The sequence below is a fragment of the Hyperoodon ampullatus genome (assembly GCF_949752795.1).
Source record: "Hyperoodon ampullatus genome assembly, chromosome: 9".
Lineage (NCBI taxonomy): Eukaryota > Metazoa > Chordata > Mammalia > Artiodactyla > Ziphiidae > Hyperoodon > Hyperoodon ampullatus.
Genome location: NC_136922.1, coordinates 22,100,603 through 22,241,496, shown reverse-complemented (window position 1 = coordinate 22,241,496; position 140,894 = coordinate 22,100,603). Strand labels below are relative to the sequence as shown.

Sequence of the window (140,894 nt, the reverse complement as noted above, 5' to 3'; positions counted from 1 at the left end):
TGGGGCCTTCCCTGCTTGGGAGGTCAGCTGTTCAAAGACTGGAACGGAGGGCTATCAGCCATTTTTCAGCTCCGTAGAATAAAGGGTAGAGAGGACACACTCTAGCAATAGCCATTGCCTACCTCTTTACATTGGGATCTTGCTGAAATGGTAAGAACATGATTTCTGTCCTAGCAGAGATGCTTGTGGAGGGGCAGCATGTCACTTCCTTGGGGCACTTCCAGGGGAACCAGAGGCAGTATTTCAAAAGGCGTTTGGTCCCACAGTTGAGTCGTCGCACAGGAGGGAGGGGCCTCGCAAATGCTGGGACTGTCTCTCCTGCACATTTAATCCTGCGTCCGTTGTCCTACGCAGTATCGTGAAGAGCGCTTCCGTCTGATCAGTGAGAGCACCAACCAGAGAGTCCTGTGGTGGTCCATCGCTCAGACCGTCATCCTCATCCTCACTGGCATCTGGCAGATGCGTCACCTCAAGAGCTTCTTTGAGGCCAAGAAGCTGGTGTAGTGCCCTCTCCATATGACCCTTTCCTGTCACCTCAGTTGTTTGGTACTTTCCCCACCCAATACCTTATCCATCTGGATTTTGAGGGAAGAAACAGTGAAAAAAAGAATATAAGCCACATTGGTTCCATGGCAACAAAGCATTCAGATCAGCCACTTGTTAACACTGGTTCTCAAGGACACAGGACATTGGTCCAAGCTTTCAAAGATCTGTCTTGGGGTTTGTGGGGAGTCAGAACTGACCCAGGACTGTCTTGCTTCTTTCGCCACTAGTGATTCTTCTCCATCCTGTCACAAAATGAGCAAATGTCTCTCCTGCTTTAAGCTCTCTCTTCGTCTGCTTAGAAAGTAGGCGACCAAAATGCCCCACCAAGGAGGCCCCACCTCACTGCTCCCCTGTCCTGGGTTCACTCAGTGGCTTTGTGAATGTAAATAAGGGGCAAAGGCCCCAGAGGATTGAAATGTTTTTCTATATATTAGAACTATTTTTTGATAAAATTATATATTTTCCTTCCTAGCTGAAGTGTTACTGCCTTTGTGTGACTAGCTAAAAACACCAATGCAGTCCCTTCTGCATTGTTTATCCATGCATTCTTGATAACTAACTACCATGGCAGCTCTCAGGATTTCAGTTCTCAGGGCCAGAAAGCAGACATGACAGCTGCTCTCAAGGCCTAATCAGAGGGCCAGGCAGAGACTTCTCTGGTACACCTGTGATTTCCATCACATAGGGCCCGAGTTCAGACTGAGGCAGTGACAGAGCTAGCACAAGGCAGGGCACTCTTACCCTTCCATTTCCCTTAACCTTTATTTAAGCTGTGGTAAATGTTTTCTTCATGGGAACCAGATTTGGTTATTTATACAGATTTTTCCAGTGAAATAAAGCGTGTTGTAGTAGCTGTGTTTGAAATGAAATAAGAGGCTGTGGGCAGAGGGGAGGAACAAAGGGAAATGGAGGAAAGGCTCTTGGTCTGGGTGCCTCTGCGGCTGACCCGGAGTGGATTTCAGCATGTGGGCTTGTGGTGCTAGAGCCTGGCCTGACTGGAGACTCCGGGGTTGTGGGAATGGACAGGGTGGTGGCTCAGCCATTCACAGAGGTCAACCAAGTAGACCTGTCAGCAAGGAATACTGTGAGGAGATTACGTACCCGTTTCTTAGCTCCCTGGAATTATAAATTTAAACACATCTTAGTGTACTTCCCTCATGCCCTTCTGCTGTATAAAGCTTAATGCCCTTAGTTGCCCATTCTTGACGTTTCATTTCGTGGTTTTATTTATTTAAAATACATTATTTATCTGATGTACAAAACTAAATTCTGCCCTTCTTGTTTTTCTCTTTACGTTCTATACTATTCCATGTGTGTACCTATTTTTACTTATAAAAGTATATGCAATTTAGTTTTATAGGCTTTGTCATTTAATATTTTTGTAGATATTTTAAAAATTCAAATTCTGGATGGCCACGTTAACGGTCCAGTGAGGTGAAATGCCATAAATGACTCTTCCAAAATTCTTTGGTATTTAAAATAGTTCTTAATTGTCTTCATAGAATTAACACAGGGAAAATCAGGTAGCCTTGGAACTAGTCAGCGTGTGGACCTCTGGCCTGAGCCTCTTGGGGAGCATGGGATGTGTCAGGAAGGGAACACATTTCTGCTCTGTGGCTGTTACTAGGAGTCTAGCCAGCAAATCAGACACTGGAGCCTGGACTGTGGGAATACAGGAAACTACACAGAAGTGCTGGGGTGGCCTTCAACAGCCTGTCCAGCTGTGCATCTTAATTATGCTGATACATCAGTGTGTCCTCAGTTTCTCCTCCTGTGAATTTTTTCATAGGAAGGGGAGTGGAGTGAGGACAAAGGTGGGAGTATAGCACACCTTTACACTGATGGGCACCTGGAATCTCGATTGCCAGAGGACAGGCTAATAGGTGGTGGCTATGGGGAAAAGAAGGATTTCCATACTGGTTTGTGGTATTCAGACACATTATGGCCTAGGAAAATGTTTTTGAAAGTTCGGCTACATCCAAGGAATTCTGGTGATGTTTCTCCCCCCAATACTACCTTGATTCCATTCTGAAAGTCTTGCTTTCTTAGGTTATATAACACCCTTATCAAACAGTCTTCTACCTCCTTACCACAAAAAGGGGGTGGGGCATAGGAGCCATTCTACTCATCTCATCATCCCTGGCCCAGTCCCCAGCTCTCACTAGGACTGGCAGTCCCCACCTCCATCTTTTGGTCCCAGCCCCACTTTACCTGTGGTGCATGAATTGCTCTCAGTTCTCACCCTAACAACAGCCAGAGCCTAACCTCTGGCTCTCGTGCTGGGCCCATGTCAGAGTAGATTCATAGGGTTATGTGAGAAACTCGTCAATATAGATTCCTGGGCAACACTCAGGTCCAGCTGATTAAGTAGGTTTATGTTTGGGGTGGTGTGGTAGGCAGAATAATAGCCTCCCAAAGATGTCCAATTAGATGTACTAATTCCTGAAACCTGTTACTATGTTACCAAACACGGCAAAGAGGAATTAAGGTTGCTATCATCTGCCTCTAAAATAGGGCAATTATCCTGGATTATTGGGGTGGGCCCAATATCATAACAAAGGTTCTTTAAAAATGGAAGAGGGAGGCAAAAGAAAGTTACAGCGATGCGAGGTGAGGATCCAACCCTCCATTAACAGCTTTGAAGACAGAGGAAGGGGGCCACAAGCCAAGGTGGGAGAGGCAAAAAAGGGATTATTCCTCTAGAGCCTCCAGAAGGGAATGCAGCTCTGCCAACATTGTAATTTCAGCCTAGTGAGGCCTCATCAGACTTCTGACCTACAGAACCATAAGATAATAAGTTTGTGTTAAGCCACTAAGTTTATGGTAATTTGTTACAGCAGCAATAGGAAACTAATACAGGTGGGGACTAAGAATCCCTGTTTTTTTTTTTTTTTTTGGCTGTGCTGCACCACTTGTGGGATCTCAGTTCCCCCGAACAGGAATTGAACGTGGGCCACCGGGTGAAAACCCGGAATCCTAACCACTAGGCAACCAGTGAACTCCCAAGAATTCTTATTTTTAACCAAGCTGTGCAGGCAACATGGGCTGCTAGGTTTGGGAACCCCAGAGCAACCTACCTTTTTGTTTCTCATGCCACTCATTCTTCCAACCTTCATCCTTGTACAATCCAATTGCTATAGCCTGTCCTTTGGATTGCCTGTGGCCCTGAACCTTAGCCCAGCCTCGGTGACCTCTGTTATATGCTGGTACACCCAGCGTCGCTTTCTACTCTCAAAGCCATTGCCCCGTTACAGATTCCCACGGTTCCCACCACTGCTACAGGCAAACAGCCCTGGAACACATATGCTGGTGCACTTCTCCTGAGCACAGTAGGTGGCAGGGCAATTAGTGCTTACACATAAACCTGACAGAGATCCCCCAGATGCATAATGGTAGGAAAGGGCGCAGGACTCACCAGTGTTTTCCAAACGTGGTAAGCTACCACCAGCAGCATGCCTGTTCTTAGGTAGTACACAGACGAGCACTCTAAACATTGATGTGTTTGTCAATATAACTAATGCTGGCATTACTGCTAGGGCGAGGCTGCCCCTGCCGCTGGTAACCTTAACCTAGAACGCCATTTGGAGGTCGTGTCAGGGAACTGGCGAGGACCCGAAGGGGGGGCGGGTCCCCGCGTCCCCGCGTCCCCGCGTCCCCGCGTCCCCGCGTCCCCGCGTCCCCGCCGCCCCTCGCCGCCCCTCGCCGCCCCTCCCCGAGACCCCGCGCCGCACGAGCTGCCGCAGCCGCAGCACCCCGGGTAACACCAGAAGCCATGGCTTCCGGGACGTGCTGACTCCTTTGAAGCTGATTGGTTGCTGCTCTGACCAGCCCACGCGTCGTCGCGCGCTCTTCCTGTCGCGCGTGCGCACTGTCACTACAGAGCAGCAGCATGGAGGAACCCGAAACGCTGGGCTTCGAACACATGGGCCTGGACCACCGGCTCCTACAGGTACAGGGGGGCGCTGAGGAGCCGGGCCGACGTGGAGAGGGGCGGCGGCAGGGCAGCGCGCCGCCTGAGCCGTCCCTTGTCTCCTCTAGGCCGTCACCGACCTGGGCTGGTCGCGACCCACGCTGATCCAGGAAAAGGCCATCCCACTGGCCCTGGAGGGGAAGGACCTCCTGGCCCGGGCCCGCACGGGTTCAGGGAAGACCGCCGCTTATGCCATTCCGATGCTGCAGCTGCTGCTCCACAAGAAGGCGGTGAGTCGGGGGAGGGGCCGGGAAAGGGAGCAGCAGGCGTCTGAGTTGCGTTGTGCCCTCTTGGAAAGCTGTGCCCGCCCCCCGCACGCACCCAAGTCTTTCCCAAGAACCGGGTTTTCTTTTGACCCCTTATCCGTGAAGCGTGGTCTGAGAGAACCTGGTGGTTTTGTGGTAAAACGCTCTGGCCTGGGATTCAGGTTACTTGGGTTCTAAGTCCGGGCCCTGCGACCACCATTCTTTGTGTAATCTTGAGTAAATCGCTTTCTCTTGTTTATACTATAAAAAGTAGGCACGTTTTCTCCTCTTATCTGTAGGATTATTGTGAAAAGCCAATGTCGTAACTGGTACATTTTAAGTAACTTTGTAACCATAAAGTAAGTTATCCTTTTTGGGGTCAGTGCTTGGGAAAATCGAGTCTTCTATCTACATTCTGAGGTGGGTAAAGTAAGTGAAGGGTTGACCAGACCACAACTGGATTGTTGTGAGGAAGTCACAGCAGTGGGTCAGATTGTCTGGAAGAGGTAGAGAAAAGCATGCGGTGGCCGTGATGACATGAACCGACTGGCTGAAGTCTTGCTCCAGACGCGCAGGCTCAGCGGCCACGGCTCACGGGCCCAGCCTCTCCGCGGCGTGTGGGATCCTCCCGGACTGGGGCACGAAGCCGCGTCCCCTGCATCGGCAGGCGGACTCTCAACCACTGCGCCACCAGGGAAGCCCTGGTTGAAATCTTTAATTCGTCTCTTGCAGACAGGCCCCGCGGTAGAGCAAGCTGTGAGAGCCCTTGTCCTTGTGCCGACCAAGGAACTGGCACGGCAGGCCCAGTCCATGATTCAGCAGCTGGCTGCCTACTGTGCTCGAGACATCCGGGTGGCCAATGTCTCAGCCGCTGAAGACTCAGCCTCTCAGAGGTGGGTGAAAGCAACAGGGCTGTAGGGGAATGAGTTTGCACTGGGATGTGGGTTTGGGTTTGTGTGCAGCAAGAAAGAGGGCTAATCCAGGGTGAGGTCCCAGCTGCTACCCTCTCCCCAATACTGAGGTGTTGCCCACCTGCAGAGCCGTGCTGATGGAGAAGCCCGATGTAGTGGTGGGGACCCCATCCCGCATATTAAACCACTTGCAACAAGACAACTTGAAACTGCAAGACTCCCTGGAGCTGCTGGTGGTCGATGAGGCTGATCTTCTTTTCTCCTTTGGCTTTGAGGAGGAACTCAAGAGTCTTCTCTGGTAAGGAAAAGGGGTTGTGAATAGACACTAGGACCTAGAGCGAGGGGGCCAGTTCACCTGCCACAGTTGTAGGCTTTGGAGCTGGCGTCTGATGGGGCTCTGTTTCATTTTAGTCACTTGCCCCGGATTTACCAGGCTTTTCTGATGTCGGCTACTTTTAATGAGGATGTACAAGCACTCAAGGAGCTGGTACTGCATAACCCGGTAAGGGCCCTGTGGAAGCATCTGGAGGCGTTGACATGATACTCAAAAGGACTTGCTTTTCCCTTCTCAAAGGAACCCTTTGTTATTTGGGGTGGGAAATTATTGGTTTAGCATTCCTGATTCTGATGTGCTAGAAGCCGGTAGTTGTAAACCGTCCCTCTATCCCCCAACCTAAAATCACTATGTAGTTCCAGATGTCCGCTGGGGGCTTCAAACCATGCTTTGCCTAAAGCCTGAGAAGGGACCCCCAAGGCGGGGGGGTTTGCTCAAAGGCTACTTTGAGCAGCAGGGCTAAAGTTCTTACCTTATGTGAACTTTACTCTTCAGAAAGATTGCTGCTATAGGGGTTTTCTCCTCACCACAGTCATTTATAGTGTTTCTCTTTGTTCTGTGCCCCAAACGTTTGTGTGTAGTTTTATGTTCTCTGTACACTACAACAGTTAGCGTGCTTTGAATTCTTATATTACACAGTTGGAGGGGACCCACGGTGCCCTGCACTAACCCGTTTGTGCTGTGGTTGGTGAGCCAGTGGCTTGCAGTAGCATTTCTGTCCTCTTTCCTGACCACAGGCCTGTCCTCCCCTAGGTTACCCTCAAGTTACAGGAGTCCCAGCTGCCAGGGCCAGACCAGTTACAGCAGTTTCAGGTGGTCTGTGAGACTGAGGAAGACAAATTTCTGTTGCTGTACGCCCTGCTCAAGCTGTCACTGATTCGGGGAAAGTCTCTGCTCTTTGTCAACACGATGGAGCGGAGTTACCGGCTGCGCCTGTTCCTGGAGCAGTTCAGCATCCCCGCCTGTGTGCTCAATGGAGAGCTCCCACTGCGCTCCAGGTGTGCCATCTCCCATGTTTTGGTTGAAGATGGTGCCCAGGCTCTGGGCTTGCCTGATCCTTGCTGACTTAATCTGTCTCAACTCTGCAGTACCTACTCTAATTCCATCTTCATTTGAGGAGGTTGAGGCACAAAGATTAAGTCGGGGAAGAGTTGAAGAAGAGGGAAGAGTCAGAAAGGGTGACCGTTATGACCAGGCAGGGGGCGGGAGAGGGACCTCCAGCCTGCTCTTGGGGCTCACTTGCGTCTGCTCTTGGGCCACAGGTGCCACATCATCTCACAGTTCAACCAAGGCTTCTATGACTGCGTCATAGCAACAGATGCTGAAGTTCTGGGGCCTCCGGTCAAGGGCAAGCAGCGGGGCAAAGGACCCAAGCGGAACAGGTGAGTCCACGCTTCTCTCCTCCCAGCCCTCCCCAGGGAGACCCGCTTTTCAGCCTTTCAGAAGACTGAGTATGGGGGCAGGGAGTGAAGGGCCAACACACGTGCTCCGTGGGCAGCATGAAGAGCCAGACGGCCTGGTTTGTTGGCGCGCCATCATCCTGTGAGGGGAGGTGGCCCAGCGTCCAGTGGCTGTGACTTTTGGGAAGGATCTTTCTTAGGGGGAAAGAGGAGTCCCCAGTCTCTGTCTGCCTAACGGGTTGGCTGGCTGGGAATTGTTCTCCGATTGCCTGTGGGCAGTGTTGCCCCAGAGCTGAGGTCAGAGCCCGGTTTGGCTGCCCCCACTACCCTAGTTCCTGTTCCCGTTCTGATGCTTAAGAGTCTTACACGTGTCGGGGTCCTGTAGTTCCATACAAGGCTTTGTGTAGAGATTTTGCTGATTAAATAAGCTTGAGAACGTGGCCTTGGAGGAGAGGAGGGGTCTGTCTGAGGTCGGGGTGTTTTCCTGCAGGGCTGCTGATCCGGAGGCTGGTGTGGCCCGCGGCATAGACTTCCACCACGTGTGTGCTGTGCTCAACTTTGATCTCCCCCCGACTCCCGAGGCCTACATACATCGGGCCGGCAGGTAGGAGAACTGGGGCGTGGCGGGCTGGGCACCTGGACGGAGGGCACACTGCAGGACACATAGCCAGAGACACGGGCTGGGCCGTCTCTCCTTGCAGGACGGCGCGTGCCAACAACCCAGGCATCGTCTTGACCTTCGTGCTGCCCACGGAGCAGTCCCATCTGGGCAAGATCGAGGAGCTTCTCAGCGGAGGTAAGAGCCCAGCTCGCACTGGCCTGCGCCAGGGCCAGGCTTCTGCCATGGCACCGTAGACCTGGTGGTGGTGATGGCAGCAGGGACACCGGCACGAGCAGCAGCCACCTGCACACTTGGCCACGCTGTGCGTCACGTCCCTCCACCTGTCCTTGCCCTTCCCTGGGTGGCAGGCACTGTCCCCCTTCACAGTCAAGCCAGCTGAGGTCCAGAGCCATCATGTAATTGGCCAAAGTCATGTTTATTCTCTGCCTCACGGGGCAGAAGGGCCAAGGGAAGAGGTTTGGGAGACAGGGTGGGACTGGTGGCATCTCAGACGAGACCTTGGGAGAGGGGGCTGCTGGGGGGTTTCTGCGCTGGCGCCTTCGGGAGGTCATGCTGTAGCGGGGCAGCCGGGCGGCGTTCCAGGCTGCAGGAAGAGCATGCTAGCCGGGGCTGGGCAGGGCTGCTCCACCCTCCAGCAGGTTATGGGTGGAGGGTCCAGCCTGGGCTTCTTGTGGGGCCTCACTGCTGCTCGCCACATGGGCCAAGAAAGGACATGCTCACCACCTGGCATTGAGCCCTGGGCTTGTGTAGAAGGTGGCCTGGGGCACCGCTTGACGGGGGATCGAGGGATGCCTCTGGGCCTTGCTTCTGAGGGACGACTCTGGGCCTTGCTTCTTTGTGCCCTGGTTTCCTTACCTGAAATGGGTGAAGCCCCTGCTGCACCGCCAACCCCCACCCCCGCCCCGTTTTCTTTTGTCGTAAACATCGAGTGACCCAGGGCGCTACTATGACAGACGGGTGTCTGACGGAGAGGGCTGGTGCTCCTCAGTGCTCCACGGCTGCCATCACGGGTACCTGGTGGCTGGAGTAGCCTGGAAGGAGGAGAGTGGGCGGGTGGAGAGGTCCTGAGGCTGAGAGATGTGACAGGAACCCAGGACGTGGGGACAACAAGTCGCCCTGGCCACAGCAGAGTGGATCGCCTGTTGCGAAGCGTCCGTGAGACCCAGGTGTTTTTGCGCACGTGTGCGCTGCGGGGAAGGAGTGGGCTGGCTCCCCGGCTGCCTCGCCCCAGGGTGAGGGGTGCCTCACCCCTACCTCTAAGCAGTAGGCCCCCACTAGACCCCAGCCTGAGCATTCAGCCCGGGGGAGCCTCACTGCCATCTCCTCCACAGGGAGTGGAGCCCCCGTCCTGCTTCCTTACCAGTTCCGCATGGAGGAGATCGAGGGCTTCCGCTACCGCTGCAGGGTGAGCGGGACCCCCTGGGGACGGGAGTGCTCAGAGCTTCTCTAGGACCCAGCGTCAGGCCCTTGCTGCTGAGCACCCCGGAACGGCACGAGGGCTGGCTCACAGCCCCTCCGTCTTGACCTTCGGTGTCTGCCCCCAGGACGCCATGCGCTCAGTGACTAAACAAGCCATCCGCGAGGCGAGGCTGAAGGAGATCAAGGAGGAGCTTCTGCACTCCGAGAAGCTCAAGGTGAGGGGCCGTGGGGAAGGAGGCTTCAGGGCATCACCCTTCCAGGAGGCTGGCCCAGCTATGAGCGTGAGAGGCAGTGAACTGGACAGCTAGCTGCACCTTCAGCAGGTCGGTGGGGAGGAAACAGGCCAAGAGCGGGTGAAGGACGCCAGCTGTCCTGTTGGGAGGTGAATCAGCCTGGCCTCTGTGGTGGACCGTGTCCATCAGAATCACAGCTCCTGGAGTTTATTCTCTTGAGGTGCACAGTCGCACGTGTGCCCGCGTTCGTCATGACTCCCCAGGTGGAAACACCCGGGAGTCCTCCACAGAGACGCGGGAAGCCAAGTCGGGTGCATCCACGTGGTGCGTGTTACACAGAAAAGGAAGAGGCGGCTGTTTGTGTGTCAGTGCAGGACGGCCCGTGGGGTGATGATCAGTGAGGAGGGTGCGGCAGCCTCCTGACCTCCCCACAGCAAGGGGAGTGGGAATGGGGACACATGCCTTCCCACATGTGCAGAGCACGTGAGGGGCGGTGAGAAACCAGATCAGGAGCGGCTCCGGAGTGGGACCAGGTGACCACAGATGAAGGCGGTGTGAAACCTTAGCCCTTGAAATTCTGAAAGACCGATGACCTGTTCAGAAACTCCCCTGTGAAATTGCAAAAGGAGGACTGACCCTGCAGTGCCCGCTTCTCTCCCCCGCCAGACGTACTTTGAAGACAACCCCAGGGATCTCCAGCTGCTGCGGCACGACCTACCGTTGCACCCCGCTGTGGTGAAGCCTCACCTGGGCCACGTCCCTGACTACCTGGGTAAGCAGGGCTGGGGGACGGGGTGGGCGTTTGTCCCTCAGCTGCCGTGCACTGGGCTGACACAGGACCACGGGGACTGGGCAGCAAGCATGTACACAGACACAAACGCACCTCTGTTCACTCGCTTGAACTCATCCACACAGCCTCCTGGGTAGGCATTGCTCTCTCTGTTGGGGAGACAGGAAACCGGGCGTTCAAGGCCAGGGGTTTTTGCCCCAGAGCCTGGCCCAGTGAAAGAGCGAGCCAGTACCTGGCCAAGCAGCTGACTGGGCGTGGAAGGGAGTGACCAGGGGCAGGGGGGTGGGTCACAGGTAAGAGGCAGTGCTGCTTGAGCTGGAGAAGACTCGGGATTAGTGACCGGGCCAAGCCGGGGGCTGGGCGGTGGCCGGAGTCCCTAGACCAGTTGGCAGAGGGGACAGAGAACAGACCTTGTGGGGACAAGGGATGTCTGGGTTGCAGCTGTGAGGACAAGAATGGACCCTGAGATGGTTTCTATGATGTAGAGGAGGCCAAAGCCCAGCTGAGGTGTTCAGGAGCCTGGCTCCATTTACACCTGGGTAACGACGTCCCTTGTGTCTTAGGTAACGGGTATGTGTGACTTTTATGCTGAAGATGCTTAAAGTGGGTTAGGGAAGAGGAGTGGTGAGTGCAGGCCCCCTTCCCCAGCACCCCCCTGGATTGGCATAAACTGGCAGGTGTGGCAGGAGAGGCCCCAGCGAGTGGAAGGGAAGGATCCAGGAGATACGGGAAGATACCAGGTTCCCCCAGGCCAGTGAGCTGGAGGGGACACCAGCCGGGGTCCTGGTCTGCGGAGTGAGAAGGCAGGGGGCAGAGGCGGTGGGAGTGCTCTCGGGTGTGGCTGCTTGAGGTGGGACCTCAGTTCCCTGAGCAGGAGTCGCACTCGGACTGTGGTGGTGAGAGCGGCGTATCCTAGCCCCCAGACCGCCAGAAATAGTAGTGCCTAGGAGCAGGGCCCTGGCGTTTGTCTGCTTTGAAGAAAGAATTCAGCAATTCTTTAAAATTCAGCGAAAAGTAGTGAGGTAAGTAAAGTTTTATTAGGAGGGAGGATAGGTGCAGAGAAGCGTGGGTGGGCTCAGAGGGAGAGAGACCGCGAGCCAGCCGCGAGCTTTCGGGGTGCTTTAAGTCACTTACATGGAGGCAGTTTTCCAGTTTTCATCTGGCCAGTCATCTTGCTTTATCTGGCTCCAGGTCCATGTCTGGTCTGACTCAGGGCCCTGCGGGATGTGCGCGTGCATCTTATAGCCAAGATGGATTCCAGCACGAGGGTGTTTGGGAGGTTAGCAGACCATATTATGGTCTATCACCCCCTCCCGTGAGGAACTGTTTTGCTCATGCATAGTCTGGGGGGTCTCCTTGACCCCAAGGATTAGAAATATGTGGTTTCCTTATCTTTTTTTTTTTTTTTTTTTTTTGCGGTACGCGGACCTCTCACTGCCGTGGCCTCTCCCGTTGCGGAGCACAGGCTCTGGACACGCAGGCCCAGCGGCCATGGCTCGCGAGCCCAGCCGCTCCGCGGCATGTGGGATCTTCCCGGACCGGGGCACGAACCCGTGTCCCCTGCATTGGCAGGCGGACTCTCAACCACTGCGCCACCAGGGAAGCCCTGATCTCCTTATCTTTTACCTAAGCAGCGCTTAACCCCTCTCTTGTTCCTGCCATTCCGGAGACAAAGTCCAGCTGCTTATCCTGTTCCTATTATTATCTTTATTTTCAAAGTGTAAACTGGAGGCTAGTTGTAAATGTCTAACCTGGGGCCCATCTATCTCCTGCCTCAGGAGGGAACTCCATCCTCTTTGTCACAAAGGAGCAAAGTCATTGCCAAAAGCGTGTGACCTAAAGGGGTCAAGGTGACGTGGGAGGGTGTGGCGGTGTGATGCCCAGAGGCCTGTCAGGACCTGTGTGGCCTGGCCGGATGGGACCCTGTGCTGTGCCATGGGCAGTTGGGAGTGACAGCAGAGCCCAGGGATCATGTAGCAGGTCACGAGCAGTGATGGTGGCGCCTGACAGGTGAGGAAGGATATGGGAGGAGGGACCACATAGGAAGAAATCACATGTAGGGTTTTTTTGTTTCAGCAGCATTTTCTTTCCTTTTTTTTTTCCCTGCGGTACGCGGGCCTCTCACTGCTGTGGTCTCTCCTGTTGCGGAGCACAGGCTCTGGACGCACAGGCTCAGCGGCCATGGCTCACGGGCCCAGCTGCTCTGTGGCATGTGGGGTCTTCCCGGACCGGGGCACGAACCCGTGTCCCCTGCATCGGCAGGCGGACTCTCAACCACTGCGCCACCAGGGAAGCCCCCCCTTTTTTTTTTACTTTTTTAATACTTACTTATTTGGCTGCACCGGGTCTTAGTTGTGGCACGCAGGATCTTCGTTGTGGCATGCGTGATCTTTAGTTGCAGCGTGTGGGATCTTTAGTTGTGGCATGCGGGCTTTTAGTTGCGGCATACGGGAACTAGGTCCCTGACCAGGGATCTAACCTGGGCCCCTCCTGCATTGGGAGAGCAGAGTCTTAACCACTGAACCACCAGAGAAGTCCCAGCATTTTCTTTTTTCTGTTACATACTTACTGTGACAAATCTAAATACTGTAAAGAAGTGTTTTAGACAGTGAAAGTCCCCAGAATCCCACACCTGGGGATAGCTGTTATTCTGGCCCTGTTTATGTGTGATAATAGAGAGTCATGTGTTCTTAGGCATTTAAAGTGTGGACTGGAGTGCCAGGCACTGGCTCAGAGTGGGAGAGAGCACCCTGGGAGCCAGCTGGAGGGTGGAGCTGGCGGGCTGTCTGACGCTGGCTGAGGAGAGGGGCTGGAGCTGGCGCACGGGGTGGGCAGTGGCCGCTGAACCAGCTATCTCTTCCAGTTCCTCCTGCTCTTCGTGGCCTCATCCGCCCTCACAAGAAGCGGAAGAAGCCCCCTTCCTCTAAGAAGGCCAAGGTATGTCCCCTGGGGCCTCGGTGATAGCTGCAGGGCTCCCCTCCCACCTGGTTCCATTGTCGCCAGGATGTGCCGTCCCTTGCCCTCAGGAGGGAGGAGAGAAGTCCCGAGGACTGGCGCCAAACTCCAGGCCACTGATCAAAGTTGTGGGTGCTGGGGCTCTCCCTTGGCCACCCACGGGGCAGGTTCAGGAGCAAAGGGGGACCTGCTGTTCTGTCCCCACTGCCCTCCTCATCCTTCAAGTTACAGGAGGAAGAAGGTGGGCCCCTGCGGTGTCCACAGCAGCTCCTGTCCTTGGCTCACGGCCTGTACGGCTTGCCAAGTGGCAACGGCACCCCCTTCTCTGAGTCTGTCTCCTTTTGCACGCACGGACGTCCGCTCGCCACAGCTAATCTACAGTTTTGCCCCCACAGAAGGCGAAAACGCAGAACCCACTGCGCAGCTTCAGGCACAGAGAAGAGAAGCGCGGAGCCACAGCAGCGCCCTCCTAAGCTTGTCCAGGGCCTCTCCCGGGGCTGAGCACAGAGTGTGGAGCAGGCTTCCCAGCCTGGAGGGAACTTGATTCCCGCACTGGATGGACTGGATTCGGGGCAGGCAGCACTGTGGCCCTCTAGATTTATGGCCAGGGTGGTGCTTTGCCTTTAACAACAGAATAAAAATCTTAGCTGTCCTGGTTTGTGCCTCCTGCCTGTAGGAAGGGGCCATCCCTGGAAACCTTGGGAATCAGAAACCACTTCCAGTAAGCAGTGCCTGGCTCTCTGCCTGCTGTGTACAGTGACTCCTTGGCCAGAAGAGGTCAGCCATGCAGTGCTGCAACCTGGTGCCTTCGGGCCCAGGAGACACCTGCTCTCCTCTGGGTCTCTGGCCTAACTGCCCGCAGCTCCGGCCTTCCTGTCTAGGATCAGGCTGACAGCCTCCCTTCCCCGAAGCTTGGAAACGACTTTTCGCCTGCAGGGAAGATGGTCCTTCCTGATGACACCTGTTTCTCCAGGTACGGACATGTTGTAAATGCAGCCTTCCAGTCTCTCAGGCAGCCAGGGACAGCTGTCTCTCCTCCCCAAACTGCTCTCTGCTCCGTTCAGCACACCTGGGGGCGGTTTTTTTTTTTTTTTTTTTTTTTCCAGTTCAAACTCATTTTCCTTTTATTCAAGTCCAAGTTATCGATAAGTTACATGGTTCGGTACTCAAAAAGGAAAACTTGTTCAGGTAAGGTAGTATGTTATCATCAGTGTTTCCAGGTGATTGTTTACAGTCAAGTAGCGTTATCAGTAAATCCTTGGGAAGTCCATCCATGGGGTTTACACTTTGTCAAGGCACAGTTCCTCTGGAGTGGAGATTCCCAGTTCATTTAAAGTTCGTCTAAGTTCCTGGATGACGTAAGGGTAGATTTCCTTATGAGGTCCTGCTTTGACCTTAACCTCTAAGATGCGAACTGCACTAGCAAAATCATTTAAGCGTCCGCATGCCTGCAGTGATTTTGCGTTCTGGAACCAGATCATAGCCAACTAGCATGTTCATCCCTTTATGCAATTCCGAAGCATCAGTATCTGGCTTACTGAAGTATGTCACCCAGCGAGCATCACACTCCTCATCTGTCTCATGTGACCCATGGGACTAGCAGCGAATTGACTGGCTAGCGGCAGCGGGGCTGGGGACTGGAGTGGGGCGTGAGAGGACTTGCGGGCTGGTGCAGGCGACTGCGGCTGCTGCTACCAAGCGCCAGTGGTCAGTGGCGCCTAGCATGATGGCAATGGCGGCGCCAAGGTTAAGACCAAGGAGAAGCTAGGTGTGAGCTCAGGACCACTCAGGACCTCGCGGGGGCCGGACTCCACCTGGGTTTTAAATGCACGAGTGGCAGTGGGACGCCCACACGCCCTGTTCCTTTGCTCTCAGCTCCGCTGCAAGGCTCTAACAGTAGAGGGTCCCAACCCACATCCAGGCCTCCCAGCTGCTGTCTGGAGGAGGCGGGACGCTGATGACTCAGTGCCCTTGATTGTGCTGGGGGAAGAAAGCCAAAAGCACTTGGGTATTTCTTTCAGAAAGAAAAGCAGGCGTCAGCGCCAGCTGGTCTGCGTGGCAGGAGGAGCCTGGGTCTCTGGCTGCTGTTACGGTGTGCTGGGACTTGGGGTTGCTGGGACCTCAGGTTCGGGGTCTCCACATTTCCTGCTCCTGTTCTGAGGATTTCCAGGGAGCCAGGGTGTGTGTGGTAGGGGTTGCTGCTCGGGTGGGATTATCAGTGAGTGCAGCAGCGGCCAGTGTGATGCGGCCAGCATTCCTGCGGTCTGCCCTGGCTCGGGCGCCTTAACGGAGCTGAACAAAGATGGCTGCGTATGATTGTCTGCTGGGTCCCAGAGCTGTACCAAGAGCGTTGTGGGTGTCACTGCGCGTGGGACGAGCCGGCCTTGGAGAGCTTTCTGGCCACCACCTGGCTGCTGCCTTCAGTCCCTGCCAAGACCTCCCCACCTGCTGCCCAAGGCAGGTGAGGAGCTGAGGCCTGGCCCTGGGGACACGAGAGCCCGGGACATCGAGGAGGCTGTCTGCTCTGCAATGGTGTGCCAACCTTGCACTGTCACCTTCCTTGTTCCTCCGACCCTGCCACCTCCAGGCATCCCGGCCAATGAGCTTACATCCAGAATCAGCCCGGATGCAGGAGAGTGGGCGGGCACCTCGGGTTTCCCCAGTGATGTTCCTTCTCAAAGGGGCCTCTGCTCTGGGCTGTGTTCCCACCTGGGGACAGAGCTGGGGCCTGGTGGCTGCGTGCTAGATGCAGGCTGTGTGCCGAGAGCCATACTGAACATTCTACCAACATAAGGCTACTCCCGATTCCTAGGTGGGAGGCTGAGGCTCAGAACTTACCTGGTGTCAAGGTCACAAGGCAGGTGATGGCAGGATTTGGAGGTCAGCACAGGCCTGCTCTGGTGTCTCGGGCTGGCCCAGCTGTCCACGCCCGTGGAGGAGTAGGCAGCGCTGCTGGCCCTCTCACCAGCATGGGGCAGGTGCCAGCCTAGGCACTTTATTACATAACCCTGGGCTGTGTTTACATAACCCTCGCTCAGCTGGAATGGGCCCTGGCACGTGGTGAGATCTGAATTGGGCGGGTTGAAGAGAGTGGTGTGTCCCCGTGCCCTGGGTCTGCAGAGGGAGGGTGTACGGATGTCTCATTCAGTCACGCAGCCTTGGGTGGAGGCACTGCTGTCCATTTACACGTGGGGAAACAGGCTCTCAGAGGTTGAACTTGTGTATCTGATACCGAAACCTGTGCCCCTGATAAGCACGTCCAGAACAGAACTGGACAGGCCCTGGGACACAGGCGTGCACGTGATGGGTGGTCTGGGCTTGGAAGGAAGGAGGTGGGATTAGCCTGCCTTAAGCTCAGCTTCATTGAGCAACAGATAAGCTCGGCCTGTTTCCAGCCGTTTCCAGGCTGGCTATGCACAGAGCTCACGGCAAAGGGGGCAGCAGAGTGCAGGGACTTTCTCCACCCCTGGCTGGCCTAATCCCACCCACGCGTAGGCTTGAATGGGTGCCACCGTGTTCCTGGCTGTGGGCTAGGGTCTAGGGGAGATGGACAGAGCACAGCCCCTGCATGGGAGGAGCTTTAGAGGGGTCAAGAACCAAGCTTTCAGTGCATCCCAACCTCCCCCAAGCTACAGACTCCTGAAGCACCTTTCTGCTCTGCCAACACTTGTTGGAGCTGCCAGGTACAGGTGCTCTGCTGGGGGCAGGAGGGAGCGGGCCGGGCCCTCCAGCCAGCTCACTGGTGGCTAGACTGGCACCCTTCTGGGACGTCCATGGTGCCAGGAGGGTTACCTGGGCCTCACCCAATTGGAGGAGTCAGGTGAGACTGGAAGGGTGGGGGGAACAGCAGTTCTGAGAGGGAACAGTGTGTGTAAGTGCTCCGGGTGGGAGGGAACCCGGCACATCTGAGGATGAAAAGAAAACCAAAGTGGTCGTCACCAAAACAGGCAAAGACTGAAAAACTAACCTGATTTATTTTAAAAAGATAATAGTCACATGTGAAAAAGTCAAAAGATACCAAAAGGTGCCAGTGGATTTGAAGCAGGGGATCACCCTGATCAGATTTAGCCACGGCGATAACGCATGGGAGAACTGAGAGTCCCTGGAAACCTCTGGACCCAGAGCCCGAACCAGTTCAAGTGCATTTCCCATTCCAGCTAATTCTCTCCCCATCTGCTGAGGACTGGTGACTCAGCCTTCAGGGAATTACTTGTTCTCGGGACTTTGGTCTTCAGCGGCAGCTTCTCTTGGAGGGAGGCAATGTCGATCGAGCTGAATTCGTGCAGGGAGGCACCCCTGCCAAATGCCATCCTCTTTTCTCCAGAAAAAAGCCTTAGGGTGTCCTGCTTCTCAGCGGGGCCAAGAGCCACTTCTCGTGTGTTCACCACAGCCATGTTTATGTGGAAAAAGAAGACGTGATCCTTCTGGGCAGGAAAAGTCACCTCTGCCCAGCCTCCCATGGTGCGCCAGGCACCTCGCTGGGCAGACTCAACCTTACTCAGCTCAGAGCCTCTTTAGAGCCCGAGTGTCTGTTTGCCCACGAATCCATCCTCAAGGCCGCTGAGAAGCAGTGAGATCGACGTGGCATGGCTGAGCTGGAGAGCATGGGCATATCTGAGGTCTTCAGACCAGCTCCAAGGACTGCCTTTGTGGCACCCGAGGTGTGCCAGCCTGGCCTCCAGGGAAGCGCCTCGCTTTTCTTGGCCTCCTCTGGGGTCTCAGCTGTAAGTGGGTGTATAGTGCCCTCTCCGAGTGTCCCTGTGTGTGGGATGAGCCAATGAGGCTTGGGAGCCCCTGTGCCCCAGCGCCCCCTGCCCCGTGCCTGGCTCTGTGCTAGCCCCTGGGTCCTGTGGGACGGCTCTGCACACAGCGCCCTCAAACTTGAATGCACACCTGGATCGCAGAGGCTTCTCGGAATGCAGGTTTAATCCCACAGGTCTGGGGCAGGGCCAGAGATTCTGCATTTCTACTAACCTCCTTCCTGTGGGAGCTCGATGCTGCTGGACCCCCCAACAGCCCTTGAGAGGCGAGCTTTACTGTCCACACACCCATCCCATTGTACAGGTTGGAAAACTGAAGCTCAGAGAGAGTAAGTAGCCAGCCTACTGCCAGCCAGCTAAGTGGCAGAGTAGGAGGATGCTCAGATCAGTGGGCCCCCCTCTAGAACCCAAAGTCCAGCCTTGTCCTGTCCTTTCTCTGAGTCTCATCTTCATCTGTGAGGGACAGTGATAAAGGGTGTAACTTTCTAGCCTAAGTATCGATAGGTCCCATCCAATATTTGTGACATGCTAAAAAATTATTAGTTGTTTATCTGAAATTTAAAACTGGCTGGGCGTCTTCCTCTGTATTTACTAAATTTGGCAACCCTAGAGTGGAACCTTTCTTGCCTGGGCATGGCTTCCTCTAGGAAGACTTCCTGATCCCTGGCCTGGGCTGGGCACCTTTTTCTTGGTGTGTATCTAATACTGCCCTTGACCTCATTAGGCTTATCTTTGGGGCCCGGTCTTTACTCTGGCCTGGGAGCTCTTGGAAGCACACACCATGCCAAGTTGTTAGTGGGTTCCTGGGCCCAACCAGGCGTCACCCATGTTCATTAAAAGCTTTTCCCCTGAGAGTGTCCCTGGTACCTTGAGGGTAATTCATTGTCACAAGCCCCTCTCCTGCCTGAGGCTCTTGAGCACCATTTCCAGTTAAAAGTGGAAGGAAGGATGTGCTAAGCAGGTTGGACTCTGCCCCTGATGCAACGGGCTGGACGCTCCCTCCAAGTCACCTCTGTGACTCAGGGCAGAGTCCAGGCCAGGCCATAGTCCTGGGCCATCCTCTCCATGGATGTGCAGGCCCTTCCCCACCTCAGGCTCCTGAGATGCTGTGCAAGCAGGCTGGGTGAGCAGACTCCCGAGATGCTGGTGGCTGCCCCACCGGGGATGGGGACAAAGGACCAGACAGCCCTGAGCTTTCTGGCTTCCACACCAGTGCTTCCTGACTGCAGCTGAGCTCCAGGGAAAGACAATCTCATATGTTCACTGAAATGCATAGATTGGACCCTTATATGTGCAATATCCCTTCCCCCATGAACCAGGAACTCAGCTTCCAGGAGCAAAACACATACATAAGGCAACAGAGAGGCCAAATGCTGTTATGGCTAGAGCATGGAGATCCCGCCTGGGCCTGGGGTGGTGGGCAAAGTCCCCACCACGCTGAAGAATTTGACGCGACTTGTGAAGGACAGGCAGGAATTGGGAGGACATGGAGGGGCCTTTGTGGTGTCACAGCTGAGCTGGGGGCAAGGGACCCACAGGACACGTGGAGAATAGCAGGTTAGCTGGCTTAGCAAAGGCTTCGTGGGGCAGTGGTTCTCAACTGGGATGATTAGCCCCAACGCGGCCTCTGGCAAGGAGTGGAGACAGTTTAGATCATCACATCTGGGGGTGGATGCTACTGGCATCTAGTGGGTAGAAGGAGGAATGCTGTTAAATCCGACAATGCCCAGGGCGGTCCCCACAAAGAAGAGGTATCCGGCTGAAAATATCAACTGGGCCCTGCAAAGCACCAGTAGGGTATGCTGAGAACCAGGTGAGAGAGAGCAGGGAATTCCAGGCACATCACTTAGGAGTGCGTATAGCTGCGGTAAGAGAAACCCCATGACGGATGTAAAGGAAGAGGGGTCGGAATAACTGGAGCTGGATGGCCGCAGGGATCCGAGTTCTTCCATCTTCCTGCCCTGCCATCTTTTTTGTAAATTGTGGCAAAATATACATAACATAAAATTGACCATCTTAATCATTCTAAGTGTACAATCCACATTGCTGAAGTGTGAAGTATATAAAGTACATTCACACTTGTGAATTCACCACCATCCATCTCCAGAACATTTTCACCTTCCCAACCTGAAACTCAATACACGTTAAACAATAACTTCCGACCCACACCACGAGCCCCTGACAACCACTATTCTACTTTCTGTCTCCATGGATTTTACCACTCTAGGGTCCTCATGTAAGTGGAATCACAGTATTTGTCCTTTTGTGTCTGACTTATTTCCCTTAGCATAATGTCTTTAAGTTCATCCGGGTAGTAGCATGTATCAGAATTTCATATCTTTTTGTGGTTGAATAGTATTCCAAGCATGTATATGCCACGTTTTTATCCCTTCATCTGTTGATGGACACTTGGGTTGTTTCCACATTTGGGCTATTGTGAGTAGCACATCAGTGAACACTGGTGTACACCTATTCCTGCTTTCAGTTCTTTTGGGTATATACCTTAGAGTAGAGTAGAATTGATGGATCATATGGCAATTCCATGTTTAACTTTTTGAGGAACTGCCAAACTGTTTTTCATAGTGGCTGCACCAGTCTATATTCCCACCAACAATGTGTGAGCTTTCTAACTTTTCCACATCACTAACAACACTTGGTATTTTCCATTTTTTTAATAAAGGCCAACCTAATGGGTGTGAACTGGTATCTCATTGTGGTTTGATTTGCATTTCCTAAAGACTAATGACGTTGAGCATCTTTTCATGTGCTTACTTATTGGTCATTTGTCTATCTTCTTTGGCAAAAAGGTCTGTTCAAGTTTTTTCCTGTTTTTGAATTGGGTGCTTTGTTTGTTTTGGGCCTCACTGCATGGCATGCGGGATCTTAGTTACCCCACCAGGGATTGAACCCGTGTCCCCTGCAGTGGAAGCGCAGAGCCCTAACCACTGGACCACCAGGGAATTCCCTGGGTGGGTTATTTTTATTGAATTTGTGGAATTAAAAAAATAGATTCTGGGGGCTTCCCTGGTGGCGCAGTGGTTGAGAGTCTGCCTGCCGATGCAGGGGACACGGGTTCGTGCCCCGGTCCGGGAAGATCCCACATGCCGCGGTGCGGCTGGGCCCGTGAGCCATGGCCGCTGAGCCTGCGCGTCCAGAGCCTGTGCTCCGCAACAGGAGAGGCCACAGCAGTGAGAGGCCCGCGTACCACAACAAAACAAAACAAAACAAAACAAACAAAAAAAGATTCTGCATATTAATACCTTATCAGGTATATGTTTGTTTGTTTTTTGGGGTACACGGACCTCTCACTGCTGTGGCCTCTCCCATTGCGGAGCACAGGCTCTGGACGCGCAGGCTCAGCGGCCATGGCTCACGGGCCCAGCCGCACCGCGGCATGTGGGATCTTCCCGGACCGGGGCACGAACCCGTGTCCCCTGCATCGGCAGGCGGACTCTCAACCACTGCGCCACCAGGGAAGCCCTCTCTCTCTCTTTTTTTTTAAGTAAATGTATTTATTTATTTTTGGCTGCATTGGATCTTTGTTGCTGCACACGGGCTTTCTCTAGTTGCGGTGAACGGGGGTTACTCTTTGTTTTGGTGCGCGGGCTTCTCACTGCGGTGGCTTCTCTTGTTGTGGAGCACAGGCTCTAGGTGCGCGGGCTTAAGTAGTTGTGGCATGCGGGCTCAGTAATTGTGGGTCGCGGGCTCTAGAGCGCAGGCTCAGTAGTTGTGGCACACATGGGCTTAGTTGCTCCACGGCATGTGGAATCTTCCCAGACCAGGGCTTGAGACTGTGTCCCCTGCATTGGCAGGCGGATTCTTAACCACTGCGCCACCAAGGAAGTCCGAGGAAGTTCTCTTTTATTCCTAGTTTTCTGAGTGGTTTTTTGGTGATGAAAGGGTGTTGGATTTTGTCAAATACCTTTTATGCTTTAGTTGAGATAATCATGTGGCGTTCCCCCTTCATTCTATTAATATGATGTATTACATTGATTGACTTTCTTATGTTGAACTACCCCTGAATTCATTGGATAAATCCCACTTGGTCATGATGTACAGTATTCTTAATATAATGTTGATTTGGTTTACTAGTATTGATATTTTGTTCAGGACTTTTGCATCTATATTTGTAAGGGATATTGGTCTTTTTTTCTTAGTCTAGCTAAAGTTGAACTACTCTTGGTTTCATTGATTTTTCTCTATTGTTTTCTATTCTCTATTTTGTTTGTCTCTGCTCTCATTTCTATTATTTCCTTCCTTCTGCGAGGTTTGGGTTTAGTTTGTTCTGCCTTTTCTAGTTTCTTAAGGTGTCCAGGTAAGCCGTTGATTGGAGATCTTTCTTCTTTTTTTAAAAAAATTAATTTTTGTTGGAGTATAGTTGATTTACAATACTGTGCCAGTTTCTACTGTATAGCAAAGTGAACCAGTTATACATATACATATATCCACTCTTTTTTAGAGTCTGTTCCCATATAGCTCATTACAGAGTACTAAGCAGAGTTCCCTGTACTATAAGTAGGTCCTTATTAGTTATCTATTTTATATGTAGTAGTGTGTATATGTCAGTCCCAGTCTCCCAATTTATCCCCCGCCCTTTCCCCCTTAGCAACCACAAGTCTGCCCTCTATATCCACGACTATATCTCCGTCCTGTAAATAGGTTCATTTGTACTATTTTTTAAGATTCTACATATAAGCGATATCATATGATACTTGTCTTTCTCTGTCTGACTTACTTCGCTCAGCATGACCATCCTCAGGTCCATCCATGTCGCTGCAAATGGTATTCTTCTTTTTTAATGTATACATTTATAGCAATAAATTTTCTGCTCAGCACTGGTTTCCCTACATCTCATAAATTTTGGTAAATTGTGTTCTTATTTTTGTTTGTGTCAAGGTATTTTATAATTTTCCTTGTGATTTCTTCTTTGACCCATTACTTCTTTAAGAGTGTGTTAATCTTCACAAATTTGTGAATTTTTCAGTTTTCCTGTGCTCTTGATTTCTAGTTTCATTCCATTGTGATTGGAAAAGATACTTTGATGATTTCAGTAATTTTGAATGATTAAGACTTGTTTTGTGGCCTAATATGTGGTCTGTCCTGGGGAATATTCCATGTGCACAAGAGAAAAATGTGTGTTTTACTATTGTTAGGTAGAGTTGTCTATATATGTCTCTTAGTTCTAATTGGTTTATAGTGTTGAGTTCTCTATTTCCTTACTGATCTTCTGTTTGGGTGTTCTATCCATATTGAAAGTGAGGTATTGAAGTCTCTAACTATTATTATAGAACTGTCTATTTCTCCCTTCAGTTCTTTACAGTTTGGGATTCTGTTGTTTTCTGTATGCACGTTTATAATTATTATAGCTTCTGGATGAATTGACCCTTTAGTTAATATATGATGTCTTTCTTTGTCTCTTGTAACAGTTTTCAACTTAAAGTCTATTTTGTTTGATATTAAGATAGCCACTCCTGCTCTCTTTTTGTTACTATTTGCATGAAACGTCTTTTTGCATGCAACGTCTTTTTGCATGCTTTTACTTTTTTTTTCTCACTTTGTATCTAAAGTTATTCTCAAAGTAGTTGTGGCTCACGGGCTCTAGAGCACAGGCTCAGTAGTTGTGGTGCATGGGCTTAGTTGCTCCGTGGCATGTGAGATCTTCCGGGACCAGGGCTCAAACCCGTGTCCCCTGTATTGGCAGGTGGATTCTTAACCACTGCGCCACCAGGGAAGTTCTACTTTTCTATTTCTTCTCCTCAAACTTGATTATTTCAATTGCTCTATCTTCAAGTTCACAGATTATTTCCTCACATCTGCTGTTAAACCCCTCTAGTGGATTTTTCATTTCAGTTATTGTACTTTTCAGCTCCAGAATTTCTTTTTGATTTCTTTTTAGATTTTGTATCTCTTTGTTAATTTTGTTCATACTTTTTTTTTCTGATTTCCTTTGGTTCTTTGTACCTTTTCCCCTTTGCCTTCTTGAGTATATTTTAGACAGTTGTTGGTTTTGTTTTGGTTTATTTTTTTGGCTACACTGCACAGCTTGTGGGATATCAGTTCCCCGACCAGGGATTGAACCTGGGCCACAGCAGTAAAAGCACCAAATCCTAACCACTAGACCACCAGGGAACTCCCTAGACAGTTGTTTTAAGATCTTTTCTTATGGGTTTCCTCAGGAATGGTCTTTGTCAATTTTTTTTTTTTTTTTTTGGCCACACCGTGTGACTTGTGGGATCTGAGTTCCTCGATCAGGGATTGAACCCATGCTCCCTGCAGTGGAAGCTCAGAATCCTAATCACTGGACTGCCAGGGAATTCCCTGTCAATTTTTTTGTTTGTTTGTTTCTTTGAATGGGCATATTTTCTTGTTTCTTTGTATGCATTATCATTGTTTTGTTGAAAACTGGGTATTTGATTATTTAAAAGTGCTAACTTTGGAAATCAGATTCTCCCTATTCCCTAGCATTTGCTCTTTTGGTTTATGTTTTTACTCTTGAAGGTTGTAGTGGTCTGCTTATGTTTATACTTTTCCAAACTATTTTTGCAAAGACTATTCCTTGTGTGTGCTCACTGAAATCTCTGCTCCCTTAGCTCATGATCAGCTAATGTTTTGGTAGAGATTTTCTTGAATGCCAGGAGCTAAACAAACAAACAAAACACACACACAGAGAAACAGAAAAACAAACAAACAAAACTCCACCTCTCCCTTTTTTTCAGATTGGCTGTGTGCTGGGATTATCCTTTAATATTTATGCAGGCTTGCTCTGAGCCTAGGCATAAGCCCAGGGTGAAAGCGTCAGGTCTCTGCAGGTCTTTTCTGGGTATGTGTCTTGTGCTGTGCATGCATGTGGCTTTCTAAATACCCCTTATACACAGCTGCTTTTGAATGTACTAACTTTCCAAGCTTCTCCTCTGGGCTGTATATGATCTGTTGTATGTCTCCACTCATAATCCCTTGCCTCAGATGTCTTTTAGGAGCAGTGGCTGTTGCTTTGTCCACATGACTTCCACTTGATGTGAAAGAGAAGCAAGTGCCTCACATTTCTTTGTGTCGCAGTTCTTTAGGTCTCCCCAAGACAGGTTAGAATGTATATACACAGTAATTTGCAAATAAGGGTGCCTCAGCTTCCACTGGTTTGAGGGAGGGGATTAGAAACTGTGTTACCATCACTTCAAGACGAAGACCTCCGCTGTGCCAGAGAAGGGGTGGGGCATGGTTGAGTAGAAACACTGGAAAACTTTCCTACTGTCTTTTTTTTGTTTTTTGTTTTGGCTGCACCACGTGGCATGTGGGATCTTAGTTCCCCGACCAGGGATCAAACCTGCACCCCCTGCAATGGAAGCATGGTGTCTTAACCACTGGACCGTCAGGGAAGTCCCCTACTGTCTTTTTTTTTTTTTTTAACACCTTTATTGGAGTATAATTGCTTTACAATGGTGTGTTAGTTTCTGCTTTATAACAAAGTGAATCAGCTATACATATACATATATCCCCATATCTCCTCCCTCTTGCATCTCCCTCCCACCCTCCCTATCCCACCTCTCTAGCTGGTCACAAAGCACTGAGCTGATCTCCCTGTGCTATACAGCTGCTTCCCACTAGCTAGCTATTTTACATTTTGTACTGTATATATGTCCATGCCCCTCTCTCACTTTGTCCCAGCTTACCCTTCCCCTCCCCATGTCCTTAAGTCCATTCTCTACGTCTGCGTCTTTATTCCTGTCCTACCCCTAGGTTCTTCAGAACCATTTTTTCTTTTAGAGTCCATATATATGTGTTAGCGTATGGTATTTGTTTTTCTCTTTCTGACTTACTTCACTCTGTATGACAGACTCTAGGTCCATCCACCTCACTACAAATAACTCAATTTCATTTCTTTTTATGGCTGAGTAATATTCCATTGTATATATGTGCCACATCTTCTTTATCCATTCATCTGTTGATAGACACTTAGGTTGCTCTCATGTCCTGTCTATTGTAAATAGAGCTGCAATGAACATTGTGGTACATGACTCTTTTTTTGAATTATGGTTTTCTCAGTGTATATGCCCAGTAATGGGACTGCTGGGTCATCTGGTAGTTCTATTTTTACTTTTTTAATGAACCTCCATACTGTTCTCCATAGTGGCTGTATCAATTTACATTTCCACCAACAGTGCAAGAGTGTTGTTCCCTTTTCTCCACACCCTCTCCAGCATTTATTGTTTGTAGATTTTTTGACAGTGGCCATTCTGACTGGTGTGAGGTGATACCTCATTGTAATTTTGATTTGCATTTCTCTAATGATTAGTGACGTTGAGCATCCTTTCATGTGTTTGTTGGCAATCTGTATATGTTCTTTGGAGAAATGTCTATTTAGGTCTTCTGCCCATTTTTGGCTTGGGTTGTTTGTTTTTTGGTATCGAGCTGCTTGTATATTTTGGAGATTAATCCTTTGTCAGTTGCTTCATTTGCAAATATTTTCTCCCATTCTGAGGGTTGTCTTTTCATCTGTTTATGTTTTCCTTTGCTCTGCAAAAGCTATTAAGTTTCATTAGGTCCCATTTGTTTATTTTTGTTTTTATTTCCATTTCTCTAGGAGGTGGGTCAAGAAGGATCTTGCTGTGATTTATGTCATAGAGTGTTCTGCCTATGTTTTCCTCTAAGAGTTTTATAGTGTCTGGCCTTACATTTAGGTCTTTAATCCATTTTGAGTTTATTTCTGTGTATGGTGTTAGGGAGTGTTCTAATTTCATTCTTTTACATGTAGTTGTCCAGTTTTCCCAGCACCACTTATTGAAGAGGCTGTCTTTTCTCCACTGTATATTCTTGCCTCCTTTATCAAAAATAAGGTGATCATATGTGTGTGGGTTTATCTCTGGGCTTTCTAACCCGTCCCATTGACCTATATTTCTGTTTTTGTGCCAGTACCATACTCTCTTGATTACTGTAGCTTTGTAGTGTAGTCTGAAGTCCGGGAGCCTGATTCCTCCAGCTCCATTTTTCTTTCTCAAGATCGCTTTGGCTATTCAGGGTCTTTTGTGTTTCCATACAAATTGTGAAATTTTTTGTTCTAGTTCTGTGAAAAATGTCATTGGTAGTTTGATAGAGATTGCACTGAATCTGTAGATTCCTTGGGTAGTATAGTCATTTTCACAATGTTGATTTTTCCAATCCAAGAACATGGTATATCTCTCCATCTGTTTGTATCATCTTTAATTTCTTTCATCAGTGTCTTATAGTTTTCTGCATACAGGTCTTTTGTCTCTTTAGGTAGGTTTAGTCGCAGGTATTTTACTCTTTTTGTTGCAGTGGTAAATGGGAGTGTTTCCTTAATTTCTCTTTCAGATTATTCATCATTAGTGTATAGGAATGCAAGAGATTTCTGTACATTAATTTTGTATCCTGCTACTTTACCAAATTCATTGATTAGCTCTAGTAGTTTTCTGGTAGCATCTTTAGGATTCTCTATGTATAGTATCATGTCATCTGCAAAGAGTGACAGCTTTACTTCTTCTTTTCTGATGTGGATTCCTGTTATTTCTTTTTCTTCTCTGATTGCTGTGGTTAAAACTTCCAAAACTATGTTGAATAATAGTGGTGATAGTGGACAACCTTGTCTTGTTCCTGATCTTAGAGGAAATGGTTTCAGTTTTTCACCATTGAGAACAATGTTGGCTGTGGGTTTGTCATATTCCCCTACTGTCTTGAAGATGGCTTTTTCTTGGTTGAGCACTTGCTTGGTTGCTGTAGACCTTTGAATTTTTTCCAGAGCTTCTAAAAAGTTGGTTCTAACAGTTCTGCTTGTTTTTATAAATAAATAGATAAATAAATAAATTTATTTATTTATTTATTTTTGCCTGTGTTGGGATTTTGTTGCTGCACATGGGCTTTCTCTAGTTGCAGCGAGCAGGGTCTACTCTTTGTTGCAGTATATGGGCTTCTCTTTGTGGTGGCATCTCTTGTTGCAGAGCACAGGCTCTAGGTGCATGAACTTCAGTAGTTGTGGCTCGCAGGCTCAGTAGTTGTGGTGCATGGGCTTAGTTGCTCCGTGGCATGTAGCATCTTCCTGGACCAGGGATCGAACCCATGTCCCCTGCATTGGCAGGCAGATTCTTAACCACTGCGCCACAAGGGAAATCCTCTGCTTGTTTTTTCAGTGTTTTTGTGGGGAAACAAGAGCTTGGAGCTTCCTAGTTCACCATTTTGCTGATATCAGTCCCTCTCTGATCTTGTGCATCTTGCCTTTCTCCTCATGTTTGATGCCTCAGGGCCACAAGGTCGTTGCTACACCTCCAGACATTCCATCTATGTCTAGGGCAGTGAAAAGGGAGAAATGCTAGAATACCATGCCCGCTGCATACATCCCATTTAATGAGGGAAACAGAAGCCTTTATGTTGGAGAAAGAAGATCATGAGAAGCTGATGGAGTAGGATGTGCCAGGAATCTGTCTCCCCACCTAGACAACAATTGCACTGGCAGAACTTGTCTGATGCAACTATTTTGGAAATCTGGAGTCTGTTGAAGGCTTGCAACTTCTAGGGGAAGACTTGGAGGGTAAACTGGGGTTAATTTTGCTCAATTTCAGCCCTTTGTACAGTAGCACCTACCCATCCCCAACTTCCAGCCTGTAGGCAGGCAGCTGTGCGCAACAGCTAGTCGGAGCCAGGGTGGACCAAAAGGACCCTGTCCTCCACATACTGGGGATCTGTGCTCTAATGGCTGATTGCTGGTTCAGGTCACAGAGGTGCAGACAAATAGTCACCTCCCATGTTGTTGCAAGCCCCTCCCTCTCCAGGTGAAGTGACCTCCAGAAGGTTTAAAGGACCAGTGGTGCCCTTTTATTCCCACCTTCATTTTTCACTTTTTGCTCTCTCAGGGGCCAGACATTAAAATCTAGGACATTCAAAAACAACTGCATATACAGAGAAAATTAGAAAGTGACCCTGCATGCCCAGGAAAAGTCTAAAAAAGGACTTGAGAAGACCTTAAGTTTATACCTTAGGTTGATCCTGGGCACAGAGACAGCCTATAACAATCAGAAAACAATACACAATAAACAACCTGAAACTAACACAACATCATAAATTATACTCCAGTAAAAATTAAAAAAAAGAAAACAATATACAATAAACAATAACAAACCCCCACAAACCCTGGGGAAGGAGAGGACTCTGATTTTCAGAGTTCCCTATTATTAAATTCACATGTCCAGTGTTCAACAACAACAAAAATCACAAGGCATACAAAGAAACAGAAAAGTATGACCCATTCAAAGGGAAAAAAAATCGACAGAAACAGTCTTTGAAAAATATCTACTGGCAGAAATACTAGACAAAGGCTTTAAAACAACTGTCCTAAAGATGTTGAAAGAACTAAAGGGAAGGGACTTGCCTGGTGGTACAGTGGTTAAGAATCCGCCTGCCACTGCAGGGGATATGGGTTTGAGCCCTGGTTCGGGAAGATCCCACATGCTGCGGAGCAACTAAGCCCATGCACCACAACTAACGAACCTCTGCTCTAGAGCCTGCGAGCTACAACTACTGAGCCCACGTGCCACAACTACTGAAGCCCATGTGCCTAGAGCTTGTGCTCTGCTACAAGAGAAGCCACTGCAATGAAAAGCCCACGCACCACAACAAAGAGTAGGCCCCGCGCACCACAACTAGAGAAAGCCCCTGCGCAGCAACGAAGACCCAACGCAGCCAAAAAGAAACTAAAAAAATAAATAAATTTATTTTAAAAAATGAGTGAATTGAAGATAGGATAATGTAAATTATCAAGTCTGAGAAAGAGAAAGAAAAAAATTTGAAGAAAAGCAAATGGAACCTAAAGGACTTGTAGGACACTATCCAGCATACCAACATATGCATCAAGGAGTCTCAGGAGAATAAAGAGAGAAAGCGGCAGAGAGAATATTTGGAGAAATAATGGTGGAAAACTTTCTAAATTTGATGAAATAAATGAACATAAACATTCAGGAAACAATGAACTCCAAGTAATGTGAACTCAGATCCATACCAAGACATATTATAATCAAATTTACAAAAGCCAAAGAGATAATCTTGAAAGCAGCAAGGGAGAAGCAAATTGTTACATACACGGGATCCTCAAAAAGATTATCAGCAAGTTTCTCATCAGAAACCTTGGAGTCCATAAGATGTTGGGCTGATATATTCAAAATGTGAAAAGGAAAAAAGCTCTTAACAAGAATCCTATATCTGGCAAAACTGTCCTTCAAAAGTGAGGGAGAAATTAAGACATTCCCAGATAAACATAAACGGACGGAGTTTGTGACCATTAGATCTTCCCTGCAAGAAATGCTCAAAGGAGTCCTACAAGGACACTAAACAATAACTCAAAGCCATATGGAGATATAAAGATCTCAGTAAAGGTACGTGGGCAATTATAAAAGCTGTCTCACAGCTTTTATAATTGTAACAATGACTTATAACTGCAATTTTTGTTTCCTACATGATTTAAGAAACTAATTTAAAAAACCTGTGAAAACTAGTATTACTGTACCTTGGTTTGTAACCCCAAATCTTACTTTCTATGTAATTTAAGAGCCAAATGCATTTGAAATAATTATTAGTTTATGTTTTTGGATGCAGAATATATAAAGATGTAATTCTGTGACAACAGCTGAAAGAGGTGGAGACAGAGCTGTAAAGGAGCAGAGTTTTATTGGTCTAAATAGAAACTAGAGTGTTATAACTTTAGGATGTTAAATGTAATCCCTATGGCAGCCGCAAAGAAAATAGCTATAGAGTAGACACAAAAGGAAATGAGAGAGGAATTTAAATATTTCACTATCAACTAAACAAAAAAGAAGATAGTAATGCAGGAAATGAGATATAAAAAATCTATAAAGCATATAGAAAACAACTAGCATAATGACAGAAAAGCCCCGTTATCAGTAATTACTTGAAATGTAAATAGATTAAACTTCCCAATCAAAAGACACAGATTGGTAGAATGGATAAAAAACACTATCCAACTATATGCTGTCTACAAGAGACTCACTTGAGATCCAAAGACACCCACAGGTTGAAAGTGAAAAGATGGGAAAAGATATTCTATGTAAATATCAAAAGTGAAGAGAGATGGCTATACTAATATCAGACAAAATAGGCTTTAAATCAAAAAGTTTACAAGAGACAAAGAAGGACATTGTGTATTAATAATATACAAGAAAATATACAATACAAGAAAAATCAGTGTGTATAAACATTTATGCAACTAATGGCAGACCATCAAAATCTATGAAGCAATATTTGACAGAATTGAAGTGAGAAATAGAAACTCTACAATAATAGTAGGAGAGCTCGATATCTCACTCTCAATAGTAAGGAAATAGAGGACTTGAACAACACGTTAAACTAATTAGACATAACAGACAAATACAGAACACTCTACCCAACAACAACAGAATACACATTCTTTTCAAATATAAATGGAATTAGGCCACAAATTAAGTCTCAACATTTGAAAAGATAGATATCATATGATGTATATTCTCTGATCACAACTGGATGAAGTTGGGAATCAATAACAGAAGGAAAATGGAAATTTTGCAAACTGTGGAAACTATACATCAATTCTTAAACTCTTGAACAACCAGTCATTCAAAAAACAAATCACAAGAGAAAGTGGAAAATAATTAGGGAATGAGTGAAATGAAAACACAATATACCAAAACTTATGTGATACAGTGAAAGCGGTGCTAAGGAGATACTTGTAGCTATAAACACTAACATTAAAAAACAAGAAAAATCTCAAATTAACAGCCTGATTTTATAACATAAGGAATTAGAAAAAGAGGAATAAACTAAATCCAAAGATTAGAGCAGAGATAAATGAAATGAAGAATAGAAAAACAATATAGAAAATTAATGAAACCAGAAGTTGGTTCTTTAAAAACATCAACAAAATTGACAAACCTTTAGTTAGGTGGATTAAGAAAAAGAAGAGAGGGACTTCCCTGGTGGCGCAGTGGTTAAGAATCTGCCTGCCAATGCAGGGGACACAGGTTTGAGCCCTGGCCCGGGGAGATCCCACATGCCACACAGCAACTAAGCCCGTGAGCCACAACTACTGAGCCTGTGCTCTAGAGCCCGCGTGCCTAGAGCCCGTGCTCCACAACAAGAGAAGCCACCGCAATGAGAAGCCCCCGCACTGCAACGAAGAGTAGCCCTTGCTCGCTGCAACTAGAGAAAGCCCATGCACAGCAACAAAGACCCAACACAGCCAAAATAAAAACAAACAAATTTATTTGTAAAAAAGATGAGAGAAGACTCCAATTACTAAAATAAAAAAATGAAAGTGGGAACATTGCTACCAATTCTACAGAAATAAAGTATTATAAGAGAGTACTACGAACAGTGGTATGCCAACAAATTGGATAACCAAGATGAAATGGACAAATTCCCAGAAACACAAAATTTACAAAGACTAAATCATAAAGAAACAGGTAATCTGAATAGGCCTAAAACTAGTAAGGAGATTGAAGCAGAACCAAAAATCTCCCAACAAAGAAAAGTCCTGGACCTGACAGCTTCACTGGTAAATTCTACCAGACATTTTAAGAATTAAGACTAATACTCCTCAAACTTTTCCAAAAAACTGTAAAGGAGAGAACACTTCCTAACTCATTCTCTGAGACCAGCATTGCCCTGACACCAAAGCCAAACAAAGACACAAGATAAAACTACAGAACAATATCCCTCAGGTACATTGATGCAAAAATCTTCAACAAAATACTAGCAAACAGAATTCAGCAATACATTAGAAGTGTTATACAGTATGACCAAGTGAGGTTTATTTGTCAAATGCAAGGATGGTGCAGCATACTAAAATCAATCCATTTAATATGCCACATCAACAAACTAAAGGAAAAAAACCCCACTCTATCATCTCAGTTGATTCAGAAAAAGCATTTCACAAAATCCAACAAGCTTTCATGATAAAAAAAAAACACTCAGTAAATCAGGAATAGAAGGAATACTTCATTACAATAAAGGTCTTATGTGAAAAACCAACAGCCAACATTGTACTCAATGGTGAAAGACTGAAAGCTTTTCCTCTAAGATCAGACACATGGCAAGGATACCCACTTTCACCACTTCTATTCAACATAGTGCTGGCAGTTCTACTCAGAGAAATTAAGCAAGAAAAAGAAATGAAAGGCATCCAAACTGGGAAGGAAGAAGTAAAATGGGGGCTTCCCTGGTGGCACAGTGGTTAAGAATCTGCCTGCCAATGCAGGGGACACGGGTTCGAGCTCTGGTCCGGAAACATCCTACATGCCATGGAGCAGCTAAGCCCGTGCGCCACAACTACTGAGCCTGTGCTCTAGAGCCTGTGAGCCACAACTACTGAGCCCGTGTGCCACAACTACTGAAGCCTGCGTGCCTAGCGCCCATGCTCTGCAACAAGAGAAGCCACTGCAATGAGAAGCTCGTGCACTGCAACAAAGAGTAGCCCCCACTCGCCACAACCAGAGAAAGCCTGCGCACAGCAACAAAGACCCAACGCAGCCAAAAATAAAAAATAAATTAAAAAAGTAAAATGATCACTGTTTGCAGATGAGATGATCTTATATGTAGAAAACCATAAAGATTCCACAAAAATACTTGTTAGAACTTAATAAATGAATTCAGCAAAGTTGCAGGATACAAAGTCAACCCACAGTCTCTATACCTGACACAATTCTATACATGCAATTTCCATACATGAACAATAAACAACCTGAAAGGGAGATTATGAAAACAATTCCATTTACAATAGCATCAAAAAGAATGAAATACTAAGGAATTAACTTCACCGAGGAGGTGAAAGACTTATACACTGAAAACCACAAAACATCACTGAAAGAAATTGAAGAAGATGTAAATAAATTGAAAAACATCCAGTGTTCATGGGTTAGAAGACTTAATATTGTTAAGATGTCAATACTATCCAGAGCGATCTACAGATTCAATGCAATTCTTATCAAAAGCCCAGTGACAGCTTTTGCAGAAACAGAAAAATACACCCTAAAATTTATATTGGAATCTCAGTAGCCAAAACAATTTTGACAAATAACAAAGAACACTCACATTTCCTGATTTCAAAAATTATCACAAAGCTATGTAATCAAAACAATGTAGTATTGGTATAAAGCCAGAGATGTCAACTAATGGAATACAATAGAAAACTCAGAAATAAACCCATTCATGTATGGTCAAATGATTTTTAAAAAAATATTTATTTCTTTTGGCTGCACTGGGTCTTAGTTGTGGCACGTGGGAACTTTGTTGCAGCATGTGGGATCTTTAGTTGTGGCACGTGAACTCTTAGTTGCAGCATGCATGTGGCATCTAGTTCTCTGACCAGGGATTGAACCTGGGCCCCATGCATTGGGAGTACAGAGTCTTACCCAGTGGACCACCAGGGAAGTCTCTGGTCAAATGATTTTTTTTTTTTTTTTTGCGGTACGCGGGCCTCTCACTGTTGTGGCCTCTCCCGTCGTGGAGCACAGGCTCCGGACGTGCAGGCTCAGCGGCCATGGCTCACGGCCCCAGCTGCTCTGCAGCATGTGGGATCTTCCCGGCATCGGCAGGCGGACTCTCAACCACTGCGCCACCAGGGAAGCCATCAAATGATTTTTGATAAGGGTACGAAGACCATTTAATGGGGAAAGGACAGTCTTTTCAACAGATGCTGGGAAAATTGAATATCCACTTACAAAAGAAAAAAGTTGGACCCTTATTAACACCATATACAAGAGTTAACTCACAATGGATCAAAGACCTAAATTTTAGAGCTGAAAGTATAAAACTCTTAGAATAAAACATAGGACAAAGTTTTATGACATTGGATTTGGCAATGATTCCTTGGATATGACACCAAAAGCATATTTAGCAAAAGGAAAAATAGAGAAATTTGAGTAAATGAAAATTAACTTTTTGCATCAGAAGTCACTGTCAACATAGTAAAAAGACAACCCACAGAATGGGAGAAAATATTTACAAACCATATATCTGACAAAGGATTAATATCCAGATTATAGAGAGAACTCCTAAAACTCAACATCAAAAAACAAAACAAACAAGAAAAAAACCTAATTAAAAAATTGGCAAAGGACTTGAATAGACATCTCTCCAAAGAAGATATATGAATGACTAATAAGCCCATGAAAAGATGGTCGACGTCACTAATCATTAGGGAAATGAAAATCAAAACTACAATGGGATACCACCTCACACCCATTAGGATGGCTACTATCAATAAACTAGAAAAGCACAAGTGTTGGCAAGGAAATGGAGAAATTGGAACACTTGTGCACTGTTGGTTGTACCATAAAATGGTATAGCTGCTGTGGAAAATAGTATGGGGTTCCTCAAAAAATTAAAAATAGAACTGCCATACGGTCCCATAATTCCATACCTAGGTATATTCTCCAAAGAACTGAAACAGAGTCTGGAAGGGATATCGTACACCCGTGTTCATAACAGCATTATTCACAATAGCCCCAAAATGGAAGCAAGTGTCCATTGATGGATGGATAAGCAAAATATGGTGTATACATACGATGGAATATTATTCAGTCTTAAGAAAGAAGGAAATTTTGCAAGATGGATGAATCTTGAAGACATTATGTTACATGAAATAAGCCAGTAACAAAAAGACAAATACTGTATGATTCTACTTATATGTGGTACTTAGAGTAGTCAGATTCATAGAGACAGAAAGAAGAATGGTAGTTGCCAGAGCCTGGAGGAGGGGAAGATGGGAAGTCAACATTTAATGGTACCGAAGTTCAGTTTTACAGGATGAAATGAGTTAGGAGGATGGATGGTGGTGATGGTAGCACAACAGTGTGAATATCTTTAAGACCACTGAACTGTACCCTTAAAAATGGTTAAGAAGGTAAATTTCATGGTATGTGTATTTTATGAACACAGAAAAATGTATGCACAAAGAGCAGCGGTTTGCAGTGGTTCGGGTTTAGGGAGAGCAAAGGATGAATAGGTGGAGCACAGGGGAGTTTTAGGCTGAGACACTATTCTGTATAATACTATAATTGTGGATACTTGTCGTTATACACTTGTCAAATCCCGTAGAATGTTCACACCAAGAGTGAACTCTAAGGTGAACTATGGACTTCCGTGAATAATAACATGTCAGTATTGGCTCATTGATTGCAACAAATGTGCCACACACTAATGCAAGAGAGTCGTAATAGATGAAACTGTTGAGGGGATGAAAGGGCATGAGGGAACTATGTACCTTCTGTCCAGTTAAGAAAAAAAAATTTTTTTAGAAGGACATTTATTTATTTACTTATTTATTGATTGATTGATTGATTGATTTTTGGCTGTGTTGGGTCTTCGTTGCTGCGAACAGGCTTTCTCGAGTTGCATTGAGTGGGGCTACTCTTTGTTGTGGTGCTCGGGCTTCTCATTGTGGTAGCTTCTCTTGTTGCGGAGCATGGGCTCTAGGCGCGTGGGCTTCAGTAGTTGTGGCACGTGTGCTCAGTAGTTGTGGCTCGCGGGCTCTAGAGTGCTGGCTCAGTAGTTGTGGTGCACGGGCTTAGTTGTTCCGCGGCATGTGGGATCTTCCCAGACCAGGGCTTGAACCCATGTCCCCTGCATTGGCAAGTGGATTCTTAACCACTGTGCCACCAGGGAAGTCCCCCCAAATTTTTAAAAATCGAAATATAGTTGTTACAATGTTGTGTTTGCTCAATTTTTCTGTAAACATAAGACTGCTCAAAAATTAAATCTATTTTTTTTAAAAAGAAGCCTTCACATTGGCCAGAACAGGATCACGGGACCACTGCTGGCTGCAAAGGAGGCTGGGAGAGCAGGGAGCAGCATCTCTCGCCTGGACTGTGGACACAGTCCTTCACCAAATAGAATTGGGGTCTGATGGCAAAGAAGATGAAGGGTCCACTAAGTGACCAGGCTCCAAATCTCAACCTGTAGGCTGGTTACCCCTGTGAGCTGGAAATGACCATAAACTCTTCACATCACTGCTGGTCAGAGCGTTGCACACACAGTTAGCCAGGTGCCATGGCCTAGACCAGTGACTGGTGGAGCATCCCATCTTACCCTGACCTCTCAGCCCAGACTGCAAACCCTCAGCATGCTCCTGGGGTGCAGAGAGGCAAGCCAGTGAGGCGTGCTGCGTCGGCCAGGCATCCCTGACCACAGGAGGCTCCTGTGCCGGCAGCTGGCCCCTCCTCGCTGCCTCCTGAGCTTAGCAACAGCGTTCAGCTCCAGTTCCCTCTCTGGGACTGCTGGGGCAGGTTCAATCCCACTAGTAATAAAGGAGAATTGGAAACGAGGCATCTTTTTACAGTTATTAAATTTGTAAAGTCTGACAGCAGATCGAACACACAGTGAAGGTGAGGCTAGTGACTTGGCACTTTTGGTTATTGCTGGTGTCAGTGAAAAGAGTCGCAACCCTTGGGGAATCCATGTGTGTCCACCATCTGAACCCTTCACCCGACACCAATAAGCAAGAGTCTGATAATTACTCAATACATCCTAGATTAGATTAGCCCAAGGGGAGAGCTGATGCACTGTGTGTACTTAGGGCTGTAAACGTGGTACTCGTCAACACTCCCATCTCATCTCTAGAATCCTGGATTAAGGACGATAAATACAAAATAGAGGAAATACAGGCAGGCACAAAGATATTAACCAAAAACTTATTTATTGGAAGCAGCCAACCTTTGGCACCAGGAGAGGGGACAGTCCATCACTCTGTGGACACAGCCCAGTGACACACACGCTAGTCAGAGTCTGAAGGCAGTGTTGAATCTGTGCTAAATGTCAGGAGATAAAGTGGGACACAGGAGTGTACAAAAACTGTGCTCACAACCGAAGTCTGTGCTCGGGGCATGGCCTCGGAGACCCCACACATGCACAGGGAGCTGGGTGGTGAGATCGTGGCTGAGAGTTTTCCTCTTTTACTCAGAGTTGGAGGCTGCTGCTCTCCCCCTGTGTGTGTTTCAGAGAAGACCCCAGAGACCACACATCTGGGCTCCGTCTCTGTGGGTCTCCCCTAGGGACAAACTAGGTCAAGGGGGTGTGCCCGGGGGCTCCACAAGTGCCAGGGGGGCCCGGGGCTGAAGCTGCAGAGAATGTCCTCAACCAGCGACCAAAGAAGATGATGGACAAGCACACACCCTTGGGGCAGGCTCCCCATCATCTTCCGGAGGTTCCCCGTGAGACTGTGGGTACCCAAGCTGGAGCCCACTTTTTTTTTTTTTTTTTTTTGACCGCGCAATGCACAATGCGGGATCTTAGATCCCCGACCAGGGACGGAACCAGTGCCCCCTGCAGTGGAAGCGTGGAGACCTAACCACTGGACCGCCAGGGAAGTCCAAGGGGCCCACTCTTCAATGCACTCTGGTTGCTTCCTTCCATCCCCTGGCTCATCCCCACTGTCTGCTGGTGCCCTCTGGGATCACCTTCCAAATCAACTCTTTGCATTGGAATCCCTGCCTCAGCATCTGCTTCGGGGGAAAGACATCTAGGAGAGAGGACAGAGCCCCTAGGTGGGAGCTGGAGTCCCAGCATCTGCCTGCCAGGGTGTATGGGGGCGGGGCCTGGGAGGTGCCGGATGGAGGTCACTGCACACGGCAGCCCCTGGGCCGTTGGCTCTCCTCTCCACCGTGGCTGACTGGGGGCTTCGGGGTCCGCCTGCACCTGCCCTGGCATCCCCCCTTGGCGTCTGGTTCCCCCCCTCTTGGCTTCTGTCTCCCCCTGTCTGTGTTGGGTGGCTCCCTCTGAGTCAGGCCAGGGTCTATGAAGCAAACACAAGGCCAGGGAGACAGCAGTTTCCTTCCTGCAGCTGCCTCTGGCAGGTGGCCACATGAGAGGTAGTCCCCACGGGCTGCCCTTATCTGCTCGGCCTTGGCATGGGGGCCAAGGTCTGACCCATTCTGGTGATAGGGAGAGCCCAAGGGAGGCCTCAGAGCTCCCTATCTGGAAGGAGCGGAAGGTGAATGAAGTGTAACCTGGGCCCAGGGTGGGTGGGGCTGCTTGCCGGGGGCTCCCAGCGACCCTCAGCCCCTCCATGGTTGGTGGGGACAGACCCAGGCACGGGACATAAGGGAGGGGCCCGGGGCGGAGGAGCAAGGCTGTGTGTACCCGTCACACCTGGGGTCTCTGTGCACTGTCAGACCCCAGCGAGCTGGTGTTTGCCCCTCCACCCTACTGTCCCTGTGTCACTCCACCCCTAACTGCCCCCTCTGCTATCGGGTTGTTAATATTAATTAACAACAGTTGCTAAGGGTGACAGTGAAAGGGTGTGTCCCAGCCAGAGCTGGCCTGGACCCAAGAGGGCACTGGGGAGACTGAGGGGTCTGAGGCTGGGGCTTGGGGGCGCGAACAGAGGTTCAGAGGGCCGGTGCCCAGGCCCAGCCACGTCTCCCACTTGTCCCTGGGCCTGGGACCTCCTGCAACAGAGGCCGCTTGGGGAGCTCACGGGAGGTCTCTGGCTCGCTCAGCCCTCTGGCCTTGGTCACTTTGGGAAGTGGGTGAAGGGGACACCCCGGGAGGCTCATCTGAGAGGGTGGAGCGAAAGGTGAGAGGGACAAGTGAGGTGGATCATTAACCAGCTGGGAGCCCTGGGAGGTGCAGGGCTCAGCCCCATTGGTCCCCAACTCAATCGGGTGACACTGTCCCGGGTGGGGAAGCTGCCTCGTAGGCCGTCCCCAGTTTTAGTATACGTACGGCCGCAGTGAGCTCTGTGTATTGCCAGGAGCCAGCCTTTGGCTGTCCCCAAGTCCTGGCCTCACTTACCCTCTGACCCCTTCCCAGTGCCAGGATGGTGGAGGTCGGCCTGAAGGGCTGGCTGCTCTGGGCCCTTCTCCTGAAGTTGGTGAGTCCCAGGCCCTGTGTCCACCCCAGGCAGGGGGCCGCTTGGCAACAGTGAGAGAGGGCCTGGGGAGGGGGCAGTTTCTAAACAGATGAGGGATCCCAGGCTCCCCAGAGGAGGGGTGCAGGTCGAGGGTCCTGAGCTGCTCAAGTCTTCAGGTCGCGGGGTTAGATGGACACAAGCGTTGAGCAGGGGGTAGATGGACTGGCTGTGACTGAGTGCCTCCCACTCCTGGTCCGCTGTGGGTGTCCTGGCCTAAGACGGTTGGTGGAAGGTTAGGGAAGGAGCCAGTCCCGGGGTGCTGATGGCATGGGTTCAAGGGGGGAATCACCTGATGAGGATTTAGCATCTAGGTTTGGGAGGAGGTCTTGCCTCTCAAGTTTCTTGCTCATTTGCACATCTGGGAAGGTGGGTGAAGGCTTTCAGCACCCAGCAGGTAAGGGCAGGGGAAGCTCTGCTCAGAATCACCAAGAGGGGCCCTGGCTGCAGCTTGGGCACGGTGGCAGCTGCCAGCAACGGCAATGGTGCCCCAGGTGCACAGGACCTGCATCCACACGGCCCCTTGGAGCAGCCCTCCACCTGTCCAGGGGTCATTGTTTCTCAGCAGGACCACACAGTGGCTTCCAGGGGTCTCCTGGGTGACCCCGTTCTCCCTACTCTCCCCTTACCCTCCGGAGTGACCTTGCTAAAGACAGATGTGCCAGGTCACCTCTCTCTTCAGTGACCCTGTCGCTCAGGGTGGAGGCCTGGCTGTTCCCATCTGCTCACCACCCTCAGACACCACTGGGAGCCCCATGTGCTGCTTTGGCACCCCACCTTCTCCAGCGCTCCCCTGGGATCCCTAGCATCCTGGACCTGCCTGGCATCCACCCCTCACCCGCCCTGCTCTCTTCCTTCTCCACGCCTGTCCTGGCTGCCCACTGCCCCATCAGCTACCTAGAGGTGCTGGCCGGCGCTGGGGCTCGGGGTGACGCTGCCCTGTTCCACAGGTCCAGAGCGAGCTGTACACGCCCATACACAAGCCCGGATACTGCGCCTTCTACGACGAGTGCGGGAAGAACCCGGAGCTGTCTGGAAGCCTGGCGTCACTGACCAACGTGTCCTGCCTGGACAACACGCCTGCCCGCCACGTCACGGGGGACCACCTGGCCCTCCTGCAGAGCATCTGTCCCCGCCTCTACACCGGCCGCAACACCACCTACGCCTGCTGCTCCCCCAAACAGCTGGTGGCCCTGGACCTGAGCCTGGGGGTCACCAAGGCCCTCCTCACCCGTTGCCCTGCCTGCTCTGACAACTTCGTGAGCCTGCATTGTCACAACACCTGCAGCTCCAACCAGAGCCTCTTCATCAATGTGACCCGAGTGGCCAGGCAGTGGGACAGCCAGCCCCGGGCGGTGGTGGCCTATGAGGCCTACTACCAGCGCAGCTTCGCCGAGCGGACCTACAACTCCTGCAGCCGGGTGCGCATCCCTGCGGCTGCCACGCTGGCGGTGGGCACCATGTGCGGTGTCTACGGCTCTGCCCTCTGCAATGCCCAGCGCTGGCTCGATTTCCAGGGGGACACGGGGAACGGCCTGGCACCCCTGGACATCACCTTTCACCTGTGGGAGCCTAGCCAGGCCGAGGGGAGCGTGATGCAACTTCTGAATGGTGAGGTCGTGCCCTGCAACCAGTCCCAGGGCAACGGCACGTCGGCCTGCTCCTGTCAGGACTGCGCTGCTTCCTGCCCCGTCATCGCCCGGCCCCAGGCCCTGGACCCCACCTTCTACCTGGGCCGGATGGTAGGGAGCCAGGCCCTCATCCTCATCCTCTGCTCTCTCTTCGCCTTGCTCACCGCCTTCCTCCTGTGGTCCCGCCTGGCCAAGCGGTGCCAGCGCAAGACGCCCGACCCCAAGGCGAGCATCAGCCTCGCCCACCGGCTCAGCCTCTCCACCCACACCGCCCTCAGCCAGTGCTTCCAGTGCTGGGGCACGTGGGTGGCCTCGTGGCCAGTGACGGTCCTGGTGGTGTCCACTGCTGTGGTGGTGCTTATGGCAGGGGGCCTGGCTTTTATAGAACTGACCACAGACCCCGTGGAGCTGTGGTCAGCCCCCAGCAGCCGAGCCCGAAGTGAGAAGGCATTCCACGACAAGCATTTTGGCCCCTTCTTCCGAACCAACCAGGTGTTCTTGACGGCACCTAGCCGGCCCCGCTACAGGTATGACTCCCTGCTGCTGGGGCCCAAGAACTTCAGTGGGATCCTGTCCTCTGACCTGCTGCTGGAGGTGCTGGAGCTGCAGGAGAGGCTGCGGCGCCTGCAGGTGTGGTCGCCAGAGGAGCAGCGAAACGTCTCCCTGCGGGACACCTGCTACGCCCCCCTCAACCCGCACAACGCCAGTCTCTCCGACTGCTGCGTCAACAGCCTCCTGCAGTATTTCCAGAACAACCGCACACGCTTGCTGCTCACGGCCAACCAGACGCTGTCGGGGCAGACCTCCCAGGTGGACTGGAAGGACCACTTTCTCTACTGCGCCAAGTGAGTCCTCGCGGGCGTGGCTTCTGGGGTTGGCGTGGGCCCCCTGGCGCCCAGGCCAGGTACACAGCCCAAACTGAGGGGCCCCATGTGGCTCTGGGTCTCGGTCGCAGGGGTGGCGACGTGCCATTTCTCTCCGTGCTCCCTCTCGCTCCCGCACGCCCTAAGTGGGGTGCGTGTTCACTGTAGCTGCTTTGCACCTGACCATCAGAGCCTCCACGCGGTCTTTCTGCAGCGCTCCTGACATAGGGCTCATCCTTGCATGTTCTTGGTCTAAGGGTCGCAGAGGAATCTGAGGGCCCTGCTCATGGGTGTGCTTCGTTATTTTCCTTTTTGCTTTTGTGCTGGGCCTGGATGCAGGCCAGCAGGGCCATGGGTAGCCCGTGAGGTGCCCTGGGCCAGGGCAGGGGCCGGGGCTGGTTTTAGGTCCTGCTCGCCTGGGCCGGGTACCCTTGTGCAGGCTGCAGCTACACCCCCTCACGCTGTTTGGAGTTTTGTCCCCGGCTGTGTCCACTTTGCCGTGGTGCAAACAGGAGGCCAGTGAAGGCGTTGGGCCTTGGGACCAAGAGCGAAGGTCTCAGAGCTACCGAGCCTGGAGGGGAGCAGCTAGGTGGGCAGGCAGCCGCTGAGGCTCTCTGGGGTTGGAATGGGCAGTGGCCCTCAAAAGCCTGGTCTCAGGGTCCCTTCACACCGTGACAAAAGACCGAGGACTCCAGAGAGCTTGCGTTTGGATAGAGGTTATATCTACTGACATTTACCGTGTGAGAAAGTAAAACTGAGAAATGACAAAATATTTCTTAATTCTTCAAAAAATAACAATAATAGGCTCATTACATGCTGCCACAAATAACATATTTTTATGAAAAAGAATGGTATTTTCTGTACCAAAAATGTCAGGAGTGATAAGAGTAGCATTGTTTTGCATCTTTGCAAATCTCTTTAGGGTCTTGCTTAGCAGAAGATGCTGGATCCCGGCATCTGGTTCTGCGTTTGGCCTGTTGGTTGAAGCTCAGCGAGAATGCTTGGCCACACACTCGTGTAGCCAGAGGAGGGAGGAGTGTTGTAATAGCCTTTCCAGAGAATTGTGGATTTTCTCTGGTACGTCACCAAAGCTCAGCAAGTGATCTTTATTTTCTTTTTTGCGTTGGGTCTTAGTTGCGGCATGCGGGCTTCTCTGTAGTTGAGGCGCGTGGGCTTAGTTGTCCCTTGGCACGCGGGATCTTAGTTCTCTGACCAGGGATCGAACCCGCGTCCCCTGCATTGGAAGGAGGATTCTTAACCACTGGACCACCAGGGAAGTCCCCAAGTGATCTTTTCTTAAATGTTAGCTGCAATATGGAAACTAGAGCCATGTCAGTGAACTGTCTGTACTTCACAGACTCGAGATCGAATAAGGGTAAAAATGGCAAACAGCATCTTAGTGTTATTATGGAGATAGTTTTGACCTTGCAGACCCCTGAAAGGGTCTCCAGGGCTCCCGAGGCCCCCACGCCACCCTGAGAACCTCTGGATTGGACGGGGGAGCCAGGGCTCCCACCCTTCAGGTGAGCCAAGTTTGGGCTGCTTCCCAGAGTCTGTGTTTCAGCCCCAGGGCTGGCGCTCAGAACAGGCAGGTCAGGGAGGAAGCTCTGACCCCAGGTTTCCAGTCCTCGAGTTGGCTTTACTTTGATTTTGGATGCTCACAACAATTCTTGGGTGGCCCGATTATCCCCATTTCAGAGACATGGAAACTGAGGCTCAGAGGGGTATGGTGAGCTGCTCAAGGTCACACAGCAACCAGCACTCCCAGCCAGCTGGTGACTGACGTACGCACTGGCTCACAATGAGCGCTTCGTCCACGCACGTGTGATGTGTTCACAGAAAGGGCTCAGTGGAGGGCATGGAGACCTGCCCGAGGTTGCAGGGCTGGCACGCTGTCCAAGGAAAGAAGGAGTTCCCACCTCTGGGCCTGGAGGGTTCTGGGCTGGCGGGAGGAGGAGGCTGAGGGCAGCGTGAGGCTTGCGTGGCTCTGTTGGTGGTTAGGACCCCGGGGGGCTTGTGTGCCAGACTCCGGCCCCCCGCCCAGGGGAGTGTGTGTGACGCTCACCCACCCGCCGCATCTGGGAGGACATGATGGCGGAGCCAGGAGGGTGAGGCTGGGATGAGGGGAGAGAGTTGAGGCCCCGCTCAGGGAGCTCCAGTTCATTCTGGATTGGGCCCAGAAATGTTCTGACCACAGGGTCAGGCGATGGTGCTGGGGGTCCGGGGTGGGGCACCCGGGCCACAGAGATGGGAGTGGGGTCAGGAAAGGTGCGTTCCTCTCCCTCCAGCACCCCCCTCACCTACAAAGATGGCACGGCCCTGGCCCTGAGCTGCATGGCTGACTACGGGGCACCCATCTTCCCTTTCCTCGCCATGGGGGGCTACAAAGGTAAGCTGGGTGGCCCCCGGGAGGACAATGAGGGGACATACGGGGCAGGAGTCAAGGGCAGAAGGATGGGAGTGGCAAAGGGCTTCCTCTGCCACCCCCTTCATCTTCTCCCAGCCCTGCTCAGATTCTCTGGTTCTGTGCCTGGGCCCATAGGCTTTGCCTTTGGCTGAGAGAGGGAAGCGGGGTGTAGTCATTCGACAATGACTTGAATGAGGCGGGGAGGGGGAGGGGAAACGGGTGAGGCGGGGGTCAGGGAGGGAAGCAGAGGTGCGGTTGGAGGGTAGCTGAGCATTTCTCCTTCCAGGGAAGGACTATTCTGAGGCCGAGGCCCTGGTCATGACCTTCTCCCTCAACAATTACCCTCCTGAGGACCCCCGGCTGGCCCAGGCTAAGCTCTGGGAGGGGGCCTTCTTGGAGGAGATGCGAGCCTTCCAGCGTCGGACGGCTGGTTTGTTCCAGGTCACATTCATGGCAGAGGTAGGCGCTGCAGGATCCCCTGGCTTTGGGGAGGACAGTTCAAGTGGCTCTGGGTGGGGTCTTGTGTCCCCATCGTGTCCTCGTCCCTCCTGAGTGACCTTTAGCTAGCGTCTGCCTGCCCAGGAGGATGGGGTGGTGCGACAGCTATTCTCACAGCCTTGCCGGAGCTCACAGTGGCTCATGCACACGGTGCCCGCTGGCCGAGCCCTTGGGTCAGTGGGGCTGGTCGGGTGTGCGTCCACAGCGCTCCCTGGAGGATGAGATCAACAGCACAACAGCCGAGGACCTGCCCATCTTCGCTGTCAGCTACCTTGTCATCTTCCTGTACATCTCCCTGGCCCTGGGCAGCTACTCCAGCTGGCGCCGAGTCCTGGTGAGAAGTGAGGGGAGCAGCGAGGGTGGGGATGGCCCATCAGGGTGCTTAGAACCTTTCCAACCTGCTTTCCAGAGCACTTCAAAACAGCAGAGTGGACACACCCAGAGCGGCTCCCCCAAAGGGTGATGCTTCTTGAAGTGTGCTGTTTCTAAAGGCCATGCGAGTTTTCATTCTGCGCCCTGACAGTACCCCACCCCCAACCTGTGCAAATGCAAAGCTAGTATTTACATTGTCTTACAATGCACGCTTGAGGTAGAAGTGGCAGGCTCACAGGGCCTGCCCTCGGGAGGACGGCTCGGAAAAGTGGCCAAAACACAGAAGCATGGAGCAAGCCTGCCCTCTGCCCTCCTCTAACTCAGGTTGGGGGCACATCTGGCAGCCCTGCAGCCAGGAGGCTGAGCCTGATCCCATTGCAGGTGGACTCCAAGGCCACGCTGGGCCTGGGCGGGGTGGCTGTGGTGCTGGGAGCAGTCCTGGCTTCCATGGGCTTCTTCTCCTACCTGGGCGTCCCCTCCTCACTGGTGATCCTGCAAGTGGTGCCCTTCCTGGTGCTTGCCGTGGGGGCCGACAACATCTTCATCTTCGTTCTCGAGTACCAGGTAAGGGGGCAGGAGTTCTGCATACCCCCAGCTGCCCCTACATGCCCAGGTGCAGCCCTGCATGGGTTTGCTGGGCTTCCTATGGCCTCTTCCTAAGCACTGATGTCCATGTGTACAATTCCTGTAGAAAACAGTGCTTTGCGTTTATTTATCTTTCACATAAATGTATTCATACCATTTGTGTCACCTAACTTGCTCTCTGTCAGCCCCACATACTCTCTGGTAAGCGTGTCACATAGCACGTATGTTATTGAGCCCAAGCTCATACTGCTCGCTGCAAGACAAGCCAATAAATCGAGAGACGAGGTGTTGAAGCAAGGAATAGTGACTTTATTAGGAAAGCCAGCAGACTGAGAAGGTGGTGGACTAGTGTCCCAAAGAACCATCTTACCCGAGTTAGAATTCAGGCTTCTTTTATACTAAAATGGGAGGGGGTGTGGCTTGTTGTTACAAACTTTTTGGTGCTAGGAATCCTTTGTTCTTGCAGCTGTCCATGTAGGTCTGGTCACAATGTCCCTATAAACCTCCAACAAGACAAATGTTAGACTCTGCTCTGCAACTTTTTTCTCTCTACGTGAATGGAAAAGTGTTATACCTTTAAAGGTCAAAGCCTTGAGAATGGGCCATCATGTATATTTCAGGCCATAGGCAACATTCTTTAACAAAAGATCCAGAGCCAGCATGACTAAGCACAGGCAACAGAGCACAAAGGTTAGAGATCCAATATGGGGTCAGGTTTGTTCTTCCTGTTCCACATACAGCCACCTCTGTCTTTGTGCTACTAGGTCGCATTCCATGGAAGGACAAGTCAGGGCCCATTTAGCCTCTCCTGTTAGTGAACATTTAGGGTTCCACGATGGGTCAGAGCAAGGATGCCATGGGCATCCCCAGACATGCCAAGCATTTTTCTGGGCCAGACCCCGAGACGTGAAAGATGTGGCCGAGCACAGTGTTGGCAGGGTCTGCTCGCACTGGGGAGGGTGGAGCCATTTCCTCAGGCCTGGCTGGGTCTCCAGGCGACGGCCGTGCCTGGGGGAGCGGGTGGCACGTGCCAGCTCCCTGCTGGCCTGCGAGGGACAGAGCCCTTGGCCGGATGTTGACCGTGTCCCTGCCGTCCCCACACAGAGACTGCCACGGAGGCCTGAGGAGGGACGAGAGGCCCACATCGGCCGAGCCCTGGGCAGAGTGGCCCCCAGCATGCTGCTCTGCAGCCTCTCCGAGGCCATCTGCTTCTTCTTAGGTGAGCCGGGGCAGCCCCTCCCCACCAGGTACTGGGAGTTCTTGGAGGCTGGCAGCCTCCTTTCCCTTTGTACCGTCTGAGCGGGTGCCGGGCCCTGAGATTCACCCCTGGTCCCCTCCTCCACCAGGAGCTCTGACCCCCATGCCAGCTGTGCGGACCTTTGCCCTGACCTCCGGCTTTGCGGTGCTTCTCGACTTCCTGCTGCAGATGTCAGCCTTCGTGGCCCTGCTCTCCCTTGACAGCAGGAGGCAGGAGGTAGGGGAGGTGGAGAGAGCAAGGGACCCCCATCTTGGCTCGGGCTGGGGTGGCTTTACTTTGTAGAAGTAAAGGCTCAGAGTGTGGCGCTGAGCGCAGCAACAGAGTGCTGGAATGTTTGGGCCACGTAGTCCCCAGTGTCCCAAAGCAACCTCGTTTTGGTCATTTGGGGGAATATGATCAAACCTCCTAAAGTACATGAGGTCATGACATAAAATATAAATGAGAGACTGACAGGGAGGGAGTTCCTGTTTCCGTGATGGTGCAAAATTCAAAGGTGTTTTATCAAGGTAGAAATTAGAGATAAAGGCAACGCACGGTGGCATGTCCGCACTGGGCGGTGCTGGCACGGACCACCTGCGGAAGGTGGCTCTCCCACCCCATGGGAGGGAGGTGGTCCCCGGGGTCTGTTTTGGGGCCACCTTGAGCGCCTGCCTCCTTCCAGGCCTCCCGGCTGGACGTCTGCTGCTGCAAGAGAGCCCGGGACCTGCCCCCGCCTAGCCAGGACGAGGGGCCACTGCTCCGATGCTTCCGCAAGTTCTACGTCCCGTTCCTGCTGCACCGCTTCACCCGTGTGGTCGTGGTGAGTGGGGACGGAGGGGAAGCTGGGGGGCCTCGCACCACCCGGGGACAGGGGTCCTGGCAGTGCCCGGGGTGGCGGGCTCTGCTCAACCTGGACCCTCGCCTCGCCCGTCATCTTTGGAGGGGTGTCGAGCTTGCCCAGGTCCAGGAGCTGAAGCAAGAGGGAGGCTGAGATTCAAGTCTGCCCAACTCCAGGATGTTCCCCATGAGACCCTGCCCAGACCCAGCCTGGGGAACTGCTGGGCAGGAGGCCTTCACATGGTGCTTCCCTCCCCAGCTGCTGCTCTTCCTGGCCATGTTTGGAGCAAGTCTGTATTTCATGTGCTACATCAAAGTGGGGCTGGACCAGGAGCTGGCCCTGCCCAAGGTGAGCGGGCCCTGGGGCCACCGGTGGGTGCCCTCCCTCCCTTGCCCTCGGCCCCCAGGGACGTGGGGAGGCTCAGCAGCACACAGCTGGTGGGGCAGCATGCAGCAGGGCCGTGGTAGGAGTGCAGGACCGCTCATCACGTGGAGCTGGGAAGAGAAGCCACGTCATGTGTGGAAAGCGCAAGAGTTCAGCGCCAGCCCCAGGCCACGAGAGGGAGATGACCAGGAACCCGAGGGGCTGGACGTGGGAGCCGATCGAGATGATTGTCAGGGCAGGATTGCTGAGCACCTGCCTTCTGCTGGGCACTCCACATCCTCAGGCCTGGGCTCCGCAGCAGCCCATGTCACCGTACCGTCCTCTGAAAGACAGTGAGGGTCGGGAGCTCTGTGGAAGGAAAGACCTCTGTGGCTTGAGGGTCCTGGGCAGAGGACAGATCGAGGGGCATCTGAGCATTAGTGGGATTTGCAGAGGAAGGCAGCAAGGGTGACAGCACAGACCCGTGGGAGGCTGGGGCGCATCCAGGTGTGTTTCCTGGGTGTGGGAGTGATGGGGTGTGGGGAGGAGTGGCGGTAGAGCCCGAGAGCAGGAGGCCGGGGCTCGGGCGTGGGGAAGGGTGCTGACTGCCAGGCTGGGGCCAGCAAGCACACATCGGAGAGGCTCGTCTGGATGTGCAACCAGAGGTGGTGTGGGCTGGTGGCTGGGGGAAAGCAGGTCTGCGTGCCCGCGCTCCGGGGGAGAGAGAGCATCATGAGGGCTCGGACATGCAGGGCCACCCTGGGCAGGGTGATGGGAGTCCGGGTGCTGGCAGGAGCCCTGGGATGAGTAGTCTGGGTAGCCATCTGCAGGTGGTGCTGGCCTTGGAAGCAAGATGAGGTAGGAGGAGAGCCAACAGCCAGGATGGCACCTTCGAGCCACCATAGGGAGGAAGAGGAGGCAGCAAAGCCAGCAAGGGTCCAGAATGACCCTGCCACCCATGGTGGCCCTGGGGGCTGCTCACAGGGCTGAAGAGAAGAGGGTCCCCAGTGCCCCCAGGACGGGCATCAGGGGCCTGGTGGGCCGAGCCAACGAGCGAGAAGGAAGGTGGTGATGGGCTGCAAGACCCAGCTGAGGTTTTGTTTATGCCCTTTGTTTATTTTTCTTTGGGGGAGATTTGTTTGTTTCTTATGATGTTATAAAACTTATTTCTTTCCATTTTTTTTCTGGTAAAATATACGTAACATGAAATATGCCTTTTTTTTTTTGCGGTACGCGTGCCTCACTGTTGTGGCCTCTCCCATTGTGGAGCACAGGCTCCGGACGCGCAGCCTCAGCGGCCATGGCTCACGGGCCCAGCCGCTCCGCGGCATGTGGGATCTTCCCGGACCGGGGCACGAACCCGTGTCCCCTGCATCGGCAGGCGGACTCTCAACCACTGCACCACCAGGGAAGCCCAAAATTTGCCATTTTAACCATTTTTAAGTGGCGTTAAGTACGTTCTCGTTGTGCAACACTCACCACCATCCGTCTCCATGGCTCTTTCATCCTGCAAAACTGAGCCTCTGTCCCTATTAAACACTGACTCCCCATCCCCTCCCCCCAGCCCCTGGCACCCACCATCCTACCCTCCGTCTCTGAAGTTGACTAATCTAGGTACCTCATGTAAGTGGAATCATATGTTATTTGTCCTTTTGTGATGGGCTTAGTTCACTTAGCATAATGTCCTCAAGGTTCAGCTATGCTGTAACATGTGTTAGAATTTTCTTCCTTTTTCAGGCTGAAGAATATTCCTACATATACGAATGCATATACATCACAGTTTCCTTAACCATTTTTCTGTTGATGGATATGGGTTGCTTCCATGTTTTAGCTATTGTGAAATAATGCTGCTATGAACATGGGTTTACAAGTATCTCTTTGAGACCCTGCTGTCAATTATTTTGGGTATATACCCAGAAGTGGAATTGCTAAATCATATGGCAATTCTAGTTTTTAATTTTCTGAGGAAGCTCCATACTGTTTTCCACGGCAGCAGCTGTACCATTTTACATTCCTACCAACAACGCACAGGGTTCCAATTTCTCCACATCCTCACCGACACTTGTTTTCTGGGTTTTTTTGGTTTGTTTGTTTGTTTCTTTTTTGATAATAGCCATCCTAATGGGTGTGAGGTGGTATCTCATTGTGGTTTTGATTTGCATTTCCCTAACAATTAGTGATGTTAAGCATGTACTTACTGGCCATTTGTATAGCTCCTTTGGAGAAATGTCTATTTTTGAATTGGGTTGGATTTTGTTGTTGAGTTTTAAGAGTTCTCTAGATATCCTGGATAATTAATCCCTTATCAGATATGTGATTTGTGAATATTTCCTTCATTTCTGTTGGTTGCTTTTTTACTCTATTGGTAGTGTACTTTGATGCACCAAAGGTTTTAATTTTCATAAAGTCTAATTTGTCTATCTTTCTGTCCATTAACTGTGCCTTTAGTGTCATATTCAAGAATAAATCTTTGCCAGGAGTTCCCTAATGGTCTAGTGGTTAGGACTCTGGGCTTTTGCTGCCAGGGCCCGGGTTCAGTCCCTGGTTGGGGAACTGAGATCCCACAAGCCTTGTGGTGTGGCCAAAAAGAAGAAGAAGAACAACAACAAAAAACAATAAATCATTGCCAAATCCAATGTACTGAAGTTTTCCCCCTATGTTTTATTCTAAGAGTTTTGTAGTTTTAACTCATAAATTTAGATCCACTTTGGGTTGATTTTTATATGTATTTATGTATATTTTTGAAGGTCCAACTTCATTCTTTTGCATGTAGATATCCAGTTTCCCCAGCACCATTTGTTGGTGGGAATGGTCTTGGCTCCCTTGTCAAAAATCATTTGACCATATATGTGAGGGTTTAATTCTAGGCTTTCTGTTCTATTCCATTGGTCTATGTGTTTGTCTTTGTGCCAGTACCACACTGTTTTGATTACTGTATCTTTGTGGTAAATTTTGAAATCAGGAAATACGAGTCATTCAACTTTGTTCTTCTTTGCCAAGATTATTTAATTATTTGGGGTCCCTTGAGATTCCAGTATGAATTTTAGGATGGATTTTTGTATTTATGCAAAAAATCATTGGGATTTTGATAGGGATTTCATTGAATCTATAGATTGCTTTGGGTACTATTGACATCTTAACAATATTAAATCTTCCAGCTCATGAATATTGGATGTCTTTCAATTTCTGTCTTCTTTAATTTCTTTCAGCAATGTTTTGTAGTTTTCAGTGTATAAGTCTTTCACCTCCTCGGTGAAGTTAATTCCTAAGTATTTTATGGTGCTATAGTAAATGGAATTGTTTTCTTAATTTCCTTTTTGGATTACTCATTGCTCATGTATAGAAATACAGCTGATTTTTGTGTGTTAATTTTGTAACCTACAACTTTGCTGAATTTATTAGTTCTAGTGGTTTTTTTTGGTGGATCTTTAGAGTTTTATATATGTATATAAGATCATGTATTTTATGAACAGAGATAATTTTACTTGCTTTCCAGTTTAGATGCCTTTAATTTCTTTTCCTTGCCTAACTGCTCTGATTACAACTTCCAGTATTATGTTGAATAGAAGTGGTGAAAGCAGGCATCCTTATCTTGTTCTCAATCTTAGAGGAAATTCTTTCAGTCTTTTACCACTGAGTATGATATTAGCTGTGGGATTTTCATATCTATGGCTTTTATCATGTTGAGGAACTTTGCTGTACTCCTGCTTTTCTGAGTTTTTTTTTTTCATAAAAGGATGTGGAATTCTTTTTTTTTTTTTCGGCCACGCTGCACGGCTTGCAGGATCTTAGTTCCTCAACCAGGGGTCGAACCTGGGCCACAGCAGTGAAAGCGCTGAGTCCTAACCACTGGACTGCCAGGGAATTCCTAGGACGTGGGATTTTGTCAAAAGTTTTTTCTGCATCACTTGAGATGATCATGTGATTTTCTCTTCATTTTATTAATGTGGTGTATTACATTGACTGATTTTCATGTGTTGAACCACTCTTGGATTCTGAGATAAATCCCATTTGGTCACAGTGTATAACCCTTTTAAAATATTGTTGAACTCAATTTGCTAGTATTTTGTTGAGGATTTTTTTCATCAATATTCATAAGGGATATTTGTCTGTAGTCTTTCTTTTCATGTAGTGTCTTTGTCTGGCTTTGGTATTAGGGCAATTCTGGCCTTATAGAATGAGCTAAAAGTGTTTCCTCCTCTTCAATTATTTGGAAGAGTTTGAGGAGTATTGGTGTTAATTCTTCTTAAAATGTTCGGTAGAATTCACCAGTGAAGTCATCAGGTACAGGGCTTTTCTATGTTGAGTTGATTTTTGAAAATGGATTCAATCTCCTTACTAGTTATGGGTCTATTCAGATTTTCTATTTCTTCTTTTAATAGTGTTGGTAGGCTCTGTGTTTCTCGGAATTTGTCCATTTCATCTAGGTTATCCAATTTGTTTGCATACAATTGGTCATAGTACTTACTTAAAATTCCTTTTATTTCTGTAGAATCAGTAGTTGTGTCCCCACTTTCAATTCAGATTTAGTAATTTGAGTCTTTTCTTTTTTCTTAGTCAACATAAGTAAATCTTTGTTGATTTTGTTAAACTTTTTGAAGAACCAATTCTTGGTTTCATTGATTTTCTATATTGTTTTCCTATTCTCTATTTTATTTATCTCTGCTCCAATCTTTATTATTTCTTTTGTCTTGGCAGCTTTGTGTTTAGTTAGTTTTTTTTTTCTGGTTCTGTAAGTTGTATAGTTAGGATGATGACTTGAGATCTTTCTTCTTTTTTATTGTGAACATTTATAGCTGTAAATTTCCTCCTTAGCACTGCTTTCACTGCATCCCATAAGTGTTGGCATGTTATGTTTTCATTTTCATTCATCTGTAAATTTCTAATTTCCTTTCTGATTTGTTCTTTGACCCACTGGTTGTTTAAGAGTGTGATGTATAATTTCTACAAGTTTGTGAATTTTTCAGTTTTCCTTCTGTTATTGATTTCTAACTTCATGTAGTCGTGGTCTGAGAATATACATAATATGATAACTATCTTTTTAAATGTTGAGACCTAATATGTGGCCAAACACATGGTTTATCCTGGAGAATGTTCCATGTGTATTTGAGAGGAATATGTATTTTGTTGTTGGGCAGAGCTTCTGTATATGTCTGTTAGATTTAGTTGGTTTATTGTGTTGTTCGAGTCCTCTATTTCCTTAATTATCTTTTGTCTGTGTGTCCTACCATTATTGACACTGGAGTATTGAACTCTCCTACTATTATTGTAGAACTTTCTATTTCTCCCTTCATTTCTATCAAGTTTTGCTTCATAGATTTTGACGGTCATTCATTAGGTGTGTAACTGTTTATACACACTTACTCTTGCTTTGTTGAATCTTTTATTAATATATAATGTTCTTCTTTGTCTTTTGTAACCTTTTTATTTAAAGTCTATTTTACCTGGTAGTAGGATAGCCACCTCTCTTTTGCCTACTGTTTGCATGGAATATCTTTTTTCTATACTTTCACTTTCAACCTGTGGGCAACTTTGGATATCAAGTGAGTCTCTTATAGACATCATATTTTTCTTATCCATTCTATTAACCTCTGACTTCTTTTTGGAGAGAGTGGTCTATTTACATGTAAAGTAATTACTGATAAGGAAAGACTTACTTATGTCGTTGAGCTATTTGTTTTCTATATACCTTATAGTTCTTTTGTCTCATTTCCTGCATTACTATCTTCTTTTTGTTTAGTTGATAGTGAAATGCTTAAATTCTTTCCCATTTCCTTTTGTGTATATTCCATGGCTATTTTCTTTGTGGTTACCAAGGAGATTACATTAAATATCCTAAAATTTGTTGAATTTATCCTAGTTTAACATGAATTACATAGAAAAAATCTGTTCCTATACAGTTCATTTCCATTTCCTTTCAGTCATTGCTATCACAAAATTACATCTTTATGTACTGTGTATCCAAAAACTCAGACTAATAATTTTTTATGTATTAGTCTCTTAAGTTATGTAGAAATAAAAAAATGGAGTTACAAACCAAAGTTACAATCAAACTAGCTTTTATAATTTTCGATGTATTTACCTTGACCATTGATCTTCATTTCTTTATATGGCTTTGAGTTATACCCTAGCATCCTTTCATTTCAACTTGAAGGACTCCTTTTAGCGCTTCTTGCAGGACAGGTCTTGTGGCAACAAACTCCTTCTGCACTTGTTTATCTGGTAATGCCTTAATTTTCCCCTCATTTCTGAAGCACAGTTTTGCCAGAAGTAGGATTCTTGGTTGACAGTTTTTTCTCCTTAAGTACTTTGAGTATACAAACCCACCACCTTCTGGCCTTCAAGTTTTCTAATAAGAACTGTGCATATAATCTTATTTGGGATCCTTGTATATGATAAGCTTCTTCTCTTTTGTTGCTTTCAAAATTCACTTTTTGTCTTTATCTTTCAACAGTTGAATTGTAATGTGCCTTGGTGTGGGTCTCTTTGAGTTTATCCTACTTGGAGTTTGTTAAGCTTCTTCGATGTTTATATTCATATCTTTCATCAGATTTATGAAATTTTGGCTGTTATTTCTTCAAATAATCTTTCTTCCTCTTTCTTTCTCTCTCTTCTCTTTCTGGGATTCCCATGATGCATATGTTGGTCTACTTGATGATGTCCCACAGGTTCATTTTTTTTATTCTTTTTTCTTTCTCTTCTTCACTTGATAATTTCAATTGTCCAATCTTCATGTTTGGTAATTCTTCTTCTGACTGCTCAAATATGCTTTTGAATCCCTATAGTGAATTGTTTATTTAATTATTGTACTTTTCAGCCCCAGAATTTCTTTTTGGTTCTCTTTTATGTTTTCTCTTTATTGATCATTCCATTTTGGTCATACATTGTTTTCTTGACTTTGTCCATATGTTATTTTAGCTCTTTGAGCATCTCTAAGATAGTTGTTTTAAAGTCTCTGTCTAATAAATCCATTGTCTGGTCTTTCTTAGGGATGGTGTCTGTTGATTAATTTTTGTTCCTAGGTATGGGCCATATCTTTCTGAGTCTTTGTATGTTTTATGATTTTCGTTGTTGTTGTTGAAAAATGGACATTTGAGAGTTCACAGTAACTCTAGAGATCAGATTCTCTTCCTTCCGCAGGGTTTGCTTATTTATTTATTTATTTTTATAAATTTATTTATTTGTTTTTATTTTTGGCTGTGTTGGGTCTTTGTTGCTGTGCATGGGCTTTCTCTAGTTGCAGTGAGCGGGGGCTACTCTTCATTGCGGTGCGTAGGCTTCTCATTGTCATGGCTTCTCTTGTTGCAGAACACGGGCTCTAGGCGCATGGGCTTTAGTAGTTGCGGCACGTGGGCTCAGTAGTTGTGGTTCGCGGGCTCTAGAGTGCAGGCTCAGTAGTTGTGGCACAAGGGCTTAGTTGCTCCGCGGTATGTGGGATCCTCCTGGGCCAGGGGTCGAACCCATATCCCCTGCATTGGCAGGCGGATTCTCCACCACTGCGCCATCAGGGAAGCCCTATTTATTTATTTTTAAAAACTTAATTGTTACTGATGTCTCTGTCCTGGAGATCAGCCTGAGATGTAAATTTAAATTCTTTACAGATCTTTTCTGAGCCTTCACCTTTCCCTGGGCATGTGCAGTGACTGTTTAAATTCCCCTGTATTTGTGGTTGATTTTGAGTGTCATGTTCCTTAAAGGTCTGGCTCTCAAAAGGAGAAAAAGGGAGATATGAAGGGGAAAAACAATAAATCAAGCACTTGCTCTTTAAATATCTTGGAAGTAACTTCAGCTTGAGGTGAAGGTTTTAATGGTGTCTGACTCTGTGTCTGCTCTATGGATATCAGAAGCAGCAATGAGTGATCAGAACATATATCCTTGATATTTAAGAGATGGGCCTTATAGCCTACCCTGGATCCCGCAAGCTGTGTGCAAAGTGTTCCTGGAATGCATGCATGGCTGCCTGCTTCAGGCTGGGAGGATAAAGGATGAGTAGCCAGTACCATGCTAAGAACCATCCAAGCCTTTCTCTGGAAGCTTCAAGCCCTCAGTCGACCCCAGAATTCCAAAATAGTTACATCAGACAGATTCTGCCAGTGCAGTTGGAGTCTTGGTGGGGAGGTGGAATTCTGGTTCTTCCTATTCCAACATCATCCCTGATGTCACTTTGAGGTTTTACGTTATAGGAGAAGGGAACAGGCCATGCAGATGCCTGGCACATGGCCTTGAGGGTGTGCACAAGGGTGTTTACATGTGCGTGTCCGTGCAGTCTGTGGTCACAGGCCAGCTTGTTAGACTGTGGCTGTACCAAACTGGGGATGATAAGAAGGGGTAAAATTATGTGTATATGTTTGTGTGTGTGTCAGAGAGTGTGTTCATACAGACTGGCATATGATGCTCTGTGCATGTACCTCCATGAGTGTGTTCTGTGCATGTACCTGTAATTATATACCTGGATGTGTGTACCTTGGGGTGTGTACCTCTATGGGCACACCTCTGACCATGTACATCTGTAATGGAACCGTACGTGTGACTCTGTGAGCACGTATCTCTGTACCCCTGTGAGCATGCACCTCTGTGTGTGTACCTCTTGAGCATTTGCTGGAGCGAGGCTCTTGGGGTGTGTCTGGCCCTGGCCTCACTGACTGTCCTCTGTTCCAGGACTCGTACCTGCTTGACTATTTCCTCTTTCTGAACCGCTACTTTGAGGTGGGGGTCCCAGTCTACTTTGTAACCACTGGGGGCTACAACTTCTCCAGTAAGGCAGGTTTGAACGCCATCTGCTCCAGCGCAGGCTGCAACAACTTCTCCTTAACCCAGAAGATCCAGTACGCCGCCGAGTTCCCTGATGAGTGAGTGCCCCAGCCCACCCCTGTCTGTCCCCCTACCCTGCTCTGCTGCCCACCTGCTGCCATGTGCCTGGGGAGGCCCAGAGTGAAGCCTGGACCATAGGAAGGACCCGCCACAGCCTGGCTGTGTGGTCCTGTCCCCTGAGCTCCTCTCCCCGACCCTCAGGTCTTACCTGGCCATCCCTGCCTCCTCCTGGGTGGACGACTTCATTGACTGGCTGTCTTCATCTTCCTGCTGCCGCCTTTATGTCTCTGGCCCCAATAAAGATGAGTTCTGCCCCTCGACTGTCAGTGAGTATGGGGCCTCTGGGGGCTCAGGGCCCACTACATCTTGGGGAAACTGAGGCTAGAAAAAGGAGAGGACTGGTGGAGGATCTCTCAGCCCCTCCCACTCTTCGGCAGGGTCAGTCGGGGCGGGAGGGTCCCGTCTTGGAGCACAGGTGTGGGGGACTGCACCCGTATGTGTGGACGCCCAGCTGGTCCACCAGGCAGTCACCCCCTCATGCCCCTGCTGAGTTGTGTCCACACCCGCCGGGCAGGCTGCTGCTCACATGCCGAGGGAGTTGAGTGAGAACAGCACGTGGCGCTACCCCGCAGCAGCTGCGCTTGTAGGCGGAGTGGGGAGGCCCCGTGGTGGCTGCTTCTCTGCCCCAAACTTCTCTGCCTCACTTGCTCATAGGTACCAGCCGTTTCCATAACTGAGAGGGGAACTCCTCCCGTAGTTAGAGACAAATGCAAATCTCTCCAGAAGTACCCATGCCTGTTGCGGCAGTGGCAGTGCATGGGGATCATGATGGGAAAGGACCACAAGGCGGGCAGAGGGGGTGCTGCCTGGCCTTGGGGGTGCCGCCACCTGGAGCCCCTGCTGTCTTTGCAGACTCCTTGGCCTGCTTGAAGACCTGCATGAGACCCACAGCAGGGTCTGTCCGGCCATCAGTGGAGCAGTTCCACAAGTATCTTCCCTGGTTCCTGAACGATGAGCCCAACATCAAATGTCCCAAAGGGTAGGCGGGGTGGCGGGTCCCCCAGGGAGGACAGCTGTGTGGGCGCCCAAGGCGGGGGCACAGAGGGGCAGGAGGCAGTGTGGGTTCTCTGGGAATGGCCATAGGCCAGGAACATGGAGGGGGCCCGATCCTTGGCTAACCTGCTCTGGTCTTCTCCCTGCAGCGGCCTGGCAGCATACAGCACCTCTGTGAATTTGGGCACAGATGGCCAGATCTTAGGTAAGCACGGCCTCAACTGGAGGGAAGACCAGAGCCAGCTGCTCCAGGGGCCCCACGAGTCCCAGGGAACCTTCTCTCCTTCCTCCTTTATGGGGGACTTCTAACTGCCCTGGCCCTATTTTCAGAGGTCACGTTACCCAGCTCCACATCCTCAGACTTTACCCCACTTCTGCCCTGCTTCCTTCTCCCCACCCCCAAATCCAAGGTCAGTGTGACGTTCATGGACTTTTCAGTGGCTGATGCCACACTCGGGAGCCACCCACATCCTTTTCTCTCAGGCACAAGTCACACCCAGATGTGGGCAGTTGGCAGCTGGTTAAATGAATGACTATTGTACTTACCCAGTGGGTGCCCTGATGCACAGCTCTGTTAAGTCAGCTGTTTCCATTTTTCTGTCTCCCTTTATGGTCCTTTCCTATAGGAATATGTTCATTGGAAAAGTAATTAAATGAATTTTAAGAATCCAATGCATGTTTTGAAACCATACAGAGCAGCGTTTGGGTTCATCTGGGAGATCTCTTCTTCTTTTTTTTTTCTTAATTTAATTTAATTTTTGGCTGCATTGGGTCTTCGTTGCTGCACACAGGCTTTCTCTAGTTGTGGTGAGAGGGGGCTACTCTTCCTTGCGGTGCTTGGGCTTCTCATTGCAGTGGCTTCTTTTGTTGTGGAGCACAGGCTCTAGGCACGCGGGCTTCAGTAGCTGTGGTGCATGGACTCAGTAGTTGTGGCTCACAGGCTCTAGAGTGCAGGCTCAGTAGTTGTGGCGCATGGGCTTAGCTGCTCTGTGGCATGTGGGATCTTCCTGGACCAGGGCTCTAACCTGTGTCCTCTGCATTGGCAGACGGATTCTTAACCACTGTGCCACCAGGAAGTCCTGGGAGATCTCTGTAAGCTCTATCCATCAGAGGCAGGGCTGGGACTTGAGTCTTGCACAGCAGTAGGACCAGCTGCAGAGTTTGCAGGACTGGGGCCAAACCAGCATGCAGGGCTCTTTGCTCAGAATGTATTAAGAATTCCCAAACGGTGGTGGCAGAGTCCTGAACCCAGCTGGGCGCTATCCCTTGGGGGTTCTGAGGGCTCCTGGCACAGGCTCTGACCTTTGCAGCCTCGCGGTTCATGGCCTACCACAAGCCGCTGAAGAACTCTCAGGATTACACGGAGGCTCTGCGGGCAGCTCGGGCGCTGTCAGCCAACATCACCGCCGACCTGCGGAAGGTGCCGGGCACCAACCCAAACTTCGAGGTCTTCCCTTACACGTGAGTCCCTGGGCACTGGGATGCAGGGAGGTGGGCCCGAGTGAGGGTGCTGGGCTGGTGAGGGCGGCTGCTGGGTGGGGATGGGCTCCAGCAGGGAGGCTCGGGCTGCACCTGGGCCCGGGCCCCCTGAGACCCTCCCCTAGCTGCATGCTCATCCTGAAGTGGGCGTGGGATGCCATGGAGCGGTGACTGTGCTCTGTGACCCGCAGGATCACCAACGTGTTCTATGAGCAGTACCTGACCGTGATCCCTGAGGGGCTCTTCATGCTCACCATCTGCCTGCTGCCCACCTTCGCTGTCTGCTGCTTCCTGCTGGGCATGGACATCTGCTCTGGCCTCCTCAACCTGTTCTCCATCATCATGATCCTGGTGGACACTGTGGGCTTCATGACCCTGTGGGATATCAGCTACAATGCTGTGTCCCTCATCAACCTGGTCACGGTAGCCTGCTGGCTGAAGGGGCGGGGCTCCAGGGCAGGAGTGGTGCTGGCCTCATAGGACGACCCCAGCCCTTTCTAGAGTCTAGGTGCTGCCCGCTGGTCTGGGTGGAGACCCCTGCCCCCGCCCTTTTGTGGCTGAAGCCCCCTCTCTCCCCACAGGCGGTGGGCATCTCTGTGGAGTTCGTGTCCCACATCACCCGCTCCTTTGCCATCAGCACTGAGCCCACGCGGCTTGAGAGGGCCAAGGAGGCCACCATCTTCATGGGCAGTGCGGTGAGTGGATGGGCTGCCTCATGTAGTCCTCGGCCGGCTGCCCCGTGCCCAGCCTGACGCCCACCTGTGACCCCCAGGTGTTCGCAGGAGTGGCCATGACCAACCTGCCCGGCATCCTCGTCCTGGGCCTGGCCAAGGCGCAGCTCATCCAGACCTTCTTCTTCCGTCTCAACCTCCTCATCACTGTGCTGGGCCTGCTGCACGGCCTGGTCTTCCTGCCGGTCATCCTCAGCTACCTGGGTGAGTGCCCAGGCTCCTCTGACACTGCCAGGCCCCTCCCTCATGACTCCAGGCCACAGGCAAAATGCCACGAACACACACAGCCCTGCTTACCCGGGACAGTCACTGTCCAAATTGCGAGCACACAATTCCTCCTGGTTTGGAAAAACTGCGGTTTTTCACTTAACATGTGAAAACATCTTTTTTGTGTGTCAGATGTGTGTTTCAGACACTTTCAGTGGCCGTAGGGTTCTGTGCTGAGTGCTGTTGAACTTTTGATCATGACCTTCAGCAAGAAATATATTTTCACACTGAGAGGTGATGTGTATAGGCACAGACACGGACAGGCAGAGTAGAACAAGCATTTGACAAAATAACACTGCCGGAGAAGCCTCGGATATTTTCTGTTCTAGTCTATCATTGATTTTTTAAAAAATGCTGGTGTTATCTGCGAAATTGATTTCATGACTCATTCATGGGTGACTGCTTGCAGTCGAAAAACATATCCTCTCCTATGGATCAGCCACAATCCATTTAACCAGTTAACCTTTGACCTCATCCTCCAATATTTCCTGGAGAAAGTCCAATATGTGAATGTTGATTATTCATGCCAATGGTTAACGCCCTCCAGCAAGTTTTACCATTTAAACTCCTACCAGCAACACGTGCATTTCCGTTTCCTCATTGTTGAGCACAGTCATTTACACACCCCGTCCCCACAAAGAGATTTTTTGTTTTGGTTGCACTGGGCGGCTTGCGGGACCTTTGTTCCCAACCAGAGATTGAACCCGTGCTCTCGGCAGTGAAAACACGGAGTCCTGACCGCTGGACTACCAGGGAATTCCACCGCCCCACCCCTGCAGAGATTTAAACTGGGCCCACAGGACGAAGCGTCCCCCCTCTTACGGTGGGCAAGCTGAGAGCAGTTCAATGCTGCACCATTCCCTGACACCCGGAATAATAATAACGGTAATTTTAGAGAAAACATTTACAGAAGGGTGTGTTTGTGCTCTAATATATGTGCACTAATCGTCTTATCACCTCTGGAGGTAGGTGATGTTTTCATCCCCATTTCACCGATGAGGAAACTGAGACTCCCACCCCAGTCACAGAGCTGGTCACACGCAGTGTATCTGGAGGCCACACAGCTCCAGCACCCCTACCCAAGGCAGCAGCATCTTGTAGAAACTTCCTGACCCCCTTTGGAAGAGGAGAGTGTATTGGGGATGGTGGGTGGCGAGGAGGACAGCCCCAGGGGCCACCCAGTTGGGGAGCTACAGGTCCCACAGGTCGGGGCACCCCTTGGAGATTCCGAGTGGCCGGGAGTGAGGAAGGAGCTCGCAGGTCCTGCCCCCTCAGGGGATCTTGACAGAGAGGCGAGTGGCAGGCGCAGAGGCCCCTGGGCCCCTCCCTGACCTGAGTCTGACAACAGAGTGAGGAACGGCTTCTCTCGGCAAGGAGCGCTTGCATAGGGTGTCCAGGAAGAGAGGAGGGGGCGCAGTCACAGGCCATGGGCGTCCGGGGGCTTCCCCTGCAAGATCCCCAGATGGCAGGGGTCTGCACTGGAAGGCAGGTGGGCCAGGGGCTGGGCGCGGATGGCGGCTGAAACGGCTACTGGCATGTAGGCGTAGGGTGGGGTGAGGGCTGCGGCGAGGGGCAGTGGTGGAGGTGGAGGGCTTCGGGCTTAGCTCTCGCTCTCGGGAACTTCCTTTTTAGGCCACGGCAAACGCCTGCGCCCCGCATCCAGCATGCCGCTTCCCTGACCGTGGTCCTCTGTACCTATCCCTCTGCAGGGCCTGATGTCAACCCAGCTCTGGTGGAGCTGCAGAAGCAGGAGGGGGAGGTGACTGCGGCCAAGGCGGCCTCCTGCTCAAAGTGCCCTGCCCCGACGAGCACGGCCAACAGTGTCTATGTCAACTATGGCTTTGAACATCCTGCCAAGAGCGAGGGTGGCCTGGGTAGCTCTCGGTCTCACAGTAAGCAGAAGCTCTGATGGAGCCAGAGCCCCTGTCCAAGCTCACCGGCCCTGACCTGAGGGGCCATGAGGGCTCCTCTGTGGGGGTCCCTTGACCCATCCTCCCCCTCAGGGCCTGGGAGAGGCTGTCCCCACAGGAGTGCCCACAACAGGTCACCCTCTGGCCATGAGGTCTCACCCACAGGGACACACGATCATGATGGAGGTGGCACGCGATGGCGTGGGTGTGATCCGGTCCTGATCCACCTCTTGAATTTGACATGTGTCCTCCTCATGCAAGTTTTAAAACTTTAGTTCTGTGTATGTAAACATATAATATTATTGCACACTTAAAAGTTTTTCTTAATTGATATTATACTTGACCTATCCTTTTGCAATGAGGTTTTTTTTTGCACGCAACATACATTTTTTTGATTTATTCACGTTGACACGTGGAGATCTAGTCCAATCATTTGAACTGCGACACAGCATTCCATTGTGTGAACGAACACGGTGTTTTTATCCATTCCCCAGCTAGTGGGCAATCACATTGTCCCCAATTATTTTTCTGCTATAAGTCCACAGTTGCTTTTGTGGAATTCAGAGCTCCCAAAGCTCTGAAAACCTACTGTGTTTGTCTCTTTTTCTCCTGTAAGTTTGGGACAAACTCATTTGGTGGCAAAAACCAATCAGACAAGATGTATCTATTTATACTCTATAAATACGATACTTACACTGTTCAACCAACTTGTTGTGAATAGTCGTATATTTCAGTGCATTAATGAGTTTGATTTCGTGTTGCTGCCCCAGATCCTCCTGGGGTCTAGTATCTAATGTACTGTAAGCATCAAATTACCTTTCTAAAAAATGTTCTAAATTCTGAAATTCAGCTCACCTAGGGGATTTCAGGTATGGAACCATGGACCTGTGTGACGAGCACGTGCTTACACGTCTCCTGTCTATGTGTGGGGAGCTACCATCGCTGTAGCGCTGAACGGCATACAGGCGAACGCCTCCCGGAGAGGTTGCCCTATTCACACCAGCAGTGGATGAGGCTGCCTCTCTCCCTGCACCAATACCAACAAAACGCTCCACTTACTTTTGGGAGGCAGGGGGGTAGGATTATGGATGACTATCCCTTTTTTAAAAGCACCTTTTTAAAAGAAGACTTTTAAATTTTAGAATAGTTTTACAGAAAAATTACAAAGATAGTACAGAGAGTTTCTGTATGCCCCCCACCCAGTTTACCCTGCTAACATATTACATTAGTATGATACACTTGTCAGTGTACAATTAATGCACCAGTACTGATAATTACTACTAACTAAAGTCCATACTTTGTTTAGATTTCCATAGCTTTTACCTAGTGTCCATTTTCTGTGCCAGGATCCCATCCAGGACACCACATAATACTCAGATGTTATGTCTACTTAGGCTCCTCTGGGCTGTGACAGTTTGTCAGACTCTCCTTTTCTTTGTTTTTGATGACCTGGACAGTTGAAGACCAGTCAGGCTTTTGTTTTCTTTTTTTGCAGTACGTGGGCCTCTCACTGTTGTGGCCTCTCCCGTTGCGGAGTGCAGGCTCCAGACGCACAGGCTCAGTGGCCATGGCTCACGGGCCCAGCCGCTCTGCGGCATGTGGGATCTTCCCGGACCGGGGCACGAACCCGTGTCTGCTGCATCGGCAGGTGGACTCTCAACCACTGTGCCACCAGGGAAGCCCCGAGACTGGGTTTCTTGTATTTCAATCAAAACAACATATTGCAATGCAGTGAATGCAGCAGATGTGAGAATCTTGCTGTCTTCAATTAAGCTAGATAGTAAAGAGATTTGCAAAATTTAAAAGGATGCTATGTTTCTCACAAACTTTTACTGCTTTGAAGAACATTATTTCTTCATAAAAATATGTTAATATGTAATGTGTTTTTTATGGTTATTAGAATGCATAAAGAAATATTTAAAATTTTTCTGTTTTAATTTCCAATATGGTAACTACCTATAAGCATAATCTACATAAAATATTGAAGACTCCAAAGTCTTCAATAAATTTTAAGAGTGAAAATGGGTCCTTTTTTTTTCTTTTTCTTTTGGCCGCGCCTCATGAAATGTGGGATCTTAGTTCCCTGACCAGGGATTGAACCTGGGCCCTTGGCAGTGAGAGCTCAGAGTCCTAACCACCGGACCGCCAGGGAGTTCCCAGTAAATGGGTCCTAAGTCCAGAAACTTTCAGAACCACTGGTCTAGGGCAATTTATCTGAGTTTGCCTTTATTTACAATTCATTAGCGCCCATGCACTATGAAGATATATGTTAACCTCTAGATTTTAGGCCAGTAGAGATGCAAATCATTTCTATCCACTGGAAAAGATAATCTACATCATTTTGTAGGACACCAGCCAGCTTCGTATCCCACCTAGCAATCTTACTCTGTTTTCTCAAAGTGTTGATAAATACCCAGTTTCTCCAAAAGCTTCTCCAAACTAGCTTTGTCATATCACTGGTTACTTAAAATGTATAAATGTTTCACATGTGTTCATTATATATTTGTATGAGTGTTATATTTTTAGTTTAAGATTATGCTTTGACAGACACTTAGGACACGTATACACGCTGTGTGTATACTACGCATACAATGTATATACTACACACACATACATACGTATATGTATATTTCACAGGATGGCACGCCAGATTCTCTACTCTGCACCTAGCTCTTTCCATTTAATATTTGTGCATGCACTCACTTTACATTCTTGTCTTTTTGTATTTATGCACTTCACCTTGCATTTCACCCACGGCTCCGTTATTAACAGGACAGACACCACCCGCAAGCGCTCGCATTTCCTCTTCTAACGCGCCAGCAAAAGGCTCCCGCTGTCCTGCCTGGGGCTCGGGACACCCAGTTGGGAACACAACCCAAAGACAACAGCGAGGCGCACGTAACACTTGCCCGCGCTACACGTCTTCCGCCCGTTGCCAACATGGCCACTAGGCGCCCTCAGTCCCGCAGCTCCGGGCTTTCTTGCGTTTATGGGCTCACGTCCGCTCCTCAGAAAGACCGCTCGGGAAGCCAGGGGGCGTGGGGGCGGGGCCCGCGTCAAGTCGGCTCAAACTCAGCCCAGCCGAGCGCTACCGCGGGGGCGAACGAGCGCGGACCGGAAGTTTCACGGGCGCGCAGGCTGCCGGAGCCGTTACCGCAGCGCACCGGAAGTGGCCCCAGGCCGGCGTCCGGGCCGCGCCCGCAGTGAGTGAGCTTCCCTCAGGCCAGCGACGCCATGGAGCCCGGGGCGGCGGAGCTGTACGATCAGGCCCTGTTGGGCATCCTGCAGCACGTGGGCAACGTTCAGGACTTTCTGCGTGTGCTCTTCGGCTTCCTCTACCGCAAGACGGACTTCTACCGCCTGCTACGCCACCCGTCGGATCGCATGGGCTTCCCGCCGGGGGCCGCGCAGGCTCTGGTGCTGCAGGTAATGGGCGGCCGGCGGGAAGCTCGGGGTGGGGTGGGGTAGGGGGAGGCCGTGGGAGCCCCGACCCCGACCCCCGCGAGCGCGCCCCCGTAGCCGCCGACTCTCCGGGAGCCCAGACCCTTGCGAGCCCGCTGCTCCGTTCGCTGCCGGCCTCAGTTCATCCTCTGGCGCTGCCCCGGCCAGCCTCCTGGGGCCGCGGCTTCAGCAGACAGGCTCTTGGGGTATCAGTTTACTCCTTCCGTGCGAGCGGGGCTGGCCCTCGAGCAGCCTGGTCCGACCGGGTGCACTTGGATATCGGAAGTAGTACATCGACGCTCAGCTCAGAGCCAGGGTCAGCTCCCGCAGCGTGTAACCCTTCGAGGTGCCAGGGCCTGCCGGTCAGAGAATGAAAATAGCGCAGGCTAGACGGGGGAACGGGCGGCAGCACGGACACCTGCACACCCCAGAACTGCGACGACTGGACGTGGAAGGGAGACTGTGTGATTGATGGGTGTGGTCCCCCTGTTCGAAGTGTGCCTTTTCCAGGTCAAAGACAGTCATAGTAGTACTTAATAAGTTTACATTTGAACATATATCTGTACATCCCGGATTAAGTTTATTGTATGTTTGAGGTGCTAGTAATACTTATTCACTGACGTTGACGGGGTACTTGGAATGTAATAACCAAGAGTTTATGTACTGAATGTATAATCTCAGCTGCCAGAAGCATTGGAGATACACTGGTAATGCAGATGGTTAAATAATGGTCTCTCTCCTTGGGATACTTATGCTCTAGTTAAGGAGGTAAAATACAGTAACAGAGAACTATGCAAGGCCAATTATGTGACAGAGCCCATTGGAAGGAAAGGAATAGAAATGATGGTTTGGGAATGGAGAAAAGTTTTATAGAGGAGGTGGGACTTTTTTTTTTAAACATCTTTATTGGAGTATAATTGCTTTACGATGTTGTGTTAGTTTCTGCTGTATAACAAAGTGAATCAGCTATATGTATACATATATCCCCATATCCCCTCCCTCCTGCGTCTCCCTCCCACCCTCCCTGTCCCACCCCTCTAGGTGGTCACAAAGCACCGAGCTGATCTCCCTGTGCGATGCAGCTGCTTCCCACTAGCTATCTATTTTACATTTGGTAGTGTATATACGTCAGTGCTACTCGAAGAGGTGGGACTTTGATGGGATTGAAAGAAGGTACTCAGTCAAGCATTGAGCCTGTTTCTAGGAACCTGAGAAGGTAGAAACGCTGGTGATAACCTCCCACGGTTCTGTAACGTTTTACAGTTTATGAAGTGATTTCAAATGTTCATCTTCTGAAGACTTGCTACAAGCTGCACGTTGGTCAGGTATTTTCCTCAGTGCCTGCATGAAGAAACAGAAGTTTAAAATGTTTAACTACCAAAGATAATATGGTCAGGTGAGGAGTGAGGGTGGTATTCAGTTTCAAAACTTAAGGCTGTTCCTCATCCTTGTAGTTGTTAAGTGCCATCTGAGTGATCAGAGAGCTGTGTGTCAGAGATGTTTTTTAGGAGGCCCTTATGTCAAATTAATGCTTTCATGGAAGACTGTGACGTAGATACGGTTGAATTTTACGTGGCAGATGAGAGTGCCAGTTCAGCAAGGTTAGGTGATTTGACAAAACTCATCATAGAGCTGGAACTCAAAACTTCATTTTTCGGATTCCAGATCTTTCTGTTCTGTTATTTAGCCAGTCCATAGTAGAGTGGGAACACTTTTGTCTAGGGTGATCTTCTGCAGAAAAGATGTAAAGGAGAAAGGAACATTTACTGAGCACCTGGTATGTACCAGTTGTTATATATTTTACATTCTAGGATGTTACTTATTTCTAACACAACCTGAAAGGTTGGTCTTTTCCCTTGTTTTACAGGTGAACTGACAGAGGTAGTTCATGTAAGACACCTACTATGTTTCAGGCACCCTTAAGGTTAAGACTTGGTGAACAGTTTAATAAAGTGAAGGTGGGGCGCAGGGCAGAGAGAGGGTTGGGATGGGCCAGAGGTGAGCCAGGGTTTCAAACCTGGGCACTGTACTAATGATAATGCATTCACTGAACTGTCACCTGAGTTTAGGGGAAGAAGCTCAGTTGAATTGGAGATTGCAGGCAGAAGTCCCTTCCCACAGGCTGTTGAATTGTGGGGCTGGATTTTAGGAATCTGAGTGGTTTGAAGGAGAGGAACTGAAGGTGGAGGATAGCCCTTTGGGGAAGGATCCCAGAGAAGGGATGGGAGAAGGAAGAGGCTGTGTGAGTGGGAGGGGGATGGAGGGAAGTGGGCAGGGCAGTAAGTTTCAGGGAAACCAAGGGGGACAGTTTCCAGCACATGGTTAGGAGGGGTGTAGTGTTTTTTAAAAGTGGTTCTGAATCATCAGTATTGCCCAAGGAACTTTAAAAGAGCAGATATTCCCTGGGTATTTTGGTTGGGTAGATCAGGGTAAGTCCTGGGGAGCTGTTCTTTTATCCACAGAGGCATTTGGCAGTGGGGTGCTTGGGGGTCTCTTCAGAACTCAGGCAAAGAGGGTTTGGATGGGAGTATTGGGGTACTCTGTTCTGGAACCCAAAAGTTCTCCCTTGATATTTTGGGGTATGGGCTGTTGGTGAGGTTTAAGCCTTCTCACACTTTTCCTTCTAATTCTTAGGGCTTGCACAGTCTGAATGTACAGCTTGCCGGACCCTCAGCAGGAAAGATGCATGTAGAAATTGTATTCCACTCCATGATTTATTAGTATGTTTTAAGAAAACAATAATTTTGAATGACATTTCATTCGTATCAGTGGATCCTCTGTGTTTATTCTGGAGTCCAGTTTGGCAAGCTTAGAGGTCCCGCATGAGAGTCAGGAAAGCTGGCTCTCTCTGTTCTGAGCTTGCTGGGAAGTCTTGGGAGAATCACTCTCCTCTCTGTCAGCTGAGAAGGTTGATTGGAGGTCAGGGACATCTCTTCCAGCTCCGCAGTCCAGGATTCTGAAATGAGTGCTGAGGTCAGTGGCAACGTGAGAGGTGAAGCCAGGGGGCAGGCGGGGTGCTGAGTAAGCAGGGGCGGTGGGCGCCGCAGTGTAGTGAGGAACATGAGGCCCAGGGTCCGAGGGAGGCCCCCGGCGTTTGGAGAGAGCCCTTACTGTTGCTTCTTTTCTGGAGTTAAGAGGAAGATGTGGGGCGTCAGGAGGGTGAATGGCTCTGAGGATAACGGGTCTGGTGTCCGGTGTCATTGACGTGAGTACGAGAGGAGTGAGTCAGGGGCTCAGGTTCTCTGAAGTAGAGAGAGATACTGTTTCCAGTTTTCAGCCTTAGGGTTTTACTTATCTTCCTCTGCCTACATCTCCTTTCAGTGTTTGGTGTGTTTCCTGTATAATTTTTTACTTTCTTCTTTGACTGGCAGGACCTTGGGCAGGTTACCCTCTCCGAGCTTAGTTTTCCATTATCTTTGAAACGTCAGTGCTGTCTTGCTCACGGCATTTTCACGAGGGTTTTGAGAGAATGTCTGTAAAAACATTGGCATAGTTAGTGACTTCTTTGGTTCTGTCTTCCTGCCCAGTGCACGCAACAGTTATTTAGCACTTGTCTGCATTCTAGCCCTTTGGAAACTGACTCCTGCACACTTTAAAACATTTTTATTTTATTAAGACTGTTTTTTAGAGTAGTTTTAGGTTCAGAGCGAAATAGAGGGGAAGGTACAGAGATTTCTCACGTCCCCCCTGGCCCCCTCTCCAGCGCCCCCTATACCAACAGCTTCCACCAGAGTGGTGCATTTCTTACAGTTGATGGACTTAGATAGACATATCATAGTCACCTAAACCCACAGTTTACTTCAGGGTTCACTCTTACTGTTCATTTTACGGGATTTGGACAAACGTGTGATGGCATGTAATCCTCATTATGGTGCCACACAAAGTATTTTCACCGCCCTAAAAAAATCCTGTGCGCTCTACCTGCTGCCTCCAACCTCCCTCCCTGCAACCTCTGGCAACCACTGGTCTTTTTATTGTCTTTAAAATTTTGCCTTTTCCACAATGTCATATAGTTGGAATCATACACTGTGTAGCCTTTTCAGATTGGTTTCTTTTACTAATGTGCATTTAAGGTTCTTCCACGTTTTTTCATGGCTTAATAGCTCATTTCTTTCATCACAGAATAATATTCCATTGTCTAGATGTACCACAATTTGTTTATCCATTCACCTGCTGAAGGATATCGTGGTTGCTTCCAAGTTTTGGCAATTATGAATAAAGTTGCTGTACACAATCCGTGTACAGGTTTTTGGGTGGACATATTTTCAACTCCTTTGGGTAAATACCACGGAGCGAGGTTGCTGGGTTGAATGTAAGGGTCTTCTCCCACCCACTTTTCAAGGTGGATCTCCCAACTTCCCTGTCTCCGGGAGGAGATACCATAGGATATATCTCTTGATGACCCTGCCTCTTGGAGCTGTGACATTTCCTCCTGTCATTCCCTCTGGAAGGTGTGCCTTTCATTCAAGGTCTGATGCAGAGCGCCTTCTTCCAAGAAACTACCTTAGCTCTCTTTCACCGGAAATGCTCATTTGCACCCTCATTCTGATGGCATCACACGTATTCGTCACAGCCTCTTCCTGTCAGAGTTGTCACGTCTGGGTCTGTCTTGGCTATAATTCAGGGTTACGTGCGCCCTTGAATGGTGCATACAAAATGCCATTTTCTTGTGCACTTTTGTGGGTGTGACTGTGGCCCAGAAAAGATTAATGACTGATCCACACACCAGAAAATGGAGTTCTTCGAGGTTGGGAGCTGTCATTTGGATTTTTGGTGCCCCTTGCACATTGTAGGCACATCACGGATGTTTGTTGAATTCCCAGGCTAAGACCCGCACCTTCCCTCAGCCCGTGCAGTGTGGGAAGATAGCAGCAGTCCAGTGAGCCGGCTTGTATTTTGTGGATTAAAATTCAACTAATTCCCATCTTCTCTTCTTTCATCTGAGTTGTTGGTGCCTTTACAGCTCTCAGTACCAGGACAGCGTGTTCTTTGCATTTCGAACAAGGCTCTCTGGGGCTATAAAAGTAATGACAGGTGAGACCATTTAGTTATGCATCATTTAGACTTGAAAGTTGGCCTCATGGGCATGTAAATATTTTGAGCCTTGGCTTGTGAAGGTTTCACTTTCATTGATTTTGGAACTCCCCTTTAAAGATTGTTTTCCTAGCGGCATTTGGTGAAGTTGAAGTGCATTTCCATTTTGCCTATGGGAACATTTTTTTTAGTCTACTGCTTCTTCATTCTTTATTTACCAGATTTTGCTGTATTTCTGCAGAACGTGTGGTACAGTACTGGGCGGATGAACTCATTGCAGGATTGCTGTTTGATTTTAGGTGTTCAAAACCTTTGACCGCATGGCCCGTCAGGATGATGAAAAAAGGAGGAAGGAGCTGGAGGAGAAAATCAGGAGGAAGGAAGGGGAGGAGGCCACGGCCGAGCAGGAGCCGGTCCCAGCCCCGGTTCAGGAGGTGGAGGTTGACTCCACCACAGACTCGGGCGGCCCTCGGGAGCCTCCCGGCCTGCAGGGCGCCGTGCAGGAGGTGGCCCACCGCTCCAGGGAGGCAGAGCCGCCAGGAACGGACGCTGGCGCTGCCGAAGCCCCGAGGAGGCCGCCAGCTCTTCCCAAGTAAGAATTTCTACTTTGAGGCTTCTTTCTTTTCTTTTCTTTTTTTCATCACGGTTTATGACAAGATATTGAATATAGCTCCCTGTGCTATACAGTAGGGCCTTGTTGGTTATCGATTTTACACACAGCAGTGTGTATCTGGTAATCCCAGACTCCTAACTTATCCCCACCTCCCTTTCCCCTTTGGTAACCATAAGTTTGTTTTCTGTGTCTGTGGGTCTCTTTCTGTTTTGTATATAGGTTCATTTGTATCTTCTTTTTTTTTTTTTAAGATTCCATGTATAAGTGTTATCATATGATATTTGTTTTTCTCTGGCTTACTTCACTTAGTATGATAATCTCTAGGTCCATCCATGTTGCTGCAAATGGCATTATTTTGTTCTTTTTTATGGCCGAGTAGTATTCCATTGTGTGTGTGTGTGTGTGTGTGTGTGTGTGTGTATCTCACATCTTCATCCATTCATCTGTTGATGGACACTTAGGTTGCTTCCATGTCTTGCCTATTGTAAATAGTGCTGCAGTGAACACTGGGGTGCATATATATTTTCAGATTAGAGTTTTCTCTGGGTATATGCCCAGGAGTGGTATTGCTGGATCATATGGTAACTCTGGTTTTAGTTGTTTAAGGAACCTCCATACTGTTCTCCAGAGTGGCTGCACCCATTTACATTCCCACCAACAGTGCAAGAGGGTCCCTTTCCTCCACACCCTCTCCAGCATTTGTTATTTGTAGAGTTTTTTAATGATGGCCATCCTGACCTGTGTGAAGTGATACCTCATTGTAGTTTTGATTTGCATTTCTCTAACAATTAGCGATTTGAGCATCTTTTCACGTGCCTATTGGCCATCTGTATGTCTTCTTTGGAGAAATGTCTATTTAGGTCTTCTGCCCATTTTTCATTTGGGTTATTTGTTTTTTTATTATTGAGTTGTGTGAGTTATTTGTATATTTTGGGAATTAAGCCCTTGTTGGTTGCATTGTTCGCAAATATTTTCTCCCATTCCTTAGGTTGTCTTTTCGTTTTGTTTATGGTTTCCTTTGCTCTGAAAAAGCTTATAAGTTTGATTACGTCCTATTTGTTTATTTTGCTTTGTTTCTTTTGCCTTGGGAGACTGACCTAAGGAAACATCGCTAGTTTTATGTCAGAGGTGGCTTCTTTCTTGCTTGACATTTGGTGGTTGGGTTTGTCCCTAAGTGGGTCTTACTTGGCAACACACTGACTCTATTTCAGCATTTAGTTAGCTCTTCATGTTTGCAAACTGCCTTACAGTGTGTAGGATGGGAGGTCAACTGGTTTCAGTATTCTTCCTTTTTCTCTCTGTAGGGTAAGGTAATAATCTGCCCACAGTCAAACAGCCAGTTAAGAGCTAGACCAGAGTTAGAGCACTGGGCTCATAGAGTTCTGCTTTCCCATGAGACCTGCCTGTCTGTGTGTCTTGACTCTGTTTTTTTCCCTGCAGGAGCAACTGCTGGGACATGGGCCCACAGTCCTCTTGGTCTAACGTACACCCAAAGAGGTTGTCTGGATTGGGGGACTGCGGACCCAAAGTCCCCTCAGAGTCTGCCACTTGGTAAATGTATTACCTTGGGCAAGCTGTGTCACCTTTCTGTGTCTCAGTTTTCTCCTTTGCACAGCGGAGGTGATAATAACAGCACCTCCCTCAGAGGCTGTTGTGAATATTGAATGAGCCAAGGGTCATGCAGCTGATGAGTTGTAGGGCTTAGATCAAGTCCTGTGCTGTACTTGTCCTCACTTTTCAGGAGTTCTGCTTCCTGGTGCTTCCCTGCCCCTGTTTGGGTGAGAAGAGCTGACACCTCCTTGTGTATGAGCTGCGGCAGTGTCTGAAAGACAGCATGCTGCTCCTGGCCTGCTCTGTTTTTAGGCAAATCTGCTCTCTTCCCTCTTTCATAGGACTGTTCCCGGCCCTCTCCTGGGTTGCCTCTCCCTCCTGGCCCTTCTCTGACTAAACTTCCCTTCTGTTCTTCCCTCTCCTTGCACTCTCCCTCTAACCTGTTTTGGGGACTCTTTGAATGTAGTTCCTAGTTAATGAAGCAAAGTGAACAACTTGGAGTGGCATAAAATGCGGAGTAGGGGGAAAATAAATTTTGTGGAGATGGGTTGGTGCAAGACTGCAGAGTTTCAATAGTTTGGGGCAAGACTGCAGAATCGCAAAGTCCAAGTTCGACTGCATGGAGGGTCGGTGCCCCTAACCCCCTGTTGTTCAAGGGGGGTTAACTGTACATGCAGAGAAAAAGCCCAGAAGGAAATACATTATGAATAGTGGTGGGATTGTGAGTGTTTTTCATTGCTATCGTTGCCCCTCACTGTATTTTCTAATTTTTCTACAATGAATTATACACTTTGCTTTACTAATTTTTTTGCATTCTTTTTATAATTTCTAAAAACTCTATTAAAAGAGGGGATTTGTTTTTAATTCCTGAGTAATAGATTAGAATAGTTGCCTCGTTGTCTTGTAGAGACCCTATTTTTTATCCTTGGACCAATGAGTTGTATTCCAGGTTAGTACCAGCGTTAGTTTTGCTAGTCCTGCCGTGGTGTAAGCATAGGCTGAAGGCTTGGGTGTGTTCCAGGAAACCTTAGTTTGGTGCTGCAGCCTCAACGCTTCCATGGGCTGAGCCTTCTCAGCCTTCAGGTATACACTGGTTTTCTGTGAACAAAACAAGAAATTGTGGTCCACATCTCTCTAGTTCCATCTGAAAGGCTGTGCTGTGGCAGATCTGAAATGGAACATGAAAGCCATCCTTGTCCTTGTTGTAGCTTTTGTGGCCCCCCAAGTCCCTCCAGTCAGTGCCCAGAATTGCTTACCCTATAAACTGTAGATCTGGGGGTTCTGTTAATTAAATAACTTAAAATAGTTATTCTTTAGGTGACCACACAGAAGCACTGCCTTTGTGGGGCACCCTGTCCAAAAACCAGTTACATACCTAGAATCTGGGTCTGACGCTGCTGACTTCTGATTACTCCTGCTTGCTACCCATTTGCTGGTGCTTCTGCCCAGTATTAGGTAGTGGTGATGGCAACTTCTCTCAGTCTACAGGCAAATCACACTTTGGAGTCAACCCCCTGTCCCCAGCCTAGGCCCTGCCAACCATGGGTTAAAGTTTTTGAAGTGTACATTTTCATTTATACATAAAATAAAGTACAGATTTTTACACATAAAGCCACATGCCGCCACCCTAGTGCTCAAAGTGCCCAGTTTTATTCCTTAGAGATGAGAGAATTTGGGTACACAAAAATTTCCGTGTCCATACAAGATAGCTTTGAGAGGTGCACATACTCTGCAAAGGAGCTTCACAGTTTATGAATTGTCCGTAGTGAAGATATTGTAAAAAGTGCTGCTTAGAGCCCCAGTGTTTATATTGTACTTGACCCAGTGATATGTGCTCAAAGGACTTCTAGGGAGCTGGGAAACTTTCAGAAATGCTGATGACATTACTAGTGCTGTGGAAGGAGAGAGGGATGCAAAACCAACAGCATCAACGTCCTAATCACTAAGTCGGGCACCTCTCAGAGCTGTTGGTGGGGTTTGCGTCTTGGATTCCATCTGTGTCTGGTCCCGCTTCGGTGGCCATAGGTCCTGCAGTTTCCCTCTCGATCTGCAGGTGTCGCTGTAGGCAAAACAGTGATAACTGCATTTGCTTGTGCTGGGAGGCTGACAAAAATGTACAAAAGGCTGTGCCATCTCTGGCTTTTGCCCTTATAAATCACAAACAGCATTCTTTAAAAAGAAGAAAAAGGAAAGAAAGTAACACTGAGAGTAAATTACAGTTGGCCCTTGAACAACACAACCTTGAACTGCACAGATCCACCTATACATGGATTTTTTTCAGTAGTAAACGCTACAGTACCACAGAATCTGTGGTTGGTTGAATCGTGGCTGTGGAACTGTGGATACAGAGGAGCCGCTCCTGCGCTGTCTGTGTTGAATGGTGGTACATGCCCTGAGTCCCTCCCGAGCTACCCCTCTGTCCTGCACGGGGAAGCAGACAGCAGGGCCTCGTGAGAAGGGGGTGTCATGGAACTACTTGATGTGTTGCCCCATCTGGTGAAATCCTGGTAGAACAAGGGTGTGTTAGAAAGCTGCTCAGTGCTTTCTTTTATTTTGGGTGGCGTGGCCTTTGTGTCCAGCTGTTACAGGGACCCATCTTGGGAAAGAGACGGTGTAGTTTGGAAGAGAGGTTTCAGATTTCTAATAGTATCCTCAGCAGACGCTTCGTCTTCGTCACGCCGGGTCCATTTGCCCCAAGCACAGCACTGTTCACGTTCTTCAGTGCTCTTGTCCACGCAGCAAGGCCTTCCAGCGCCTCTGTCCCTCTGCTCCCCGCCACAGGTAACCGCGTCTCCTCTGAGCCTGGGTGTCATCTCACATCTGTTTATGGCTAGTTCTTACATCTTTCATTTTTGGGGCAGAGACTTACTCAGCCCCTCTCAGCCCCCAGCTGTGTGTCAGGTGAGCATCCGATGCGTGCTGAGTTCATTCTTTAGTGCCTCTCCTTTGGTTCTACTCACCCATGTCTCGTGACGTCTGTGGCTTAGATGTCCCTTAGGCGGGCTGTCACAAGAGCAGAAGGGTGCTGCTCTCTGCTGGGGCATCCTTTCTGTATGCAGTCATGCTGCCTGAGAGCTGGCTTCCTGGATTTGTCTCTAAATGGGGTCCTTCCTTTGTTGGTCCCTGCTTTTTCAGGTGCCCATTGCAGGAGGCCCTTTGATAGAGTCACGTGGACATACCGGAATGCTACCCCAAATACCCACCCTGTCGGCTTATGGTGAAGATTGACTGAGGTCAGTGTGTAAGACCTGGTGAGCAGGATTCCTGGCGCATAGTGAGCCCTCAAGTAGGTACGAGCTGTTCTCAGTATTGCTTTTCTTAACTTAAACAAGAACAAACTGTTTTTCTTCCTCATTATGCTCAGTGTAGACTATTTGGAAAATAAAGATAAGTGTGTAAAGAAGAGAAAACATCCTACCACTCCCTATTAACTTTCTGGGATATTTCTACAGTTTTTTCTATGCATATAAACATGTGCGTGGGTGTGTTTGAACACACACACACACACACACATACACACACAACAAAGTATGCTTATAAAATTGTCTTACACTGTGGCTTCTGTTTCGCTGAACATTGTATGCTGAGCATTTCCTGCATCCCTTTTGCTGATTTTGAATTCATATTGTACACTGTTGAGTGTTGTGTGCCCAAGAGGTTCTTTTGCTCAGATGAGGTTGTTGGCTGTAATCATGCACTCAAGAGAATAGTAAACAGAAAGCCAGCAGTCCAGGGATGTCTGCCAGCTTTCCCCCACTGGGGCTCTGCTGGGCCTGCCTGCCTCAGGGTCTGTTTTCAGTCTCATCTGGTATAGAAGCTGTTCTTTCACCCAATTCACCCTGAAACTGCCCCTTCTCTAAGGAACCTCAGGTGTAAGTGGCCTCAGGGATTTGATTTAAATCATAGATGAGGAAGACCTGATATAAATTGTTTGTTAGAAGTATTTTTTTTCCTCTAGAAGCATTGTGTTTTTGTTTTCATTTTGCAATTCATTTCTAGCTTATAGGCTTTATTTTTAGAAGAGGTTGGCCTGTATATCTTACAGCGATGACTTATGTTGAGTTGGTTGGATACTGAAGCCGGATGGTAAAAATGACCTGGCGTCCTAGCCTGTGGGAGTGAGCATGTTTGTGGGCCGGAGGAGGAGGCCAGTGAGACTCCCCCAGGGTACTCTTCCCCCTGGGAAATGTGTACTTCCAGTTGCCAGAGCCCAATCTGCTTCCTTTTAACAGATGGAGAAATGGAGATGAACAGTGGTGAAGTGCTTTGCTTGAAATCATAGTTAGAAGGGAGGGCCAGAGTCATGGGGAATTGAAGCAGTTCCCAGTGTGCTTAGAGGCCCAGACATGGGTATGTTCGTTTTGCTATTGTTAAGAAAAAGGAACTATTACCAGAACTATCTAAGAGATACTTTTCAAAACTAACACAACGAGTTTCTAATTGAATATTTTTCTATGTCATTAAAGAAGAATAACTTTTTATGCTAGCTTTTTTTTTTTCCTATTGAAAAAAAAGGTATATGCACCTTGTGGAAAATGTATTAGGTTGAATTTAAATACAAAGGTGAGTAGACAAGAATGCAGTGAATCCGCGTGTACTCACTGCCAACCCTGTGACGTACACCGGGCCACTTCTCCCCCTCCTGTGTTATTCAGAAGCAAATTCTACCTCATCATTTCATCTGTAAATGTTTTCAACCAGTGTTTAAACTTCCAGTTTTCTCATAATGTCATAATTTTTTTTAAAAAGTTTAAATCTATAATAAGGCTCCAACCACATATCACTTTGTAACTGACTCTCTGTTTCTCTTGCTTTTATTCTCTCAAAATTTATTTGTTAAGAAAAAAATCAGGTTGTTGGTATGTTGAGTTTCCCACTCTCTGATTGTTACGTGGTGTAGTAAATTGGCAGTTGGATTTAGGGTCAATACTTTTGAAAGTTAGAAGCCTGTGTAATGAAAGTGAATTCTCCCTGAAGGCAGCCATTGTCCATACTTTTGTAAAAGTTTTCTGTTTTATAAACTTTTTGTTTTTCATATTTGTTTATGTATATCTTCTCTGTTGTATACAATATGCGGTGCGTGGACTTCTAGTTACATCCCCCCGAGCAGCTGGCAAGCAGCTAACAAGGAGGTAGTCTCCCTGTTGCCAGGTGCCATTTTTCCCAGTGTGCGTTGTCACTGTCCTCAGCTATGGGGCTTTAAGATGCTGATTCCTGGGCCTGCCCCTGGAGATCAGATTTAACTGGCCCAGGTGCGACCATGTGTCAGGATTTTCAGAAGCTTCCCAGGTGACTCTGCCTGTAACCAAGAGTCAGACTTGACTACAGTCTTTCTCTCGACTCCCTCAGAGTTCTACCCTGTGGATGTAGTGTCATTATTTAGTGAGTCTCCACAGGCAGTGTAATCAGGTTGTTTCCATTCTACTGTGGTCACAAATGATGCTGCAGTGACTGTGCTGTATGTGTTTCTTGGAACATGTGTATGAATATCTGTTGGACGAATTCCCAGAACAGGAATTACTGGGTCAAAGGGTATGAAGTGTGTAATTTTGATGGATGTTGCTAAAGTGGCCCCAGAGAGATTGTACCAGTTTGTTCTTTCACTGCGAGGCTGTCTGAGGGTGGGTACCTGACCCACCCCAGGTGCCAGCCGGCAGCCCTAACCCATTTCTTGGCTGCTCTTACCTTTGCTTCATTGGTTTTATTTGAAATGCCGTTCACTGTGACATATGTTGGGTTCTGATTCGCTCTTTGTATGTTTCTGTGTGTTTTTTTCCTTTTCTGTTCCATTTATTCATAGATACTAAACCATTTGTTCTATTTGTTTGCCAGTACCAAGCTGTTTTATTTACCGTAGCTTCATTATGATACATTTGAATACTTGGTAGGACTAGTGTTTAATCCCTTGCCCCCAGACTTTTCTGGAAAATTTTTCCATGTGAAAATTCTGTTGAAATTTTCATTGGGAATACATTAAATTTATGTTTTGAATTAGAGAGAAGTGACAGCTTTACATTATTGAGTCTTTTTGTCTAAGAACAGGGTATATTTTATTTATTCAAGTCTTGTTTTATGTTCTTCTGTAGAATTTTAATGTTTTTATTCAATAAGCCCCGTACCCCGTACTGAATTCTCTGTTTTCTAATAGTTTCTCTGTTGATTTTCTTGGATTTTCTAGGAATACAGACTCTTCAGTTTTTATTATAGTATTTTAGTGACAACTCTATTTAGTAATAAATACATTTTTAATATTTTGAATTTTAAATGTAACTTCATTTTTTTTCTCCCTCTCAAAATGTGTTGCCCCGAGCACCTGGAAGGATGGAGCTGACACTAGCTGCAGAGGGAAGGGGTGGGGGGCAGCTGGTTCTGAGGCTGACAGGTTAGGCTTTGGCCGCAGCGGGGTCTTCGGGGTCTGAGAAGCTGTGAGCCATGTAGGTGGAGTCCGAGGGGAGCAGGACTGGAGGTGGGAGTTTGAAAAGCATTGGCATATCAGTGGGTTTAAAGGCACAGACTGGGTGAGATCACCAAGGCAGTGAGTGTAGATGGAGAAGAGGTCCAAGGATTGAGAGCCGGGGGGGTTGTACATGAGGTGAGGGGGCGTCTGCCTAGGGGGCCAGGAGAGCGGGGTGTGTGACCAGGGGGAGCAGGTCCGAGCAAGGCAACCAGGGGAGTGTCCTGTCACGAGGGAGGGAGGCCAGTGGTGACACGCGCTGCACCGTCACATGTGCTGCTACTTCACCCTTCGCTTGCTCCCTGCAGCCATCCAGCCCTGAAGTCCTCAGCTCGCTCGTCACCCCTTTCCTTTGGGATACACTCCTGACCTGTCCCCTGGTTTCTGTTTCTGCGGTTGGCTCGCCTTGTGGCGGGTGCTTCTCTGGCCTCTGGCTCAGACTGCACCCTTGTCTCTGGCCCCGGGTGGCGGCTCCCACGTGTGTCTCCGTGTAAACTGCCTTTTTTGTGTCTTTAGCCCTCGGTGCTAGTTCTCTCACCGGGGAAACCAGGAGGAGGGCAGTCGGCAGAAAGTGATGGAGGGACAGTGCAGCTTTTCTGTTACTGTGTGCACCTTGGTCTATTTATCTTGTCCACTGTGTGTCCAGTGCCTGGAACGTCCCTGACGGCATAGTTGGCACTTATTAACCAGCAGAGTGAGTGAGTAATTCAAATTAAAAGTCATGTTAAAAAATGATAAACCTTTGAATTTTAACATATCTAATGAATTCCATTATCCAGTAACATTCAGTTTTTTTTGAATTTTCATAGAGTTAGGGCTTTCACATCTTCTATGTACTGTTCATCCCTGTCTTCTTTTAGGGCAACTCAGTGTTCTGTAAACTCCCTAATTGAGTCCTGTGTGGTCATAGAGCCCTGAGGCCTCCATCGTTTCCCTGTTGCTGTACTGAGGGGCCAGGCACTCAGCTCCCCTGGTGGCGAAGAACCCTCTAGGGACAGAGCCCGGGACTGGGAGCCAGGAGCCCTGGTGTGAGCGGGCCTTGGGCCCTGTAGGCTGTACTGCAAGGGAGCGGGAGCAGGCCTGAGTTGTTTGTCTCTTTTTCTTAAGCCAGGGAGCCTGCCCTCCTGTGAGTAAGTGGAGTTCTGGGAAGGCCTCTGCGTACAACAGGTGAGGGCTCAGCAGTTGGCTGACGTAGGGCTGCGAGGCACGGGTGGCTTCATCTCCAGGCTCACTTCGAGAACCCCTGGAGTAGGACGTCTGGGATGACTCAGCTCTGAATCCTGCGTGTCTGGTTGGTTGTGAGCCTGGGTTCTGAGTACCTCTCGAGGGTCAGGTCCGTGGCTTCGATGATGCGATGGAATGGGGCCAGTCCTTAGCTGAGCAAGGGCCACCACGTGTTCTCGCATGTAGCTCTCAAGGTCTGTTTATTTTGTGGTCTCTAAAGAAAACTTTCATTTTTAGATAATTAAGATTGCCCAAAAAAGTTGCAAAAATCATGCAAAGGACCCTGTACATCCTTCTCCCAGCATGCCAGATGTCTGTGCCTCCTGTAACCAGGGGCTGCTGTGAGCGCATCTGAAGACCTTGTTCCAGTTTCATCCATTGTTCCAGTAGTGTCCTTTCTCCCAGGCCAGCGTTGCATCCGTTGTCGTCACTGCATTATGGGCACGTCTCCTCAGTCTCCTCTATCTGGCACAGTTTCTTAGTCTTGTCTCTCATGACCTTGACCCTTTTAAGGCGTACTGACTTCTTTTTTTCCTTGGTAGAATGTCTCTCAATGTGGTTTTGTCTGATGTTTCCTTGTGACCGGCTAAGGCTGCCACAGTGGCTGCTTTTCTTCTGTGCTAAAGAGTTACTATTTTCCCTTTTGTGATTAATAAGTGTCTTGTGCGGAGATACTTTGAGACTCTGAATATCTTGTTTTTTCTCATACTTTGCCCACTAATCTTAGCAACCATTGATTATTCTTGCCTGAAACAGTTATTGCTGTGGTGTCTGCCAAATTGCGATTTCCTGTATATCCTTCTTTCTACATTTATTAATTGGGATTATATTGCTAGGAATGGCTTTTCTTTCTCCTCCACTCACTCACTCATTCATGCACTTGTTTGTGTGTGTCATTGTGTCCTTACAGATGTTGACTCCATGGTTATGGCCCCACTGTCTTGAGTTGTTGCTCAGGGTGCCCTTCAAATGGGCTTGTCCTTTTGACACGTTCGCATCATTTTCTGAGCACTTCTCTGCGTGCTTGCGCCACAAGATGTTCCATGTCATCCTGCTGTGAAGTCGGCTTTTTCTCCAAGTGGCCTTCACTTTTTTCTTTTTTTTTTAATTTAAATTTATTTATTTATTTTTGGCTGCATTGGGTCTTTGTTGCTGCACGCGGGCTTTCTCTAGTTGCAGTGAGCGGGGGCTAGTCTTCGTTGTGATGCGCGGGCTTCTCATTGTGGTGGCTTCTCTTGTTGTGGAGCACGGGCTCTAGGTGTGCAGGCTTCAGTAGTTGTGGCACACGGACTCAGTAGTTGTGGCTTGCGGGCTCTAGAGCGCAGGCTCAGTAGTTGTGGCGCACGGGCTTAGTTGCTCCAAAGCATGTGGGATCTTCCCGGACCAGGGCTCGAACCTGTGTCCCCTGCATTGGCAGGCGGATTCTTTTTTTTGTGTGTGGTACTTGGGCCCCTCATCGCTGCGGCCCCTCCTGTTGCGGAGCACAGGCTCTGGACGCGCAGGCTCAGCGGCCACAGCCCACGGGCCCAGCCGCTCCGTGGCATGTGGGATCCTCCCAGATCGGGGCACAAACCCGTATCCCCTGCATCGGCAGGCGGACTCCCAACCACTGCGCCACCAGGGGAGCCCCTGGCAGGCGGATTCTTAACCACTGCTCCACCAGGGAAGTCCCCGGCCTTGGCTTTTGATTGGAGAATGGTCTGAAATCAAGGATCTGGGCACCAGGTGTCCTGTCGCTTCTGGTATCCTGGCTTCTAGGACTGTTTTATGCCCATTTCCTGGTTACTTTACCCTCTGAAACCATCCTGCCCAACTTTTCACTTACAGTTTTCTTTCCTCCCTTTAAAAAAAATTCATGGTATGGATTAAGAGTGTGAATCTCGGAGTCAAAAGCCCTGCATTCAAATGCCAGCTCAGACCTTGCTGAACCATCTGGCCTTCAGGCCTTAGTTTTCCCATATGTCAAGTAGGGGTGATGATTCTCAGCTTAAAGTGTTGTTGTGAGGGTTAAATGAGAGAGTAAAATGAGAGTGGTCAGTACAAGCTGAGTGCTCAGTTGGGTGCTTTCATTCAGCAGGTATTTATGGAATGAATGCTTGTGTAGGTTTGTTTCAGGGCCTGGGGCATGTGGGGTTTGGGAGTGCCAGCCCGGTGGGGCCTCCGGCCAGCTGGTGCAGGGGCAGTGCCTCCGACGCCTCCTTGTTCCCAAGCTGCTCTACAGCTGGAGGGATACGGGGAGAGAGGAGTGGGTGCTTCGCTGTCCCCAGTTAAAGGAGCAGTCCTGGTTCTAGCCCATCTCTGGGTGGCACTGTCCCGTGTGGGGTTGGAAGGAACTTCTCCTCCTCCTCTGGCGTAACCTTTCTGCCTTTCTTGGCCGGTTCTTCCGTGGAGTGGGGTGTGGCTCACAGTAAGTGCAGCCTGGGGGCTGGTGAGGGGGGCAGTTGGAAGGAAACCAGCCAGCGCCCCTAGTTTTCTGCAGTGGTGGCCACGAGCCCCCAGATGCTTAGACAGAATCTTCTCTGCTGGGGAACGGCAGGAGGGGTGGGAGACAGGTCTGGGCTGGCCCCCCCACGAAGCCCTGTGCCTTGGGCACCCGATCCGCCCCCGCCAGTGTCTCCGGGCAGGAAGACAGGCTCCCCGAGAGCTTTCTGTTCTGCTGCTGCTGGAGCGTTGCAGTAAGTGGGTAGGTAGGACTAGCTGTGACCTAAAAACACTTGAGCATTTTCTGGGCGTCCCTGGGGAAAGCTGAATAAAGTAGGAGGAATGTCATTTCAGATGCTCCTGTTCTCCCAGGAGAACAAACTTCCAGGCCTCTTCTTGCCTCTTGTTTCTGAAGGCGGTGCTGCTGACTCTGTGATCCTGGTGCCTACAGGCTGACCCTGTGACCTTGGTACCTACGGGGTGACCCCATGACCCCAGTGCCTGCATGCTGACCCCATGACCCTTGTGCTGCACAACGCGGTGCAGTGATGACCGGTTTCCTAACTTGCTTCGTGGGACCGCCCACCCCTGTCCACTCTGTTGGGTCTGGAATAAGAGAACAGAAAGAAGTCTCTTCTCCTTCCCAAGAAAAACAAGTCCCAAACTCTCCAAACAACAAAAACAGCAAAACTCATGGAGGTACCTCGCAGAGCTCAGAGTCAGGAAGGAGGGGGACGGTTGCCACACAGCGGGTGTGGGGTGTGGTCCCTGTCCTCCAGCAGGTTGGCAGTGCCCTCTTAGTGACACAGAGTAGATCTCACTGTTAACAGCAGTTTTCAGGTTTAGGCTGAAATCTGATGAGGAGGATGGTAGGGAGAGCCCTGCGAGCGAGGGTGGCCCTGGGCTCTGCAGTCTCGGTTGGCTGCCGGGTAGAGGCTGTGCCCCTGAGTCCCGTGGTCATTTCTTTACAGACTCTGCCTCCTTGTGCCAGTCTCTTCCCCACTTTGTGGCTTTGTGGCCGAGCGCCTTTGATTTTGCTGCTGCAGCCTTTACTTAGATCTGTCTCCCTTGTACCCCTCCAGCCCTAGAACCTCCTTTTTCCTTAAAACCATTTTTTCACTGGTGTTTTGAAAAATGCTGCACGCAGATATTTAAAGAGATAGCAATAGCAGAAAGGGGGGCCGTGGAACATCAATTCTCCTCTCACCATGACCCCACCTCCCTGTTCTGTCCGCAGAGAGGCCCCCCGGCGTGAGCCTGTCACCACGGGGACACCACAGGGGAAGTCTGTGAGGACCCGAGGGTGCTTATGTGCTCCTCTCCCCTACTTTTTAGAAAAACAGGCTGTGTATTTTAGAGGAGTTTTAGGTTCCCAGCAAAATTGAGCAGAGCACAGAGTCCACACGCAGCCCCGCTCCCACACGCACAGCCTCCCTGTGTCACCATCCTGCCTTTGGGTTGATTCCCTAGCAGGATAGCGCGCTGTGTACACTGCTCGTCCCTGGCTTTTTTCACACGGTGAACCTTATAAATGTGTCCTCTTCGGTGCTCTGTGTTCTTTGGAGTGGCCACCTGGCGTGTTCCTCTGTGTAAACTGTGCTCAGTGACTGCCTGCTCCGTCGGCCTCGTTTCTCATGGAACTAGAGGAGAACAGTGACTAAACAGACTATGAGAGTCTAACAGTCCTAAAAATACCTTCCGAAGTAATGTGTATTCACTGAGGAAAATGAATGAGGGGGCACAGACTGTCCAGAAGCCCAGGAGTGGGTGTTGCCTTTTTTCCAAAAGGCTTTTGGTTCATAGAATAAAAAAGAATGAGAGCTGACACACAGATTTGGGCATCTCCAGTCGTGAATGTTTCTGTGGCAGGTGTTCTTGGAGCATCAGTGACTCACGGGTCTGCGCTGTGGCACCGTCACCTGGTGGTCCTGGAAGAGAGAAACGTGCGGTTTAACCCAGCATTTACCAAATCAATTAGACCACGGGGCCTTTTCCTTCCTTTCTAATTGGCCTGCTGTCACCTTGAGGGACTTTTTTTTGGAGGAGCCTGAAAGGTTGTAGAAGTACTAAGTTCTCATTTATTTCATCCAGAAAATATATTTCTTTGAAGTTTTTCATTAATTTTAATTTACACAACAGTTAAAGAGTACACTCAGAAGCATAGGTAAATCTCAGGCCCCCTTTGACCACCCCGATCGCAGTTTGCTCCCAGTGGCAACTGCTTTTCTGGAGCTCACCTTTTGTGTTTGTTTTTTAATTTCAGTGATCACAGGTTTTAGTTTCTCAGATGGCTGGTTGATTTTTTGGAGTGCAGTGTCCCTCCCGTCACTTGGAAGGGTGATCGTGTCTGTTGTGGAGTCCTGGTGCCCGGTTCCCTCCATGGCTCTCAGCAGCACTTCTTTCCCTGTAGAATTTGGTGGCCTCCGCCCTGGGAAGCTGGCTTTTCTCAGGGTTTGGTGATTCCTGATTTTGTGTTCATTTTTGTGCTTGAGACTCCTGTTACCCTGTCTGTGAATGCTGTCACTGTTCCACACCTGGTCTCTAGAAATTTTTAGGTGGTGGCCTAGGGTGTACTGTGCTGGTTGCTGTTCTGCAGGAATGGAGTTCCACTTCCCAGGTGTCACCAGACATGTCCCCACACTCTCTGGGCTGGGTGCCACTTGGTTCAGATTTTGTATGTGTTGGGAAGGGGGCAGGAGGTGGACTCGTGGCCCTTCTGTTGTCCTGCTGTCAGCGCGCTGGCCCTCCTTATTTGGGAGAGACCAGAGCTGGGTCCATCTCTGCATCTTTGACCCCTCCACGCAGACCGGGGCTTGAAGCCTCCTGCTCGGACCGTGGCCTTTCTCCATTCCACTTAGTCTCATACACACTTATGCAGGTATGTAAAATACTTCCCTGAAGCCTGGTGGCCTCCTCCCTCCCTCCCTAAGGCTTCGAGTCACTCAGCCCCGTCTCACGACCCAAGCTCCTTGGGTGCTTTCTCTCCGGTCCCTCTCCTCCTGCAAGCCTCATGCTCTGCACTTCAGACTTCTGTCCAGGGAGGGGCATCTCCTGCTGTTCCCCCTCCATCCTCGGCTCATCCCCTGATGTCTCTGTGGACCTTCCTTCCCCCTCACAGGAGGATGCTCCCCGCTGCGCGCCGGCTCCTTTTCTGTTGGCCTCCCTCTCCGGCCTGTGCACGCTCGCTCCAGTGCTGTCCAGGCCGGGCCTCCCTGAAGTCTCTCGGGTGCGTTTTCCCAGCATGTATCACTTTCTGCATCTCAGACTTCATTCGTGTGCATAAGTACGACATAGGCTTGAGGGGTGCGCCCTGCAGCTAATTATGCAAAGCAGGTTGTAAGTTAGAAACCCAAAAGGTTATCCTGCCTGAACTGCCCCCTCCACGTGCAGCCTGGCCTGCTCTCCTGGTTCTGGGGAGGGGAGTGCTCTGGGCACCGGCACTGCCTCCGTCCACCTGCTCAGCAAGGGACCATCTCAGCACAGGGCTCACCCCCGTCTCTGCTGAGGGGTCGGGGCCACCCCTGCACGCTGCTGAGGGCCTGCCGACCCCGTCATCTTCCCACTGTCCCTAGTCACCAGCTCACCTGGGCCCAGACCTGGAAGGCACCTGGAATACTTGGTAGATTTAGCCACATACTGCTTAGTACTGGTTCTTGCAGGCCTGATGGTGGTCTGTTCAACCACCAGCCGGCGAAGTAATACTAGTTAGCTCTAAGTCATGAGGTTGAGCTGGAGCCCACCAGACACCCTGGGCCTATCTTACAGTTGAGGCTGCTGCCCCCTCGAAGCTTTCACTTCCATCCCCGGGCAGCTTCTGGCCGACTCTAATTCAGAACCGCCTGGGGAAGGGGGTTCGGAGAGACGGGCCCCCTTAGCCAGGGTGGCACAGCACACACATCTGTTATGGGTGCAGTTTTCAAGTGCAGTCTGATGTATTTTTACAAATGAGCATTGCCGTGAATCACCACCCAGAACAAGATATTCCCAAACGAGAAGTAACTGGAAGTTTCCCCATGCGCTCCTTCTGTGTGCCACCCACTCCCTTACAGTCGCTGCATATGTGTGTGTCCGTGGTTTTGTTAGATAAGCCAATGACATTGAGGCTGTGCCGTCTGCATTCCTACTGCGAGCCTGTCCCCACAGCTGGGCAGTGGACTGTGTGTGCCGAGCTTTTAAATTTTTACTCTTTGAAAGATGAGATACACTCATGTTTTAATGTTTATTTCTTTTATCGTGTGTGAAGTTGTACGTAGTGTCATGCATTTAAGGGCTGATTGTATATCTTTTTTCTGAGAATACTCCATGTCTTTTGCTCATTTTTCTATTAGGGTTTTGTTACTTTTTTCAACTTTTAAGAGCTCGCTCTCTATATTGGGGAAATGAGACCTCTATCTGTAATATATTATAAATATTTTCCTCTTGGCTTATGATAGGTTTTGCTGCAAGCAAAAGTGTTTTTCTGTCTTGTTTTTTTTTTTTGCGGTACGCGGGCCTCTCACTGTTGTGGCCTCTCCCGTTGCAGAGCACAGGCTCCGGACGCGCAGGCTCAGTGGCTATAGCTCACGGGCCCAGCCGCTCTGCGGCATGTGGGACCCTCCCGGACCAGGGCATGAACCCGCGTCCCCTGCATCGGCAGGTGGACTCTCAACCACTGCGCCACCAGGGAAGCCCAAAAAGTGTTTTTTAATATTTAAAATGTTTGTGTCATAAACTTTATCAGATTTTTTTTTTGATTTTGAGTTAGAAAGCTTTCTGTGTTGAGTTGAGTTGAGTTCAGGAAGGATTTCACCCATTCTCCTGTGGTACTTGTGTGCTTTTTTTCTATAGTTCCGTGAAAGTAACCCTTGTGTGGTGTCATTTTTTATATCTATGCCTCTGATTCATTTGCTCTCTTTGTACATGTGAGGTGTGGATTCAGTGTTACCATTTCCGAAATGGTTGTTCAGGTGTCCTTATGACATCTGTTATAAACTGCAGGGACCGCGTTTTGCAAGAGGACTTGACAGGTCTGAGCCCAGGGGATGTGAGCCTTTGGCTCAGCCTTGGCCCTCCCTGAGGCACTGGTGACACTGCCCGGGTCCGCACATCGTCCGGAAGGCGTGTCCCACGGGCCACTAGACACCTGTTGAGCGGTGCTCCTGCCGGGGAAAAGCTCCCTCACTTCCCTCTTTTAGGGTGTCTCTGAGGCACCGCTTCAGCACCTACTCCCCGAACGTGTCTGAGCGGACTTGACTGCTGAGCCTGAGTCAGGGACAAGGCGGTGGCAGAGCTGTGTGCCTGTGGACAAGTCACAGTTCTGTCCTGGATAAATGAGGGGATTGTGCCGGATGATCTCTGCGGTCCTTCCAGCCCTCTGTCCTGTAATGCTGGGGGCACAGCATTTGCACAGAGCACTTGTCCTGCATGGAGCCACAGCATCCCCTGAGCGTGGCCCGAGCCCTGTGTGTGCTGCTCGTCGGGGGCACAGGACCGGCGGGTGGCTTTGTCTGTGGGGAAAAGCTGTGTGGCTCGGAGCCTCACAGCCAGCTCCTTATGTTGTGTTTGCTTTTCAGACCCGTAAGTTTATATCAAGAGGTGATTCTCTGAAGAGTTGCTAAGCGTTCATTTATTTAAAAAGGAAAACTAGGTTTCCTCCTAAACTTCTTAACCCTGCCAGACCATGCTCCATGTTTTTAAGAAATATTTTGTGCCACTGCATTTGACTATTCTAGGTGAAGTCTACCAGTGTCGCTTCAGTAGTGCTGTGCTGGTCATGAGTTTTCAAAAAGGTGACCAACTTTCAGTAGATCCCAGAATGAAACAGATTCACACATGGTTGTGTACCTGGAAAATTCACAGTGTGATGAGACCAGGCAAAAGATTTGTATCTAAAATTGAGCTCTTTTCCAGGCTCAGATTAATTATAAACATGCTGCCACCTGCCTGCTGTCTAGAGGGACGTGTAGAGGGGTGTGGGTCAGAGGACAGTGCATATAGGGCCCAGCGTCACCTGCTCCCTCCAGGCCGCCAGCACTCCACGGTGTCCCTCCCTTTGAGAGCTGCCCATCAAGCAGGACTTTCCTGCTTTCATGTGCATTCAAACAAGCGGAGTAATCTGCTTTAGGGTTTCTTTATTCCACTAGAAGTTAAGTTTATATATTGATCAGTTTTTCTTATCTAGGACTTTTCCTGGAGACATGACCATTAGAGGATTTTAGCAGGTGAATTGCATGTGTGTTAATTTATTATAGGTTACATTTGTTCAGTAACTGTGACTGGAACCCTGGAAATTGGTTTTTGTTGAAATTTTAGGGCCATTTGTGAAATGTTGTTTGTAAGCAAAATATATCCAGCTCTTTGACTGAGTAACTTGAAATATGCTCAAGGATCTGGAGGTAACACACATTTCTCTTTGTCTTTCCCTCTCTCCCAGGGAGTGTGTGTGTGGCTTTATTTTTACAATGCTACAGAAAGTCTCCTAGGGAGGCCACCTGTTCACGGACATCTGCCTGCACAGCTGACTGTTCTGAGCACTGATGTTGTTTGCTGTAGAAGTTGTCCTGTCATCACCTGTTCATCGCAAGTGTGGACAGCTTCCATGGGGTCACGGGTTTGGGGCCGGCTGCCAAGGAGGGTGGCAGTGCCCCCAGGAGCCGCCCTGTCCCACCTGTCTGGGCTTGGCTCCCAGGCTTCCCTTTTCCTCAGTTTCCTCTGTTCCGGCCACTGGCGCTAAAGGCATGGCCACACTCCATTCAGAGCATGGCCCAGTATGCACTCACAGCTGTGGATGCCGGGTCCTGAGCCTCAGCGCTGGGGGTGGGTCGTCCTCTGCCTTCCCACACACCCCCAAGGGTGGGAATCAATCAGGCCAGTGACAGGAAACCCCAGTTATTTGCAACGCCTCTTCCTTTCACAGGCCACTCTGATGTTAGAGGAGGTGTCTCTGTTCACGGGCCTACCCTTCTCCCCTCGCATCCGACATGTGTGTTGTGTCTCTTGCGTGCTGTGCCAGGCCCTGCTGTAGGTGCTGGGGGCACAGGGGGTGCTTGCAGGCTCACGGTGTGGGGACGGGGACAGACAGCTGTAGTCCAGTGTGATGAGTGTAAGGAAGAGGTCAGACAGCTCCCTTAGACATCCGAAATGCTTCCTGGCGAGGGTGTGCTGGGCGGGGCCCCGGGAGCCAGGGGCGGGGGCTTCCCGGTCCTCCAGCCGGTGTGGCGGCAGGCAGGCAGGCAGGCAGGCCGGCCGGCGGGCAGGCACTCAAGGGCCCTTCCCCAGGAGGGTGCAGCCTTGAAGGAGCTTGTGAGACGGGTAGGGTTGCGGCCAGGCTAGTCATTGGGTCTGCTGTGTGGGGCCACCTAGGATGTGTGGGCGTGGAAAAGAATCATGATGCAGTTCAAATAGACTTTAACAAAGACTGTAAGTTTTTCCAAGAAAACTAAAATCCCTTTTTGCAAATTTTGTGAAAAGTATAACAGTCACAGGTTGGGTAGTGGAATTACTTCTTGTGGAGTGTCTTGTGGTGTTTGTGAATTCAGTGTAAATTGCAGTTGTTTCATCCTCCATCCAGTACTTAAACTTTTGATCTCCCGTTTCTTTTTTCCCCCAAAGTTAAAGCATCAGGTCCTTTTCACCTTTATTTTCATGCCACAGTCATATTTTCCTCTATTTCTTGGAGGTAGTTGGTTCGTTAGTGTCCTTTGGGGAGAGTGTGTATGGGTAGGTTTGAAGCCTCAGGTGTCATCAGTGGTGAAAGTTGTTTTCCTGTGGTTCGTCTAGCTTTGGTGGTGGTGAATGTTACACATACTGATGTTTTTTTAAAAAGGGCTTGAGGTAGAGTCTGGTATGCTGTCTGTAGAGAGTCTTGTGGTGACGGGATGGAGCACATTCCTATTTCTCTGTGTTTTGCCTCTTCTGGGACAGGCCTACTTGGTCGTCATGGATAACAAGCAAGTTTTAAATTTCAGTTAAACATGTGTGACAGTACCTTACACCTTAATTTGCATTAATTTAATTATTAGAAAGATTACATTTTCTGTGCAGTGATTTATTAAAATTGGTGTTTCCTTCTGTTAACTACTCCAGTACCTGAAATCTGGATATTTCCCTTCTGTAGAGTTTCACAAATAAAACTTAACGTGTCTTCTTATTTGCTGCTTTTCTTTTTCCAGTTGATTCATTGAACTTTGTGCAGGGAGTTTGCCACATCTATCTTGTCTTCAGTGATTTCCTTTATGTTGTTAGATTTTAGAAATTGCTCTCTCCTTTCAAGTCGTAGGTTGGATGTACCATTCCCTTGGTGTACAAGGGGCTTGAGACTGTTCTTTAATATTGTTTGATTTCTTTAAAATGAATTTTACTGTGACTTGATCAAGTTCTGTGTTATACCCCTTTGGGTCTTTAATTGATGTTACGGTAAAACTGCATATTACCTTGCAGTATATGTTATCATTATACTCCCATTAAATACCCTGTTAAAAGCAGGTATATCATTGCATTGTTCATGGCTTCCTTTCCTTCTCATTAAATTCAGTTACAGAAAGTTGCCCTGGAGGATTATAGACAGATTTCATGTATCCTGAGTTCAATTAATATCCAAGTTTTTAATGTTTGTGTTGCATTTAGGAATGGCATTTTCTTTGCCTCTGTTTGTTACAGCTTGTGCCAGTTAGGAAAGCAGTTAATTAATTATAAAAGTAATAAAGGCAGGCTTTAGAAAATTTAGAAAATAGAGAAAATTATTCAAGTTCCATCAGTATGACTATACTGTTGAATTTCCTTCCAATTAAAAAAATTACATTTGCTATTTCTCTTTTTAGATCATTTTAACATTAGAAAATACTTGGCCACTATAATAGGTGAATTACAAGTATATTTAAAAGTAAACTCTTCCTCCTAATTCTGTAGCTAATGTTAATATACCACGAAGTATATTCTTGCATACCTTCCTCCATGCTCACAACACACACACACACACACACACACAGTTTTTAAAAATTGAGATACTATTCACAGATCATAAAATACCTATTATCATATGCTATTTAGTGTTTTTAGTAAATTTGCAAGGTTGTGCAATCATCACTACTATCTAATTCTGTTCCAGAATATATTTATTATCCCCAGAAGAACTTTATACCCATTAGCAGTCACTCCTCATTTCCTCCCAAACCTCCCAGGCCTAGGCAACCAACATCCTACTTTCTGTCTATATTTGCCAGTTCTCACATTTCATTTAAATGGAATCATATGATATTTGGCTTTTTGTGTCTAGCTTCTTTCACTTAGCATAATGCTTTCGGGATTCATCAGTGGTATAGTATGGGTCAGGACTTCATTCCTTTTATTGGCTGAATAAACTTCCTTGAGTGGACGGACCATATTTTGTTAAGTCATCCGTTGATGAATATTTGGGTTGTCTATTACGAATAATGCTCCTGTGAACATTCACGTACAAGTTTCTGTCTGGATACATGTTTTCGTTTCTCTTGTGCATATTCCTAGGAGTGGAATTGCTGCGTCACATGGTAACTCAATGTTTAACCTTTTGAAGAACTGCCAGACTGTTTTCCACAGCGGCTGCACCATTGTACACCAACACTTTATGGGGCTCCAATCTCTCCACATCATTGCCAACACTTGTTATTATCTATCTTTTTGATTGTAGCCATCCTAATGATTTTGATTTGAATTTCCTAGTGACTACAAATGTTGAGTGTTTTTGCATGTGATTATTGGCCATTTGTATGTCTTCTTTGGAGAAATATCTATTCAGATCCTTTAATTCAGTTTTTAATTTGGTTGTCTTTTTATCATTAGATAGAAGAGTTCTTTACATGTTCTGGATACTAGGCCCTTATCAAATACATGATTTGCAAGTGTTTTATCCCATTTTGTGGGTTATCTTTTCTCTTTCTTGAAAATGTCCTTTGAAGCTCAAAAGGTTAAAATTTTGATGAAGTCTGTCTAGTTTTTCTTTGGTTGCGTATGCTTGTGGTGTCATATTTAAGAAATCATTGCCTAACCCAAGATCACAAAGATTTACTCTTATATTTTCTTAGAGTTTTATAATTTTAGCTCTTGCATTTAGGTCTCTGATCCATTTTGAGTTCATTTTTATATATGATATGAGGTATTGGTTTAATTTTATTCTTTTGCATATCCAGTTATTCCAGCACAATTTGTTGAAAAGACTGTTCTTTTCCCCATTGAATAGACTTGATACTCTTGTTGAAAATCAGTTGACCATGAATTTGAGAGTTTCTAGACTCTTGGTTCTGTTCTGTTGACCTCCATGTCTGTCCTTACGCCAGTACTGCATTGTCTTGATTACTACACCTTTGTTAGTAAGTAAGCTTTGAAATTGGAACCTTTGTTCTCCTTTTTTAAGATTGTTTTGGTTATTCTGGATCACTTGCATTTCTGTATGGATTTTCGAATCAGCTTGCCAGTTTCTGCAAAGAAGCCACTGGGGGTGTTGATAGGTATTGCATTGACTCTGTAAATCAGTTTGGGGAGTATTGTCATCTTAACAGTATTTAAGTCTTCCAGTCCTTGTACTTGAGATGCCTTTCAATTTTATTTAGCTCTTCTTTAATTCTTTTCAACAATGTTTTCTTTTTGGAGTGTAAGTTTTATCATTTTTTTGTTAAATTTATTCCTAAGCATTTTATTCTTTTTGATGCTGTTGTAAGTGGAATTATCTTAATTTCTTTTTCAGATTGTTCACTGCTACTGTTATGAAACCCAATTGATTTTTTCATATTGATTTTGTAACCTGCAACTTTGCTTAACTCTTTTATTAACTAATAATTTTTAGTGAATTCTTAAGCATCTATCTGTCAGCCTATCTATCTGTCTTTCTATCTATCTATGTAGATCATGTCATCTGCAAATAGAGATAGTTTCACTTCTTCCAGTCTGGGTGTCTTTTATTTATTTATTTTCTTGCCTAAGTGCCCTGGCTAGCACCTCCAGTACAAAATTGACTAGAAATTGTGAGAGCGGACATCCTTGTCTCATTCCCAGACTTGGGGAAAAGCATTCAGGCTTTCACCCTTAAGTGTGATGTGAACTGTGGGCCTTAGTCTTTCTTTACTCTCATGTTTTGGTTGAGAACACCTCCTAGTAACTCCCTGAGAAAGTGACCATTGAGAGAAAGTTTTTGAGACCTCACCAACCTTCCTAATTTTCCTGGGATTGAAGGGTTCTTGGGATAAGGGACTTTCAGTTTTATGGGCAAACCATTGCCCATGACTGAGCAGGTTCCCAGGATGTGAGAATCCAGTGCTGAAGCAAAGAAAGCCCCAAGGAAACCACGGCAAGCCGGCCACTCTACCAAATGTCTGAATGTGTCTGTGTTGCCTTTATACTTGATTGATAGTTTGGCTCTATATAGTGTTAGGTTGGCAGTGTGCCCTACATTCCCTTGTTTTCTTCTGGCTCACAGTGTCACACTTAGGGAGTTGGAGGGCATTCTGATTCTTGCTCTTGGTGGGAAGCTTACTCTTCCCAGTGTTTCTGCTCTTCCAAAAGTGTATCTTGCTTCTCTGAGTTTGGCTCTAGTTCAGTTTGATGTGCTTTGTGCCTGGTGGGCGCCCGTCAGACTGTAGATTCATGTCCTTCATCTCTACGAAATTTCTTAAATTCTTTCTGGTTCTCTCCCCCCCTTTATTTTCTTTATTCTTCACCTAGTTCTTCTGTTATTCAGAAATTGGATTGCTGTTTCCGTTGCTCCACTTTTTTCTTCCACAGGCACACCCTGCAGATACTGCAGGTTTGGTTCCAGATCGTTGCAATAAAGCAAATGTCAAAATAAAGGGAGTCACTCCTAGTGCATAAAAAAGTTAGGTTTACACTATAGGTCTGTTAAGTGTGCAATAGTATTATATATAAAAAACAATATACATGCCTTAATTAAAAATACCTTATTGCTAAAAAATGCTAACCATCATCTGACAATGAACATAAGGTTGCCATAAACCTTCAATTTGTAAAAAAAAAAAAAAAAAATGCAGTATCTGCAAAGTGCAGTAAAACGTGGTCAGCCTGTGTATTCTGCCTCTGACTTTTTTCTCTTTTTTTCTGGAAAACTCATGTACAATATCCTCACCTGTATCCTCCAATCCTTGTATTGAGTTGGTTTTTATTCTGCTATCAGTATTCATTTCCACAGTTTCTTTCTTTGTTTTCTGAAAGGGGTTGTTTTTTTTACATAATATTCTGTTATTGTTTCAAGGCTGTGGTATCATCTCACTGTTGTGAGAGGATGGGCACACACACGAGGATGGAGATGTGTGTGTGTGTGTGTGTTTATCTGTCTCCAGTTCCCTGTAGAATAAACCTCTAGGTTTTTGGAGGGTGGGGCGGGTAGTTGCCTCTTCGTGGAATAGAAGAGGGGGCTGACTTCTTCCTAGAGAGATTCCTTAACCTGTCCTCAGTATTTAGCCCCACTTCCCTACTTCCTAAGGTAACTTGTGTCCCCAGCTCAAGAGCCTTTGGGGGTTCTGTGGTATCAGAAGTGTGTGTTTGGTTTCAGGTATGAGGTGACTGTGGGACATGTGAGTGGAAGCGATTAGCTGACAGGGACATGTCAGTCTGAAGTTTAGGGAGAGAAGCAAAAGTTGGAGCCAGGCATGAGAGTCATCATCTTGGCAGTGGTGGTTGTAACCCTGGAAATGAAGTTTTGTCTCTGAAGGGAGTGAGAAGGGCAGCGGCCAGTGAGAGGCTGGGGGAAAGCGTTCTGAAGCTCTGGGGACGGTAGAATCCGGTGGAAGAAAAGGAATCCCTGAAGAGGGGTAAGACGGGTGGAGGGGGAATCTGAGAGCAAGACGGTTTGGGAAAGGCTCGCTGACCTGAGCTGGGACAGCGGGCAGAGCCATCTGGGGGGGGGCAGGGTGGGGCTCGGTGGACTGAGAGCGAGTGCGAGGAGTTGAACTCACCCATTCAACCATGTGGCCACATTTGGGATGGCAAGACTTGGCAGATCAGCAGGTCGTTCTGCTCATGTGCTCTTTGCATACAGTTTTGACACGGAAGAAGATTGATTGACTGATTTATATTACAATATATTTGACTTACAATATTGCATTAGTTGCAGGTGTACAACATATAGTGATTCAGCATTTTTATAGATTATACTCCATTTAAAATTATTGTAAAATATTGGCTATATTCCCTGTGCTGTACAATATATTGTTGCACTTTATTTATTTTGTACATGGAGTTTGTACCTCTTAATCCCCTACCCCTACCTTGACCCTCTCTCTGGTAACGATTAGTTTGTTCTCTATGTCTATGAATCTGTTTTTTGTATTATATTCATTCATTTTATTTTTTAGATTCCACATATAAGTGATAACATACAGTGTGTGTCTTTCTCTGTCTGACCTATTTCACTAAGCATAATCCCCTCAAGGTCCATCCATTGTTGCAAATGGCAAAATTCCATTCTTTTTTATGGCTGAGTAATAGTCTATTGTGCGTGCGTGTGTGTGTGTGTGTGTGTGTGTGTGTGTATCACATCTTCTTTATCCATTTATCTGTTGACGGACACTTAGGTTGCTTCCATATCTTGGCTATTGTAAGTAATGCTGCTGTGAACACTGGGGTGCAGATATGTTCTCGAATTAGTGTTTTTGTTTTCTTTGGATATATACCCAGGAGTGGAACTGCTGGATCATATGGTAACTCTATTTTTAGTTTTCTGAGGAACCTCCCTACTGTTTTCTGTAATGGCTGCACCAGTTTACATTCCTACCAACCATGTACTAGGGTTCTCTTTTCTCCGTATCCTTGGCAACATTTCCTTTTTTTTTTTTTTTAAATAAATTTATTTTTGGCTGCGTTGGGTCTTCATTGCCGCACCGGACTTTCTCTAGTTGCGGTGAATGGGGGCTACCCTTCATTGTGGTGCGTGGGCTTCTCATTGTGGTGGCTTCTCTTGTTGCAGAGCACGGGCTCTAGGCACGTGGGTTTAAGTAGTTGTGGCGCACGGGCTTAGTTGCTCCATGGCATGTGGGATCTTCCCGGACCAGGGCTCGAACCTGTGTCCCCTGCATTGGCAGGTGGATTCTTAACCACTGCACCACCAGGGAAGTCCCCATGAAGGCAGAACTAGTTGCTTTTCATCAACAGCCTGAGTAGATGTGCTGCATTTGAAAGGCTGTCTGTCAGAGATGCCTTTCTGACACTAGTTTTGTTTGTGACTCTTGTTATAGTAAGACCTTTCTCTATAAGCCTCTACATAGAACTCTCCAGTCTACATTGCCAGAAACCGGGCTGCATTCCTCAGGCATTGTTAGTCCAATGAAGTAATTATGTTTGATAGAGCATCTAGTTCTGCTTCTTTAAAGGGTAAAATTACGGAGATTGCAAATACATTCCGTAGTCTAAAAGGCTCCTCTGAAGCACTTTTTAGGAGGCAGTAAAGTTAACAGTTCATGGCTTTGTGGGGGCAGGCAGCAGAAGCCAACAGCAAAGTAGCTCAGCGAGGCCGGGTGGCATTGCGCTGCAGCTCACTACCCGGCGCTGCGGGAGGACCTGGCCAGCCTGTGGCCTGGGTCTTGTCCAGCCATCCGCTCAGCCCCCCTCAGAACAGCACTTGCTGGAGGGTCTCAGCTCATATATATGCGGGGAGGGGGCTGTTAGGGAGGATCTAGTCTGACACAGAACTTCGTAAATGGTAGGAGTGTTTCTCCAGCCTGTCTTCACTCTCTTCACAGCTAAAATTCCCTGGCAGCATGTAACTATGAGAACGGAAAGTACTATTTGCAGAGACTGAAATCCAGCAGGCGTTAGTGCTCCCGTGGCACGTTGTTGCTTTGGCTGTACTCTTGGGCCGTCATCTCTTCCAAGCTGAGCTGTTGTCAGGAGGCGGAAACAGCCACACAAGACCCTGGACGTGTATGGAGAAGTGCGTTTTGTCAGCGTGAAAGTCTGACCACACACTCTCAGGGCTCAGGGTCGTGTGGGTGGGCAGGTGGATGGCACCCAGAGGTCACAGCTGGACCTAGAGCGTGTGTCTGGACCTGAATTGTGCAGCCTCATGTGTGTAAACTGGGGATAAGGATTGGATCAACACAACCCGTAGATGGGTTCTGGGGGTGTCAGCCATTGCTGGTCTGTTAGCTCGCAAGCCCATGCCGTTTCCGCAGCGAGGGGTTACATCCCTCATTGCACTGACGAGCACACCAAGGCTTGGAGAGCCGGGCCAGCTTGTCCAGTCTTCCGCTGCTGGTCTGTGGCCCAGCAGGGACTTTGACTCCAGAGTCTGTGTCCTCGAGCACTGAATTATTCTGCTTTATTTTTTTATCTGAAATCCTTTGAAGACCTTCCTTGCCTTAAGGAGGTCTGACATGTGAACCCCTTTGCCTGCTCTTTCACTTTCTCACTAGGGTCGGGTACTCATTGCTTCTCAGTGTCACATCAGCTCAGAGCTGCTGATTCTGGTCCTGACACCGTGTGGACCGCCTGTGCTGTGTTAGTCTGGAATGCACCTTCTACTGTGCACATGTGTGTGCACACAGGCTCACAGCAGCAACCCTCCTCCCTTCCAAAAACAAAGCAGACAGGAACACCAGGAACAGTCGGTGGGGAGACTGTGCCCAGCTGTGGGGGAGATGGCATGGGAGGTCAGCAGGCTGAGAAGGGCAGGCACCCCGTCAGGAGGAATTCCTGTACAGTCAGTGCTGGAGTTCTTGTGGTCCCGCGGGAGGTCAGAGGAGAGAGGGCTTGTCTGTGTACCTGGGGGGCTGGGATGACGCGGTCAAGTACCCTGAGTGTCATGCTGAAGAAGTGGGTCTATCTTGTGGAGAGCGGGCTACCCAATGGTTTCTAACTCAAGAGTTCCGTACTCTGGCTTGTTTGAAAGTTAACAGGGAGCAGACACAGTGGATGAGGTTGGGGACGCAGACAGGATGCCTCACTGTTGCAGTGTTTCCAGGGGTGTGTGTGGAAGAGGCAGGGTGACTGCTGTGTCGCCTGGAGCTTGTGGGGAGGAGAGGTCAGCCAAAGGAGACCAGGTGGTGGTGGGTGTGATGGTGGAGGAGAGAGAGGGAGACTGGGTGTCTAGGGCAGGATGTTGATGTCACATGTTGTAGGGGAAAGCAGGTTCTGAAACCTATGAAAGGCCCGTTTGGCTTTGACACTTGGAGGTCGCTGGGCTGGCCAGGGTTTCACAGTGGGGCGTGCTGGAAGGTGAGGTGGAGAGAAAGTGACTTCCTGAAGGGAAGGCAGGGTGGGAGCAGGATTTCGGGTCCTTGTTTGTTTGTCTTTAAGGTTGGGTGAGGTGTGAGGGCTGGAGCAGTGGGTGGCTGTGAGGGACAGGGGATATCTGTGGGAGGGGTCGAGCAGGAGCCGGCCAGGGGGCCTGGCCCGTTGACCTTGACAGCAAAAAGCAAGAGCACAGCCCAGGTCCCCAGGACTCAGCATCTCTAGTTGACGTCGAAGTTCTGTGTTATATAGTGTTGAGTGAGGAGTGGAGCTTTGCTGTGTCAAAATAATGCTTCACTTTACCAAAAGCATTTACCCTAAGATTCCATTCAATAGCAGACTCCTTAGTTCATTGGAGATTTTCTCTTTGCAAATGTAGATACACGCCAGCCACACCCGAGTGAAGGTCTTGCAGGGGTTGGTGCACCTCCTCCCGAGAGCGTGGTGGGCCTGGCCGAGGGTGGAGGAGGTGTGGAGGGCGTGATATGAATGCCTGGCTGAGAAGAGGGCTGCTTCCCTGCCGTGACTTTTTCTGTTTGGATTTACAGTCTAGGGGGCGCGCGAGAGCCAGGCAGCGGGAACCTGAGGTGGGGATGGAGGAGCTGGGCCAGTTCCATCTCAGGGAGCTTGAGAGCAGAGAGGATAGAAATGGCCGGACAGGGCCTGGGCCTGCAGCTGCCCCCGTGCTGGCCACCCAGTCTTATGCCAGGGTCCTGTTTCAGTGCACCGGGCCTTCAGTTCGTGATCGATATTTACTTATCAGAATGTAATGGATTATGATCTTAAATTCCAGGTGTGCGTTTTTGCCTGCAGAAAAGACATTCTAGACTTTACTGAGAGGAAGCTGGTGCATATGCAGAAGGCTGACCTGAGGGCTGACCCGCAATAGGACACCTTCAGGCTGGGCCTTAGGCTGCAGTGGAAACCCCTCTCCACCCCTGATAACTCCAGGCCTTCACAGCTGAGGAGATGGACTACATCTCTACTTAGAGTTCCAGGGTGTTCTTGTGAGATTGAAAACAAAACTCAGACATTGGTAACTTGAAGCTTTTTGGATGGATTTAAAGGAAACGGGGAGAAGATCTTCCATAAGATTATGATGTATGTATTTCGTTAAGTTCTGTGGTTTACATTCAGATTGTTCAAAATTTGTCCCAACTGTATACCAGTGTGTTAGACCCCATGTTAGGTGTGGTTTTTCTTCTGGAAGATTGTGATCTCATATGGGACCCCATGACAGCTATGCATGTGGCTGCCTGATTGTAAGTGCAGGATGAGCAGATAACACCATGCCTGCTCTGTGTGTGTCTGCGGTGTCGTCTGTGTCCTGGTGTTGAGTGTGAAGAGGGAGATTCACCCCTCTTGTCATCAGGGAGGAAGCCTGGTCCTGGCCTGGTAGAGGTTGGCGGTGAGGGGAAAGGATGGGATGAGCAGGCTGAGAAAAGCGGGTGGGTGAGGCGAGGCAGGCCTCCGGGGGGGTCACCCGGCCCTCCACCCTCAGCCCCCACGTTCTGAGTGTCGGGCTCTGCCGGCCCTCCAGGTGCTCGCCCTCCTGCCACCCTTCAGGCTCCTGTGCCGCCTGCAGGCTGGGCCCCCAGCACCCTCGCCTCCACAGCTCTTCGCATCCCTGCTGACACCCCACCAGCCTGACTCCCACCGGCACTGACCAGCCTCCTTTCCCATGCAGTGGGCGTCCTGCCATCCGATCGCCTCCGCATGGCAACCTTACAGCGACCTTTTAAAACAATCAAATGTCACTCCCTGTTCCAACGCTGTGGTGACTACCCATGACTTTTTTATTAAATTCTGAACCCTGCCTGGTTTTAAAAGCCCAGGTCTTGCCTGGCACGACTGCTTCTTCTCTTTGACAAAACAGTGGCAGTGTTTACAGGACTGATGATCCAGGTGAGTAAAGATGCTGATGATTGGGACACCTGCTCTGGGCCAGGCTCTGCTCTGAGTGCTTTATATATATCTCGACCCATTTAATCCTCACATCTCTGAGGTCGGTACTAATGCATCCCCATTTTACAGGTGAGAAGCTTGAGGCATCCGCTCAGGGTCATACGGCAAGTCAGTGGCAGAGCTGGCTTGGAGCTGTGCGCCTCCCTTGCTCACCGGGGTCATAGGCACCCTCCTCCTACCTGTCAAGCCTCCGAGTGGCTCCCTTGACCGGAGTTGCGGGTCTATGACCTTTCTGAGCAACTCTTAGTTGCGGCATGCATGCGGGATCTAGTTCCTCGACCAGGGATCGAACCCGGGCCCCCTGTGTTGGGAGCGTGGAGTCTTACCCACTGGACCACCAGGGAAGTCCCTATTCTCTGCATTATAATCCAGTGCTGTTTTATATATTTAGCCGCTCATATCAGTTCCAGCTCTGCCCATTGGGAGCTCTCCAGTTGGCTTCTTTGTCCTTTTGACATTCTGCATCCTGTGGTTTTTTGAGTACTTCCTTACTTCCTGGCACTGCCAGGTGCTCCAGGCTCACCTCGTATTTTCTCTTCCACCCATTCTCCAAGGAGCCTGATTGCTTTGTTTGAGGACAGTGTTTAGAAACCGTATGTGGCGGTGGATGAGCTCACTGCTGCTGGGCGCCCCTGCCTCTGGGCCCTGTCAGTATCCATGCTTGTCTCCTTATTTTTATATCTCTCTTTCTGGAAATATATTAAAATCTTTGTACCTTTCTCTGAGAACCAGAGCATGGCGCCTGTCACCTGCACCTGTGATGCAATTAGCAAATCCTTCTAATAGGTGAATTCTGTGTCCCAGCTTGGATGTGTGCTGGAGGAGGTGTTCCTACTTCTGTGATTGATTGGTTGACTGTGAGCCCCCAGATTCTGCTCTCTCTTGTGATGATGGGTGTGTCCTTCCCCCAGCGCTAGCACCACTCAGTCGTTACCCTTCATCTTTAAGCTCCATTTCCAGTTATTCAGCCTCATACACCGGGCCGCCGATTGAACCTGCTGTCATTTGTTTGTTCACCCCCACTGGTTACTAGATAATCTCTGATGTGGTGTCCTCCTCACTCTGTGACCCCCTTTCTACCCCAGGAGCCTCCTCCCTCCTGGCCCCGTGACCCTCTCTCGACTCCCTGACCTCTCCTGACCATGATGCAGTTCCTCTCCTGTGTGTGTGATAGGTTCTCTCAGGCAGCGACTTGCACACTGTCTTGGCTGTGTCCTCAGATGCCCGGTACCAACATGGGGGCAGCGCCATGAAGCTGTGCTGGCTCTTTCTCTGCAGTACAGCTTCCCATTGTCTGTTCCATTTTGTGTTCTGTTCCACATGTAGATTTTATGCCCCGTGCTCTGAGAAGTGCTATTCTAGGGTGTGCACCCTCCAGTGGTGTATGGAAAGTTACGTTCCTCCTGCCCTGCTCTCTGATTACCTCAGTGGTTTCCTTTCCTTTTTGTCAGTCAATGGGTGAGTCCATCATTTTGGTCATGATTGCAGTTACTCGGGGGACCATGCAGCCCTATGCTCAGTGGCAGTTTGGGTTCCTCCTCTCTGAATGTCCTCTTTATAGCCCTTGCCGACTTTCCTATTTCTGTTACTGATTTGTAGAAATTGTTTATATGTTCCAGTTCTTTGTTGGTTATGTGTCACAGATCTTCCTCCTCTCTGTGGCCTACCTTTTTTTTTCCCAATTCATTTATTTATTTATTTTTGGCTGCATTGGGTCCTCGTTGCTGCGTGTGGGCTTTCTCTAGCTGCGGCAAGTGGGGGCCACTCTCCGTTGCGGTGCGTGGGCTTCTCATTGCGGTGGCTTCTCTTTGTTGTGGAACACGGGCTCTAGGCGCACAGGCTTCAGTAGTTGTGGCACGCGAGCTCAGTAGTTGTGGCTCACAGGCTCTAGAGTGCAGGCTCAGTAGTTGTGGCACACGGGCTTAGTTGCTCCGCGACATGTGGGATCTTCCCTGACCAGGGCTCGAACCTGTGTCCCCTGCATTGGCAGGTGGATTCTTAACCGCTGCACCACCAGGGAAGTCCCTGTGGCTTATGTTTTAACTTTGTGTACTCATGGGGCCTTCTCATACAGAAGTTTTACATTTAATTTAGATTTTTAAAAATTAATTTATTTTATTTTATTATTTATTTATTTATTTATTTTGCGGTACGCGGGCCTCTCACTGTTGTGGCCTCTCTCGTTGCGGAGCACAGGCTCTGGACACGCAGGCTCAGCGGCCATGGCTCACGGGCCCAGCCGCTCCGCGGCATGTGGGATATTCCCGGACTGGGGCACGAACCCGTGTCCCCTACATCGGCAGGCAGACTCTCAACCACTGCGCCACCAGGGAAGCCCAATTTATTTTATTTTTGACTGCGTTGGGTCTTCCTTGTTGCGCGCGGGCTTTCTCTAGTTGCGGCGAGCGGGGGCTGCTCTTCATTGCGGTGCGTGGGCTTCTCATTGCGGTGACTTCTCTTGTTGTGGAGCACGGGCTCTAGGCGCATGGGCTTCAGTAGTTGTGACTTGCGGGCTCAGTATTGTGGTGCACGGGCCCTAGAGTGCAGGCTCAGTAGTTGTGGCATACGGGCTTAGTTGCTCCGCGGCATGTGGGATCTTCCCGGACCAGGTCTCGAATCCATGTCCCCTGCATTGGCAGGCGAGTTCTTAACCACTGCGCCACCAGGGAAGCCCACATTTAGTTTAGATTTAAATGATCGGTCTTTTCTATGCTATAAGGTGTCTTGTTAATACTTCTCTACTTGGATTTAATAAAAATATTTCCCTATAAAATTTTTAAAGACAAGTGTGTTTTTCACATTTAGGTTTAGTTTTTTGCCCTTTGTCAGGCAGCCATTCTTTCCTACCCGTGTGCCACCTCGGTCTCCGTGGGAGGGGCTGGTTCAGGGCTGGGTGTTCTCCCTGCTGGCCATTTGCTCCGAGTGCCAGGATCACACTTGACATCAGCAGGGGCTGTTCTCCCCCCTTGTTTTTCTCCTTCTTCAGTACTATCTTGGTGATTTTTGGCATCCTTTTTGGTCTCTATTTTAATTCCCCTACCTCTCTTTTTTCTGGGCCTCATCCTCCTCTCTCTATGGTCTGGACTAGAGAGATGCAGGCATGCCCGCCTCGCTCAGTGGGTGAGGTCGTCCAGTCGGTGGGACGGTCAGGAAGATGTTGAGAGAAGAGGACAGCAGACAGCTTCCAGGATGAAAGGGCATTTGGTTTCTTCCTTGAGGAGTTGCGGGTGGTGGTTTATGGGAGGGAAACACTAGATGAAAATCACACAGAGCATGTCTGTTACCAGGTGCACTGTGTGCATGCACTTCCACATGATTCTCACCTAAGAATCCTGGGAGGTGAAAAGGAGATGCAGAACCTGCAGCCCGGAGAGGGTGTGAGCGGTCGTAGCTAATTATCCTGAATCCCTTGTGCGTCTGCTGTTCCACGCTGCCCCTTCCCAGGATGGAGCCCCTGGGAGTGGAGGAGGCCCCATCCCAAGTGACCTGACCACATGTCCTAGTGATAGGAGTCGCTTCCATTTCAGATGTTTTGTTATTGATTAAAATTGATGCCTTTTAAAAGTTTTTTTTTTAACTTAACGTGGCTTTTCAAAAATACCAAAACCAAAAAGCCAAAACTAACTAAACAAACACACCAAAACCAGCCCCCAAATTCCAAAACTACGTAAGCTAATTTGAAGGGCCATCTGGTAAATATTTCAGGCTTTGCAGGCCATGCATTCTAGAGCCAGAAGCAGCCGGAGACGCTTTGTAAATGGATTACTACAGCATGCATTCCAATAAAACTTTATTTACCAAACAGGTGCTGGGCTGTCATTTGCCATCCTGTGACCTGTAGTATTTCAGACAACGTCTCAGTAAAACACCTTGAGGGTAGAACAAAACAGAACTTACATTAGCTGGCTCACCTTTGAAAAAAACCAGCCTTCTCAGTACTCGGTATCAAGGTCATCTTCATGGCTCAAGACTTGTGGGTAGAATTGCCTTTTGCCACCTCAGGCCCTGACCTGCCAAGGTCCTCGGGACTCCCCTGATTCCCGTGTCCCCTTGCCACGCCTCCCCTTGCTCCCTGTCTCGGGGTGTCCACGTTCTCCCTGCTCTCCCCCCACCCCCCGAAGTCCCTCAGTGCTCGCAGGTACTGGGCAGCCTGGCACTGGCAGCTAACACTTTGCACCTTTCATCTTGGGCTGGGCACACGACTTTTCCCGGATTGGGCTGTAAATTCTTTGACAGTGATAGTGGTGGTGTCATTAACCAGTTCATTTTGTCACCAAGACAGAGGTGGCCAGCTGATTGTATGGCCTGAGGCTTGCCCCTCAACCCTGACACTTTCACCGCTTCTTCACCTGGGCCCAGGGAAGCCCTCCTCAGCCCTCGCAAGTTTCCTTCTTTCCTATTTTTTGGTTTTTACTTTCAATAAAAGTAACACCGGTCTCTCTCCTCCAGTGTGGTACTTTTCATTCATCACAACTTGGTCCACCTGAAGCAGGACTTGATGAACTTCACTTATTATGGGATGTCAGCCTCAGAAAGAGCAGACCCTATGGGTTCAGAGCCACCCTGCTGTGTCCTGACATGCACATCGCATGTGCACGTTGCATGCCTGCGTACGGCAACCCCAGAGACCACCGTGTCATCTGTTGGTGAGACAGCTGAGGACTGCTCACCTCAGGAGGGACAGCACCACCTCCAAAGCTCTGACAGCCTCTCGGAGGGGGGTGGTAAGGCCAGAACTTGTTGAGAATTAGAAGTTTGATATAGGATGGGTCTTTCAAAGTGAGAACGTGGGGTGAGAGTCTTGATTAGGACTGGGTGAGGACAGTCAGGATTGGTGGAAACTGCAAGGCTATGATTTTGAGGGTGGATTCAGAGTCTGGGTGTAAACTGGAGGTTGAGTTTACATTCATGGAAGAGTTGAGGGCTCTTTGGGGAAGTTGCTGTCATGAATAGTCAGTGCTAGTGCAGGCAGGGGCTGAGTGCTGAGGCTTGTTGATGTTGCAGCCAGGTGTGGCTTCTAGTCTGCATCTGTGGTGAGCGTGTGGCAGTGCTCGGTTCTCATGCATGCATGTATTTTGGATTCTGTTTCATCCCCTCACTGGACCTCTTGCCCCTTGTTACGCTGTCTCCACGGGCAGCTTCTGATGCAGGCGTTTCTGACAGGTGGCTGTGTTGCTGGGTTCACCCCTTCTGAGGTTTGGGTGTTGTTTCCCTCTGGTCTAATTGCAGGCTGTACCTCACTTTATTGTGCTTTGCTTTACTGTGCTTCGCAGATACTGTGTTTCCTACAAGTTGGAGGTCTGCAGCAGCCCTCTGTCAAGCAGGCCTTGGAGCACCATTTTCCCAGCAGCGTCTGCTCACTTCAGGTCTCAGTGTCACATTTTGGTACTTCTCCCAATATTTCAAACCTTTTCATTATTATTATATTTGTTATAAATATAAAACTTTTAACGGATGAGGAGTTGCTTCTTATGGCTGAGCAAAGTGATTTCTTGAGATGGAATCTACTGGTGAAGATGCTGTGAAGATTGCTGAAATGACAGCAGAGGATTTAAGTATTACATAAACTTAGCAGCAGGGTTTGAGAGGATTGGCTCCAATTTTGAAAGAAGTTCTCCTGTGGGTAAAATGCTGTCGAACAGCATTGCCTGCTAGAGAAATCATTCGTGAAAGGAAGAGTCAGTCGATGTGGCGGACTTCATTGTTGTCTTGTTTTAAGAAATGGCCACGGCCACCCCAGCCTTCAGCATCCACCACCCTGATCAGTCAGCAGCCACCAACACCAAGGCAAGACCCTCCACCAGCACAAAGATTATGACTCGCTGAAGGCTCAGATGATGGTCAGCATTTTTTAACAATAAAATATTTTTAATTAAGGTATGTACATTGTCTTTTTAGACATAATGCTGTTGCACACTTAACAGACTACAGAATAGTTATATGGTCTAGTGTAGAGTACATATAACTTCTACATGCATTAGGAAACCAGAAAATTCATGGGACTCACTTTATTGTGGTGGTGTGGTGGTCTGGGACAAAACCCACCATATCTCTGAGGTATGCTTGTATTCCTCAATTGGGAAGTCTGTTGGGACTTGAAATAGTAAAGCTGGTCATAACTGTCCTGATTTTGGATGACTAGGAATAGAAAATTGAGTTAAAGACTAAGAATTCAGCATATTTATGGAGTAGATTATCTAGTTTTTGTTTTAAAATGTATATTTCATACTTATATACTTGTAAAAAATTGGAATGCCTCCTTCCCTTGTTGAAGTAATTAACACGATTTAAGAAAAAGTCTCACTATAACCAACCTATATCTTTAGTTAATTAGAAGAGTTCATAGTAAATATTGATATGTTTTTGTTGGCTGACCATCTGATACAGATTGTCAAAGACGTTCCCTAAATTTGCATTAACACCTGTCAAATGATTCATGGGCGTATCATGAGACTCCAAGCACCTTGCCTCATTTATTTTAGGTAAATATAGAATCGTCTCATATTTTTAACTGTGCTACAGAATTAATTTTACAATGTTAAAAGCACATTTTCAAAGTATACTTTTTGTAAGAATTTTTTTTTATTAAACTGAGCCTTCCTGACAGTGTCTTGGCCATGAGTGGGTGCTAAGGAATGGAAGGCATCCCGGAGGAGCTGGACTGGTGCACGCAGTGACCATGGGCCAGCCCTATCCCGAGCTGGGCCCTCTGTGTTCCTCAGCTGGACTTTCCCTTTATATTTAGACGAGCTCCTGATACAACTGGTCAAGAGAAGAAAAGACTACACAATGAAACCATGTTGAATGCAAAGGGAGCAATAACTCCAAAAAGTAAAGATTAAAAAATTAGAGTATTCCTGTTAGAAAATAGGCGCGACGACACCCTTCAGACCTCGGAGAGGTGAGGAGCTGTGAAGATCTTTTGATGGTAGTGATGGAGCTTGAGTTAATCAAACATCTGGAAGGAAGTAGGAAGACAAGTTAATAAACCGGGAGAAGGTGTTTGTGAACTATGAAACCAACGAAGAATTCTTATCAGAAGTTTATAGAGAACTTCTTCAAACCAGGGAAAGCACAAACAAAAGCCATGGCAGGAATTTCGCAGAAATGAGTCGCATATACGGCCAGTTAACATTAATACGCAGGGAAATGTGAATCAAGACCATACGGAAATACTATTTTTTATATATTTTTACTTGATAAAACTTGAGAAAGTGTGCCAGGGTTGAACATGACCCCGTGGGTTGGCGGGACCCCATGCACACCACTGGTGCATGTGAATTGGGGCAGCCCTTGGAAATGAGTTCTCACTGCCTCTTAAGGGTGGGATGCTTACTTTTACACCCTTGACCCAGCAGGCGCACTCCTGGGTGCATAGCCAAGACAAATCCTTCAGGTTTTGTGACACAAAAAGGAAAGCGTAGCATAACGAATGTCCACGAGGTTCCCCCCTTCCTTGTTAGCAGCATGTCATGATTCGTGTTTCATTTCTCTCCCTAATCCCAGACTTTTTTTTTTGATATGGCAAATCCCAGAAATCACAGACTTCACCCATATATATACTTCAGTAAAAAAAATAAGGGCTTAATGTAATTATAACTTACAAATTTATGGTTCCTCATAATCATCTAATGTCCAGTCTGTGTTCACTCTTTCCTGATTGTCTCAAAATGTCTTTTTTCAGTTGTTTTTTTCAAAATAGTATTCCAGCAGGTCCAAACATTACATTTGGCTGCTACATCTTCTAAGTCTCTTAATTCAGAATCATTTCCCTTGTCTTTTTTCATTTTATGCCATTTATTTGTAAAGAAACTTAGAGTTTTGTCTATTGTAATTTTCCAAATTCTGGACTTGGTTGGTTTTATATTTTTTTGGTGTTGTTGTTTTTCTGGCTGCGTTGGGTCTTCGTTGCTGTGCGCGGCCTTTCTCTAGTTGCAGCGAGCGGCGGCTACTCTTCCTTGTGGTGCGCAGGCTTCTCATTGCAGTGGCTTCTTTTGTTGCAGAGCACGGGCTCTAGGCACACGGGCTTCAGTAGTTGTGGCATGCAGGCTCAGTAGCTGTGATATGTGGGCTCTAGGGCACATGGGCTTCAGTAGTTGTGGCACGTGGGCTCAGGAGTTGTGGCACACAGCCTCAGTTGCTCCACGGCATGTGGGATCTTCCTGGACCAGGGATCAAACCCGTGTCCCCTGCATTGGCAGGCGGATTCTTAACCACTGCACCAGATGAACATGTTCTCTGTTCCTTGTGCTCCCTATAGTCCGGTGATTAGACCTGTGGGGTGGGGTGGATTTAAGGCCCAGCGTTGGTGCAGAACTACAGCAAAGGTGAGGCTCTCTCAGGAGGTGCCTGGTATCTGGCTGTTGCGGACATAGGTGATTTTCTGATCCTTCCGTGGGCAGACTCCCATCCGCCGCTCACCTAGCGCTCAGCGTCTGTCAAGGGATGCTGCCCAGCCTCACGTTTCCATTGTACTTTACACAGTGGTGATTTTCTCATTCTGTTATACCTTCATTTATTATCTTATAGAGCTTGGCTTTTCTGGAATCCTTATAGAGGGACTTGGCTTTTCTGAAATTCCAGTTCCTGTAGAACCTTTTTTTTTTTTTTTTTAAATTAATTTTCAGACTGAGCTATACTCTGCTCACCAGAGGTGACCACTGGGGTTTTATGAGCTCATGGATCTTTAACTATTTCACATTATTCTTTCTGATGCTCAAATTGTCCCATCTTTGGCCAGCAGGAGCCCTCTGGAGGGTCTCATGTGTGCCTCTCATGGGACCCTCCTCACCTTGAGTGGCATCTTTGCTCTCAGGGGACTACTTAGCTTAGGCCGACTGGAGACTAGCCGCCTCTCCACAGGGGCTCTGGTCCTGTTGGTGAGGCAAGCCCCCTACTATCTGGGGAGACCGATTGGTGGCAGATGCTAAACTGGTGAGATCAGTGTAAATCAACTTATTGATGCTAGATTTTAAAAAAGAAACTCAAGAGTAAAACTATAAGCTTATTAGGCAAAATGCATAACTTCCCTCCCTGAATGCCCCAGAAGGTCAAGAAATCTCTATTCATAAAGGTCACTTGTTGAGTCTTGCGTCTGTAGGCAGACTTTCTAACTGGGTGGGAAGGCACTGAAGAGGGCAGTGATCCAGCGCACGGAGGGCGGTGACCCTGAACATTTTCCCGTTTTGGCTGTTTTACACGTTTGTCTTGCTTACTCTTCTTGGCCACTCTTTGGGACAGAGCTGTCAGTGTTCTGGTTTTATGGTTGGGGACCAGGGACCGGAGTGCCATGACCTGCTTGAGGTTTCATGGCTGGCACCCAGTGACATGGGGTCGGCCTCGGGCCTTGAGTGCTGTGGACACGGGGTCTTCAGTGACTGCTGGGCCCGGTGTAGAGGCTCTGAGCCCCGCGCCTGGGGCCCGGCGGTGTTGGCTCCGGTTGCCTGAGGAGCTGAGAAGAGGCAGGTACTAAAAAGGATCCTGCAGGTGGGGGGCCCCAGAGGAGACTGGGCAGGAGGCTGGGGAGGATGGTGGGCCGCCTGGTGCAGAGCGCCCTCTGGGCGGGTCATGTGGACCGACGCTGCCATCTGACCCTTTCCTTTCTAAGCTGCGGAGGTGAAGTGTGACGTGGTGTAGCGTGGCCATCCCAGGCAGTCACAATGGCTAAGGATCCAGGCCCCGCCAGTCACATTGCAGTGCTGAGAACGCTGCCCGTGGACCTGTTTCCAGGAGGGCACAGTTGGTGCTGGGCTTCCGAAGCACGGAGTTGGGGCTCCGAGGTGGGCAAGTGTTCTAACAATGCTCACTTTGAATCGGTTGGAAAATGCAGAAATCCAGAGGAAAAATCACTGTGTTTCCAGTGGCTGTGGCTCCCATCCACATGTGGGATATGGTGGGATCAGTGAGAAGAGAAGGAAGTCGATGAGAGATGGAGCTGGTCTGTGAAGAGAGAGGATGAGCTGCTGTCTGGTGACTACCTAATATACCCCGTACACGCACACACACCACAAACATGCTTATAACATGCGCACACCACACACGTACACACCACGCACATGCTTACAGCACACGTGGTCGTATGATGTGTTCATGCACACGTACCCATGCACGCCACGTGTGCTTGTGCATGCATAAGCCCTGGCCTCTCCCACTGGGTTCAGGGGTAGTGGCATCTACAGGTGGGTAGGGAGGTGTGGCCAGAACTGTCACACCTGGGCACCACTGAGGACAGTGGAGAGGTGGCCTTTGCCTTAGGTCATGAGGGGCGAGTGTGAGTGTGTGGAGGCAGGATGTTCCAGGGTGAAAGCAGCTCTTTCTGGCTCTGGGAACCGGGTGAGCACTGCCCAGCACCTGTCTTCATGTAGGGGGAGCCACCCCCAACCCCGGGAGCCTGGGAAGGGGCCTGAGAGCAGCCCCGGCTGCTCCCCGAATTATAACCCATTCCCTTTATGGGCTCCAGCCTGCTGCACAAAAGCCTTTATCTGGGGGCTGTGACCCCTTTTACCCGCGACAACTCCTACTTGCCACTGGCTGTTCTAATTCCCACGCCGCCTCGGCGCAGGGGCGTGGAGGGGGAGAGTGGGGGCGGCCTGAGCTCCACATCCCCCACCTGTGCAGGTGATGATGCTGGCTGTGGGCGTCTGCCCAGCAGAGCTGGTCCCTTGGAAACACAGGGCCTGGCGTTTCCTTTAACAGGGTCGCAACCCTGTAATCTGGTGCTGTGGCTCCTCAGGCGTGGGGGCTGCAGTGAGGCCTGTGGACAGCGCCACCCACCGTGGTGCCCTGGCTGCTGACTCACGCTCCTCCTCCCGCCCTTCCCACTCCCTGCCTCCTGCCCCCTTCCCCACCCCCAGCGCTGGCCAGCAGCTGCAGGGGTGTGGCCGCAGGCTGGTCGGGGGACAGGGTGAGGGCGGGGGCCCAGAGCACCTGCACATGACAGGAGACTTACTGTTGCACACTGTTGGCTGGAAGTAATCAACTGTATTTAAAGAGAAGGTGGATTTCGAGAGTTAAAAACGCCCAGCAGCTTGCTGATCTGTGCTGGGAGTGACTCTCCTGGCTCCGCTGGGAAGAGGCTGCAGGTCTTGGGGGAGGGGGGCAAGCGCCTGCTGAGCCGCCCCCCTGCGATGCTGCCTGAGCAGCGCCCCTCCTGCTCTGGGAGAGCGGGTTCCCTGGGCACAGCCACCCGTGGGGTGGAGGGTGGCCCCTTGAGGAGGTGTGACCTTGTGGCATCTCCCATCCTCTGCTCGTCTGCTGCCCGTCCTGGTCGGAGGGCCCACGTAATGGCAGCCGATAAGGGCTTAGCCGTATGTCATGGGAAGTAGCTGTCCCCCCACTTTGAGGGGTCCTTAGGTTTATTTCCTAACCTCTGCCAGTGCCAGACCACATGGGCTTTTATTTTGTGTGTGGGTATTTTATTTCCGTGTTTTCATAACCTTGATTATTTCACACAGGTAACGTACACACACGATTCAAAAGGCCATGCAGAGAAGATGTACGGGGAGGGTCAGGCCTCCTCCCACCCCTCCTGTTACTTGGTGCTCATTGGCGGTATTCTGTGCACGTTCAAGTGTTTGTCAGATGTGAGCTTTACAGCTGCGGTAGGTGCTAGAGCTGGGAGGAAGCCTGTGGGTCAGGGACACGTGGGTCTTGGGCCACCCTGTCCCCCGGACCTGTTTCAGGGGCTCAGCAGGCAAGCAGGCTGGCATGGCCACTGGAGAGCTCCCAGGAGTGGGGGCCACAGGGCAGATCACCGTCTCCTGTCAGTGTGTTTTTAAAGAGAGCTCTCTTTCCCCTGGTGATAAAGCGTCTGCATGTTGTAGGGAATTCGGACAATACCTAAAGATAACAGAAAAGAAAATCAAACTGCCTGTGATCCTGCTACCCAGAGACAACCACAAAGACTTAATGGACTTCCTTTTATGCATACACACACGTCTTTGTGTGTGTGTTTTCTTAGAAGGCTGAACCTATACCATGCACAAAAGCTGCATGTCCTTTGTCAGTTCTATAGTATATTGAAAGCTTTCCTCTCATCACTGAACCCCCTTTGCAGACGCTTGCATTTGGTGGCATCCACATCAAGCTTACTCTGACCACCCGGTGACCAGGCTTTGACCGTTCCTGTCTTCTTTGCCCCACCCTGCTTTCTCTGTGGCTCTAGGTCCCCACAGGGGCCCTCCATCCCTCCCTGGCCGCGTGAGTGGGTAGTTTGGGGCTGGCATCTGTTCTGATTGGTCAGTGCCCAGCCCTGCCCCTGACCTAAACTGCTGCAAAAAGTACCACAAACTGGGTGGCTTAGATCAGCAGAAATAAATCTTCCCGTAATTGTGCAGTCCTAAGTCCAGGATCAGGGTGTTTCAGGGCTGCATTCCCTTTGGGACTCTGGGTAGAACCTTTCCTTGCCTCTTCCAGCTTCTGGGGTGGCTGACAGTCCTCAGCGTCCCTTGACTTGCAGCTGCATTGCCGTCACCATGTGGCTGTCTTTTCCCTGAGTCTCTACACGTTGTCCCTCTGTGCGTGTGTCTTCGTGTCCGGATCTCTCTCCCTTTAAGGACACGGTCCCATTGGATCAGGGCCCACCCTGATGACCTCATTCTAACTGGATTACCTCTGTGTAGACCCTGTCTCCAAATGAGTTGCTGAGAGTTAGGACTTCAGCGTATTAATTTTGGGGGACATGGCTCAGCCTGTAGCAGCCACCAGTTTACCAGCCCAGAGAGCCTGGGCTGTGATGGACGCCCAGCCTCAGATACAAGGTGTGTACAGCATACCCACAGGAGGTAAACATGTTCTTGGCTTAAAACTTTTGCCCGAAAAAGCGCGTCCTCATTAACCACCGCTCCCAACCCCTCCTGACCAGAGGTGTGGGGCTGATGGGGTACATGCGTTCTTGACCCTTTTCTGGGTGTTTCCGTCTGCACACGTGCAGACGCTCACAGTGAGTGGAGTCTTGTCCTTCGGCCTCTCCCTCCAGGTGCGTCTGCCGGGCTCTCCCGAGGGCAGGAGAAGGTGGCCGGATGAATCTGTATTTTGGGATGTCCTTCCTTATAGGTGTTGCCTCCTCCCCGACTAAGCTTCTGTCTCTAATTTAGATCTAAAACTCACTATAATGGACTCTACACTTATTTTTGCATGGTGTTCATACTGTTATTAACACTGTTAAATTCTGTGGCAAGTATTTTATTGTATTTTATTTTTACCATCAGCTTCTTGGTCATGCCTGTTTGCATCTGCGCTGGGTTGGTAATGCGTGTACAGGAGGATTTGGCTGACTGGGTTTTTTCTAGGCTGTCTCATAAGCACATTGCTCGCATCTTAGGAAAGCCTGCAGTTTAGTACATTGCCTTGGCTTTCATTTATTTACTGGGAGAAAATGGAGGCTGGTGTTGGATTAGGATTGAAGTTGAGCAGCTGTAGGCTGAACTTGTTTTGCCTTTTTTTTTTTTTTTTTTTAAGAGATACGTCCTGCCAAGTAGTTTATGAGAAACCAGGCACCCACAAGCCCCAGGATTTTTTTTGTTTTTGGCTGTGTTGGGTCTTCGTTGCTGCACGTGGGCTTTCTCTAGTTGCGGCGAGCGGGGGCTACTCTTTGTTGCGGTGCGCGGGCTTCTCACTGCGGTGGCTTCTCTTGTTGCGGAGTATGGGCTCCAGGCACGCGGTCTTCAGTAGTTGCAGCACACGGGCTCAGTAGTTGCGGCACTCAGGCTCCAGGGCGTGCAGGCTTCAGTAGTTGTGGTGTGTGGGCTCAGTAGTTGTGGCACATGGGCTTAGTTGCTCTGTGGCATGTGGGATCTTCCCGGACCAGGGCTCGAACACGTGTCCCCTGCATTGGCAGGCAGATTCTTAACCACTGCGCCACCAGGGAAGTCCCCCCCAGGATTTTATTAATGAGGCTCTTTGGTTTGTGGTCTGGCCTGGTTTCTAAGCTTCATGAAGACCAGGAGCACCAGGCTGTGCCGTGGTCTGTGGTGGCAGATACTTTTCCTAACCTTAAGGGTGCTGCACTCAGGGTCTTCTCCTTGGCTTTTCCCTTTGTTCCTGTGACCTCCCAGGAAGCCCGAGCTGGGGGGTCAGAAAGGAAATCGCCCAGAGAGAGGGAGAGTTTTAGATGCAAAATCAAGTGAGATTAGGTGAAAATTCTCACAACCTAGAGACAGTATGTACCTGGGTTCCCCTGTGGCCTTCCTGCCCTGTGTGTGGGCCTGGGCTGTCATCTTACTTCTTGTTCTTTCTCAGGAGGCAGGAGCAGTTCCAGAGAAACCCCGACAGCTACAATGGTGCTGTGCGTGAGAACTACGCTTGGTCCCAGGACTACACTGACCTGGAGCTCAAGGTGCCGGTGCCCAAGCACGTGGTGAAGGGCAAGCAGGTAACCTCGGGGGTTCTTCCCAGCTTCTCTGCTCAGCTTCTTTCCTTGGGGCATAGGCTTCAGGCTGTGGGCTGCACTGGAGCTGGTCTCCCCACTTAGCCACCAACACAAAACCGCTTCTTTTCTGCAGTCACAAGCCTGCCACCACCACATCCTCTTTAACCACGTCAAGTATGAGACCCAGCTCAGCCCCCTATGTGAATAGAACGTGAGCTTTGTTGTTGTTTTTTAATGACAGTATTTTCATATCGTTTATTGCCTTTAGTCTCTGCAAAAGCACTACAGAGTAGGCAAGGCAATTGTTGTTATACCCATTTCACAGATGGAGAAAGTGGAGTCCCACGAGGCAAAGCAAAGAACTACAGGTTCTGTAGTGACAGGTGGACTTCCAGTCCTGTGCTCTTCGGAGTTGTAACATTTACAACTTGAGTTGATTTCTCCATCTTAATGACCTTGAGTGAGTAGAAATTTAATCTTTTAGCGGGAGAGAGATGTTTACTTGGGGACGTTGAGAATAACATGATTGTGGCTCGTTGGAAATAGGTAGGCATCACTTTAAAGGAAAAACTCTCACATGAAATGGGACATTGTTACTATAATCCATAATATAAAAAATTCCGATATATGCCAGAAACTGTTTCCTTATTTCAGTCATAATGAGAAACTACAACCTGCAAAGTAAGTAGTAGCTTTTATGTTTTATAGATGAGAAATTGAGGCTGAGAGAGGTTACTTGGTTATCCAGGTTGACATGGAAAAGTCACCATGTGTCTCCCTCACTCTTGCTATGCCGGGGACAGTGAGCACTGTCCGAATGTTTTTGAAGGAGTGAATGGCTGAGTGGGTGCAGTGGTAAAGCCATGGTTTGATTCAGGTGTGTTTGCTTCTAAAGCTCATGCTGTTTTCCCTGCGTCCCACTCCTCACTTTCCCTGCTGGCTTCTTTAAAAGAGAAGGTCCCAGAGCATGTAAAACAGAAGTTGAGTTTCATATACATTTTCGAGAAACGATGCCCTGTAAAGTGGCTCCTGCTGGTCTGGATACGTGTGTGGATCCAGGCTCTGGGCAGTGAGTGAGCCCCTCCAGGCCTCACCTCCACCCCACCCCCGTCCTGAGGCCCCTGCTGCTCTCCTCCCTGGTTCCCTAGGCTCTACCTAAAACAGGCCTTCCCTGTGCAGGAGTCTGGGTGGGGCCCGGGGAAGCCTCTAGAATACTGCTACTTTCCTCCAGTGTCAGACGAATGCAGTTCATTCTGCAGCACAGAAGACAGGAGCAGGACAGGAGCCCCTGAGCCTTCACGGCTCCACGTGGATGTGCGTCAGGGTGTCATGGAGATTGTGGCTGCAGCAGCACTGTCTGCTCGTTCCTCCCTTTCTCCCTTTCCCACCCCATCCCAGGAGATCTCACCAGGGCTCAGTGACCCGTGAATGGACTTTAGGATCCAGGTCAGACCAGGTAACTAGGGGTCATCCCTACAGAGTCCTACCTTTTTTTTTTTTTTTTTTGCGGTATGCGGGCCTCTCACTGTTGTGGCCTCTCCCGTTGCGGAGCACAGGCTCCGGATGCGCAGGCTCAGCAGCCATGGCTCACGGGCCCAGCCACTCCGCGGCATGTGGGATCCTCCCGGACCGGGGCACGAACCCGTGTTCCCTGCATCGGCAGGCGGACTCTCAACCACTGCACCACCAGGGAAGCCCAAGAGTCCTACTTTTGATGACCATGTTCCCTCTGATCGTGGTGGGTCATAGTGGGTGCAGGCTGACCTTCCTTGTTAGAATAGTTTGTTCAGCATCCTTTAGAGTTTTAGTGGGTCAGGTGTTGATTTTCATTTTGTTTTTTTGGTAGGATTGCTTTGTGTGTAGGCGAATAAATTATGAAAAGCATTGGTTACTATACTTCACTACTTGGCTAAAAATGTTACAGCTTCCTGGTCTAGTGTCTGTCTTCTAACTTCTCCATGAACTTCTGGAGCTTTCTCTGGAAGGACTGGTGTTAGGCCCAGCCTAAAACTAGTTATTTTGGGGACCTCCCTGGTGGTTCAGTGGTTAGGACCCTGTGCTTTCACTGCCGATGATGAGGGTTCAATCCCTGGTCGGGAAACTAAGATCCCGTAAGCTGTGCTGTGCGGCCAGAAAAAAAAAAAAACAAACAACTAGTTATTTTCTCTTTCTTTGACTTAAGAGACACAGGTTACCTGACATCTCTTGCTGAACTTCCCACAGCCATCCGGGAAACCTTCCCATTGAAAACAGTATCTCAGATGTGCACACTGGTCATTGGGGTGTCAGTCTCACAATGCTGCTCTGCCATAGCAGTGTGTTGTGAGGGGCCTGTCCTTCGTCTCATTGCGCTAAGGGACAGACCGTCATGCCTCAGTCATATCTGTGCCTCCTAAATCCACTTGTTGTGGCCTCTGGGAGGAGATGGCCTCGCTTTCACTGAGGATAACCCTGGGTTTTGCTCATTTCTGCATTAGACGTTTACTGACCACATGATGGTCCCCAAGACTCGAACAAGATTGCTGCTCTGGAGCTGACCTGCGTGGGGCTCAGTTGATGACAGCAGGTGCGCCAGTACAGTTCCAGGGTGTGGCAGGTGCCATGCGGAGCATAAACAGGCTGTTGGCTCAACCAGCTCTGTGCAGCCGGGCACCCCTCAGGCCCTTCTTCCCAGCAGCCCTTCGAGGCGTTGCGGTGCACACAGGGGGAAACGCAGAGACGGTGAGGGTCTCTCCAGGCTGGCTTGCTCTGGAGCCAGTGCTCCCACCACTCGGGGGGTGTGGATGAGCCTGAGTGTTTGTGACGCCAGGATTGGAAGAGTCGTGTTCCCCGTAAGGCATTTATTTATCCAGTGTTGGCACTTTGTGACGCCTGCTGACTTAATTTACACTAGTCTCCTACGTGGTTGAATTTTTTTTCTCCTTCAATAGTATTTTTCCCCATGTCATTAAAAAATTGATGTATAATTGGCATACAATGTCACGTTAGTTTCAGGTGTACAATATAATGGTTTGTTATCTGTGTGTGCTGCGAAATGACCACCACAGTAAGTCTGGTTACCATGCTCACCATATTACAGAACTGCGTATGTGCGATGAGAACTCCTAGGATTTACTCTGTTAGCAACTTTCAGATTCCAGGTTGCTTTTATACTGCAACCTTTGAAAAATGCATGGTCTCTCTAGTTCTTGGTGATCTAAAGAGTTTTAGGCATGCCTCACTTTAAACCTAGGGATAAGTTTATTTTGTATCTCTCGGCTTTTGCTGGCCTAAGGGTTTTTTTCTGAGTTGCCACTTTCTTTCTGGGCTGGCTCCTTTCCAGCTCTTCCCTGCGGTACCTGTCACAGCTACCTGTCAGCAGTGTTTATTTTTGGTTTTTGTCTGTGGCACCTATCAGATAGCATCATGATGGTAGCTGTGATTGTAGCGGCTCAGCTGATGAAGTCGCAGTTGTTCTGGGTTTGTAGTTAGCTCTGTGTGTGAGGGGCCGGGGGTGTTGGGGGTACTGGGTAGATGTGGGAGCACTGAGGGTCAGTGCAGGGGGTCCTGGGCCCCCTCTTCTTCAGCTGAAGCTTGGTGCTTGAGGCCTCAGAACATTGCCCCTCCTTTACTCCTTGTGGATTTTTTCCCTGTGGAAAACGTATTTGCCTCTCAAGGGTAGTGGGGGACAGATAAATGCATGTGCGGAACGCTTTAAGTTCAAGCGTTCTTATTTTACATGTAACTGGTTTTTTATAAGTCTTTGTTGTTTTTATCATTTTGCTGGTGCATCTAACGGAAAACTTCTCAAAATGAAGCTTTGGTTTCATTCATTAGTGAAATGTAGTTAGGTCTTTGCTTCATCACGTTCTTTGTTCCGTCCGCTCTGCACGGGAAAAGCAGCCGAGTTCCCCATTCTTTCCTCAGTGTAGCCATGGGGTAGGGAGAAGGAACTTTGCCATCAGGACGATGTATGTGTGATCGCTAATGTCAGCTGGGTCTGGTTATAAACCTGGCATTTCATTGAATCATAGGATTTTAATGCAGGAAAATTGAACTCCGGAGAGTTTTAGTCTGACTCTCATTTTGAAGATGAGAGAGCTCTCCTGGAGACATAAACCGCTAAGGCGCCACACTGTCCGGTGAGACGGTGGTGGAGCGGAGCGCAGGACCCGGCTCCCACCTCCACCCTGTCTGATCAGTTAGTTGTCTTTTGCGTGGAAAATGTCATGATATTGTTGCACACAGTCATGACTGCATGACATTGAGTGACAAGTGAATTACTTTCCTTCTCGGTATTCTCTTTCCTCTCGGAGATTGTGCATGGTCTTTACTGGCGGATGAGGTCCTTGCTGCTGGCTGGTGGGCTCACGGCCATGCTGCATGCCATCTCTCGCCTCACCACGGGAACCTTCCAGGACAGCACCAAGGCCCCTGGGCATGTCTTGTACAGTGATGCTGTGCCCCAGAGCTTGATTCAGCTGTAGGAATTTGTGCTTAAAAGCTCTATTACACGGCGTTCCCTTCTTAGAAGGCGTTTAGAAAAAATGTAGGAAGACTCTTTTTTATAGGAAACTTCCATAGCAGAAAAGGCTAATAGGCTGCATTTATCTGTTAAAAAATTGCTTTTGTTTGAATGCATAGGACATGTACCTGTTCAAAAGAATAAAATGTACAAGGAGAGGTTTCTTTCCTGCCTCTGCCCTTTTATCCTATACCAGCCCCCACCCCAACCTCAGAAATCACAGTACTAGTTCCTGGGATCTTTGGGCAGATGTTTTCTATGCATATGTTGTCAAGTTGTCAACTATGAATAAAAAGCCTCGCGGCCCCACCTTCAGCACAGATGATGTGCCACCCCCCGCCCCGTTCCCTCTGTCGGCCCCACTAGGGCGGCTCTGGTCTCTGGTGTTTGCCGCCGTGCCTCCAGCCAAGGTGGCTGCCCAGGAAAGTCTCAGGGGACCTAGGATTTCCCGTGTCATCTGGCTCAGGCTGTCGGGACGCTGAGAGTGCAAGTGCCCTGAGCCCACCACCCCTTACACTCAGGGCTCTGTTCCCTGCTGCTCCTCCCGTCAAGCTGTTTTGCAGGTCCTTACTCCATTTTCATTACATCCCTTTGGATCAGTAGTTTCTTATATAGTTTTTTGTTTTTCTGGAGTTTCTGGCTGTCTTTCTTTTTTTCTTGTCAAAAAATAGTACACTTTCATCATAATCTCAGAATTACTCAGACTCTCACTGGTACTGTGTATTGTCTAGAAATCACTTCCTGCAGACCCTCTCACCTCTGACTCCCATCCGGACTGATTATTTTCTAGTTCGGTTGTATAGCTTGCATCCTGGAACTTCTTTTCACTGCACTTCTAGGTTAAATTCACTGTGTTTTAGATCCTTGTTGGATCTTCCTCTTTTTTTCCCCTAGTTTTATTGAGATATATTTGACATATAATGTTGTATTAATTTCAGGTGTACAGTTATTTGGGATGTGTATGTTTAGCAAAATGATCACCACAGTAAGTTTAATTAACCTTCATCACCTCACATAGTTATAAATTTTTTTTTGTGATGAAAACTTTTAAGTTCTACTCTCTTAGCAACTTTCAAATGTACCGTTTAGTATTGTTAATTACAATCACCATGCTGTACATTAGATCCCCAGAACTTACTCATTTTATAAGTGGATTTTGATCCCCCTCCTCATCCAGGATCTTCCTCTGTTTTCATCCTCATTTTGTTGTGGTATAGACTCAAGTAACTTTCTCGAAATGATGTGTGGTAATAAATGCAGTATTCTTGAATGTCTTAAAATGCCGTTATTTTAAACTTCCGCTTATTTTGTGGTTTGAGTTTGTATAGAATTCTAACTTTAAAAAATACTCTCCTGGGAGTTCCCTGCTGGCCTAGTGGTTAGGAGCCTGGGCTTTCACTGCTGTGGCCTGGGTTCGATCCCTGGTCAGGGAACTGAGGTCCTGCAAGACATGTAGTGTGGCCAAAAAAAAAAAGATCTCCCCTAACAAGATTGAAGGCATTATTCTCCTGTTTTCTTACATCCGCTGTTACTTATTCTAGAAATGTCTTCCATTCCGGTTCTTTGTGAGTAAACTTTTTTCCTCCTATTTGGAACTTTTAAGACCTTATTTTAAATACTCAGTGGTATGAAATGTCATGAGTTTGTGTAAGTCATCTTTCATTCGTTCTGTTCAGCCCTCGGTGGGTCCTTTTAAACTGAAGCCATATTTTTCTTAAGCTCTGGAAAATTGTCTTGTTGCTGTCACAGTTTCTGTAATGCCAAACTGATTGCCTGGATTGGTTTCTGGCTCTACCTTGATTTCTTTGACTTTATCTTCCAGCCTTTCTGTTGAAAATCTTATTTTCACTCTGTTTTTTTCTAAGTGTTTGTTTTGTCTAGTTCTGTTTTCATGTTTTATTCTGGTTCTATAGATACCTTATCTTCTCAGATCTCTTCGAGGGTATAAATTGGAAATATTTTAGAATTCCCTTTTTTCCTAATTAGCTCTGTAATCTTTACTTTTTTTTTTTTTTAAACCTAAGTCTGTCTTTTTGTGCTGCTGTTTTTTCTCATAGAATGCAATCCTTAGTTCCCTGCTAGTTTTTTTATTTTAAAAATATATTGGGAATTCCCTGGTGGTCCAGTGGTTAGGATTCCACACTTCCACTGCAGGGGGCACGGGTTCCATCCCTGGTCGGATCCCGCATGCTGCGTGGTGTGGCAAAAAAGAAAAAAAAAAAAATCTTCCCCATTCTGTGGAGTGTGGGATGATGTTGATGGTTTTCTCCTTTACGTGTCTGAGGTCTGCCGCTCCCATCGCTGCTCACAGCTGAGGAATTGACTGGCTGGCTTTGCCTTGCAGTGTGTTGGGCTGGGTGTCCACCCAGTTCCCTTAGACTGCCGGCCAGTTTTTCTGGAGCAGGGCTCCCTGTAGCTCCATGGCACACAGTGGGTTCTTATCCCTTCTGACGGGGCCTCCGCTGGCACAGCTGGCCGTGGACTGACTCAGCCGCTCTGCCTCCATGCTCCATACCTGCTAACTGCCAGCCGGAAGCGCCACTTGGCTGAGCTTGTCCCTGCTCTGTGCTGTCTGTCGCCACACGCCTCTCCTTCCTCTCCATAGAGTTGTTGAAAGTTTCTCTGTCCTGGCCTCTCCCTTCTTTCCTGTGTTGTCTGGGGTTTTTCTCTGCGTGCTTTGTTCCTGTCATCTGTGTGGGTCATGGAGCCCAGGAGATGGCCGCCTGTTCCCAGAGTGACGTCTTGAACTGGAGCTCCTGGAAGCATCTCTGGTCTGGTTTCCCCTCGGTGCTTGGGTACATCCCCTTTGTATAAGAGACGAGCTCACCCAGGTTTGGAAATTATCCTGTTACATAAAGTTGGCTGGAGGATTTTATTTGTTAAAGTGAGCTTGCTCCTGGGAGGCCAGGACTGGTGGAGCCTGGTCCGCTCTGTCAGGTGTTCACCGCACATCCGAGTTCGTGGTCAGGGACACCCAATTTGGCCAGTGATTGTCTGCATCTGTCTCGGAGTGCGCTGGGCCGCTGTTGGGCAGCTGGGAGTGAACTGAGTTGTGCCCGTGCCTTAGGAGAACCGAGTTAAGTTGTACATTCTCTCAGAAATTGGGTGCAGTTGGAGCTGGGGCTCACAGGACCCCCCTGGGGCCTGCATGTGGACACGGTGTGTGCAGGCATCTCTCTCCTTTCCATCGCTTATTTATTTATTTGCGGTACACGGGCCTCTCACCATTGTGGCCTCTCCCGTTGCGGAGCACAGGCTCCGGACGCGCAGGCTCAGTGGCCATGGCTCACAGGCCCAGCTGCTCCGCGGCATGTGGGATCCTCCCGGACCGGGGCACGAACCCGTGTCCCCTGCATCCACAGGTGGACTCTCAACCACTGAGCCACCAGGGAAGCCCCTCCATCGCTTATTTATGGTTATTTAAAATACAGGTAGGTTATAGTATCAGATTCCACTGACAGGTGTAGACTCCAGTTTGAAAATTCTGTGACACCGAGGGTTTCTTTTCAAGTGCATTTAATAAGCACTTTGCAAGTGACATGGGAGGGCCATCTCCAGACTGTTTTGACGCCTTGACTGACACCACCCACCCGTGAGAAAGGCCTAATGCGGACATTATGCAAATACTAGTATAAAAGATTTTTACGTTATAAAACACAAAATTTAGAATTTAGAAGAAGTGGGGGAAAAACAAACCCGGAGTTCTGTTTTCTTTCCTCTCCATTTACTGATCTGCTGAACGTCCTGGGGTCCACGTGCTTGGGGTCCTGCTGGCCGGGGTACACGCATGAAATAAATCTCCCAGTCCAGCAGCTCTAGCACTGTTGTGGAGACAGACGGAGAGAGCAGGGAGAGGGCGTTTCCAGCGAATGAGGAGATGGGAGAACAAAGACAAAATATAAAACCAGAGCACCTGGCCTCACCCTCCTGGGTGAAAGCTGAGCTGTGGCCACAGATGGCACAGCAGCTCCTGGCAGGCAGCAGAGCCGGGCTCGTGGCTGCTCTGCCCCGCCGGGCGTGTCCTCCAGGACAGGGCTGCTGTCCACACCAGACAGCAGGGTGGGCGTCGGGGGAGCACACCCCCTGCTGCCGGCCCTGCTTGCCCTCTGACCAGGGAGTTGGCCTCCCCTAACCGGAGTAGAGTTTGCGGCGGGAAACCAGCGGTTCCCACAAAGCCCCCCACGTTACCGTTACGCATATTGAGACATCTTCTAGTGCGTTTCCTTGAAGGAGATGATGATGCAGAGGCTGCTTCACGTGTGCAGTGGTTGGTATGGTTTTCGTCATTCAGAGAGCCTGATGACCCTCGGGCTGGTTTTGCATTTTGTTCTCCTGCAGTGTGTGGTCAGGCGCCTTGGAAACCTCCGTCCCCTCCCACCTTGGAGCACGTCGGTCACCACCTTCCCAGCACGAGATGATTCTCCTCTGCTCTGTTCCAGGTCTCTGTGGCCCTCAGCAGCAGCTCCATCCGGGTGGCCGTGCTGGAGGAAAACGGGGAGCGCGTCCTCATGGAAGGAAAGTTCACCCACAAGATCAACACCGAGAGCTCCCTCTGGAGCCTTGAACCCGGGAAGTGCGTTTTGGTAAGTGTGGGCAGTAATGCTGTGAGGGTGTTGATTTCTGCCAGCTGGGGAGTTTCCTCGGTGTTTTCCAAGCAGCTCGAAGGGCACCTTTGTGGGCCTCAGCTGACTGTCACTGCTGCATCTACAGCCTTGGCCTCTCGGCGTCCCACTGCTTGCTTCCTTGAGGTGGGGCCCGTGTCAACAAGAAACTGAGGGGCACTGGAATGCAGTGTTTCTCACTGCTTCGTGTCCTCCTGCCCATGCACAGACCGCATGCAGTGACCATGCAGGAGGTCCTGGCGGGGCATCATCCCCAGAGCGCGGCTGTGCTCACACCGGACATGTCCCCTCAGTTCCAGAGGCTTCTGCTCTCCAGGGATTCAGTTACATCTAAGGCAAAACCAAAGAAGTTAAAAATTAAAAGGCAGATCGCTTTCATGAATGCCAGTCTGGAGGATGCAGAGTTAATAAATTCAAACAGACAGCCTTATTTGACAAAGTGGGTCTCAACTGGCTAAGCTAGCCAAGGGTGCAGGATCCAAACGAAGGGGTACGTGTTCCAGTTACTAGATTCTTTGGTGGCTCCATCCTCTCTCGTCAGAGCCTTGCACCTGGTCAGTGGGCAGCACCCAGGGAGGCTTCATGCAGTGAAGGGAGACTATATATTTGGGTTCGTTCCTTTCCTCTTCCTTCCTGCTGGGATGCTTAACCAGGGCGTGGTGAAAGGGGTAAAGATGAAAAGAAAAATACTAAGTCTTTGGGCACAAAAATACCTCAGAATTTTATATAGGCATGTTCTTTATATGTGCAAAGTGTGCCATTTCGTCATGATCCACTTCTCTGTGGGAATAGGTGCCCATGGGCCTGCCTGCTTGGTCCTGACTGACAAGGCCCGCGGCGCTCTGTTCTGGCTGCTCGCAGCTCGCAGACACACAAACCCGTCGGAGTGGAGAGGATTCCATCACTGCTGGGGGGCTGGAGGTCTCGGCATGCCCGGGACCCCCGAGCACACACAGGCCCCTCTGTGTGACAGGAACACCCGGTGGCAGAGCGCCGGCCAAGTCTGCCCGAGTCTTGCTTATACCGTGCTCTGTTGCACCTCCCCTGCCCTTCCGAGGTTTCTGCTTCTCGCCACTAGTGTGCAACAGTCGTGATGATTTCCCCCTTATCACCCTGGGGTTCAGTCGCTCGTCTGTTCACCCCCGTGCCTCTCCACCCCCAGTGCCGCTCCCCAGACTACGGTCCATGCTCTTAACCACCAGTTCCATTTGCAGAATACCTTCATGGGCGTGGTCTCATTGGCACCTCCCACGATTGTGGGAAGTAGGAAGCCAGGGTCTCATTATCCCCCCGCCTCCCGAGGTCACGCAGGCAGCCAGCGGGAACCCGCGGCAGGCAACCCACCCTCTCCCGGCGCCGCTGTGATGGCTCAAGTGGTCACGGGGAGCGTGGACCCGTGATCCTGGGTGCCCCATTGTCCACGGATGCTGGGCCTCACTCCTGTGTGGGGTTGATGGACCGCCCAGAGCTGTGCATGTAGAGCTCATCCCGGCAGACAGCTGGTTGTGCTTTGCTCCCTCTGAGGGGTTCTTCTGTTGTCTTCAGCCCTGTTGTCTTCGAGTCCCCGCCTAGGATGGAAAGACTGACCTTGTTGCTGGACCCTGAAGGTCCACAGCCACTGTTTACCCACTGGTCTGTCGGGGTTGTAATCAGGGTACCGAGGATTCCCTGTACTTGACGTGGCTTCTGCGGAAATGTGGTTGTTAACCAGGTACCTCACTCTTGGGATTTTTGTTGCCAGAGGTGATGTTGACTTCTTCATGCCTGTTCCAGAGCCGTGTCACCTTTTTTGCGTGTTTTGTACAACTTGCGTCTGAATACGGACATGGCTCGTGGCCAGGGCATTAACTCCTTGTAATTATGGCCTCCATCTATTGGGTACACTTTGGCCCTGGCTCTGGGAGGTGCCTGGTGGTGCTGTTTCATCTCTGCAAGCCTGTTTTACAAATCAGGATGCTGGCGCTCAGAGAGGGTGAAGAGCTTGCTCAGGGTGGAGCTGGACCCCAGACCCAGAAGCCTCCCGTTTCCCTCCTTCTCTAACTTTCAGCTGAAAGGCACCCAGGAGCGAGTAGGCGCGGGGAGGAGAGCTGGCAGCAGCGCAGCGTAGCTTGTGACCAGCAGCCCCGGGCCAGCAGGGAGACTGGTGCGTCGCCTTCTCTGCTGACCTTGATGAGACGACCGTGACGTCCGGTCATGCGCCCAGGCCCTGTGGTCGTCCCAGGCCCTCCTCTGGTCCAGGGGGAGGCTTGTGCCCTGGCTGCCTTTTAGTTTTCCAGTTTGCTTTTGCCAAGCACCTGCTGCTCGAGGAGTTATAAAGAAGCAGAATGGGCTGCGGTGCACCTGTCACTGCCCATGAGCGTGGCTTCTGGCTGTCCTGCTCCTGTGTAACCCTGCGAGGTCCATGCAGACACCTCTCTCAGAATTGCAGGTGCTGGGCTGGTTCTTCCCCGAGGTTCCTTCGAGTGGCTTTCATCATCCGTGGATGGCATCGCATTTCTAATGCTGCTCCACCACTTGTAGAAAAAGAAGAGGACTTAATTTAGAGCATCACATCCTCTTCCGGAGCTTCCCTGCCAGCCCAGCCCCCTGCACACCTGGCGTGCACCTTCTCACGAGATGCGGGGATCCTGCCTGTCTCCGCCTTCCTCCTGACCACGGTCCTCAGGTACAGCCGATGCCAGTGTCTTAATGGAGACATTGCTGCTTATGGAGCTGAAAGTTTGGTGTGTTCTCAGTGTAATTACTTATTTACTGGTAACATTGAGGAGCACGTATCTGAGATGATATTGTAGCTCAGTAAGCACATGGCTTTGATGCGTGAAGACCCTGGGGCCTTTACTGACCAGAACAAGTGCCATTCCCTCGAGCCTCTGGAGGGGGAGAGCGTGGCTGCCCAGGTGGCCAGGCCTGCTTTGTGCCTCAGCCCCACTCACTGGCCGCCTTTAGCCTCACTGGACCTCCGTTCCTCGATCTTCAGGTGAGGCTCAGAGCCTTGGTTGGTCGATCCCCAGACGTTTGTTGGTTGCTTATCACTAAGTGCCAGACCCTGTGCTGGGCACTGGGGCGATTAAGGAAAATAGTCAAGGGCCCACCTCCTAAAGGCTGAGTGGGCCGAAAAGGGCCCCCAGATGTCCTCGCCAGATCCCAGAACCTGCAAATAGGTCCTTATTTGGAGACAGGGTCTTTGCAGATGTGAGAAGGTGAAGGATCTTGCGATGATGAGATCATCCTGGATTATCCAGGTGGGCCCTAAATCCAGGGACAGGTGTCCTTACGAGAGGAAAAGAGACAGACACAGAGTGAAGTGAAGACGAGGCAAGGTCCCCTGGAAGCTCTGGAGGGAGTGCAGCCCCGCGACACCTTGATGTTGGCCTTCCAGCCTCCAGATGGAGAGAATAAGTGTCTTGTTTGAAGCCCGCAGTGTGTGGCGCTTTGTTGCGGCTGCCCCAGGACACTAGCACAGGCCTTATGTGGCATGATCTCTGTGGGGGCCACTTGGGACAGGAGGGGTCACCCCGGGGGTGCCTGTCACCTTACCAGAGTCTGTGGTCCGAGTCCTGACCTCCCAAGCAGACCAGTGCAGACATGCCCCTTGATTCCCAGCCACCACTCCCTCCTTGCCTGAGCCGGATCCACATCAGACACGCCCGGGCAGGCTTTCAGAGCAGGCAGGGGTGGCAGCTAAACCCGGATGACAGCTCTTGCCTCCCTCCCTCCCACACTCGAGAATGTTAAATGAGGCTTCTTGATTCTGAGGCAAAGCTCCTTTCTTGGTTCCCGAGACGTGAAATCAGGGCCTCCCCCTGTGCCTCGTTCTGTCCCAGAACCCACCTCGGCTCACTGTCCTGGTTTCTCCCTGCAGGTGGGGCTGATGGCCCTGCCGTGGGCACCTGCAGGCCATGGCCTCGAGCCGTCGAGGCTCCGCGGTCTCTGCATTTGTAGCCATTCGTGAGGCGACGCCAGTCCACATGCTGACATGATCCACACTCGAGTCATTTAAAGCTGGTGCAGTAGCTGCAGCGTGTTCACAGATCTTTGTCTGCTTGCCTTAAAGCTCGCGCTACTGAGTGTGTCTGTTGCTTGAACCTATGAGTGTTTTTATATAAGCTGCATCCCCCGTATTTAGATTATATATTTAGATTACAGTTCTCAAAAGTAGAGTTACAGGCTGAGTGTAGTCCTTGGCCATTGCCGTGGGCTCCCCGAAGAAGGATGTCGGATTTCTGTGACATCAGCAGATCCCTGTGTGCCCTGGCACTGGGCTGTTTTCGAGTGGGGATGTGTGTTTCTCTGTGAAGTGGTTCACCACTTTTGTTTTGTCACTGGTGGCCACCGGCCCCCTGCCTGGCTCTGAGGGGCCATCGTTCAGCTTAAAATACAGGTTAAATTACGTTAGTATTTTGGCAAGAGCCCAAAGCCTGGAAATTAGTCCAGGCACTGAAATGCGAGTTCTTGGCCTTCAATGCTCATCTCCCGGGACCCGTCGTGTTTCTCACGGTGGTCACATTTTTGGCATCATCACCAACCCCTGGATCTCCACCGGGTGCTGAGAAGCAGGTAGCCTGAGTCTGCACATTCTGGAGAAGTTGCCCGTGAATAGAAGGGACATGTCAGGCAGAACCGGAAGACCACGCTCCTGGTGGACAGAGCACGCGTCCCCTCGTCCCGCGAGGGAGGAGAGTGGAGACGCAGCTTGGCCCTGCGTGGTCACCTGCCTCGCAGCCACAGCTCACCACGGCCGGGTTCTGTCTGGCCCTACAGTGCTTTAATGTTTAAGCTTAAAACACTTGTTGACGACATTAAAACCAGGAGGTTGCCCACCGCAGTGCCGCCTCTGGCAGAGCCCTGAGAGGCTAGTGGTCTGGCCGGGGCCGCGTCCTCCCCGCAGAAGCGCCTGGAGCTGAGCAGGCCCCCGCTGCCTCTCCCTGTCCTCTGTCCTTGTTTCAAGGCGCCCTTCTGAAGCCCCATCCCACAGCTTTCACCTGCATCTCCTTGGCCCAAGCTTGATCCCACGTACGGGCAGCTGCAAGGAGCTGTCCTCCTTGCGGGGCGCACTGCCTCCCTCTCTGAATAGAAGCAGCGTTCTGTGACAGAGGAGGGGAGGGAGATGAGTGTGGGTGAGTCATCATCATCACACAGATTGGGGTGCTGAGGTGAGCTGAGCCACGTGGAGTTGGAAGTTTCTCTGAGGACATTTTGGGAAAACTGTTCAACCAGCACTCTGGGGGTTCCCCTGAGAAACTGATTCTAGGTCTGGGACCGATTGCTAAAAGGAACCTGGAGGAAAGCCAAGGAACGAGGGTGTGTTATCAGGTCACAGCAACCACCCGTGACCAGCCGAGATGGGGCACTCTGAGCGCTGTGTGATCAGGGATGGGAACGAGTGAGCCATTGAGATGCTACGTGTCCAGGAGCCGGTGCTGGCGACAGAGGGGTAAGTGGCTCCATCATTGGAGGAGAAGGCCCCTGCTGGCCCCTGCACAGCACCTGTTGGGGCTGGAAGTGTCGTGTCCCTGCCATATCGCGGGGCAGATGGAGTCAGGGAGGAACCCCAGGAATGCGGCACGTGACATCTGTGCCTGCAGGGGGGACATCCCAGGAGGGCTGCAGCATCACCTGTGCAGGTTCTGCGGGGGCACGTCCCTGAGCTTAATCAGGAGGAAGCACCAAACAAACCCCAAAGGTAGGATGGCCCTTAACAACAAAAGACAAAGGCGGTGGAATGTTCCAGATGAAAGGGGACAGGCCCACTAAGATGTAGTCAGGACCCTGGACTGGATCCTGTGCAGGAGGGAAGGTGAGCTGAAGTTACTATAGTAAAGAACTTCCATACCTTCAGGAAGGAGACACTCACCAAAGTATTAGGGGTAAAGGGCCAAGATGATTCCGAAAAAATACCGTATAATTTACCCCATATTATAAACTTACACACATAGAGTGAGAGCATATATGCAGACACACATACACGTGATAAAGAAAAGGCGTAGCATGTTAACAGTGGGTGACTTGAGGAAACGGTATTCTTTGTATTTGAATAATTCTAATAACTTAGAAGTTTGAAATTATTCTAAATAAAATGTTTTAAGAAATGAGATGGGAAATAAGCCCATGAAAAGATGCTCAGTGTCGTTAGTCATTAAGGCAATACCAATTAAAACCACAGCGACATGTCACTTCACGCTTATTTGATTGGCTCCTGGAAAGAATCGACAGGAGCAGGGACTGGCGACAGTGTGGAGCCCCTGGGGCTCCCCTGCACTGCGGATGAGAAGGCCAAACCGTACAGGTGGTTTGGAAAACAGTTTGACAGTTTTTATAAAGTTACATGTGCACTTACCGTAGGACCTAGCAATCCCACAGCCGGATACCTACGAAGGGGAAAGGAGACCACAAAGCCCTGCAGGCAGCCTGGTAGGTGACCGCTGAACCCTGGAAACACCCACCTGTCCACCCACAGGTGTGTCGGCCTATGTCAGGGGGTGACCCCCATGCGCGCATAGCATGGCTGAACACCAGGCCACTGCGCTAAGAGAAGAGCAGACCAACAGACACAGACCAACAAAATGGCAAAGCAAGTGTCGGGCTGAGGGGATCGCCGTCGAAAGGGGACCGTGAGCTTTGGGGTGTGGCTTGATAGTGGTGGCTACGTGGCTGCATTTGTCAAAACCCATAGGCTGCACCCTCAAGACAGTGAATTTTACTGTGTGCCAGCTTACGCCTCCACAAACCTGATTTTTTAAAAAAGTAACAATGTTAAAATAAAAAATCAAAACCAAATGTTAAGCCATCAGACTGCTTTATCAAAGATGTTACTTTTAGACCTGAATCCTTGAGCTCCATTCCAAGAACGGTTCACCCATGTCCTCTTGATGCTGCGCTCTGTGTTATTCCACCTGAAACAGGAATGAAGTTCTGACCCACTAGCATATGAATGGACCGTGAGGACATTGTGCTGAGTGAAAGAAGCCAGGCACAGGACACATAGCCTGTGGGTCCGTTTTTGGGAAATGTCCAGAACAGGCAAATAAATGATTTGTTGCCAGGGCTGGGGGAGGGACAGAGTGGGGAGTGACTGCTCATGGGCACGGGTTCTCCTTCTGCGGGGATGAGAGTGTTCTGGAACTAGATAAGAGGTGGTAATAGCTCAGACTCTTGTGAATGCGCTAAACGCATTGAACTGTTCACCTTAAAATGGCTAATTTTATGTTAATGTGAATTTCACCTTAAATTGTTTTTACTGCGGTGCTGGTGATGTTTATTGGGTCTGCAGAGTGCCCGGGCGGACTTGTTCTGTGGACACAGAGGCCCACCAGGCTCCTTGGTTTCAGGGTCAGTCCCCTTGTGCCCCCGAGCTGTGTCGGGCCTAGATGTGTGTGTGGACCTGGCTGGGACACCCTGTGTGTGGTTCGTATGTGCAGGAGCAGCAGCAGAGCCCCGGGGTGGGGATTGGGCTGACCCCACAGTGCTGTCACGGGCTGTTGGCCCGAGCATGGCTCTGTTCTGCCTGTAGCACTGGGTGATCCAGGTGAGGCGCTGACTTCTAGGTAGAGGTAATAGTGGGTATTTTACAGAGGTTGTGAGTGCTAACGATACGTGTTAGAGAGATTTTGGCCATGATGACGACTAACGAAGATACAAGTAAAATGAGTCTAAAGGGTCTGTTGTCTCTGGAGATTTACAGTCGTCTCTCAGTATCCTCAGGGGATTGGTTCCAGAACCCAGCCCTCCCCCCACCTCTCCCCCCTGCCCCCAAGGATACCAACGTCCAAGGATGCTCTAGTCCCTTATATAAATGGTGTAGTGTTTGCATGTAACCTGCGGACATCCTCCTGTTTACTTCACATCATATACCTGATACAATGTAAATACTATGTAAACAGTTGCTGAAGTGTGACAAGTTCAAGTCTTGCATTTTGGAACTTTCTGGAAATTTTTTTTTCCAAATATTTTTGATCTGGAGTTGGTTGACTTCAGTGGAATGCAGAACCTGTGGATACAGAGGGCCGACTTCCTCAGAAGTCTCTCCTGGAATGGTAAGAAGAGCATGTATTTCCCCCTTGGAAGGTTTCTGTTGCCCTGGCGCAGTGATCTGCAGCTCTGTAAAGACGGGGCTCAGTGCTCGGCACTGGGGGCTCTGAGGGCCAGGTCAGGTCCGTGCGTGCAAACAGGAGAGTACAGTTGGCCAGAAGCTGGCTAGACAGAGCATCTGGAAACAGAAGCTTCACCCTGAATGTAAACAGTGGCATTGGCAGGGTAGAGGTCATTCATCTGATCAGGTGGGCAGGGGGTGCTCAGAACCCCTGCCATCTCACCCCTGCCATCTTCACGCCCGCGTCCACCCAGGATGGTCAGAAGCGGGGCGACTTGCTTTTGTAATGTGCTGAGTTGCTGACATTCATGCTGTGCTTGTGGTTTCCTGGAGGTTGTCTCCACTGTGTGACCTGCCCTCATCACTGCCCACGCCTCAGCCGCTCTCAGGGCCGGGACTTGGCTCTGCTGTGACCCTGTTGGACCCGGGCTCCGCAGGGGCTCTCAGTGGACTCGGGCAGCAGGGCTGGAGCTGGCAGCACCACTCCCCGCAGCCCGTGAGCCATGGGGCCGACTTCTTAGGACCTGTGGGCATGCAGCACAGATGTCGCCTGTGGGCCAGCTCGCAGTCCACTTTGTCAGGATTGCCCACTGGCCAGTAAGCCTCTCCTCACGGTGCTCCTGTGAGGAAGCGCTGCTCTCACTGCTGGCTCCGTCGTCTCTGTGTCACCTCCCTGCCCCTCTGGGCATGAGTGGGGGTTACGTCCCGTCTGAGAATGGACGGAGTGAGGGAGCGTGGGCAGCCCTCCTGTCAGTTCTTGGCCGGTCAGTAAAGTTTCCTGATGAGCCGGCCAGTGACCACGGGGAGGAGGTGGCCTGGGCCCTCCCTGTGTGGTCCCTGGGATGCGTGTGCTTGGCATCAGCTCCAGGCAAAGCCCTGCTATTCTGCAGTGTCCCCACCTCTGAGTTCTTGTGTCCCCCCCGACTCCCCCCGTCCCTCACTGGGCTGCACCATGAGGCTGAGTGGCAGGTGAGTCACATGTAGCGGTCGCAGGGCTGGGGAGCGCTCTTGCAGCCGCCTGGCCAGGGAGGAGAGTGGGACGAGGCGCCTGGGCGTCTGGCTGGTGGGTAGTCATTGTCAGGCTGAGTGCTTGGTCCCCCAGGTTCCAGGTCCCCCCAGCAGGCAGGAGCCTGGGTGCTGCACTTGGAGGTGGGGATGGTCAGCAGGAGGGAGGGGGATGAGCTAGCGGGGCCCGGGCAGGTGGATGTTGACAGAAGCTCCTGTTTGGGCTCAGGCTTCCCTCGGCAGCTTGGGAGACCGTGACGGGGTCCGGGCACTGGCGGATGGGGCAGCTCGGAGTGCTCGGAAACGACCCCCTCTGGTCAGAGCGGGCTGGGGTTCTGGTGGCTGAGCGGTGCGGGTGCTGATGCCTACGGGGGTCAGTGTCTTCTGAGAGGACCTGGGGGACAGGGACCACAGGTACCACCCAGTCATGGTGGTGGAGAGTGGAATACTCAGTGCCCGGGGTCCGGACAGCCCCGCTGGGTCCCCGGTGCCACCTGCCCGACACTGACTGTGCCTCTGCCCTCGTGTGCCAGGTGAGCCTGAACAAGGTGGGCGAGTACTGGTGGAGCGCGATCCTGGAGGGGGAGGAGCAAATCGACATCGACCAGATCAACAAGGAGCGCTCCATGGCCACGGTGGACGAGGAGGAGCACGCAGTCCTGGACAGGCTCGCCTTCGACTACCAGCAGAAGCTGCAGGGCAAGCCGCAGAGCCACGAGCTGGTACGGGCCCTGCGGGGCAGAGCGGGGGGCGGCGTGCGCTGCTGCGGGATCCTGACGCGGGCGCCCAGCCGGCAGAGCCAAAAGCTGTCTGTCCGCGGGGTCCCGGAGGTATCGCGTGTTGCTAGCTGACACGCCGGGGCCGTGCAGACGGCTCCCTCCCCTCAGCCCCTCCAAGACCCTCAGCACAGGAGGGACAGTCGGGCCCAGCCCTGCCTCGGGGCCGGTGCGGGTTTGACCACAAAGGGCCAATGGGAGGAAAGTCCTTCCAAGTCACTTTCAAACGTCAGAGGCGTGAGAAGTGGGCGTGGCCGGTGGCTGTGGAGGGATGGGAGGAAGTCAGTGACCGAGGAGGAGGCTCGTGCCTGAGCCTGCGGTGGCAGCGAGGAGGATTAATTAGACGTGTACCGTCTTCCTTCTGCTTTAATACTCCCAAGAGTGGCTCTGTGCAGAAGAGAGGGTTGCTTTTCTCAGGTTATTTTTAGTTCCCAGTGTCCCACGTGAACAGCACCGGGAGTTTGAGCCATGGCACCACGGTCCATCTCCAAGGCTGCTCATGTGTCAGACACGAGGCCCGCCCTCCACCCCACCCCCAGTGCCATTCAGATTCTCAGGCGTCCTGTCTTATCTCCCAGGGGCCTCACTTTGTGGCTCCTGTGAGTGGTCTAGGCCTAGGGCCGTCGAGCGCCCCCGCCCACTGCCCGCGTGCCTGTGGTCCTTCCTTTCCGTCTCATTTGGACCCTGCATGCAAACGGCCCGCCTTGCTCCTTCGAGGGCCAAGGAGCCATGGAGGGGAGTGCTTAGTGAGTGCTTACTGCACGCAGGTTGGGTCGGGTTGGCTGGGTCATGGTCCCCCGTTGCATTACCCCTGAGAGGGGGGTCGAGGTTTAGAGGTCACAGCACGTGTTCAAGGTCCCACAGCTGGTCTGGCAGCAGGGCTGGGGTTTGAACCCTGAGCTGGTTCCAGGCTTGTCTGTCACCCCTCCCTGAGTCTCTGAATCACCTCTTGGTCTGGCTCCCTGACCCACCTGGGCTTTGGGGGCTAGAGGCCGGGGCTACGGTTGACCATTGGATCACAGACATCTGCTGGTCTTGTCTACGGAAACTGGCCCCTGGCTGTAATGGCTGAGCTCGCAGGGCACAGGATGTGGAGTGCAACCCACCTCTGTGCACGTTTAGGCGGCAGTTTTATCCAGTTATGCTGTATGTGCCTGTGGCCACCAGGTGAAAGAGCGCTCTGAACGCTGGCTCGACGGGAGGGGACCCTGTGCAGCCATCGAAAGTGTGGGTGTCGCTGCCCCGAAGTGGGCAGGCACCTGGTTGTGAGACCCAAGTAGGAAGCCGAGTCCCTGTTGATGAGCTCAGGGATGGGGCCGGCCGATCAAGAAGGATCTGAAGAAGAGCCTGGGAGACCCTGCAGTCTAATGGAAAGAACTCTATGGTTTGAGTCAAAAGGGATTCTGGAAGGGCTTGCCGTGTGCCAGGCAGTGTGCTGACCATGAAGGGGCGTGAGTGCCCGGCTGAGTGCAGTGCCCTGCGGAGACCTTCAGCAGACACACAGGAGCCCATGGCTGGTGGTGCAGGCGGCAGGACTCGGGGGTGACCCCTCGCCCAGCTGACCTGCTCCTGGACAGGCAGGGGCCTCCAGCTTGCCGTCCCTCGCTGGAGATAGTAGAGGACTGACACCTCGGGGCCATGGGAGTGGAGGTGGGAACACCAGCACTGCCGTGTGGGACTCATCTGGGCTTAGCAGACATTCGGGAACCTCCCAGGCTTCCACGTGGACTGTCCTCAGTACACGGGCCTTGAGGGGAGCGCAGTGTGGGGAGCAGGGTCTGGATGGAGAGCAGAGCTTTGGAGGCGCGAGGGGCCAGCAGAGCTGGCGTGGCCTGGCGGGGAGGGAGCTGGACTTCACGGTGCTGAAGCCACGGACAGTCTCTGGAGTCCTCGGAGGAAAGCGACCCCAGGAGAAGAAGGAACTCGGGGCTGGAGAGTCAGCAGGACTGGCTGGTGGCTTCAGATGGGGGCTACGGGGAGGAGGGGCGGCTTAAGAAAGCAGGTGGTGGCCATGAGGGGCCTGGGGCAGGACCAGCGCGGGCAGCGGGCCGAGGACCCGTGGAGCTGGAGCGTGAGGGCCCGTCAGACTGCCCGTGACGAGGCCGGTGCACGGGCGCATCAGTGGGTCAGGGCTCACTCGGCAGACGAGGTGCTCAGATGAGGGGCACAGAGTGAGTTGAGAGACCGGGACGGGGGGCCTTCGGAGGGGCAGGTGGGCGAGAGCTAGAGGAAGAGGGATGGCACGGAGGAGGAGGCCTGGCCCAGCAGGACTGCCAGGAAGCCCCGGAGTCAGGCTGGTGGGCGGGGCCGGCCTCTCTGGTCCCTTCTCCCCGGGGGGCGGCCTGCGGGCAGCACTGCCCGCTCCTCCAGTGCTCTTCCCAGGGTCCCTGGCGTGTGTCATCTGTACCGACTTGGGAGTGATATGGATTAATCCCTGAGATGTACTACCCATCTTTGATGTGTTTGCTGCTGCACCACGTAGGTTTAATAACAGGGAAAAGAAGGCCCCTGTCAGGAGGAGAGTCCTGCAGCCTCGCCAGATACCGGGAGCTTTCCCCTCAGCTCAGTCTGTCAGCCTAGAGGCCAGAGGTGGGCAGGGCTTTCTGGCCCCGTGGCAGTGAGTTTCTTTGTTTCTCCTGGTCAGAAGGAAGGGGAGATGGTTCCCAGCCTGATGCATTCGCAGGGAAGCACCGAGGGCAGACCCGGGGACCCGCGGGGAAGGAGGGCCTCCAGCACGGCGAGGGACCTCCCTCATGGGTGCAGCCTCCCGCCGTGCCCTGGCCCAGGCCACAGTGCTTGGCTTGCTGCTGCCCCTGGAGGCTGGATGGTCCAGGCTGCCCGTGTGCTGGGATACGTGATCCAGCAGCTTTGACCTCTGCCCCCCAGGGGCTGCAGGGGTCGGTGATCGGTGGGTCCACAGCCAGACTTCCTGAGGTCTCTCTGAGTCACAGCCTGGGTCACTCCCAGACTATCTGAGGGTACAGGCCTCGAGGCCACCAGCCTTCTCCCTGGGAAAGGGGAGCAGAGAACCCCTCTTTGCACCTCAGGCCATTTGGAGCTCGGACAGGTATTTCTGGTGAGAAGGGACAGCATCTGAGCCAGGAAGACGGCCAGTGCTTCGCTGGGGCCAGGATGGGGGTGGAATGTGCACGTGGGGAGCGCAGTCTTGCGGAGGGTCTGCTGTCACCCTGGGCAGGTCCTCTTCCGGAGGAAGCAGAGCAGAGTCCTGCTCTAGGACGTGTGGGCCTGGTGGCTACAGTAACCTCTCTATTTTCTGTTTGTAGAAAGTCCATGAGATGCTGAAGAAGGGGTGGGATGCTGAAGGCTCTCCCTTCCGAGGCCAGCGATTCGACCCGGCCATGTTCAACATCTCCCCGGGGGCTGTGCAGTTTTAATGACCGAAGGAAAGGAAACCCTCGCCGGCGGGGAGGTGGGGCCTCAGTCGTGGCCCACGGCTCCCTCCTGCCGGGGACTCGCTTGCCTGGTTCACCCTTGCCATCCTTCTCTTCAAGGGGGAACCCGGCCTCCATGCAGGCCCTGCATCTCCAGACTGTTCTAGAGCAGGGCGGGGGCTGTGTGGCCCGTGCGGACGGGTGTTAGAGAGCAGGGGGTGTCCCGGCAGGCGCAGCTCCGGCCCCTCCTGGCCCGTTAGCCACTCCCTCCCTCCGCTTGCTGCTCTTGTGCTCTCTGCTTGCTGTTCTCACGCTTGGGGCGGGCGTGGGTGCCGCTCGCTCGGCTGTTGAAGCATGGGCAGGGTTGTGCAGCCTGAGGGCCGAGCTCCTGGCCAGTTTGGGGAGAGCGCAGCCTCGCCCTCTTGCTGGGTGTGTTCACATGTGGTCTTGCCCGCCTGCTTGTACGCGTTCACCGCCTGCCTCAGCCTCGTTGAGGAGCTGCGGAAACTGGGGTCCTGCCGCCGGATCTGGACGCTGGAAGGAAGTGTCTTGTGGCTCAGGTGCAGGCACGGCAGGATCTGTCCCTCTCCTGACCGGGCTGCTCTGCTGCCACCCGGCCTAGCACTTTTCTCTCGGGGGATCCGGTTCTTGTCAGAGTGAGCTGGGCCAGGCACCCTCAGGAGGCCCCGTGGTGTGTCAGCTGCTCGGTGCAGCCCTTGGTCCTTTCCTGGCTGAGGCCACACTGCACCGCACAGAGCTGTGGCTCCGCTCCCACCGCTGTCCCAGGACCCAGAGCCTGTGCCCTTCGCCAGGACTGTGGGGCTGCCCTTCTGGGCGGTGACCTTGCAGGTCTCTGCACCCTGGAACCTGCCCTCGTGAGCTCTGTTCTCTGGGCTGGGGGAGGAAGGAGCCCTGTCCAGGGGTCGTTCTTTCTGGAGACTTCCCCCTTCAACTGCAGAGGTGGGAGCTGCTTCATCACAGTCTGTGGGGGCAGGTTTCTGGCTCACAGCGCCCTGTAGACACATCCCTGGGTCCCTGGGAAGCGTTTGCTTGCTCTGATGCCATCACAGGAGGCGTGGACACCAGGTGGCTGGGGGAAGCGCCACCACGGGGGCACAGGGCCCTGCTGTTTGCACTTGTCACCGAGGCTGGTCATGGAGCTGCTGGAGGCCCCTCTGTAGCGCCCTCAGGATTTGTACACCTGTCCCACGTAGTGAAAGGTCTCACTGGCACGTGTCTGTGAGAGAACCATTCTCAACATGCCCCTGTCTCCTCCTCCCCTCCGCCACCCCCATGGGTTCTTCTCCTGTGACCAGGTGGGTTGTGGTGCCTGCACCTCAGCTATTTGGGAGACTTTGGGAGCTGTGGACTCGGTGGTCAGTTGTCTTCCTTTTGCCCGATTTGATTTCCAGTGTTGCGTTTCTCCCCACCCCGCCCGCTGTAACAGCAGCTTGCAGGCATCTGGGAGTGCCAGGCTTCAGGGGAGGGAGTGCTCGGTCACCCTCGCCGTCTTGTGGGAGACCTCTGCCCCTCGCCGCCGGCCTGGGCCCTGGAGCCTATGCACTCTGCCTGTTTTCTCTCTTCAGACCCGGCAGCAGCAGTTTGGCCACTGAGCTCCGTCAGCTGAGGTCCAAGGAAGTGGGGTGCACACCTGCGAAATCACCCTGTCTCCGGTGTTGGTTTGCAATAAATCTGTATTTAAGCACTTGTGGGTCTGTGTGTGACGTTCGTTGCCAAGACAGTTCTCATTGTGTGGTCATTACCCAAATTCTAGCCCTGAGGCCCGCATACACAGCAAACGCCAAAATGGCAAATTCCTAAATATCTCCCAGAGGTGTTTCTCATCCAGCCTGCATCCTGGCGAGACTTCACACAGGTTTCAGAAATCTAAAAAGCTTTTGGTCAGAAGAAAAGATTGTATCTCTAGAGCTTGCGTGCATTTCCAAACAGGAGTCAGAAGGCTTCAGCCCGAGGGTCCTCAGTGCCCCATTTACCTGCACGGGTCCCGGAACGCTGGGCTCATGAGTGCCTGCACCTGCTCCGGACATAACAGGTGTGTGACACATCCCCTTCCTCAGTCACATGGCAGCCTCTCCAGAGACCCCCGCCCGTTCCCCCA

At 49.9% G+C, this 140,894-nt stretch overlaps 4 protein-coding genes and 1 pseudogene across 8 annotated transcripts in view; 4 read left to right on the top strand and 1 right to left on the bottom strand.

Annotated features, from left to right (window-relative positions):
• The window catches only part of TMED4 (transmembrane p24 trafficking protein 4), a gene marked incomplete at its 5' end in the record, with an annotated part of 1,696 nt that extends 1,147 nt beyond the window's left edge, over positions 1-549 (top strand). The window contains one exon of the mRNA XM_079710884.1: positions 355-549. Coding sequence (XP_079567010.1) covers positions 355-504 — 150 coding nt within the window. The 3' untranslated portion in view covers positions 505-549. The remainder of the gene's footprint in view (positions 1-354) is intronic.
• Positions 550-4,435: 3,886 nt separating this feature from the next.
• DDX56 (DEAD-box helicase 56) lies at positions 4,436-14,075 on the top strand (the record flags this gene model as incomplete). Of its 3 annotated transcripts, none has more annotated exons than XM_079710876.1 (14): positions 4,436-4,495; positions 4,585-4,746; positions 5,548-5,654; positions 5,800-5,970; positions 6,084-6,174; positions 6,760-7,004; positions 7,269-7,388; positions 7,897-8,010; positions 8,108-8,202; positions 9,360-9,433; positions 9,573-9,662; positions 10,347-10,452; positions 13,334-13,407; positions 13,821-14,075. In XM_079710876.1, the coding sequence occupies 14 exons, from the start codon at positions 4,436-4,438 to the stop codon at positions 13,896-13,898; spliced, it is 1,587 nt and encodes a 528-aa protein (XP_079567002.1). In that variant the 3' UTR covers positions 13,899-14,075. The 3 variants fall into 3 exon arrangements, with proteins under 3 accessions (XP_079567002.1, XP_079567001.1, XP_079567003.1); XM_079710875.1 differs by having other exon boundaries at positions 5,494-5,654; XM_079710877.1 differs by lacking the exon at positions 7,269-7,388 and having other exon boundaries at positions 5,494-5,654.
• Positions 14,076-14,705: 630 nt separating this feature from the next.
• LOC307058346 (cytochrome c oxidase subunit 5A, mitochondrial-like) lies at positions 14,706-16,016 on the bottom strand (annotated as a pseudogene). The gene is made up of 3 exons: positions 15,871-16,016; positions 15,278-15,362; positions 14,706-15,189 (listed from the first exon to the last, which is right to left on the bottom strand). The product of its transcript is annotated as a cytochrome c oxidase subunit 5A, mitochondrial-like (transcript).
• Positions 16,017-39,990: 23,974 nt separating this feature from the next.
• Positions 39,991-63,124, top strand: NPC1L1 (NPC1 like intracellular cholesterol transporter 1; the record flags this gene model as incomplete). The annotated part of the gene is made up of 19 exons (XM_079711815.1): positions 39,991-40,044; positions 41,031-42,556; positions 44,863-44,963; positions 45,268-45,440; positions 45,685-45,813; positions 46,233-46,415; positions 47,541-47,655; positions 47,783-47,910; positions 48,356-48,493; positions 48,770-48,859; positions 57,533-57,723; positions 57,887-58,011; positions 58,598-58,724; positions 58,888-58,943; positions 60,049-60,199; positions 60,409-60,640; positions 60,799-60,912; positions 60,990-61,152; positions 62,925-63,124. The coding sequence occupies 19 exons, from the start codon at positions 39,991-39,993 to the stop codon at positions 63,122-63,124; spliced, it is 3,996 nt and encodes a 1,331-aa protein (XP_079567941.1).
• Positions 63,125-65,820: 2,696 nt separating this feature from the next.
• Positions 65,821-140,478, top strand: NUDCD3 (NudC domain containing 3). 2 transcript variants are annotated; one of them, XM_079711727.1, is made up of 7 exons: positions 65,821-66,551; positions 71,900-72,192; positions 116,258-116,390; positions 125,331-125,474; positions 135,141-135,329; positions 138,668-138,813; positions 140,362-140,478. In XM_079711727.1, the coding sequence occupies exons 1-6, from the start codon at positions 66,360-66,362 to the stop codon at positions 138,776-138,778; spliced, it is 1,062 nt and encodes a 353-aa protein (XP_079567853.1). In that variant the 5' UTR covers positions 65,821-66,359; the 3' UTR covers positions 138,779-138,813; positions 140,362-140,478. The 2 variants fall into 2 exon arrangements, with proteins under 2 accessions (XP_079567853.1, XP_079567854.1); XM_079711728.1 differs by lacking the exon at positions 138,668-138,813.
• Positions 140,479-140,894: the final 416 nt, after the last annotated feature.

Coding starts and splice junctions, on each gene's coding strand:
- NUDCD3 (XM_079711727.1), top strand. CDS start 66,360: ATGGAGCCCGGGGCGGCGGAGCTGTACGATCAGGCCCTGTTGGGCATC. Junction 66,552..71,899: donor CGCAGGCTCTGGTGCTGCAG/GTAATGGGCGGC, acceptor GTTTGATTTTAG/GTGTTCAAAACCTTTGACCG. Junction 125,475..135,140: donor AACCCGGGAAGTGCGTTTTG/GTAAGTGTGGGC, acceptor CTCGTGTGCCAG/GTGAGCCTGAACAAGGTGGG.